Source organism: Heterodontus francisci, chromosome 30, assembly GCF_036365525.1.
Source record: "Heterodontus francisci isolate sHetFra1 chromosome 30, sHetFra1.hap1, whole genome shotgun sequence".
Lineage (NCBI taxonomy): Eukaryota > Metazoa > Chordata > Chondrichthyes > Heterodontiformes > Heterodontidae > Heterodontus > Heterodontus francisci.
In genome coordinates this window covers 58,998,209-59,133,113 of record NC_090400.1, presented here as the reverse complement: position 1 = coordinate 59,133,113, position 134,905 = coordinate 58,998,209, and the positions used below count along the sequence as shown (strand labels likewise).

General features: G+C 50.0%; 1 protein-coding gene across 2 annotated transcripts; it reads right to left on the bottom strand.

The window, feature by feature from the left end:
• Positions 1 to 37,029: 37,029 nt before the first annotated feature.
• On the bottom strand, positions 37,030 to 118,628 carry LOC137346851 (Na(+)/citrate cotransporter-like). Of its 2 annotated transcripts, XM_068010792.1 has the most exons (12): positions 118,473 to 118,628; positions 115,039 to 115,167; positions 113,938 to 114,074; positions 94,581 to 94,795; positions 87,275 to 87,491; positions 76,602 to 76,724; positions 68,297 to 68,512; positions 60,632 to 60,753; positions 52,970 to 53,085; positions 51,621 to 51,782; positions 44,945 to 45,082; positions 37,030 to 40,459 (listed from the first exon to the last, which is right to left on the bottom strand). In XM_068010792.1, the coding sequence occupies exons 1-12, from the start codon at positions 118,572 to 118,574 to the stop codon at positions 40,331 to 40,333; spliced, it is 1,806 nt and encodes a 601-aa protein (XP_067866893.1). In that variant the 5' UTR covers positions 118,575 to 118,628; the 3' UTR covers positions 37,030 to 40,330. The 2 variants fall into 2 exon arrangements, with proteins under 2 accessions (XP_067866893.1, XP_067866892.1); XM_068010791.1 differs by lacking the exon at positions 118,473 to 118,628 and having other exon boundaries at positions 115,039 to 115,164.
• Between the last annotated feature and the right edge of the window lie 16,277 nt (positions 118,629 to 134,905).

Here is a 134,905-nt window from a genome sequence, read left to right as displayed (position 1 = left end):
CAGGAACATGCTGTCCCAGTCTAGATCCTCACTCAGCAGGAACATGCTGTCCCAGTCTAGATCTTCACTCAGCAGGAACATGCTGTCCCAGTCTAGATCCTCACTCAGCAGGGAACATGCTGTCCCAGTCTAGATCCTCACTCAGCAGGAACATGCTGTCCCAGTCTAGATCCTCACTCAGCAGGAACATGCTGTCCCAGTCTAGATCCTCACTCAGCAGGGAACATGCTGTCCCAGTTTAGATCCTCACAGCAGGAACATGCTGTCCCAGTCTAGATCCTCACTCAGCAGGGAACATGCTGTCCCAGTCTAGATCCTCACTCAGCAGGGAAAATGCTGTCCCAGTCTAGATCCTCACTCAGCAGGAACATGCTGTCTCAGTCTAGATCCTCACACAGCAGGAACATGCTGTTCCAGTCTAGATCCTCACTCAGCAGGAACATGCTGTCCCAGTCTAGATCCTCACACAGCAGGAACATGCTGTCCCAGTCTAGATCCTCACTCAGCAGGAACATGCTGTCCCAGTCTAGATCCTCACTCAGCAGGAACATGCTGTCCCAGTCTAGATCCTCACTCAGCAGGGAACATGCTGTCCCAGTCTAGATCCTCACAGCAGGAACATGCTGTCCCAGTCTAGATCCTCACTCAGCAGGAACATGCTGTCCCAGTCTAGATCCTCACTCAGCAGGGAACATGCTGTCCCAGTCTAGATCCTCTCTCAGCAGGAACATGCTGTCCCAGTGTCGATCTTCACTCAGCAGGGAACATGCTGTCCCAGTCTAGATCCTCACTCAGCAGGAACATGCTGTCCCAGTCTAGATCCTCACTCAGCAAGAACATGCTGTCCCAGTCTAGATCCGCACTCAGCAGGGAACATGCTGTCCCAGTCTAGATCCTCACTCAGCAGGAACATGCTGTCCCAGTCTAGATCCTCACTCAGCAGGGAACATGCTGTCCCAGTCTAGATCCTCACTCAGCAGGAACATGCTGTCCCAGTCTAGATCCTCACTGAGCAGGGAACATGCTGTCCCAGTCTAGATCCTCACTCAGCAGGGAACATGCTGTCCCAGTCTAGATCCTCACTCAGCAGGGAACATGCTGTCCCAGTCTAGAAACTCACTCAGCAGGGAACATGCTGTCCCAGTCTAGATCCTCACTCAGCAGGGAACATGCTGTCCCAGTCTAGATCCTCACTCAGCAGGAACATGCTGTCCCAGTCTAGATCCTCACAAAGCAGGAACATGCTGTCCCAGTCTAGATCCTCACTCAGCAGGGAACATGCTGTCCCAGTCTAGATCCTCACTCAGCAGGAACATGCTGTCCCAGTCTAGATCCTCACTCAGCAGGAACATGCTGTCCCAGTCTAGATCCTCACTCAGCAGGGAACATGCTGTCCCAGTCTAGATCCTCACTCAGCAGGAACATGCTGTCCCAGTCTAGATCCTCACTCAGCAGGGAACATGCTGTCCCAGTCTAGATCTTCACTCAGCAGGAACATGCTGTTCCAGTCTAGATCCTCACTCAGCAGGGAACATGCTGTCCCAGTCTAGATCCTCACTCAGCAGGAACATGCTGTCCCAGTCTAGATCCTCACACAGCAGGAACATGCTGTCCCAGTCTAGATCCTCACTCAGCAGGAACATGCTGTCCCAGTCTAGATCCTCACACAGCAGGAACATGCTGTCCCAGTCTAGATCCTCACTCAGCAGGAACATGCTGTCCCAGTCTAGATCCTCACTCAGCAGGAACATGCTGTCCCAGTCTAGATCCTCACTCAGCAGGGAACATGCTGTCCCAGTCTAGATCCTCACTCAGCAGGAACATGCTGTCCCAGTCTAGATCCTCACTCAGCAGGAACATGCTGTCCCAGTCTAGATCCTCACTCAGCAGGGAACATGCTGTCCCAGTCTAGATCCTCACTCAGCAGGAACATGCTGTCCCAGTGTCGATCCTCACTCAGCAGGAACATGCTGTCTCAGTCTAGATCATCACTCAGCAGGAACATGCTGTCCCAGTCTAGATCCTCACTCAGCAGGAACATGCTGTCCCAGTCTAGATCTTCACTCAGCAGGAACATGCTGTCCCAGTCTAGATCCTCACTCAGCAGGGAACATGCTGTCCCAGTCTAGATCCTCACTCAGCAGGAACATGCTGTCCCAGTCTAGATCCTCACTCAGCAGGAGCATGCTGTCCCAGTCTAGATCCTCACTCAGCAGGGAACATGCTGTCCCAGTCTAGATCCTCACAGCAGGAACATGCTGTCCCAGTCTAGATCCTCACTCAGCAGGGAACATGCTGTCCCAGTCTAGATCCTCACTCAGCAGGGAACATGCTGTCCCAGTCTAGATCCTCACTCAGCAGGAACATGCTGTCTCAGTCTAGATCCTCACACAGCAGGATCTTGCTGTTCCAGTCTAGATCCTCACTCAGCAGGAACATGCTGTCCCAGTCCAGATCCTCACACAGCAGGAACATGCTGTCCCAGTCTAGATCCTCACTCAGCAGGAACATGCTGTCCCAGTCTAGATCCTCACTCAGCAGGAACATGCTGTCCCAGTCTAGATCCTCACTCAGCAGGGAACATGCTGTCCCAGTCTAGATCCTCACTCAGCAGAAACATGCTGTCCCAGTCTAGATCCTCACTCAGCAGGAACATGCTGTCCCAGTCTAGATCCTCACTCAGCAGGGAACATGCTGTCCCAGTCTAGATCCTCACTCAGCAGGAACATGCTGTCCCAGTGTCGATCTTCACTCAGCAGGGAACATGCTGTCCCAGTCTAGATCCTCACTCAGCAGGAACATGCTGTCCCAGTCTAGATCCTCACTCAGCAATAACATGCTGTCCCAGTCTAGATCCGCACTCAGCAGGGAACATGCTGTCCCAGTCTAGAACCTCACTCAGCAGGAACATGCTGTCCCAGTGTAGATCCTCACTCAGCAGGGAACATGCTGTCCCAGTCTAGATCCTCACTCAGCAGGAACATGCTGTCCCAGTCTAGATCCTCACTCAGCAGGGAACATGCTGTCCCAGTCTAGATCCTCACTCAGCAGGGAACATGCTGTCCCAGTCTAGATCCTCACTCAGCAGGGAACATGCTGTCCCAGTCTAGATCCTCACTTAGCAGGGAACATGCTGTCCCAGTCTAGATCCTCAATCAGCAGGAACATGCTGTTCCAGTCTAGATCCTCACTCAGTAGGAACATGCTGCCCCAGTCTAGATCCTCACACAGCAGGAACATGCTGTCCCAGTCTAGATCCTCACTCAGCAGGGAACATGCTGTCCCAGTCTAGATCCTCACTCAGCAGGAACATGCTGTCCCAGTCTAGATCCTCACTCAGCAGGAACATGCTGTCCCAGTCTAGATCCTCACTCAGCAGGGAACATGCTGTCCCAGTCTAGATCCTCACTCAGCAGGAACATGCTGTCCCAGTCTAGATCCTCACTCAGCAGGGAACATGCTGTCCCAGTCTAGATCTTCACTCAGCAGGAACATGCTGTTCCAGTCTAGATCCTCACTCAGCAGGAACATGCTGTCCCAGTGTCGATCTTCACTCAGCAGGGAACATGCTGTCCCAGTCTAGATCCTCACTCAGCAGGAACATGCTGTCCCAGTCTAGATCCTCACTCAGCAGGGAACATGCTGTCCCAGTCTAGATCCTCACTCAGCAGGAACATGCTGTCCCAGTCCAGATCCTCACTCAGCAGGAACATGCTGTCTCAGTCTAGATCCTCACTCAGCAGGGAACATGCTGTCCCAGTCTAGATCCTCACTCAGCAGGAACATGCTGTCCCAGTCTAGATCCTCACTCAGCAGGAACATGCTGTCCCAGTCTAGATCTTCACTGAGCAGGAACATGCTGTCCCAGTCTAGATCCTCACAGCAGGGAACATGCTGTCCCAGTCTAGATCCTCACTCAGCAGGAACATGCTGTCCCAGTCTAGATCCTCACTCAGCAGGAACATGCTGTCCCAGTCTAGATCCTCACTCAGCAGGGAACATGCTGTCCCAGTCTAGATCCTCACAGCAGGAACATGCTGTCCCAGTCTAGATCCTCACTCAGCAGGGAACATGCTGTCCCAGTCTAGATCCTCACTCAGCAGGGAACATGCTGTCCCAGTCTAGATCCTCACTCAGCAGGAACATGCTGTCTCAGTCTAGATCCTCACACAGCAGGAACATGCTGTTCCAGTCTAGATACTCACTCAGCAGGAACATGCTGTCCCAGTCTAGATCCTCACACAGCAGGAACATGCTGTCCCAGTCTAGATCCTCACTCAGCAGGAACATGCTGTCCTAGTCTAGATCCTCACTCAGCAGGAACATGCTGTCCCAGTCTAGATCCTCACTCAGCAGGGAACATGCTGTCCCAGTCTAGATCCTCACTCAGCAGGAACATGCTGTCCCAGTCTAGATCCTCACTCAGCAGGAACATGCTGTCCCAGACTAGATCCTCACTCAGCAGGGAACATGCTGTCCCAGTCTAGATCCTCTCTCAGCAGGAACATGCTGTCCCAGTGTCGATCTTCACTCAGCAGGGAACATGCTGTCCCAGTCTAGATCCTCACTCAGCAGGAACATGCTGTCCCAGTCTAGATCCTCACTCAGCAAGAACATGCTGTCCCAGTCTAGATCCGCACTCAGCAGGGAACATGCTGTCCCAGTCTAGATCCTCACTCAGTAGGAACATGCTGCCCCAGTCTAGTTCCTCACACAGCAGGAACATGCTGTCCCAGTCTAGATCCTCACTCAGCAGGGAACATGCTGTCCCAGTCTAGATCCTCACTCAGCAGGAACATGCTGTCCCAGTCTAGATCCTCACTCAGCTGGAACATGCTGTCCCAGTCTAGATCCTCACTCAGCAGGGAACATGCTGTCCCAGTCTAGATCCTCACTCAGCAGGAACATGCTGTCCCAGTCTAGATCCTCACTCAGCAGGGAACATGCTGTCCCAGTCTAGATCTTCACTCAGCAGGAACATGCTGTTCCAGTCTAGATCCTCACTCAGCAGGGAACATGCTGTCCCAGTCTAGATCCTCACTCAGCAGGAATATGCTGTCTCAGTCTAGATCCTCACACAGCAGGAACATGCTGTTCCAGTCTAGATCCTCACTCAGCAGGAACATGCTGTCCCAGTGTCGATCTTCACTCAGCAGGGAACATGCTGTCCCAGTCTAGATCCTCACTCAGCAGGAACATGCTGTCCCAGTCTAGATCCTCACTCAGCAGGGAACATGCTGTCCCAGTCTAGATCCTCACTCAGCAGGAACATGCTGTCCCAGTCCAGATCCTCACTCAGCAGGAACATGCTGTCCCAGTCCAGATCCTCACTCAGCAGGAACATGCTGTCTCAGTCTAGATCCTCACTCAGCAGGAACATGCTGTCCCAGTCTAGATCCTCACTCAGCAGGAACATGCTGTCCCAGTCTAGATCCTCACTCAGCAGGAACATGCTGTCCCAGTCTAGATCTTCACTCAGCAGGAACATGCTGTCCCAGTCTAGATCCTCACTCAGCAGGAACATGCTGTCCCAGTCTAGATCTTCACTCAGCAGGAACATGCTGTCCCAGTCTAGATCCTCACAGCAGGGAACATTCTGTCCCAGTCTAGATCCTCACTCAGCAGGAACATGCTGTCCCAGTCTAGATCCTCACTCAGCAGGAACATGCTGTCCCAGTCTAGATCCTCACTCAGCAGGGAACATGCTGTCCCAGTCTAGATCCTCACAGCAGGAACATGCTGTCCCAGTCTAGATCCTCACTCAGCAGGGAACATGCTGTCCCAGTCTAGATCCTCACTCAGCAGGGAACATGCTGTCCCAGTCTAGATCCTCACTCAGCAGGAACATGCTGTCCCAGTCTAGATCCTCACTCAGCAGGAACATGCTGTCCCAGTGTCGATCTTCACTCAGCAGGGAACATGCTGTCCCAGTCTAGATCCTCACTCAGCAGGAACATGCTGTCCCAGTCTAGATCCTCACTCAGCAAGAACATGCTGTCCCAGTCTAGATCCGCACTCAGCAGGGAACATGCTGTCCCAGTCTAGATCCTCACTCAGCAGGAACATGCTGTCCCAGTCTAGATCCTCACTCAGCAGGGAACATGCTGTCCCAGTCTAGATCCTCACTCAGCAGGGAACATGCTGTCCCGGTCTAGATCTTCACTCAGCAGGAACATGCTGTTCCAGTCTAGATCCTCACTCAGCAGGGAACATGCTGTCCCAGTCTAGATCCTCACTCAGCAGGAACATGCTGTCCCAGTCTAGATCCTCACTCAGCAGGAACATGCTGTCCCAGTCTAGATCCTCACTCAGCAGGAACATGCTGTCCCAGTCTAGATCCTCACTCAGCAGGAACATGCTGTCCCAGTCTAGATCCTCACTCAGCAGGGAACATGCTGTCCCAGTCTAGATCCTCACTCAGCAGGAACATGCTGTCCCAGTCTAGATCCTCACTCAGCAGGGAACATGCTGTCCCAGTCTAGATCCTCACTCAGCAGGAACATGCTGTCCCAGTGTCGATCTTCACTCATCAGGGAACATGTTGTCCCAGTCTAGATCCTCACTCAGCAGGAACATGCTGTCCCAGTCTAGATCCTCACTCAGCAGGGAACATGCTGTCCCAGTCTAGATCCTCACTCAGCAGGAACATGCTGTCCCAGTCTAGATCCTCACTCAGCAGGGAACATGCTGTCCCAGTCTAGATCCTCACTCAGCAGGAACATGCTGTCCCAGTGTCGATCTTCACTCAGCAGGGAACATGCTGTCCCAGTCTAGATCCTCACTCAGCAGGAACATGCTGTCCCAGTCTAGATCCTCACTCAGCAGGGAACATGCTGTCCCAGTCTAGATCCTCACTCAGCAGGGAACATGCTGTCCCAGTCTAGATCCTCACTCATCAGGGAACATGTTGTCCCAGTCTAGATCCTCACTCAGCAGGGAACATGCTGTCCCAGTCTAGATCCTCACTCAGCAGGGAACATGCTGTCCCAGTCTAGATTCTCACTCAGCAGGAACATGCTGTCCCAGTGTCGATCTTCACTCAGCAGGAACATTCTGTCCCAGTCTAGATCCTCACTCAGCAGGAACATGCTGTCCCAGTCTAGATCCTCACTCAGCAGGAACATGCTGTCCCAGTCTAGATCCTCACTCAGCAGGGAACATGCTGTCCCAGTCTAGATCCTCACTCAGCAGGAACATGCTGTCCCAGTCTAGATCCTCACTCAGCAGGAACATGCTGTCCCAGTCTAGATCCTCACTCAGCAGGGAACATGCTGTCCCAGTCTAGATCCTCACTCAGCAGGAACATGCTGTCCCAGTGTCGATCTTCACTCAGCAGGGAACATGCTGTCCCAGTCTAGATCCTCACTCAGCAGGAACATGCTGTCCCAGTCTAGATCCTCACTCAGCAATAACATGCTGTCCCAGTCTAGATCCGCACTCAGCAGGGAACATGCTGTCCCAGTCTAGATCCTCACTCAGCAGGAACATGCTGTCCCAGTCTAGATCCTCACTCAGCAGGGAACATGCTGTCCCAGTCTAGATCCTCACTCAGCAGGAACATGCTGTCCCAGTCTAGATCCTCACTCAGCAGGGAACATGCTGTCCCAGTCTAGATCCTCACTCAGCAGGGAACATGCTGTCCCAGTCTAGATCCTCACTCAGCAGGGAACATGCTGTCCCAGTCTAGATCCTCACTCAGCAGGGAACATGCTGTCCCAGTCTAGATCCTCAATCAGCAGGAACATGCTGTTCCAGTCTAGATCCTCACTCAGTAGGAACATGCTGCCCCAGTCTAGATCCTCACACAGCAGGAACATGCTGTCCCAGTCTAGATCCTCACTCAGCAGGGAACATGCTGTCCCAGTCTAGATCCTCACTCAGCAGGAACATGCTGTCCCAGTCTAGATCCTCACTCAGCAGGAACATGCTGTCCCAGTCTAGATCCTCACTCAGCAGGGAACATGCTGTCCCAGTCTAGATCCTCACTCAGCAGGAACATGCTGTCCCAGTCTAGATCCTCACTCAGCAGGGAACATGCTGTCCCAGTCTAGATCTTCACTCAGCAGGAACATGCTGTTCCAGTCTAGATCCTCACTCAGCAGGAACATGCTGTCCCAGTGTCGATCTTCACTCAGCAGGGAACATGCTGTCCCAGTCTAGATCCTCACTCAGCAGGAACATGCTGTCCCAGTCTAGATCCTCACTCAGCAGGGAACATGCTGTCCCAGTCTAGATCCTCACTCAGCAGGAACATGCTGTCCCAGTCCAGATCCTCACTCAGCAGGAACATGCTGTCTCAGTCTAGATCCTCACTCAGCAGGGAACATGCTGTCCCAGTCTAGATCCTCACTCAGCAGGAACATGCTGTCCCAGTCTAGATCCTCACTCAGCAGGAACATGCTGTCCCAGTCTAGATCTTCACTGAGCAGGAACATGCTGTCCCAGTCTAGATCCTCACAGCAGGGAACATGCTGTCCCAGTCTAGATCCTCACTCAGCAGGAACATGCTGTCCCAGTCTAGATCCTCACTCAGCAGGAACATGCTGTCCCAGTCTAGATCCTCACTCAGCAGGGAACATGCTGTCCCAGTCTAGATCCTCACAGCAGGAAAATGCTGTCCCAGTCTAGATCCTCACTCAGCAGGGAACATGCTGTCCCAGTCTAGATCCTCACTCAGCAGGAACATGCTGTCTCAGTCTAGATCCTCACACAGCAGGAACATGCTGTCCCAGTCTAGATACTCACTCAGCAGGAACATGCTGTCCCAGTCTAGATCCTCACTCAGCAGGGAACATGCTGTCCCAGTCTAGATCCTCACTCAGCAGGAACATGCTGTCCCAGTCTAGATCCTCACTCAGCAGGAACATGCTGTCCCAGACTAGATCCTCACTCAGCAGGGAACATGCTGTCCCAGTCTAGATCCTCTCTCAGCAGGAACATGCTGTCCCAGTGTCGATCTTCACTCAGCAGGGAACATGCTGTCCCAGTCTAGATCCTCACTCAGCAGGAACATGCTGTCCCAGTCTAGATCCTCACTCAGCAAGAACATGCTGTCCCAGTCTAGATCCTCACTCAGCAGGAACATGCTGTCCCAGTCTAGATCCTCACTCAGCAGGGAACATGCTGTCCCAGTCTAGATCCTCACTCAGCAGGAACATGCTGTCCCAGTCTAGATCCTCACTCAGCAGGAACATGCTGTCCCAGACTAGATCCTCACTCAGCAGGGAACATGCTGTCCCAGTCTAGATCCTCTCTCAGCAGGAACATGCTGTCCCAGTGTCGATCTTCACTCAGCAGGGAACATGCTGTCCCAGTCTAGATCCTCACTCAGCAGGAACATGCTGTCCCAGTCTAGATCCTCACTCAGCAAGAACATGCTGTCCCAGTCTAGATCCGCACTCAGCAGGGAACATGCTGTCCCAGTCTAGATCCTCACTCAGTAGGAACATGCTGCCCCAGTCTAGATCCTCACACAGCAGGAACATGCTGTCCCAGTCTAGATCCTCACTCAGCAGGGAACATGCTGTCCCAGTCTAGATCCTCACTCAGCAGGAACATGCTGTCCCAGTCTAGATCCTCACTCAGCAGGAACATGCTGTCCCAGTCTAGATCCTCACTCAGCAGGGAACATGCTGTCCCAGTCTAGATCCTCACTCAGCAGGAACATGCTGTCCCAGTCTAGATCCTCACTCAGCAGGGAACATGCTGTCCCAGTCTAGATCTTCACTCAGCAGGAACATGCTGTTCCAGTCTAGATCCTCACTCAGCAGGGAACATGCTGTCCCAGTCTAGATCCTCACTCAGCAGGAATATGCTGTCTCAGTCTAGATCCTCACACAGCAGGAACATGCTGTTCCAGTCTAGATCCTCACTCAGCAGGAACATGCTGTCCCAGTGTCGATCTTCACTCAGCAGGGAACATGCTGTCCCAGTCTAGATCCTCACTCAGCAGGAACATGCTGTCCCAGTCTAGATCCTCACTCAGCAGGGAACATGCTGTCCCAGTCTAGATCCTCACTCAGCAGGAACATGCTGTCCCAGTCCAGATCCTCACTCAGCAGGAACATGCTGTCTCAGTCTTGATCCTCACTCAGCAGGGAACATGCTGTCCCAGTCTAGATCCTCACTCAGCAGGAACATGCTGTCCCAGTCTAGATCCTCACTCAGCAGGAACATGCTGTCCCAGTCTAGATCTTCACTCAGCAGGAACATGCTGTCCCAGTCTAGATCCTCACTCAGCAGGAACATGCTGTCCCAGTCTAGATCTTCACTCAGCAGGAACATGCTGTCCCAGTCTAGATCCTCACAGCAGGGAACATTCTGTCCCAGTCTAGATCCTCACTCAGCAGGAACATGCTGTCCCAGTCTAGATCCTCACTCAGCAGGAACATGCTGTCCCAGTCTAGATCCTCACTCAGCAGGGAACATGCTGTCCCAGTCTAGATCCTCACAGCAGGAACATGCTGTCCCAGTCTAGATCCTCACTCAGCAGGGAACATGCTGTCCCAGTCTAGATCCTCACTCAGCAGGGAACATGCTGTCCCAGTCTAGATCCTCACTCAGCAGGAACATGCTGTCCCAGTCTAGATCCTCACTCAGCAGGAACATGCTGTCCCAGTCTAGATCCTCACTCAGCAGGGAACATGCTGTCCCAGTCTAGATCCTCACTCAGCAGGAACATGCTGTCCCAGTCTAGATCCTCACTCAGCAGGAACATGCTGTCCCAGTCTAGATCCTCACTCAGCAGGGAACATGCTGTCCCAGTCTAGATCCTCTCTCAGCAGGAACATGCTGTCCCAGTGTCGATCTTCACTCAGCAGGGAACATGCTGTCCCAGTCTAGATCCTCACTCAGCAGGAACATGCTGTCCCAGTCTAGATCCTCACTCAGCAAGAACATGCTGTCCCAGTCTAGATCCGCACTCAGCAGGGAACATGCTGTCCCAGTCTAGATCCTCACTCAGCAGGAACATGCTGTCCCAGTCTAGATCCTCACTCAGCAGGGAACATGCTGTCCCAGTCTAGATCATCACTCAGCAGGGAACATGCTGTCCCGGTCTAGATCTTCACTCAGCAGGAACATGCTGTTCCAGTCTAGATCCTCACTCAGCAGGGAACATGCTGTCCCAGTCTAGATCCTCACTCAGCAGGAACATGCTGTCCCAGTCTAGATCCTCACACAGCAGGAACATGCTGTTCCAGTCTAGATCCTCACTCAGCAGGAACATGCTGTCCCAGTCTAGATCCTCACACAGCAGGAACATGCTGTCCCAGTCTAGATCCTCACTCAGCAGGAACATGCTGTCCCAGTCTAGATCCTCACTCAGCAGGAACATGCTGTCCCAGTCTAGATCCTCACTCAGCAGGGAACATGCTGTCCCAGTCTAGATCCTCACTCAGCAGGAACATGCTGTCCCAGTCTAGATCCTCACTCAGCAGGGAACATGCTGTCCCAGTCTAGATCCTCACTCAGCAGGAACATGCTGTCCCAGTGTCGATCTTCACTCATCAGGGAACATGTTGTCCCAGTCTAGATCCTCACTCAGCAGGAACATGCTGTCCCAGTGTCGATCTTCACTCAGCAGGGAACATGCTGTCCCAGTCTAGATCCTCACTCAGCAGGAACATGCTGTCCCAGTCTAGATCCTCACTCAGCAGGGAACATGCTGTCCCAGTCTAGATCCTCACTCAGCAGGGAACATGCTGTCCCAGTCTAGATCCTCACTCATCAGGGAACATGTTGTCCCAGTCTAGATCCTCACTCAGCAGGGAACATGCTGTCCCAGTCTAGATCCTCACTCAGCAGGGAACATGCTGTCCCAGTCTAGATCCTCACTCAGCAGGAACATGCTGTCCCAGTGTCGATCTTCACTCATCAGGGAACATGCTGTCCCAGTCTAGATCCTTACTCAGCAGGAACATGCTGTCCCAGTCTAGATCCTCACTCAGCAGGAACCTGCTGTCCCAGTCTAGATCCTCACTCAGCAGGAACATGCTGTCCCAGTCTAGATCCGCACTCAGCAGGGAACATGCTGTCCCAGTGTCGATCTTCACTCAGCAGGAACATTCTGTCCCAGTCTAGACCCTCACTCACCAGGAACATGCTGTCCCAGTCTAGATCCTCACTCAGCAGGAACCTGCTGTCCCAGTCTAGATCCTCACTCAGCAGGGAACATGCTGTCCCAGTCTAGATCCTCACTCAGCAGGGAACATGCTGTCCCAGTCTAGATCCTCACTCAGCAGGAACCTGCTGTCCCAGTCTAGATCCTCACTCAGCAGGAACATGCTGTCCCAGTCTAGATCCTCACTCAGCAGGAACATGCTGTCCCAGTCTAGATCCTCACTCAGCAGGAACATGCTGTCCCAGTCTAGATCCTCACTCAGCAGGAACCTGCTGTCCCAGTCTAGATCCGCACTCAGCAGGAACATGCTGTCCCAGTCTAGATCCGCACTCAGCAGGAACATGCTTTCCCAGTCTAGATCCTCACTCAGCAGGAACATGCTGTCCCAGTCTAGATCCTCACTCAGCAGGGAACATGCTGTCCCAGTCTAGATCCTCACTCAGCAGGAACATGCTGTCCCAGTCTAGATCCTCTCTCAGCAGGAACATGCTGTCCCAGTCTAGATCCTCACTCAGCAGGAACATGATGTCCCAGTCTAGATCCTCACTCAGCAGGAACATGCTGTTCCAGTCTAGATCCGCACTCAGCAGGAACATGCTGTCCCAGTCTAGATCCTCACTCAGCAGGAACATGCTGTCCCAGTGTCGATCCGCACTCAGCAGGAACATGCTGTCCCAGTCTAGATCCTCACTCAGCAGGAACATGCTGTCCCAGTCTAGATCCTCACTCAGCAGGGAACATGCTGTCCCAGTCTGGATCCTCACTCAGCAGGAACATGCTGTCCCAGTCTTGATCCTCACTCAGCAGGAACATGCTGTCCCAGTCTAGATCCTCACTCAGCAGGAACATGCTGTCCCAGTCTAGATCCTCACTCAGCAGGAACATGCTGGCCCAGTCTAGATCCGCACTCAGCAGGAACATGCTGTCCCAGTCTAGATCCTCACTCAGCAGGAACATGCTGTCCCAGTCTAGATCCTCACACAGCAGGGAACATGCTGTCCCAGTCTAGATCCTCACTCAGCAGGAACATGCTGTCCCAGTCTAGATCCTCACTCAGCAGGAACATGCTGTCCCAGTCTAGATCCTCACTCAGCAGGAACATGCTGTCCCAGTCTAGATCCTCACTCAGCAGGAACATGCTTTGCCTCGCTAATACAGTGCACCCTACAATATCTGAACACTAAACATCGAGACAGCAATCAAAATCCCCTGTTAAAAATGGTGAGTGGATTTGATAGGACAGATAGAGAGTAACTATTTCCTCTGGTGGGGGGAGTCCAGAACAAGGCGGAAGAACCTTAAAATTCAAGCCAGGCCGTTCAGGGGTGATGTCAGGAAACACTTCTTCACACAAAGGGAAGTGGAAATCTGGATCTCTCTGTACCCAGTGAGGGGGATGTAGACCAGCTGTACGCATTGAGGGGGATGTCGACCAGCTGTACCCATTGAGGGGGATATAGACAAGCTGTATCCGGTAAGGGGGATATAGACCAGCAGTACCCAGTGAGGGGGATATAGACCAGTTGTACCCTGTGAGGGGGATATAGACCAGCTGTACCCAGTGAGGGGGATATAGACCAGCTGTACCCATTGAGGGGGATATAGACCAGCTGTACCCAGTGAGGGGGATATAGACCAGCTGTACCCATTGAGGGGGATATAGACCAGCTGTACCCATTGAGGGGGATATAGACCAGCTGTATCCGGTAAGGGGGATATAGACCAGCTGTACCCAGTGAGGGGGATATAGACCAGTTGTACCCTGTGAGGGGGATATAGACCAGCTGTACCCAGTGAGAGGGATATAGACCAGCTGTACCCAGTGAGGGGGATATAGACCAGTTGTATCCGGTAAGGGGGATATAGACCAGCAGTACCCAGTGAGGGGGATATAGACCAGTTGTACCCTGTGAGGGGGATATAGACCAGCTGTACCCAGTGAGGGGGATATCGACCAGCTGTACCCTGTGAGGGGGATATAGACCAGCTGTACCCTGTGAGGGGGATATAGACCAGCTGTACCCAGTGAGGGGGATATCGACCAGCTGTACCCAGTGAGGGGGATATAGACCAGTTGTACCCTGTGAGGGGGATATAGACCAGCTGTACCCAGTGAGGGGGATATCGACCAGCTGTACCCAGTGAGGGGGATATAGACCAGCTGTACCCAGTGAGGGGGATATAGACCAGTTGTACCCTGTGAGGGGGATATAGACCAGCTGTACCCAGTGAGGGGGATATCGACCAGCTGTACCCAGTGAGGGGGATATAGACCAGCTGTACCCAGTGAGGGGGATATAGACCAGTTGTACCCTGTGAGGGGGATATAGACCAGCTGTACCCAGTGAGGGGGATATCGACCAGCTGTACCCAGTGAGGGGGATATAGACCAGCTTTATCCAGTGAGGGGGATATAGACCAGCTGTAGCCAGTGAGGGGGATATAGACCAGCTGTACCCATTGAGGGGGATATAGACCAGCTGTACCCATTGAGGGGGATATGGACCAGCTGTACCCAGTGAGGGGGATATAGACCAGCTGTACCCAGTGAGGGGGATATAGACCAGCTGTAGCCAGTGAGGGGGATATAGACCAGCTGTAGCCAGTGAGGGGGATATAGACCAGCTGTACCCAGTGAGGGGGATATAGACCAGCTGTAGTCAGTGAGGGGGATATCGACCAGCTGTACCCAGTGAGGGGGATATAGACCAGCTGTACCCAGTGAGGGGGATATAGACCAGCTGTATCCGGTAAGGGGGATATAGACCAGCAGTACCCAGTGAGGGGGATATAGACCAGCTTTACCCAGTGAGGGGGATATAGACAAGCTGTACCCAGTGAGGGGGATATAGACCAGCTGTAGCCAGTGAGGGGGATATAGACCAGCTTTACCCAGTGAGGGGGATATAGACAAGCTGTACCCATTGAGGGGGATATAGACCAGCTGTAGCCAGTGAGGGGGATATAGACCAGCTGTACCCAGTGAGGGGGATATAGACCAGCTGTAGCCAGTGAGGGGGATATAGACCAGCTGTACCCAGTGAGGGGGATATAGACCAGCTGTACCCAGTGAGGGGGATATAGACAAGCTGTACCCATTGAGGGGGATATAGACCAGCTGTACCCAGTGAGGGGGATATAGACCAGCTGTACCCAGTGAGGGGGATATAGACCAGCTGTATCCGGTAAGGGGGATATAGACCAGCAGTACCCAGTGAGGGGGATATAGACCAGCTGTAGCCAGTGAGGGGGATATAGACCAGCTTTACCCAGTGAGGGGGATATAGACAAGCTGTACCCATTGAGGGGGATATAGACCAGCTGTACCCAGTGAGGGGGATATAGACCAGCTGTACCCAGTGAGGGGGATATAGACCAGCTGTACCCAGTGAGGGGGATATAGACAAGCTGTACCCATTGAGGGGGATATAGACCAGCTGTACCCAGTGAGGGGGATATAGACCAGCTGTACCCAGTGAGGGGGATATAGACCAGCTGTATCCGGTAAGGGGGATATAGACCAGCTGTACCCATTGAGGGGGATATAGACCAGCTGTACCCATTGAGGGGGATATAGACCAGCTGTACCCATTGAGGGGGATATAGACCAGCAGTACCCAGTGAGGGGGATATAGACCAGCTGTATCCGGTAAGGGGGATATAGACCAGCTGTACCCATTGAGGGGGATATAGACCAGCTGTACCCATTGAGGGGGATATAGACCAGCTGTACCCATTGAGGGGGATATAGACCAGCTGTACCCATTGAGGGGGATATAGACCAGCTGTACCCATTGAGGGGGATATAGACCAGCTGTACCCATTGAGGGGGATATAGACCAGCTGTATCCGGTAAGGGGGATATAGACCAGCAGTACCCAGTGAGGGGGATATAGACCAGCTTTACCCAGTGAGGGGGATATAGACCAGCTGTATCCGGTAAGGGGGATATAGACCAGCAGTACCCAGTGAGGGGGATATAGACCAGCAGTACCCAGTGAGGGGGATATAGACCAGCTGTATCCGGTAAGGGGGATATAGACCAGCAGTACCCAGTGAGGGGGATATAGACCAGCTGTATCCGGTAAGGGGGATATAGACCAGCAGTACCCAGTGAGGGGGATATAGACCAGCTTTACCCAGTGAGGGGGATATAGACAAGCTGTACCCAGTGAGGGGGATATAGACCAGCTGTACCCATTGAGGGGGATATAGACAAGCTGTACCCAGTGAGGGGGATATAGACCAGCTTTACCCAGTGAGGGGGATATAGACCAGCTGTACCCATTGAGGGGGATATAGACCAGCTGTACCCATTGAGGGGGATATAGACCAGCTGTATCCGGTAAGGGGGATATAGACCAGCAGTACCCAGTGAGGGGGATATAGACCAGCTGTATCCGGTAAGGGGGATATAGACCAGCAGTACCCAGTGAGGGGGATATAGACCAGCTGTATCCGGTAAGGGGGATATAGACCAGCAGTACCCAGTGAGGGGGATATAGACCAGCTGTATCCGGTAAGGGGGATATAGACCAGCAGTACCCAGTGAGGGGGATATAGACAAGCTGTACCCAGTGAGGGGGATATAGACCAGCTTTACCCAGTGAGGGGGATATAGACCAGCTTTACCCAGTGAGGGGGATATAGACAAGCTGTACCCAGTGAGGGGGATATAGACCAGCTTTACCCAGTGAGGGGGATATAGACCAGCTGTACCCATTGAGGGGGATATAGACCAGCTGTACCCAGTGAGGGGGATATAGACAAGCTGTACCCAGTGAGGGGGATATAGACCAGCTTTACCCAGTGAGGGGGATATAGACAAGCTGTACCCATTGAGGGGGATATAGACCAGCTGTACCCAGTGAGGGGGATATAGACCAGCTGTACCCATTGAGGGGGATATAGACCAGCTGTACCCAGTGAGGGGGATATAGACCAGCTGTACCCATTGAGGGGGATATAGACCAGCTTTACCCAGTGAGGGGGATATAGACCAGCTTTACCCATTGAGGGGGATATAGACCAGCTGTACCCAGTGAGGGGGATATAGACCAGCTGTACCCATTGAGGGGGATATAGACCAGCTTTACCCAGTGAGGGGGATATAGACCAGCTGTATCCGGTAAGGGGGATATAGACCAGCAGTACCCAGTGAGGGGGATATAGACCAGCTTTACCCAGTGAGGGGGATATAGACAAGCTGTACCCAGTGAGGGGGATATAGACCAGCTGTACCCAGTGAGGGGGATATAGACCAGCTTTACCCAGTGAGGGGGATATAGACAAGCTGTACCCAGTGAGGGGGATATAGACCAGCTGTACCCAGTGAGGGGGATATAGACAAGCTGTACCCAGTGAGGGGGATATAGACCAGCTGTACCCAGTGAGGGGGATATAGACAAGCTGTACCCATTGAGGGGGATATAGACCAGCTGTACCCATTGAGGGGGATATAGACCAGCTGTACCCAGTGAGGGGGATATAGACCAGCTTTACCCAGTGAGGGGGATATAGACAAGCTGTACCCAGTGAGGGGGATATAGACCAGCTTTACCCAGTGAGGGGGATATAGACAAGCTGTACCCATTGAGGGGGATATAGACCAGCTGTACCCAGTGAGGGGGATAAAGACCAGCTGTACCCAGTGAGGGGGATATAGACCAGCTGTACCCAGTGAGGGGGATATAGACCAGCTGTACCCAGTGAGGGGGATAAAGACCAGCTGTACCCAGTGAGGGGGATATAGACAAGCTGTACCCAGTGAGGGGGATATAGACCAGCTTTACCCAGTGAGGGGGATAAAGACCAGCTTTACCCAGTGAGGGGGATATAGACAAGCTGTACCCAGTGAGGGGGATATAGACCAGCTGTACCCATTGAGGGGGATAAAGACCAGCTGTACCCAGTGAGGGGGATATAGACAAGCTGTACCCAGTGAGGGGGATATAGACAAGCTGTACCCAGTGAGGGGGATAAAGACCAGCTGTACCCAGTGAGGGGGATATAGACAAGCTGTACCCAGTGAGGGGGATATAGACCAGCTTTACCCAGTGAGGGGGATAAAGACCAGCTGTACCCAGTGAGGGGGATATAGACAAGCTGTACCCAGTGAGGGGGATATAGACCAGCTGTACCCATTGAGGGGGATAAAGACCAGCTGTACCCAGTGAGGGGGATATAGACCAGCTGTACCCATTGAGGGGGATAAAGACCAGCTGTACCCATTGAGGGGGATACAGACAAGCTGTACCCAGTGAGGGGGATATAGACCAGCTGTACCCAGTGAGGGGGATATAGACCAGCTGTACCCAGTGAGGGGGATATAGACCAGCTGTACCCATTGAGGGGGATAAAGACCAGCTGTACCCATTGAGGGGGATACAGACAAGCTGTACCCAGTGAGGGGGATATAGACCAGCTGTACCCAGTGAGGGGGATATAGACCAGCTGTACCCAGTGAGGGGGATATAGACCAGCTGTACCCAGTGAGGGGGATATAGACAAGCTGTACCCAGTGAGGGGGATATAGACCAGCTGTACCCAGTGAGGGGGATATAGACCAGCTGTACCCAGTGAGGGGGATATAGACCAGCTGTACCCAGTGAGGGGGATATAGACAAGCTGTACCCAGTGAGGGGGATATAGACCAGCTGTACCCAGTGAGGGGGATATAGACCAGCTGTACCCAGTGAGGGGGATATAGACAAGCTGTACCCAGTGAGGGGGATATAGACCAGCTGTACCCATTGAGGGGGATATAGACCAGCTGTACCCAGTGAGGGGGATAAAGACCAGCTGTACCCATTGAGGGGGATATAGACCAGCTGTACCCAGTGAGGGGGATATAGACCAGCTTTACCCAGTGAGGGGGATATAGACCAGCTGTACCCATTGAGGGGGATAAAGACCAGCTGTACCCATTGAGGGGGATATTGACCAGCTGTACCCAGTGAGGGGGATATAGACAAGCTGTACCCATTGAGGGGGATATAGACCAGCTGTACCCATTGAGGGGGATATAGACCAGCTTTACCCAGTGAGGGGGATATAGACCAGCTGTACCCAGTGACGGGGATATAGACAAGCTGTACCCAGTGAGGGGGATATAGACCAGCTGTACCCAGTGAGGGGGATATAGACCAGCTGTACCCAGTGAGGGGGATATAGACAAGCTGTACCCAGTGAGGGGGATATAGACAAGCTGTACCCAGTGAGGGGGATATAGACCAGCTTTACCCAGTGAGGGGGATATAGACAAGCTGTACCCAGTGAGGGGGATATAGACCAGCTTTACCCAGTGAGGGGGATATAGACAAGCTGTACCCAGTGAGGGGGATATAGACAAGCTGTACCCAGTGAGGGGGATATAGACAAGCTGTACCCAGTGAGGGGGATATAGACCAGCTTTACCCAGTGAGGGGGATATAGACCAGCTGTACCCAGTGAGGGGGATATAGACAAGCTGTACCCAGTGAGGGGGATATAGACAAGCTGTACCCAGTGAGGGGGATATAGACCAGCTTTACCCAGTGAGGGGGATATAGACAAGCTGTACCCAGTGAGGGGGATATAGACCAGCTTTACCCAGTGAGGGGGATATAGACAAGCTGTACCCAGTGAGGGGGATATAGACCAGCTTTACCCAGTGAGGGGGATATAGACAAGCTGTACCCAGTGAGGGGGATATAGACAAGCTGTACCCAGTGAGGGGGATATAGACCAGCTGTACCCATTGAGGGGGATATAGACAAGCTGTACCCAGTGAGGGGGATATAGACAAGCTGTACCCAGTGAGGGGGATATAGACCAGCTTTACCCAGTGAGGGGGATATAGACAAGCTGTACCCAGTGAGGGGGATATAGACCAGCTTTACCCAGTGAGGGGGATATAGACAAGCTGTACCCAGTGAGGGGGATATAGACAAGCTGTACCCAGTGAGGGGGATATAGACCAGCTTTACCCAGTGAGGGGGATATAGACAAGCTGTACCCAGTGAGGGGGATATAGACAAGCTGTACCCAGTGAGGGGGATATAGACCAGCTTTACCCAGTGAGGGGGATATAGACAAGCTGTACCCAGTGAGGGGGATATAGACAAGCTGTACCCAGTGAGGGGGATATAGACCAGCTTTACCCAGTGAGGGGGATATAGACCAGCTTTACCCAGTGAGGGGGATATAGACCAGCTGTATCCGGTAAGGGGGATATAGACCAGCAGTACCCAGTGAGGGGGATATAGACCAGCTTTACCCAGTGAGGGGGATATAGACAAGCTGTACCCAGTGAGGGGGATATAGACCAGCTGTACCCAGTGAGGGGGATATAGACAAGCTGTACCCAGTGAGGGGGATATTGACCAGCTGTAGCCAGTGAGGGGGATGTAGACCTGCTTTACCCAGTGAGGGGGATATAGACCAGCTGTACCCATTGAGGGGAATATAGACCAGCTGTGCCCAGTGAGGGGGATATTGACCAGCTGTAGCCAGTGAGGGGGATGTAGACCTGCTTTACCCAGTGAGGGGGATATAGACCAGCTGTATCCAGTGAGGGGGATATAGACCAGTTGTACCCTGTGAGGGGGATATAGACCAGCTGTACCCAGTGAGGGGGATATAGACCAGCTTTATCCAGTGAGGGGGATATAGACCAGCTGTAGCCAGTGAGGGGGATATAGACCAGCTGTAGTCAGTGAGGGGGATATAGACCAGCTGTACCCAGTGAGGGGGATATAGACCAGCTGTACCCAGTGAGGGGGATATAGACCAGCTGTACCCAGTGAGGGGGATATAGACCAGCTGTACCCAGTGAGGGGTATATAGACCAGCTTTATCCATTGAGGGGGATATAGACCAGCTGTACCCAGTGAGGGGGATATAGACCAGCTGTACCCAGTGAGGGGGATATAGACCAGCTGTACCCAGTGAGGGGGATATAGACCAGCTTTATCCAGTGAGGGGGATATCGACCAGCTGTACCCAGTGAGGGGGATATAGACCAGCTGTACCCATTGAGGGGGATATAGACCAGCTTTATCCAGTGAGGGGGATATCGACCAGCTGTACCCAGTGAGGGGGATATAGACCAGCTGTACCCATTGAGGGGGATACAGACCAGCTTTATCCAGTGAGGGGGATACAGACCAGCTTTATCCAGTGAGGGGGATATCGACCAGCTGTACCCATTGAGGGGGATATAGACCAGCTTTATCCAGTGAGGGGGATATAGACCAGCTTTATCCAGTGAGGGGGATATAGACCAGCTTTATCCAGTGAGGGGGATATAGACCAGCTGTACCCATTGAGGGGGATATAGACCAGCTTTATCCAGTGAGGGGGATATAGACCAGCTTTATCCAGTGAGGGGGATATAGACCAGCTTTATCCAGTGAGGGGGATATAGACCAGCTGTACCCAGTGAGGGGGATATAGACCAGCTTTATCCAGTGAGGGGGATATAGACCAGCTGTAGTCAGTGAGGGGGATATCGACCAGCTGTACCCAGTGAGGGGGATATAGACCAGCTGTACCCAGTGAGGGGGATATAGACCAGCTTTACCCAGTGAGGGGGATATAGACCAGCTGTACCCAGTGAGGGGGATATAGACCAGCTTTATCCAGTGAGGGGGATATAGACCAGCTGTACCCAGTGAGGGGGATATAGACCAGCTTTATCCAGTGAGGGGGATATAGACCAGCTGTAGTCAGTGAGGGGGATATCGACCAGCTGTACCCAGTGAGGGGGATATAGACCAGCTGTACCCATTGAGGGGGATATAGACCAGCTGTACCCAGTGAGGGGGATATAGACCAGCTGTACCCATTGAGGGGGATATAGACCAGCTGTACCCAGTGAGGGGGATATAGACCAGCTGTACCCAGTGAGGGGGATATAGACCAGCTGTACCCAGTGAGGGGGATATAGACCAGCTGTACCCAGTGAGGGGGATATAGACCAGCTGTAGTCAGTGAGGGGGATATCGACCAGCTGTACCCAGTGAGGGGGATATAGACCAGCTGTACCCATTGAGGGGGATATAGACCAGCTGTACCCAGTGAGGGGGATATAGACCAGCTGTAGTCAGTGAGGGGGATATAGACCAGCTGTACCCAGTGAGGGGGATATAGACCAGCTGTACCCAGTGAGGGGGATATAGACCAGCTGTACCCAGTGAGGGGGATATAGACCAGCTGTACCCAGTGAGGGGGATATAGACCAGCTGTACCCAGTGAGGGGGATATAGACCAGCTGTACCCAGTGAGGGGGATATAGACCAGCTGTACCCAGTGAGGGGGATATAGACCAGCTGTACCCAGTGAGGGGGATATAGACCAGCTGTAGTCAGTGAGGGGGATATCGACCAGCTGTACCCAGTGAGGGGGATATAGACCAGCTGTACCCATTGAGGGGGATATAGACCAGCTGTGCCCAGTGAGGGGGATATTGACCAGCTGTACCCATTGAGGGGGATATAGACCAGCTGTAGCCAGTGAGGGGGATATAGACCAGCTGTACCCAGTGAGGGGGATATAGACCAGCTGTACCCAGTGAGGGGGATATAGACCAGCTGTACCCAGTGAGGGGGATATAGACCAGCTGTACCCAGTGAGGGGGATATAGACCAGCTGTACCCAGTGAGGGGGATATAGACCAGCTGTACCCAGTGAGGGGGATATAGACCAGCTGTAGTCAGTGAGGGGGATATCGACCAGCTGTACCCAGTGAGGGGGATATAGACCAGCTGTACCCATTGAGGGGGATATAGACCAGCTGTACCCAGTGAGGGGGATATAGACCAGCTGTACCCAGTGAGGGGGATATAGACCAGCTGTACCCAGTGAGGGGGATATAGACCAGCTGTAGTCAGTGAGGGGGATATCGACCAGCTGTACCCAGTGAGGGGGATATAGACCAGCTGTACCCATTGAGGGGGATATAGACCAGCTGTACCCAGTGAGGGGGATATAGACCAGCTGTACCCATTGAGGGGGATATAGACCAGCTGTGCCCAGTGAGGGGGATATTGACCAGCTGTACCCAGTGAGGGGGATATAGACTAGCTGTGCCCAGTGAGGGGGATATTGACCAGCTGTACCCAGTGAGGGGGATATAGACCAGCTGTGCCCAGTGAGGGGGATATTGACCAGCTGTACCCAGTGAGGGGGATATAGACCAGCTGTACCCAGTGAGGGGGATATAGACCAGCTGTAGTCAGTGAGGGGGATATCGACCAGCTGTACCCAGTGAGGGGGATATAGACCAGCTGTACCCAGTGAGGGGGATATAGACCAGCTGTACCCAGTGAGGGGGATATAGACCAGCTGTAGTCAGTGAGGGGGATATCGACCAGCTGTACCCAGTGAGGGGGATATAGACCAGCTGTACCCAGTGAGGGGGATATAGACCAGCTGTACCCAGTGAGGGGGATATAGACCAGCTGTAGTCAGTGAGGGGGATATAGACCAGCTGTAGTCAGTGAGGGGGATATAGACCAGCTGTAGCCAGTGAGGGGGATGTAGACCTGCTTTACCCAGTGAGGGGGATATAGACCAGCTGTGCCCAGTGAGGGGGATATTGACCAGCTGTAGCCAGTGAGGGGGATGTAGACCTGCTTTACCCAGTGAGGGGGATATAGACCAGCTGTACCCATTGAGGGGAATATAGACCAGCTGTGCCCAGTGAGGGGGATATTGACCAGCTGTAGCCAGTGAGGGGGATATAGACCAGCTGTACCCATTGAGGGGAATATAGACCAGCTGTGCCCAGTGAGGGGGATATTGACCAGCTGTAGCCAGTGAGGGGGATATAGACCAGCTGTACCCATTGAGGGGAATATAGACCAGCTGTGCCCAGTGAGGGGGATATTGACCAGCTGTAGCCAGTGAGGGGGATGTAGACCTGCTTTACCCAGTGAGGGGGATATAGACCAGCTGTATCCAGTGAGGGGGATATAGACCAGTTGTACCCTGTGAGGGGGATATAGACCAGCTGTACCCAGTGAGGGGGATATCGACCAGCTGTACCCAGTGAGGGGGATATAGACCAGCTTTATCCAGTGAGGGGGATATAGACCAGCTGTACCCAGTGAGGGGGATATAGACCAGCTGTAGCCAGTGAGGGGGATATAGACCAGCTGTACCCATTGAGGGGGATATAGACCAGCTGTAGTCAGTGAGGGAGATATTGTCCAGCTGTACCCAGTGAGGGGGATATAGACCAGCTGTATCCAGTGAGGGGGATATAGACCAGTTGTACCCTGTGAGGGGGATATAGACCAGCTGTACCCAGTGAGGGGGATATCGACCAGCTGTACCCAGTGAGGGGGATATAGACCAGCTTTATCCAGTGAGGGGGATATAGACCAGCTGTACCCAGTGAGGGGGATATAGACCAGCTGTACCCAGTGAGGGGGATATAGACCAGCTGTACCCAGTGAGGGGGATATTGTCCAGCTGTACCCAGTGTGGGGGATATAGACCAGCTGTACCCAGTGAGGGGGATATAGACTGGCTGTACCCAGTGAGGGGGATATAGACCAGCTGTAGTCAGTGAGGGAGATATAGACCAGCTGTACCCAGTGAGGGGGATATAGACCAGCTGTACCCAGTGAGGGGGATATAGACCAGCTGTAGTCAGTGAGGGAGATATAGACCAGCTGTACCCAGTGAGGGGGATATAGACCAGCTGTACCCAGTGAGGGGGATATTGTCCAGCTGTACCCAGTGTGGGGGATATAGACCAGCTGTAGCCAGTGAGGGGGATATGGACCAGCTGTACCCAGTGAGGGGGATATGGACCAGCTGTAGTCAGTGAGGGGGATATAGACCAGCTGTACCCAGTGAGGGGGATATAGACCAGCTGTACCCAGTGAGGGGGATATAGACCAGCTGTACCCAGTGAGGGGGATATTGTCCAGCTGTACCCAGTGTGGGGGATATAGACCAGCTGTACCCAGTGAGGGGGATATAGACCAGCTGTAGTCAGTGAGGGGGATATCGACCAGCTGTACCCAGTGAGGGGGATATAGACCAGCTGTAGTCAGTGAGGGAGATATAGACCAGCTGTACCCAGTGAGGGGGATATAGACCAGCTGTACCCAGTGAGGGGGATATTGTCCAGCTGTACCCAGTGTGGGGGATATAGACCAGCTGTAGCCAGTGAGGGGGATATGGACCAGCTGTACCCAGTGAGGGGGATATGGACCAGCTGTACCCAGTGAGGGGGATATAGACCAGCTGTACCCAGTGAGGGGGATATAGACCAGCTGTACCCAGTGAGGGGGATATAGACCAGCTGTACCCAGTGAGGGGGATATTGTCCAGCTGTACCCAGTGTGGGGGATATAGACCAGCTGTAGCCAGTGAGGGGGATATGGACCAGCTGTACCCAGTGAGGGGGATATGGACCAGCTGTACCCAGTGAGGGGGATATAAAACAACAATATGCATTGTGGGAGGATGTAATATAGCTGTACCCATGATGCAATGAACATTACTGGCTACCGAATGCTGCAGCTTTCTGTAGGGGCTGTCCCCAATCTCCTTGTGTAACTTTGGTGGGGGATTTGATGAACTCTGGGATAAATGGCTTATCAAAGGCTGTTGACAGCGTTACTCTGGGTATCCACCTCGCTAATGATGGGGAAATAACCAGTGGAAATTCAGGGCTGCAGGCTTTACTCAAGTAGCTTGATTTTCATACACTAATTTATCCACATAATTCCCAAATCCTTTTCCAAATGCTTGATTCAAAGCCTGGCTTGTATTCATAGCAGCTGCTTGTATCATAACGGCTTGGTGTTCGATGTGCAATCACTGTTAGGTTGGCAAAATTTTTGGTTGTACTGATTTGGTGGCCATGCTGGGCAATCCCTCTTCTGAAGTAAACTACGGGACGCTTTTTCTAGTTCAAAGGTGCAAGTTCTTGTTGGCAAAGACTCCAATCCCAAGGTACTCAACTCCTTTTACTCAGCCTGTCCGGGACCAGACGAGGGGTAACCAACACTCCAGGATTTTCCTGAGGTCTTCCAGATTTAATGATTAATCCCCAGGACACTGGTGGGAGCAACAGAGGGGAATTTAAAGAATGGTATGTTTTTCTTTTCTTTGATTACTTCTGCTTATTAGTGATAAAAATATTGGCATTGGGGTAAAGACAGTTTCAGAGATAGTCAAGAATCAACCAATTGGGTAATGCAGAATCTGCTCCCTTTCTGATTGGCCATCTGCAACATCGGGCACTACAAAGATGGACCTTAATAACAAAACTCCCAAAAAAGGGAGAGTTAACGCTGGCCAGGCGTTCCGTTCTCTCTCTCTCAGGACACAGGAAAAGGGCCTTATTTGGACACGGTGTGATACCGGGGTCTTTGGGCCTGGGCCAATTAAGAGAAGCTGTGAACGAGGTGAGCAAGCTTAAGCCAATCGAAAAGACACAGCTCAGATTTGGAGAGATAAGCAACAGGATAAGATTAGAGCTTTTTGGGCATAGAGCCAGCGAAAACTCCGGAGATCAACCATCATGGAAGCGGAAGACCCTGCATGAGCGACGCGGCGACAACGTAGAAGAGAGAGAGAGAGAGAGAGAACGGAACGCCTGGCCAGCGTTAACTCTCCCTTTTTCGGGTAATATCCTTTGTATTCTGTGACTAGGACAGGGAACGGTCAGAGAAACCTAGTGGGTGTGCTTATTTTATTTTTTTTATTTTTTTACGAGGGTACATTGGTTACTGGAATTCCTGCCCTAATTGCAGTGACACAGCAGGGCTCCGGCAGTTTCAGGGCCTGGGTCTTACCTTCTGTGCCAAACTGCACATGGGGCAGCAAATCTCTGTTACATCCAGTAGATCATGAGTGGCTTGCTAGGCCATTTCAGAGGGCAGTTAAGAGTCAACCACATTACTGTGGATCTGGAGTCACGTGTTGGTCAGACCAGGTAAGCACAGCAGATTTCCTTCCCTAAAGGACATTAGTGAACCAGATGGGTTTTTAACAGCAATCGATGATAGTTTCATGGCACCATTACTGAGACTAGCTTTCAATTCCAGATTTTAAAAATTAATTTAACTTCCACCAGCTGCCGGTGGGATTTGAACCCATATCCCAAGGGGATTACTAGTCCAATGACATTACCACTACACCAACATCTCCCCATAAAAGGTATGGTAAAGCTTTGAACAGCTTTAAAGAATCCTCCATGAATTGTTTCACAGAACCACAGAATTGTTAGTGCAGAAGGAGGCCATTCGGCCCATCGTGTCCACACCAGCTCTCTGATAGAGCAATTCCCTCAGTTCCATTCCCCTGCCTTCTCCCCGTAACCCTGCACATTCTCCTTCTCATAACTGTCTAATTGCCTTTTGAATGCTTCAATTGTACCTGCCTCCACCACGTTCTCAGGCAGCGCATTCCAGACCTTAACCACTCGCTGTGTGAAAAAGTTTTTCCTCGTGTCACTTTTGCTTCTCTTACCAAATACTTTAAATCTGTGTCCTCTCGTTCTCGATCCTTTCACCAGTGGGAACAGTTTCTCTCTATCTACTCTGTCCAGACCCCTCATGATTTTGAATACCTCTATCAAATCACCTCTCAGCCTTCTCTTCTCCAAGGAAAATAGTCCTAACTTCTCCAAAATATCTTCATAACTGAAATTCCTCATCCCTGGAACCATTCTCCTGAATCTTTTCTGTACTCTCTCCAATGCCTTCACGTCTTTCCTAAAGTGCGGTGCCCAGAACTGGACGCAACACTCCAGCTGAGGCTGAACTAGTGTCTGATACAAGTTCAACATAACTTCCTTGCTCTTGCCCTTATTAATAAAGCCCAGGATACTGTATGCTTTATTTTATTTTTTTATTTTGAGATACAGCACTGAAACAGGCCCTTCGGCCCACCAAGTCTGTGCCGACTATCAACCACCCATTTATACTAATCCTACACTAATTCCATATTCCTACCACATCCCCACCTGTCCCTATATTTCTCTACCACCTACCTATACTAAGGGCAATTATAATGGCCAATTTCCATATCAACCTGCAAGTCTTTGGTGGTGGGAGGAAACCGGAGTACCCAGCGAAACCCCACGCAGACACAGGGAGAACTTGCAAACTCCACACAGGCAGTACCCGGAATTGAACCCGGGTCGCTGGAGCTGTGAGGCTACGGTGCTAACCACTGTGCCACCAATTATTAACTGCTCTGTTAACCTCTCCTGCCACCTTCAGTGACTTATGCACATATACGCCCAGGTCCCTCTGCTCCTGCACCCCCTTTAGAATTGTACCCTTTATTTTACATTGTCTCTCCATGTTCTACCTACCAAAATGCAGGGATGCAGGGAGAGGGGGTGCAGTCACCACTTTACTCACATCAAATGGCTGATCTCCCAGTCACTGGGCTCCCTGTGTCTCTAACTATACCTCATCTGTGACAGCTTAATGCTGACAGTGGGTGCAGTAACAGTACAAGAGTACAGTAGTGTAGTGGTTATGTTGCTGGTCTGGGGATCCAGACATAAAAGTTCAAATTGTATCACAGCAGGTGAAAAAGTTGACATTCAATTAATTAAATAAAACTGGTGTACAACACTAGTATCAATACTAACACTAGTGTCAATAATAACACTAGTGTCAATAATAACACTAGTGTCAATAATAACACTAGTGTCAATAATAACACTAGTGTCAATAATAACACTAGTGTCAATACTAACACTAGTATCAATACTAACACTAGTATCAATAATAACACTAGTGTCAATAATAACACTAGTATCAATACTAACACTAGTATCAATAATAACACTAGTGTCAATACTAACACTAGTATCAATACTAACACTAGTGTCAATAATAACACTAGTGTCAATAATAACACTAGTGTCAATAATAACACTAGTGTCAATACTAACACTAGTGTCAATAATAACACTAGTGTCAATACTAACACTAGTGTCAATAATAACACTAGTGTCAATACTAACACTAGTGTCAATAATAACACTAGTGTCAATAATAACACTAGTATCAATAATAACACTAGTGTCAATACTAACACTAGTGTCAATAATAACACTAGTGTCAATAATAACACTAGTATCAATAATAACACTAGTATCAATACTAACACTAGTGTCAATACTAACACTAGTATCAATACTAACACTAGTATCAATAATAACACTAGTATCAATAATAACACTAGTGTCAATAATAACACTAGTGTCAATAATAACACTAGTGTCAATACTAACACTAATGTCAATAATAACACTAGTGTCAATACTAACACTAGTGTCAATAATAACACTAGTGTCAATACTAACACTAGTGTCAATACTAACACTAGTGTCAATACTAACACTAATGTCAATAATAACACTAGTGTCAATACTAACACTAGTGTCAATAATAACACTAGTGTCAATACTAACACTAGTGTCAATAATAACACTAGTGTCAATACTAACACTAGTGTCAATAATAACACTAGTGTCAATACTAACACTAGTGTCAATACTAACACTAATGTCAATAATAACACTAGTGTCAATACTAACACTAGTGTCAATAATAACACTAGTGTCAATACTAACACTAGTGTCAATAATAACACTAGTGTCAATAATAACACTAGTATCAATAATAACACTAGTGTCAATAATAACACTAGTATCAATAATAACACTAGTATCAATAATAACACTAGTGTCAATAATAACACTAGTATCAATAATAACACTAGTGTCAATACTAACACTAGTGTCAATAATAACACTAGTGTCAATACTAACACTAGTGTCAATAATAACACTAGTGTCAATAATAACACTAGTATCAATAATAACACTAATGTCAATAATAACACTAGTGTCAATAATAACACTAGTGTCAATAATGCTCATATCCTGCGAATGAATTTAAAGAAAAGTCATTCCTCCCTCATCACCTTTCAAGACCCCACAAACCAAACTGAGGCTGAATGTGGTTTTTTAGTTAATTGGGACACACTGACCAGGATATTAAAAAAAAAAGTGACTTTTAATCAATTTTACTTCAATATCCAGAAACTCGAGGAAAGGACAGGGCAGGGGAACCCACAGATATCAATTTTTGTTTAGTGCCTTGTATAATGACACATCCAGAACCCGGGGGATGTTTAACAGATTAGTGGATAGAACAAGAAAACAGTTTCATGAAGGAACGAGACAGGTTCTTGGCAACAACTGGAATTCAGGATTATTAGGGATTCAACAATGTAGGGGTTGACAATCCTTTAGGATTGTCCAGGAGTTTCCAGGAATAGAATATTAATCTCCTGGAGATTGTCATGGGAAGAATATCATTGGTTATTTAAAGAAATGTGGTTTTACTTTCATTCTTTTGAACATATTCAATTATTAGTTGTAAAAATTGATCCCTGGGATGAGAGGGTGGTCTATGAGGAGTGAGTGAGTAGAATTGGGTCAAAGTTGCAGGAGTTTAGAAGAATGAGAGGTGATCTCATTGCAATGTATAAAATGCTTAAGGGGCTTGACAGCATCGACACTGAGAGGCTGTTTCTCCTTGGCTGGAGAGTCCAGAACACAGGGACACAGGTTCAGGAGAAGGGGTTGGCCATTTCAGACTGAGATGAGGGGTAATTTCTTCACTCAGAGGCTGGTGAATCTTTGGAATTCTCTCCCCCTGAGTGCTATTGATGCTCAGTTGTTGAGTATGTTCAAGACAGCGATTAATAGATTTTGAGGTACTAAAAGGTATCAATGGATATGGGGAGCAGGCAGGCAGGTGGAGTTGAGGTCAAGGATCAGCCATGATCCTATTAAATGGTGCAACAGGCCAGGCGGGTTGAATGTCCTCCTCCTGCTCCAATTTCCTACGTTCTTGTGTTTTTAAATACTGGAGTTGGGGAAAAAAATGTTAATTGGAGGCGGGAGGTCATGTGATGAAACCTTCAGGAAAATGTCCAGCCACGGTTGGTGACCCTACTCCAAGGGATAGGTGGACTAGATGGGCTGAAGGTCATATCCTGTCTGAACCATGTTACTGTGCAACAATGGAATAATTCAAGGATTATTCAACAGAGAAGAGAAAAAAACTTTCAAAGCACAACTCATTTTTCAAAGCTAGATTTATTGAAAACTATTGAAATCGACTACAGGAGAAACAAAGGAGGGCACATTTCTTAGGGAATGTATTGACCGGACACAAGCAAACAGTAGATAATGTCCATACTCAGAGACCTGTTTTAATTTTGTTGTATTTGACAATCATTTGTTTTTATTTTGTTAAGTTGAGCTGCTTAAACAGTAAGAGACTAATTTTAGACTCGGTGATAATCTGATAACAGAATTGGGATATTGGATGGCAGTTGCTCCAACCAACACTTCGCTAAACTTCAGTCAATACTGGGCAACAGCAACTTGCATTTATATAGCGCCTTTAACATAGTAAAACATTTCAAGACACAGCACAGGAGTGTTATCAAACAAAACTTGACCCCGAGCCACAGAAGGAGATATGAGGCCAGGTGACCAAAAGCTTGGTCGGTTTTAAGGAGCCTCTTAAAGGAGGAGAGAGAGACGGAGAGGTTTAGGGAGGGAATTCCAGAGCTTGGGGCCCAGGCAGCTGAAGGCACGGCCGCCAATGGTGGAGCGATTGAAATTGGGGATGTGCGAGAGGCTGGAATTGGAGAAGTGCAGTGATCTCAGAGGTTTTGTGGGGGTGTAGGAGATTGGAGATAGGGAGGGGTGTGGCCATGGAGGGATTTTAAAGAAGAGGATGATGATTTTAAAATTGAGGCGTTGCACAACTGGGAGGAAATGTATGTCAGTGAGCACAGAGGGTGATGGGTTAACAAGGCTTGGAGTTGGAATGGATGTAGTCTGCAGGCATTTTTCAAATATGGAGGGATGTAGAATCTCAAGGGTTAAACAAGGCCAGGAAACTTACCACCCATGTAGTAAGATATAGAATTATATACAGAGAAAATAACCCTCGACACCATCCCCATCAAACATTCCCAGGGCAGGTAGAGCAGGGGATTAGGCAGTTTGTGGAGCACTTCCTGTGTGTAATCAGGGGGAGCAGCTGCACCTGTGCTGCTGCAACAGTAACTGCAGTGGAGAGGGGAGAGTGTGGAGACTGCGGAGTGGAGTGTGGGGAGAGGGGAGGGGAGAGGAGAGGAGAGTGTGGAGAGAGGAGAGTGAGGAGACTGCAGAGTGGAGTGTGGGGAGAGGGGAGAGGAGAGGAGAGGAGAGTGTGGAGAGAGGAGAGTGAGGAGACTGCAGAGTGGAGTGTGGGGAGAGGGGAGAGGAGGAGAGGAGAGTGTGGAGAGAGGAGAGTGTGGAGACTGCAGAGTGGAGTGTGGAGACTGCAGAGTGGAGTGTGGGGAGAGGGGAGAGGAGAGGAGAGTGTGGAGAGAGGAGAGTGTGGAGACTGTGGAGTGGAGTGTGGGGAGAGGGGAGAGGAGAGGAGAGTGTGGAGAGAGGAGAGTGTGGAGACTGCAGAGTGGAGAAGACAGGACAAGTGAATCCATCGAGAGGAGGCAGTAAGGCAGCAATTTGTTTTGGAGATGTGGGTATTTGAGCACCTGAAAGACTCTTTGTTTGGACTGTTTGGGGGAGGGAGAAGAGGCCGGAAGACCAGGGATGGGGCTGCCAAAACCTTTATGGGGCCCTGTATTTATATTGGTGTTGATTTCCATCCTGCACACAGGGAGCTCCCTCACCACCCCAACTGCCTGCTCGGGAGAGCTGGAGTTGCCCGGGTGAAGACAGTTTGTGAAAAATCAGAAGAGGAGAGTACAGGGCGACTCTAGCTGTCTCGGGCAAACAGCCTCCCCCAATTGGAAGAGAACTGGAAGTTTTGGACTGATTTTATAAAGGTGCTCCAACGAGCAGTAGGAGCAGACTTCCCTCGCAGCCTTTCTCTCCCTTCCTCCACTCACTCGCCTATCCTCCCCATTTCCTTTACCTTCCTAAACCTGTCCTCCTCTACTCCCACACTGTTTTGTTGAAAGTTTATTGTTTGTTTAAACCTTGTCAATTTGCTTTGTTTGTTAGGGGTGGATGTGGCTCTTAGACCCCATGGCAAGCCCTTCTTCGCTGGTGGTGGGGCCTTCTTGCACATATGCTGCTACTGCGGCTGCACCTGTTGCCCCGTCACCGTTTGCATTAATAACATCTAAGCATGGGGTCAAGAGCTACGTCCACCCGAACATGACGATAGAGGCATGCGTGAAAGCAATGGCCGAGGTTGTCGGCCCTTCGGCCATTGTTGCAGCCTCTAAAATGTACGGGAAGGCTGTGTTATTCCTGAAGACCGAGCGGGCGGTGTCCCTGGCTCTGAGCAAGGGGCTCACTGTGGGCAGGATCTTTCTGCCAGTGGACCCCCTGGAGGCCACTGCGCAACAGGTCATTTTGTCAAATGTCCCGCCCTTCATTCCTGGTGAGCTCCTCCTTCCCCACCTGCACCATCTGGGGAAAGTATAGACGGGGCTCACCCCAGTCCCGCTCGGTCTTCGGGAGAACAGCCACCGGCATGTGTACTCTTTCCGCGGCCAGCTGTTCATGCAGCTGGCGCGGGATGTGGTCACAGAGAGCCATTTCAATGTAGAGTTCCAGGGGACGGCCTACCGCGTCTTCTGGACCTCAGACGGGGCGCGGTGCTATGACTGCATGGGGGTGGGGCATGTTAGGAAGAGCTGCCCCAACCTCCCGGCCACCAACTCCACCTTGGTGGCCCAGGGTGGCACCACTGCACCTCCCCCTACTCCCCCCAACACCTGCAACAACCACCGCTCAGGCAGTTCTGGAGGCCATGGTTTTCACGGCCTCAGGTGGAGAGGGGGAGACCCGTCCGGGTGGAAGGAAGGCACGGCGCAAAGCGAAACACCCAAGGTGTGCCCTTTGGATAAAGAAGAAAAGTCCTGAGCCTGAGTCCAGCCCTACGGCTGATGCAGGGGAGCCCACCTGCCCGGTGGCTGAGCTCGGGCCCAAGAAACCTGGGCTTGGGGGTGTGGAGGGAGAAGCAGAGCTCTCTGCTGTGATGGAGGTCTCTGAATCTCCATCCCCCTCCTGCAATAAGAGGAGGAGACGTCCCTCCTCTGAAGAGAGCCATGAGTTGCAGGGCCCATCTCCTGGGCTTTCCACGCCACCAGCTCCATGAAGGCCAAAAGCCCTGGGTGGGAACCCTCTGTCCCTCAGGATAGAGGGGGGAAAGATGCATCTGTAGTCTTGGGAACTCCCAAGGTGGGGGGCCCGCCCATGGTGGGGGAGCCTGTGGACCGCATGAGAGAAACCATTCCTTTGGCCGATGGGTCGTGTGTGTGAGGGTCCACCCTCCCAACAGCCTGACGCCGCCGCCTAGGATGTACCCGACCCAGACCTGAATTTGTGTAATTCCCCGTCTGCTGGGTCTGTGTGCGCTGGCGGAGTGGGGGATGGCCTCCTCTCTCCACCTCCAGTCTCGGCTCCGGCTGGAATTCCGGAGTTGGCAATGACTGTTTCCCCTGGGCTGCTCGCTGGCCTGGGGACGGAGGTGGAGGGGGGTCCTGAACTGCTGGTGCCCATAGGCTACCACCCAATAGATAACCCCAGAGAGGACTCCTCCGCCATCGATCCTGGGGGTGGGATCGTGACAGAGGCAGGACCAGCTGGCACGGCCGGAACGTCCACCCCACAGTGTGTGATGGGTGTGTCGGCCGCTGGCGGTGACGACCCGGAGGAGGATGGGGATTCGGTGCGGGGCACGGAGGCCGACCTTGATTCCATCGTCAGTGAGGTCGTGGAGTCCCTCGTGCCTCCTACCAAGTTTCCTCTCATCCCCACTGCGGAACTCCGGGATTTCCTCGCGGCTTGCAGGGGTTGCTGCAATAAAGTTCAGCTGGCCCTCGACCGTTGGTCGAATCTGGCGCTGATCATCCAGTCCGTCCGTGCCGCCCTTAAGAAAGCGGGCAAGCGCGGGGACGTGAAACTGGTTGAGAGGCGCCGTTTTAATGTGTTCCTCAATGGGTTGCTGGGGGAGTGGAGGGCCAGGTGCACTTCCACTCCATCCTCACAGTGAGCTGTTGGTGACGGGTTTTAAGTACCTTTGACATGAAGATAACCATAGCCAGCCTCAACATCAACGGCAGCAGGGGGTCTCACCGCAGATTTCACAATCTCTCAGTCCTTAGGGAAGGGAGATACACGGTGAGCTTTCTGCAGGAAACCCACACCGTTCCGGGAGACGAAGCCACCTGGCTCCTGGAGTGGCAGGGTGGGGCCTACATGAGTCACCTCACCCCTATTTCTAGTGGAGTGGTTATCTTGTTGGCCCCGACCTTTCAGCTGGAGATCTTGGGGGTCAAGGAGCTAATGCCGGGCCGCTTGCTCCACCTCGCCGTTCGCCTGGGTAGCGTGCCGCTCCACTTTGTGAACGCGTACGCGCCCAGACCCGACGCATTGCAAGCGCGCTTCTTTGAAGAAGTGTCCGCTCTCTTGAGCTCTATCGATAGTGGCGAGTGCATCATCCTCGGTGGGGGAGGGATTTTAACTGCACCCTCGAGGTGGGGGATCGCTCCAGTCCCCAGCGCGGCCAAGTGTCGGTGCAGAAGTTGAGGGGACTGATCAGCTCCCTCAACTTGGTGGATGTCTGGCGGAATCTCCATCCCGACTCCAGCGCCTTCACGTTGAGGTCTGGAGAAGGAGGGTCCCGAATCGACCGCCTCTACATTTCGCAGGCATACGTCTCCCGCGTTTCGGCGGCCTCCATGCGGCTGGTGCTGTGCCCGGACCATCATCTGGTGTGGGTGGAGTTCACTCAGCACCGCACCAGGGCAGGGTCCGCCTACTGGCACTTTAACAACCGGCTGCTGGAGGACAAGCGATTTCGGGTCTCGTTCTGTCGATTCTGGGCTGACTGGAGAAGGAAGCAGGGGGGCTTCCCCTCCTTGACGCTGTGGTGGGATGTGGGCAAGACTCACATCCATGTCTTCTGTCAGGAGTATGCAAAGGGGTTGAGCAAGAGGCGGGAAGCCGAGATCGGGCGCCTAGAGAGGGAGGTGCTCGACTTGGAGACCCGCCTCGGTCATGCCGTCGCGGACCCGGACCTGTGTCAGGCGTACAAAGAGAAGGAGGGCGCGCTGAGGGACCCGCAGCTCATAGGGTCCTAAGGCGCATACGTGAGGTCGCGGATCCAGGTCATGGAAGATTTGGGCTGCACCTCACATTTCTTCTACTCGCTGGAAAAATGGTGGGGGGTCCGTAAGCAGCTCGTCGAGCTGCTGGCAGACGACGGATCCTCCGTCACGAATCCGGAGGGAATGGGCCTCCTGGTCCGGACGTATTACAGTGCGTTGTTCTCTCCAGATCCGTCCAGCGAGGACGCGCGCAGTTTTGTGGGAGGACCTGCCGAAGGTCAGCCCGGAGGGCGTTGAAGGATTGGAGGCTCCGCTCACGTTGGCGGAGCTGACCGGCGCCCTCCACCAGCTCTCGAGGGGCAAATCCCCAGGGCTGGATGGGTTGACTGTGGAGTTCCTCAGGGCGTTCTGGGATGCCCTGGGGGACGATTACGCGCGGGTCCTGGGGGAAAGCCTGGCGACCGGGGAGATGCCCCTCTCGTGGCGCAGGGCGGTCATCGTCCTGCTGCTGAAAAGGGGCGATCTCCGCCTGCTTAAAAACTGGCGTCCGGTCTCCCTCCTCAGCACGGATTATAAGATCGTTGCCGGGGCTATGTTTACCCGCCTGGGCTCCGTGCTGGCCCACATGATCCACCCCGACCAGTCCTACACGGTCCCGGGCCGGTCCATCCAGGACAACATCCACCTGGTCCGGGACCTGATCCATCTTTCCCAGAGGACTGGTCAGTCGGTCGCCTTTCTCTCCCTTGATCAGGAGAAGGCGTTCGAAAGGGTGGATCACGAATACCTTTTCGGGACTCTGTGCGCTTTCGGACTCGGGCCGCATTTCGTGGCCCGGGTCCGACTTTTATACGCCGCCGCAGAGTGTCCAGTCAAAGTTAACGGGTCCTTGACAGCGCCCCTTCGCTTTGGGAGAGGAGTGCATCAGGGATGCCCCATGTCCGGCCAATTGTATACCATCTGCGTGGAGCCGTTCCTCTGCCTGCTTCGCAGGAGGTTGACGGGATTGGCTCTGCGCGAGCCAGCCATGCGGGTCGTCCTCTCGGCTTATGCCAATTATGTGTGCCTGGCAGTCACAGATCCCGTTGACTTGCGGAGGATGCGCGACTGCCAGCAGACCTTTTCTGCCGCGTCCTCCGCGAGGATCAGTTGGGGGAAATGTTCCGGACTCCTGGTGGGTCAGTGGCAGGTGGACACCCTGCCGGAGGAGATGACACCTTTTGCGTGGAGCACCACGCACCTCCTCTATCTAGGAGTCCACCTTAGCCCCGCTGAGGAAGCCTGGCCGGCAAACTGGCAGGAGTTGGAGGCGAAAGTCACCGCTCGGCTGGGGCGCTGGACAGGACTGCTCCGAGTGCTTTCCTACAGGGGCCGAGCGTTGGTCATAAACCAACTGGTGGCCTCCATGCTGTGGTACCGGTTAGTCACTTTGGCCCTGCACCCTGCATTCGCCACTAAGATCCAGAAGAAACTCGTCGATTTCTTCTGGGGCAAGAGGAAACACTGGGTCTCTGCTACGGTCCTGAGTCTCCCGATCAAGGAGGGCAGCCAGTCGCTGGTGTGCGTCCGCACCCAGGCTGCAACTCTCCGCCTTTGGACCCTGCAGAGATACCTGTACGTCGAGCGTCCTCCCATATGGTGTGTGCTGGCGGCGAATTTTTTCCACCAGTGTCACTGCCTTCAAGCCGACACGCAGCTCCTGGTGGAGACCGTTAGCCGCGCCTCTCTGAGGGAGTTGCCTGTCTTTTACCGGGATCTATTCCGATTCTAAAACATGGTCACCTCCAGTCAGGGCAGCCAACTCCAGGGACGGACCGGTGGGCGGAGCAGTCGCTGAAGCCTCAGGGACGCCCCTCACTACGGGTGACGAGGGGGCTCGGGAGCGCGGAGCGGTCCCGGCCGAGCTGACCCCCGCTCAGCTGGAACTGCTCATTGGACCCAGGCCCCGAAACCCTCCTAGGGAGCCGGTCCCGCACAACCCGAGCCGCCTCTCGGAAATGCCCTCCGTGCCATTCCAATTGGCGCGGAGGGGTTTCCTGTATGGGCTGCTCCTGCACGGGCTGCTCCTGCACACTCTCCACTTCCTCGCCCTCGTCAGCCGGCCAGACGCCAACGCGAAACCCCAATGGAGGTCTCTCTACGCGGGAGTCTTCCCCCTTTACATCAAGGACCTGGGGTGGAGGCTGGTGCACAGGGCAGTCCCGTGCAATAGACCTTTAAATCGGTTCACGGACTCCCAGACCGCCTGTACTTTCTGCGGCCTGGACGAGTCCGTGTTCCACATTTATACGGAGTGTGTGAGGTTGCAGCCCCTCTTTGAGTATCTGAAGGGGCTGCTCCTCAAGTTCTGGCTGCACTTCAGTCCCACGCTCCTGATCTTTGGGCACCCAGTGCGGAGGGGCGTGGGCCGGGAGGAGCATCTCCTCGTCGGTCTGCTCCTGGGCCTGGCCAAGGTGACAATTCACAGGTCCAGGCTGCGGGCCGTGGGGGGTTTTGTCCTCCCCGATTGCCTGCCCCTCTTCCGCGGTTACGTTTGCGCCCGGGTGTCCCTGGAGAAGTAGCATGCGGTGTCCGCCGGTACGCTTGAGGCCTTCCGCAACCGGTGGGCACCGCAGGGACTGGAGTGCATTGTCGACGCCGAGAATGGCATTTTAATTTGAGTTTTTTGTTTATATATCTGTCTTTAAGAAAGTTATTTAAAAAATATAAATATGTATATAAAGGGGGCTGAGGAATAAAGACCCCCTCGACATAAAATATATGAAAGGGGCCTGGGGTATAAAGGCCACCTTATATATAAAAAAAGAAAAAAACCAACGGGGTTAGATAGAGAGTAAAGCTCCCTCTACACTGTCCCATCAGTGATTCCTGATACTTAACCCTGTATTCCTTATATTGGAATTGAATTCCATGGAAGCAGCACCAATTATAGAGAATGGTTTATGACAGGCTGTCTAACTACCTGCCCCAGTGCAATGTTCCTGTGTAGCAATAGCATTCTGCAAATTGTGGGAGGAGGAGGCCATTCAGCCCCTTGAACCTGCTCTGTCAGTTATATCATGGCTGATCAGTGCCTCAACTCTGTTTACCTGCCTTTCCTCCCTTATCGAACAGAAAGCTATCCATCTCAGTCTTCAGAATGAGCCCATCCATAGCCTTGTGGGGGAGATTTCCTCGATCCTCTCAGTGAAAAGCCTCTTCTTGATTTCGCTCGAATGGTCTAGCTCAAACAAGCGCCCATGATGGAGACAAAACAATGAGGACAGGTGGCTAATCGTCCATGAGGTTCCCATCCCGAGCTGCAGTCCATACAATGTCCCTTTGCAGTGGGAGTGAGGGACAGCCATCAGGAGCAGGGACCATACCCTTGGTACTGCCTTCCATGGAATAAATACCCTGCTGCCCTGCCAAGGCCCCACATGACCCGTGGGATTACAGTAACACTGGGTAAAGGAGCATCGATGAGCATGTGGAGGGGAGAGGGAGATTCAGAGGAAGGGATATTCGGATACAGAATTGATTCCCACATGAAACACCTGAAGCCCAGTCAACTGCAGCACTTAAGGAGAAATTAGAGAAACACTTAAAGAAGGAAAATATTAAAGGATACGGGAGAAGCAGGGTGATGGCATTAGAATAGAGTGTCAAACAGCAGCACGATGGACTGAATGGTCTCCACTTGTGCCAGAATATCTCTGATTGTGTGAGGATTTCATTGGCAGGGACACAAACTCTAACTTTATCTTTATCTATCTTTAACACAACTCTAGCTTATCAATGGATGTAGATTAACACTTAACTTTGATCTATGGATCTGAAACTAAAGTCCAAGTTCAGGGATAAGTAATCCAAACTAATCGAACCAAATAACCGGGTACAGTTGTCAGGAATAATTTAATCTTTTCGTCGGCACACTCATATTTCTGCATTCCCCACAAGCTATACACAGTCTGATCACATTCGTCTAGAATTCCTTGAGTATGCAGTTTCCACTGATTAAATGACAGCCACCAATCTCCAGCTCTCTCTGTTTCCCACTTCAATAAACTCCAACTCTTGCCTGACACACGTGCTCCCTGTCTGTCACATTCCGAGTGTGACATTAGCCCAGTCAGGGAAAGTGTTGAGTTGGAACATTGGCTTACCCCAGATGTTGATGGCTATCGTAACACTGGTCACTCCGATTACATTGAGCATAGATCCAGCCTTGACCTGTACAATGGTAAACATAGATTAGTCAAATCAGATTCAAATCTGCCCACTCAAAGCTGGATGACTAGCAGTTAAATTCCTGAAGTTATAAAGCAGTGAGGAAGGCGACGGGCACCAGTTCAAGCCCTTGAGCCCATTACATTGCATATACACAGGAAAAGGAGGAGGCCATTCAGCCCCTCAAGTATGTCTCACAGGAACAGGAGGAGGCCATTCAACCCCTCGAGTCTGTTACACAGGAACAGGAGGAGACCATTCAGCCCCTTGAGTCTATTACACAGGAACAGGAGGAGGCCATTCAGCCCCTCGAGCCTGTTACACAGGAACAGGAGGAGACCATTCAGCCCCTCGAGTCTATTACACAGGAACAGGAGGAGACCATTCAGCCCCTTGAGTCTATTACACAGGAACAGGAGGAGGCCATTCAGCCCCTCGAGCCTGTTACACAGGAACAGGAGGAGGTCATTCAGCCCCTCGATCCTGTTACATCGGAACAGGAGGAGGCCATTCAGCCCCTCGAGTCTGTTTCACAGGAACAGGAGGAGGCTATTCGACCCAGCTGTTTGCTAGCTTAGTCCCATTCCTCAGTTCTTTCCCCATAGCCCTGTAAATTTACCCCATCAAGTACTTATATTAAAATATAAAAAAGAAAAAATATTTCCAGTGGTTGAAGGATTGATAATGAGAGGGCACAGATTTAAGGTGATTGGAAAAAGCAGAATTGGATAAATACTTGAAGGAGAAAAAATTGCAGGAGTATGGGGAAAAAGCAGTGGAGTGGGACTAACTGGTTTGGTGTTCAAAAGAGCCAGTGTAGACTCAATGGGATGAATGGTCTCCTTCTGTGCTGTACTATTCTATGATTATATTCTATAATTTATCCAATTGCCTTTTGAAAGTTACTATTGAATCTGCTTCCACCGCCCTTTCAGGCAGCGCGTTCCAGATCACAACAACTCACTGTGTAAAGACAAAATTCTCATCTCCCATTGACTTTTTCCAGTTATCTTAAATCTGTGTCCTCTGGTTACCGACCCTTCTACCACTGAAAACTGTTTCCTTTTATTAACCCTATCAATCTTGTTTATCAATTTGAGCACCTCGATTAAATCTCTTAAGCCTCTTTGTTCTAAAAACAATCCCAGTTTCACCAGTCTCTCCACATAACTGAAATCCCTCATCTCTGGAACAATCCAGTAAATCTCCTCTGCGGCCTCTCTAAGACCTTCACCTCCTTCCTAAAGTGTGGTGCCCTGAACTGGATATAATACTCCAGGTGGGATTTAACCGGTGTTCTATAAAGGTTTAGCATCATTTCCTCGCTTTTGTACTCCATTCTACGATTAATAAAGTCAAGGATCCTGTACCCTTTAACAGCCTTCTCAACTTGTCCTGCACCTTCAATGATTTGTGTACAAACACCTCCAGGTCTCTCTGTTCCTGCATCTTGTTTAAAATTGTACCATTTAGTTTCTGTTGCTTCTCCTCATTCTTCCACCCAAAATGTATCACTTCGCACTTCTCTGAATTGAACTGTATCTGCCATGTATCTGCCCATTTCACCCAGTCTGTCTCTGCCCTCCTGAAGTTTGTTACTATTCTCCTCATTGTTTACTATATTTCCAAGTTTCCATCTATAAATTTTGAAATTATGCTCTGCATTTTTTTATACATTCCTGGGATGTGGGTGTCGCTGGCTAGTCCAGCATTTATTGCCCATCCCTAATTGCCCTTGAGAAGGTGGTGGTGAGCTGCCTTCTTGAACTGCTGCAGTCCATGTGGGGTAGGTATACCCACAGTGCTGCTCGGAAGAGAGTTCCAGGATTTTGACCCAGTGACAGTGAAGGAACGGCGATTATAGTTCCAAATCAGGATGGTGTGTGACTTGGAGGGGAACTTGCATGTGGTGATGTTTACCTAAGTCTAGATCATGAATATATATCAAGAAGAGCAGTGGTCCTAATACTGACCCCTGGGGAACCCCACTGCACATTGCCGTCCAGTCTGAGAAACAACCATTCACCATTACTCTCTGCTTTCTGTTTAGCCAAATTTGTATCCATGCTGTCATTTCCCTTTGATCCCATGGGCTTTAATTTTGAAGTCTATTATGTGCTACTTTGTCAAAGATGTTGTGAAAGTCCATATACACAACATCAACCACGCTATCCTCAACAATCGTCTCTGTTAGTTCAGCAAAGAACCCAATCAACGTATTCAAACATGACTTGCCTTTAACAAATGTGTGCTGACTCTCATTAATTAACCCATACTTTCCAAGTGCCAATGAATGTTGTCCCGGATTATTTGCTAATCTACGCCTCAACTCCATTTACCCGCCTTTTCTCCATATCCCTTAATACCCTTACCCAAAGTTCTATCAGTCTCAGTCTTGAACATTTCAATTGATCTTCAGCATCAACAGCTTTCTGGGGTGAGAGAGTTCCAGATTCCCACTCCCCTTTGTGTGAAGAACTGCTTCCTGACATCACCCCTGAACGGCCTGGCTCCAATTTGAAGATTTTGCCCTAATGTTCTAAACTCCGCCCCCACCCCCCCTACCGATCACAGGTAATGGTTTCTCTGCACCTCCCCTCCCTTTATTATTTTAAGATTCCTGCCCTTGTGCTCTGATTGCGATCTTCTCACACCTTTGGACAAGTTGAGCAAATCCAATCTGGCACTGGGTAACCTTTCAGAAGGAACAGCTCACCAGAAATCTGGGCTACATATTTGAAAAGTCACTTCTGTCCACCTACTCTCAAAGATGCTGACTCCACATTGGGATATGGTTCCATGGACATCACCAACCTTTCCACTGCTTCACCAAAATGGGCATTCTTCGATCAGATGAGTAGGGAAAGTTTGTTTCCTGTGGATCGAGAGTCAGTAATGAGGGCCCATTAATTTAAAATTATCACTGGGGGAGTAAGAAGAGGGATTAGCTTGGATTTCTTAAGTGGGGCGGCACTTTGGCGCACTGGTTAGCACTGCAGCCTCACAGCTCCAGCGACCCGGGTTCAATTCTGGGTACTGCCTGTGTGGATTTTGCAAGTTCTCCCTGTGTCTGCGTGGGTTTCCTCCGGGTGCTCCGGTTTCCTCCCACATGCCAAAGACTTGCAGGTTGATAGGTAAATTGGCCATTAGCAATTGCCCCTAGTATAGGTAGATGGTAGGGAAATATAGGGACAGGTGGGGATGTGGTAGGAATATGGGATTAGTGTAGGATTAGTATAAATGGGTGGTTGATGGTCGGCACAGACTTGGTGGACCGAAGGGCCTGTTTCAGTGCTGTATCTCTAAACTAAACTAAGGAGGGTTGTTGGGACATGAAATGCTTGAGTACTTGAGTCAGAGACATTACTGGCTAAATATTTGAAGCAGAGGAAAATACCTGACTGGGGAGAAAGAAAGACATGGAGATTAGTTTTGAATTGCTTTAGTAAAGAGCCAGCACAGAGATGATGGGCTGAATGGCCTCCTTCCGCACTGTAAATGTTCATGGTTCCACAGTTCAGCACCACTCTGGATAGCCTGATGAGCCAGTATGGCAGACTATGTCACAAAACTGTCTCTGTTCAGGTAAAATTCACAGTTCAGGGAAGAATAAAAATGAAGCATATTATCAAAATGGTGAGAGATTGCGGAGCTCTGAGATGCAGAGGGTTCTGGGTGTCCTAGTGCATGAATCACATGGTGGTGGTGAGCTGCCACCTTCTCAAGGGCAATTAGGGATGGGCAATAAATGCCGGTCTGGCCAGCGTCGCCCACATCCCATGAATGGAAAAAAAAAAAGCATAACCTCCCTACTCTTGTATTCAATTCCCCTCACGATAAACTATAAACATTCTATTAGCTTTCCTAATTCAGTTATACAGGGCATTAGTGAGACCACATCTGAAGTACTGAGTACAGTGCTGGTCTCCTTATTTAAGGAAGGATGTAAATACATCATAAACAGTTTAGAGAAGGTTTACTAAGATCCTGAGGGGTCTTGACAGGGTGGATGTGGAAAGGATGTTTCCCCTTGTGGGAGAATCTCGAACTAGGGGTCACTGTTTAAAAATAAGGGGTCGCCCATTTAAGACAGAGATGAGGAGAAATGTTTTCTCTCAGAGGGTTGTGAGTCTTTGGAATTCTCTTCCTCGAAAGGCAGTGGAAGCAGAGACTTTGAATATTTTTAAGGCGGAGGTAGATAGATTCTTGATGAGCAAGGGAGTGGAAGGTTATTGGGGGAAGACGGGAATATGGAGTCGAGGTTACAATCAGATCAGCTGTGATCTTATTGAATGGGGGAAAAGGTTCAAGGGGCTGAGTGGTTTACTCCTGCTCCTAATTCACATGTTCGTACTTTCATAAACATTCAAGAGTTTGGAGCAATCCGTACAATCTAAGGTATTGCCTTTAAGCTATAAAAGGAGCAAGCGTTCCAATTGGCCATCACGCTGAACGATGAAACTTCCAAGATCTTTCCTACATACTTACCATATCTGAGATCCTGAGGTGTCCATAGGAGAACACGATGGCATTGGGCGGTGTGGCAACAGGCAGCATGAAGGCCAAAGAAGTGCTTAAAGTGGTTGGAATCATCACATACAGAGGATTCATACGGATCAAAACAGCCTGGATTGGAAAAAAGAGTGCAGAGTTAGCAAGATGGAGTGACATCTCAGAGTCTGCATTGGTTGACTGGAATTAGCGGCTGCAGGAATTTTGCTTAATGTGATACAATTTAACTCAAGTTAAACTGGTGTAATTATTGAATCCTGAGTGTTAATGGTTCACTCCTGCAGTGTTCAATGAATTAGGTAAAGCTCAGCCCAAAATATTCAACTCGAAAAACCAAGAGCAAAGTGAGCAACAGTATTTGGGGCTGAGATTCAGTGTGCAAATATTCTTATTACACAGAGCCCTGGTTTAATGGCTGAGACATCAAATTGAGTCTCCATCTGCCCTCTCAGGTGGGTGTAAAAGATCCCACAGTCACTATTTCGAAGAAGAGCAGGGGAGTTCTCCCTGGTCACCTGGGGCAAGCATTTATCCCTCAATCAACGTAATTAAAAATCAGATCAGTCTAACTTCAGTAGTGGGCATATTATTGGAATCAATACTGAGAGACAGGATAAACTGTCACTTAGAAAGGCACAGGTTAATCAAGAATAGCATGGATTTAAGGGAAGATTTTGTTTGATCAACTTGATCAAATCTTTTGAAAAAATAACAAGATTGATGAGGGTAGTGCAGTTGATGTGGTCTACATAGATTTTAGCAAGGCTTTTGACAAGGCCCCACATGGTAGACTGGTTAAAAAAATAAATTCCCATGGGATCCAGGGAAATGCAGCAAGGTGGATACAAAATTGGCTCAGTGGCAGGAAACAAAGGGTAATTGTTGACGGGTGTTTTTGTGACTGGAGGGCTGTTTCCAGTGGCATTCCGCAGGGCTCAGTACTGGGTCCCTGCTTTCTGTGGTTTATATTAACGTCTTGGAAGTAAATGTAGGGGGCATGATCAAGAATTTTGCAGATGACACAAAGATTGGCCATGTGGTAGATGGTAGATCGCGAGGAGGATATTGATGGTTTGGTCAGATGGGCAGAAAAGTGGCAAATGGAATTCAACCCTGGAGAAGTGTGAGGTGTTGTATATAGGGAGGTCAAACAAGGCAAAGAAATACACAATTAATGGGAAAATACTGAGAAGTGTAGAGGAAGTGAGGGACCTTGGAGTGAATGTCCACAGATCCCTGAAGGTCGCAGGACAGGTTGATAAGGTGGTTAAGAAGGCAAATGGAATCCTTTCCTTTATTAGCCGAGGTATAGAATATAAGAGCAGGGAGGTTATGTTGGAACTGTATAACTCATTGGTTAGGCCACAACTTGAATACTGTGTGTAGTTCTGGTCACCTCATTACAGAAAGGATGTAATTGCACTAGAGAGGGTAGAGGAGATTTACAAGGATGTTGCCAGGACTGGAAAAATGCAGCTATGAGGAAAGATTGGATAGTCTGGGGTTGTTCTTCTTGGAGCAGAGAAGACGGAGGGGAGATCTGATTAAAATGTACAAAATTTTGAGGGGCCTGGATAGAGAGGAGGTGAAGGGTCTATTCATCTTAGCAGAGAGGTCAGTGACGAGGGGGCATAGATTTAAAGTGATTGGTAGAAAAATTAAAGGGGAGATGAGGAAAAATGTTTTTACCCAGAGGGTGGTGGGGGTCTGGAACTCACTGCCTGAAAGAGTAGTCGAGGCAGAAACCCTCAACCCATTGAAGAGGTATATTGGATGTGCACCTCAAGTGCTGTAATCTGCAGGGCTACGGACCAAATGCTGGAAGGTGGGATTAGAATAGGTGGATCGTTGCTCAGCCAGTACAGACACGATGGGCCAAGTGGCCATAAATGTTCTATGATTCTAAACTTTCAATGAAAACCGCTATATAAAGGCAACACTTTTAATCTTGTATTTATGCAGCAACATATCAAAGGGTTTCAGTGACAATGAGCTGCTCGGAATTGCAATGACTGTTCTTATGTAGGTAACCACAGCAGCTTTTTTATGCACAAGTTCCCATAATTGACAATGAGACGAATGCTCCAGTTCATTTGATTTCTGTTGCTTTAGGTGTAGGGAGGAATTGCAGTCAGGTCACTAACCAAAACCTTCATCTCCCTTTAGAGAGAGCCATGGTAGTGTTAGGTGGACAGGTAGTCTGGACCTCAGCTTCATCCAAAGCATGGTATTTAAGATTTTGTTCATAGATTTACATTAAGGAGTTCCTTTTAGAAAAATAATTTATTTTCAGGATGTGAGCGTCACTGGCATCCCTAAATGCCCTTCAGAAGATGTTGGTGAGGTGCCTTCTTGAATCGCTGCAGTCCATGTGGTGTAGTTTAGAGAGGGAGTTCCAAGATTTAGACCCGGCGACAGTGAAGGAACGGTGATATAGTTCCAAGTCAGGATGGTGTGTGGTTTGGAGGGGAACTTGCAGGTGGTGATGTTCCCATGCATCTGCTGCCCTTGTCCTTCTAGGTAGTACAGGTCGTGGGTTTGGAAGGTGCTGTCGAAGGAGTCTTGGTGCATTGCTACAGTGCATCTTGTAGATGGTACACACTGCTGCCACTGTGCGTCGGTGGTGGAGGGAGTGAATGTTTGTAGATGGGGTGCCAATCAAGCGGGCTGCTTTGTCCTGGATGGTGTTGAGCTTCTTGAATGTTGTTGGAGCTGCACCCATCCAGGCAAGTGGAGAGTATTCCATCACACTCCTGACTTGTGCCTTGTGGACAGGCTTTGGGGAGTCAGGAGGTGAGTTACTCGCCACACAATTCCCAGCCTCTGACCTGCTCTTGTAGCCATGGTATTTATATGGCTGGTCCAGTTCAGTTTCTAGTCAATGGTAGCCTCCATACGACCATACGAGTTAGGAGCAGAAGTAGGCTATTAGTCCGTCTAGCCTGCTCCACAATTTAATAAGATCATGGCTGATCTGTTTGTGTTTTTAATTCCAGCCTCCCATCTACCCTCGATAATCTTTGATTCCCTTGCCTAACAAGAATCTATCTCCCTCCACCTTAAAATATTCAATGACCCCCACCTCCACCACCTTCTGAGGCAGAGAATTCCAAAGTTGCACAACCCTCAGAGAAAAAAATTCTCATCTCTGTCCCAAAAGAGCGACCCCTAATTTCAAAACAGTTCTGGACTCCCCCACAAGAGGAAACATCCTTTCCACATCTACCTTGTGAAGACGTTCAGGATCTTATAAACTTCAATCAAGTCTCCCCTACTCTTCTAAACTCCAGTGAAAACAAGCCCAGTCTGTCCAACCTTTCCTCATAAGACAACCCACTCATTCCAGGTATCAATCCAGTAAACCTCCTCTGAACCGCCTCCAATGCATTCACATCCTTCCTTAAATAAGGAGACCAAAACTGCAGACAGTATTCGAGATGTGGTCTCACCAATGCCCTGTATAACTGAAGCATAACATCCTTACTTTTATTTTCAATTCGTCTCGTAATACAGGATAGCATTCCATTAGCCTTCTTTATTACCTGCTGTACCTGCATACTAACTTTATGTGACTCCTGCACTAGAACACCTAGATCCCTCTGCACCTCAGAATTCTGCAGTCGTTGCCCATTTATGAAATACTCTGCTTTTTTATTCTTCCTGCCAAAGTGAACATTATTCTCCATCTGCCAGATTTTTGCCCACTCACTCAACCTGTCTATATCGGTCCGCAAGCTCCTTATGTCCTCTTCACAACATACTTTCCTAACTATCTTTGTGTCATCTGCAAATGTAGCTACCAGTCCATTGCTCCCCTCATCTAAGTCATTGATATAAATTGTAAAAGGTTGAGGCCTCAGCACAGACCCCTGCGGGACTCCATTCGTCACATCCTGCCAATCAGAAAAGGACCCATTTATGCATACTCTGTTTTCTGCCAGCCAGCCAATCTTCTATCCATGTTAATATGTTACCACCTCCACCACCACCCCCCCCCCCCCCCGCCACCCCCCACCCCACCACACAAGCTCCTACTTTGCACAATAACCTTTTATGTGGCACCTTGTCAAATGGTGGATATTGATAGTGGGGGATTCAGCAATGGTAATGCCATTGAATGTCAAGGGCAGATGGTTAGATTCTCTCTTGTTGGAGATGGGCATTGCCTGGCACTTGTATGATGCAAATGTTACTTGCCACTTATCAGCCCAAGCCTGAATGTTGTCTTGCTGCATTTCTACACGGACTGCTTCAGTATCTGAGGAGTCGTGAATGGTGCTGCAATTACCAGTGAACATCCCCACTTCTGACCTTATGATGGAGGGAAGGTCATTGATGAAGCAGCTGAAGATGGTTGGGTCTAGGACACTACCCGGAGGAACTCCTGCAGTGATGTCCTGGGACTGAGATGATTGACCTGCAACAACTACAACCATTTTCCATTGTGCTAGGTACAACTCCAACCAGCGGAGAGTTTTCCCATGCTTCTGAGCACCACAGCTTAGAAAGGGTGTATTGGTCCTTGAAGGAGTTCCGCATAGGTTTACCAGAATGATACCCGGATGCCAAGGGTTAATTTATGAGGAGAGAGTACACAAACCTGTACTGTCCCAAAAGATGAGCAAGATTTACAAGGTCATGTTAGGGTCAGCATTCATTCCTTGTCTGTCACTGTATAATATGTAGCAATGGAATTGGACACTTCATTCCCTTTACCCAATCTTTGGTGGCCGTGCCTTCAACGGCTGAGGCCCCAAATTCTGGAGTTTCCTCCCTAAACAACTGTGGCTCTCCACCTTGCTATCCTCCTTTAAGATTATCCTTAAAATCTACCTATTTGACCAAATTTCTAGTCACCACTCCTAATATCTCCTTCCTTGGCTCAATATCAATTTTCTGTTTGATTTACACTCCTGCAAAGCACCTTGGGATATTTTATTGCATTAAAGGCACTATAGAAATGCAAGTTGCTGTTGTTGTTGTTGTTGCATGGTGAAATTTCAACCAATGAGAACGGGGTGCCTTGTTGATCATTGTGCAACATCCACCAATAAGACTGGGAATCTTAGATTGGTGTGCAGCATGAGTCAAGAAGAATGGGAGCAGGTGAGGTTGTTGAGTGTAATTGGTCTGTCCCTGGTAATTGTGTTTGTTGAATGCTCAGTAATGATTTATTGACCATAGCGACAGCTCCTCGAAGAGAAGGCTTTTGGTTGGGATCAAAGGGTCAATGCTTGCTTATGTAGCAGAGATGTGTTTGTTCAATCAGTTCCAGATTCCCAGTTCAATGAAAATTGGTTGATGGTTTACTTTAACCTCCCTTTCATAACATGGATTCTTAAACTCAAACCTAAGCTGATTAACCAATGAGGCACGTCACACAGCTAAGAGGTCACTCGAGGATCTGCTCTAGTGCATTGGGTGATGTTCCTGTTCTTGCATATTTCAATAGTCCCCAGTTTGATTCTATACAGTTACTGTTGTACCAGCTGGTGGGGCACATTCTAGTCCCATCATCTCCCTGAAATAAGCTCCATTTTCAGCTTTCTACTGACTAACTGAGACATCATAGAAATAAAGGACAATGGACATTGGGCTGGAGAATAGAAATAGGGTGAAAATGCCACTCCAGAGAGCCGGTGGGAAGGTGGACATTGAAGCTCTGGTTCTTTCCTTCGGGAACAGCCTGGCAACATGGAATTTGAGGTGGGAAGGCCCTCATGGAGCTGTGCACCATGAACTGAATCATGGGTTGGACGGCTCCTATCCCTTTAAAGTGAAGACCCATTGCAGTTTTGCTGAAGGCAGATACCCTATGGGCAGACAGAGAAAAAGGAAAACAAACATAGCTTTGTCATAGCTACATGGGAACTCAACAGGTCATTGGGTTACATAACCAAAGCCCCCGAGCTCAAATCAGCCAGAGTAACTCAGTGAAATGTTGGATGTCAGACACTTTACTGGGGCCCTTCACAATATTGACTAGTGTTACACACAGTAAACATCCAATGGTTGACATTCAAATTAGTCATCACAGCAAGAATCCAGGGGCCAAAGTGGGCAGCTGGCCTATATAATAAAGGGAAGAGCTGGGCTGACATTTTATGTCAATGGTACATCTTTCATTTTTACGGAGTTTCCTTAATGAGATGGAATAATACCCATGGACTGCAGCGGTTCAAGAAGGCAGCTCACCACCACCTTTTCAGGGGCAATTAGGGATGGGCAATAAATGTTGTCCCTGCCAACAACACTCACATCCCGAAAATGGAGAGAATAATTGAACTTGAAGTTTGAATGGAATAGTGCTTGTGATGGGTAGAGATTAAAAAGGAATCTTCAGCCCATTTGATCTTCACCTTCCAGAATACCAACCCTACTGCTTCCACTTTATTCAGTTTAACACTCACTTGAACAGGCTGAACAGTCCTTGCTTTTGTGTTCTTGTCCAAAGGACAGCACCTCTGACAATGCAGCACTCCCTCAGTACACTAGAGTCTGCGTTATGTGCTCAAAGTCTGGTGTGGGGCACGAACACACAATTTTGTGACTCCAGGAAAAACTCTTGACAGGAAACTCTTTCCCCTCCTCCTCCCCATTTCATCCTCAATATACACTTTTATATACACAAGATGAAGAAAGCAGAGCCTACCATTGAAGCCAAGATAGGGAGGAAGAGTGTGGCTGTAGCTACGTTACTGGTGCACTCTGTGAAGATAGCAATCACCAAACACAAAACAACAACAATGGCCCACTGTGGGATAGTTTGGAGTGGAAGCAATGCATTCCCCAGCCACTTGGAAAGACCCGACACCTGAAAAAAATGCGAAGGTTTTATTGCCAACGTTTCTGTTAATATCCAGTCTAACATCCAGTCTACCCCCGAGCCTCTGGTCACTTGACACTTCAATTCTCCATCCCACTCCCATTATGACCTCTCTGCTTTAGCCCTTCTGCGTTGTTTCAGTGAAGTCAACATAGGCTCGAGGTACAACACCTCAACATTATAATGACCACTTACCATTGCAGGGCAGATACACATCTCCCCCCAACTGAACTGTCAGGAATGGGATATTTATTCTCAATTTGTATTTTCTTGAGTTTAGGAGATTGAGGGATGATCAGATTGAGGTGTTTAAAATGATAAAGAGAATTAATAGATGCAGAGAAACTATTTCCTCTGAAGGGGGGAGTCCAGAACAAGGGGGCAGAACCTTAAAATTGGAGCCAGTCCGTTCAGGGGTGATGTCAGGAAGCACTTCTTCACACAAAGGGGAGTGGGAATCTGGAACTCTCTCACCCCAGAAAGCTTCCTGAGACTGGGATCAATGGGAGATTTCAAGACTGAGCATTTTGTGGGTAAGGATATCAAGGAATATGAAGCCATGGTGGGCGAATGGAGTTCAGGTACAGATCAGCTATAATATCACTGAGTAGCAGCACAGGCTCGAGGGGCTGAATGGCCTCCTCCTGTTCCCAATGATCATATATGCTCTTCTGTCCCCTCAAAATCAAATTTAAAGGAAATGGTGACCTAGTCCCAGCCAGAGGTTATCAGTTCACACAACAGTGGATGGTGACACAACCATTTTACACAGTGAGTTGTTGTGATCTGGAACGTGCTGCTTGAAAGGGCGGTGGAAGCAGATTCAATAGTAACTTTCAAAAGGGGAATTGGAGAAATACTTGAAAAGAAAACATTTGCAGACCTGTACAGAAAGAGCAGGACTAATTGGATAGTTCTTTCAAAGAGCCAGCACAGGCACAATGGGCTGAATGGCCTCTTTCCATGCTGTATGATTCTATGAAATCAGACACGTCAATAACCTGATGTTGTTCTGTTTTTATCTGCAAGGGCAAAGTCCCAAAATGGTCAAGATTGGACCAGATTGAATTGGCCATAAACATGCGTCAGCTTGGCCCACGATTCTGGTCTTTCTCCATTTACCCCAGGGTTCAATGTTCCTGGGCAGATGAAAGGTACAACAGTCAGGTTCTTACCTCACAACCCTTGGCCAGCGCAAAGCCTCCGCCCAGCAATATGATCACACTCCAGGGGACCCTCTCTTGCACTGTATTCCATTGCAGGAGTTTCTTGATCTCTGTCGACTGCTGAACTGGTAGAAGTTGAGGAAGAAACATCCTGATCATCATTCTTTTCCTCCCCAGTCATTTCTACACTGCAATTGGCCGAAATGCATTTGATATTGGATTGTTGAAGTAATGTCAAAGAGCCTTGCAGTCAGGGCTCAGGTTTGTAAGGTCAGAGGGAGATGGATAGAGCAAGGGGCCAAACAATGTCTCTTCACCTCAGCAAAGTGGGTTCTTCAATTGCGGCATGGGCTACTGAAAAACGTCCTTGTCAGTCGACTGTGTAAGTGTGAAGTTATTTTGTGCAGTTTGAATCCAGCCCGTTAAAGGCCTTGGTATAGAACAGGCTGTAACTCTTATCCAGAATGGTGTCATAGGGGCTGGACTTCAGAGACCGGGGTAGAGACAACTGTTGGGACAGTGTAGAGTAAGCTTTACTCTGTATCTCACCTCGTTTTCTTTACCCCGGCCCTTTTATGTATTTCATGTCGAGGGGGCCTTTATTCCCCAGGCCCCCTTTACATACATTTTAAAATATCTTTATTAAACACAGATATATAAACAAAAAACTCAAATTAAAATGCCATTCTCGGCATCGACAATGCACTCCAGTCTCTGCGGTGCCCACCGGTCGCGGAAGGCCTCAAGGGGGCCGTCAGACACCGCATGCTCCTTCTCCAGGGACACCCGAGCAGGAACGTAACCTCAGAAGAGGGGCAGGCAATCGGGGAGGATGGACCCCCCGACGGCTCGCAGCCTGGACCTGTGAATTGCCACATTGGCCAGGCCCAGGAGCAGACCAACGAGGAGATCCTCCTCCCGGCCCAAGCCCCTCCGCACCGGGTGCCCAAAGATCAGGAGCGTGGGACTGAAGTGCAGCCAGAACTTGAGGAGCAGCCCCTTTAAATACTCAGACAGGGACTGCAACCTCGCACACTCCGTATAAACGTGGAACACGGACTCGTCCAGGCCGCAGAAAGTACAGGCGGCCTGGGAATCTATGAATTTGCTTAAAGCCTATTGCACAGGACTGCTCTGTGCAGCACCCTCCACCCCAGGTCCCCGATGTAAAGGGGGAAGACTCCCGCGTAGAGACACCTCCATCGGGGTCTTCCCTTCGCTGCCAGATGGCGCATTGGACCGCCAGGGCGTGTCCGGCCGGCTGACGAGGGCGAGGAAGTGGAGAGTGTGCAGGAACAGCCCGTACAGGAAACCCCTCCGCGCCGATTGGAATGGCACGGAGGGCATTTCCGAGAGGTGGCTCGGGTTGTGTGGGACCGGCTCCCGAGGAGGGTTTCGGGGCCTGGGTCTGATGAGCAGTTCTGGCCGAGCAGGGGTCAGCTCGGCCAGGAGTGCTCTGCACTCCCGAGCCCCCTCACAACTGCAGTGAGGGGCGTCCCGGGGGTTTCGGCTACTCCTCCACCCATTGATCTGTCCCGGGAGCCGGCTGCCCGGACAGCCGAGGCGCGCTCCTCCGCCAGCGGGGAGCGCCTTGACTGGAGGCGACCATGTTCCAGAGTCGGAATAGATCCTGGTAAAAGACAGGCAACTCCCTCAGAGAGGCGCGGCTAACGGACTCCACCGGGAGCTGCGTGTCGTCTTGAAGGCAGTGACACTGACGGAAAAAATACGTCGCCAGCGCACACCATCTGGGAGGACGCTCAACGTACAGGTATCTCTGCAGGGTCCGAAGGCGGAGAGTTGCAGCCTGGGTGCGGACGCACACCAGCGACTGACCGCCCTCCTCAATCGGGAGACTCAGGACCGCGGCAGAGACCCAGTGTTTCCTCTTGCCCCAGAAGAAATCGACGAGTTTCTTCTGGATCTTGGTGGTGAATGCAGGGGGCGGGGCCAAAGTGACCAACCGATACCACAGCATGGAGGCCACCAGTTGGTTTATGACCAACGCTCGGCCCCTGTAGGAAAGCACTCGGAGCAGTCCTGTCCAGCTCCCCAGCCGAGCGGTGACTTTCGCCTCCAACTCCTGCCAGTTTGCGGGCCAGGCTTCCTCAGCGGGGCTAAGGTGAACTCCAAGATAGAGGAGGTGCGTGGTGCTCCACGCAAAAGGTGTCATCTCCTCCGGCAGGGGGTCCACCCGCCACTGACCCACCAGGAGTCCGGAACATTTTGCCCAATTGATCTTCGCGGGGGACGCGGCAGAAATGGTCTGCTGGCAGTCGCGCATCCTCCGCATATCAACGGGATCTGTGAATGCGAGGAGCACGTCGGCGGCGTAAGCCGAGAGGACGACCCGCATGGCCGGCTCGCGCAGAGCCAATCCCGTCAACCTCCTGCGAAGCAGGCACAGGAAGGGCTCCACGCAGATGGTGTACAATTGGCCGGACATGGGGCATCCCTGACGCACTCCTCTCCCAAAGCGAAGGGGCGCCGTCAAAGACCCGTTAACTTTGACTAGACACTCTGCTGCAGCGTAGAAAAGTCGGACCCAGGCCACAAAATGCGGACCGAGTCCAAAAGCGTGCAGAGTCCCGAAAAGGTAATCGTGATCCACCCTGTCGAACGCCTTCTCCTGATCGAGGGAGAGAAAGGCGACCGACTGACCAGTCCTCTGGGAAAGATGGATCAGGTCCCGGACCAGGTGGATGTTGTCCTGGATGGACCGGCCCGGGACCGTGTAGGACTGGTCGGGGTGGATCATGTGGGCCAGCACGGAGCCCAGGCGGGTAGACATAGCCCGGGCAAAGATCTTATAATCCGTGCTGAGGAGGGAGACCGGACGCCAGTTTTTAAGCAGGCGGAGATCGCCCCTCTTCGGCAGCAGGACGATGACCGCCCTGCGCCACGAGAGGGGCATCTCCCCGGTCACCAGGCTTTCCCCCAGGACCCGCGCGTAATTGTCCCCCAGGACGTCCCAGAACGCCCTGAGGAACTCCACGGTCAACCCATCCAGCCCTGGGGATTTGCCCCTCGAGAGCTGGTGGAGGGCGCCAGTCAGCTCCGCCAACGTGAGCGGAGCCTCCAATCCTTTGGCGCCCTCCGGGCTGACCTGCGGCAGGTCCTCCCACAAAACTCTGCGCGCATCCTCGCTGGACGGATCCGGAGAGAACAACGCACTGTAATAAGTCCGGACCAGGAGGCCCATTCCCTCCGGATCCGTGATGGAGGATCCATCGTCGGCCAGCAGCTCGACGAGCTGCTTACGGACCCCCCGCCATTTTTCCAGCGAGTGGAAGAAGGGTGAGGCGCGGTCCAAATCTTCCAGGATCTGGATCCGCGACCTCACGTACGCGCCTCGGGACCCTATGAGCTGCAGGTCCCACAGCGCGCCCTTCTTCTCTTTGTACGCCTGCCACAGGGCCGGGTCCGCGACGGCATGACCGAGGCGGGACTCCAAGTCGAGCACCTCCCTCTCAAGGCGCCCGATCTCGGCTTCCCGCCTCTTGGTCGACCCCTTCGCGTACTCTTGACAGAAGACGCGGATGTGAGTCTTGCCCACATCCCACCATAGCCTCAAGGAGGGGAAGCCCCCCTGCTTCCTTCTCCAGTCGGCCCAGAATCGACAGAACGAGTCCCGAAATTGCACGTCCTCCAGCAGCCAGTTGTTAAAGTGCCAGTACGCGGACACCGCCCGCGTGCGGAGCGGAGTGAATTCCGTCCACACCAGGCGGTGGTCCGAGCACGGCACCAGCCGCATGGAGGCCGCCGAAACGCGGGAGACGTACGCCTGCGAAATGTAGAGGCGGTCGATTCGCGACCCCCCTCCTCCAGACCTCCACGTGAAGGCTCTGGAGTCGGGATGGAGATTCCGCCAGACGTCCACCAAGTTAAGGGAGCTGATCAGTCCCCTCAACTTCTCCACCGACGCTTGGCCGCGCTGGGGACCGGAGCGATCCCCCACCTCAAGGGTGCAGTTTAAATCCCCCCCGAGGATGATGCACTCGCCGCTATCGATGGAGCTCAAGAGAGCAGACACTTCTTCAAATAAGCGCGCTTGCAACGCGCCGGTCCTGGGCACGTACACGTTCACAAAGTGGAGCGGCACGCTACCCAGGCGAACGGCGAGGTGGAGCAAGCGGCCCGGCACTAGCTCCTTGACCCCCAAGATCTCCGGCTGAAAAGTCGGGGCCAACAAGATAGCCACCCCACTAGAAATAGGGGTGAGGTGACTCATGTAGACCCCACCCTGCCACTCCAGGAGCCAGGTGGCTTCGTCTCCCGGAACGGTGTGGGTTTCCTGCAGAAAGCTCACCGCGTATCTCCCTTCCCTAAGGACTGAGAGATTGTGAAATCTGCGGTGAGCCCCTCTGCTGCCGTTGATGTTGAGGCTGGCTATGGTTAGCTTCATGTCAAAGGTAATTAAAACCCATCACAAACACCTCACTGTGAGGAGGGAGTGGAAGTGCACCTGGCCCTCCACTCCCCCAGCAACCCATTGAGGAACACATTAAAACGGCGCCTCTCAACCAGTTTCACGTCCGCGCGCCTGCCCGCTATCTTAAGGGCGGCACGGACAGACTGTATGATCAGCGCCAGATTCGACCAACGGTCGAGGGCCAGCTGAACTTTATTGCGGCAACCCCTACAAGCCCCGAGGAAATCCCGGAGTTCCGCCGTGGGGATGAGAGGCGATTCGGTGGGAGGCACGAGGGACTCCACCACCTCACTGGCGATGGAATCAAGATCATCCTCCGTGCCCCGCACCGAATCCCCATCCTCCTCCGGGTCGTCACCGCCAGCGGCCGACACATCTACCACGCACTGTGGGGCGGACGTCCCGGCCGCGCCAGCTGGTCCCGCCTCCGTCACGATCCCACCCCCAGGATCGATGGCGGAGGAGTCCTCTCTGGGTTCTATTGTGAAACTGGAGCCTGTAGGCACCAGCGGTTCAGGACCCCCCTCCACCTCCGTCCCCAGGCCAATGAGTGGTCCAGGGGAGACAGAAGTTCCGGACTCCGGGAAACCAGCCGGAGCCGAGACTGGAGGCGGAGGGAGGAGGCTATCTTCCGCTCTGCCAGCACCCACAGGCCCAGCAGATGGGGCAGCATTCTCAGTTATAACTGGGTCGGGTGTCTCCTGGTTGGTGGTGGACTCCGGCTGGGATGCCCGACCCTCTGGGGCCTCGCCCTCCCCTTCATTCAGGGCACCCGACCCAGTAGCAGTGGCAGAATGGGCGGCGTCCCCAGGCTCCCCCACCACAAGCAGGGCCCCACTTACTCCTTCAGGAGGGGCCTCAAGTACCGGGGCCTTCCCTTCCCCTCCATCCTGAGGAATAGAGTGCTCCTGCCCGGACTTTGCAGCCTTGGTGGTGGCGGTAGGGGAAACCTGGGGACCCGAAACAGGAGACAGCTCCCCTCCAACAGATGGACCCTGCGCCTCAGGGCCCCTTGTTACCTGTGGAGAGGTGCCTTCTCCTCTTTTTCCTAGTTTTGTGCGGAGGCTCAGAGACCTCCATATCATCAGAGGCCTCCACCTCCACACTCTGCTTTTTTTTTATTCACCCTGGGCCTGAGCCCAGCCCTGGGGCAAGTTGACTTCCCGAGATCGGGCCTTGGGCTGAGCTCAGGCTCGGGTAGTGTCACAGTGTCCAGGGGACGCGCCTCTCGATGTTTATTTCTCCTCCGCGCCTTCCTTCCACTTGGACGGTCACCCCCCTCCCTGCCGGAGGCCGTGAAAACCACAGCCTCCGGTACCGACTGAATGGTATCTGGTGGTGGTGTGGGGGGGGTGGGAGGAGGTGCAGCGTCGCCACCCTGGGCCGCCGAGTTGGAGTTGGCAGCCGGGCGGTTGGGGCAGTTCTTACGAACATGCCCCACCCCCTTACAGACATGGCACCGCACCCCGTCCAAGGTCCAGAAGACGCGGTAGGCCATCCCCTGGAACTCGACATTAATGTGGCCCTCTGTCACCTCCTCCCGTGCCAGCTGCATGAATAACTGGCGGCGGAAGGAGTACACGTGTCGGAGGCTGTTCTCCCGAAGACCGAGCGAGACTGGGGTGAGCCCCGTCTTTACCTCCCCCAGATGGTGCAGGTGGGGAAGGAGGAGCTCACCAGGAATGAAGGGCGGGACATTGGATAGAATGAGCCTTTGCGCAGTGGCCTCCAGGGGGTCCACTGGCAGAAAGGTCCCGCCCACGGTGAGCCCCTTGCTCAGAGCCAGGGACACCGCCCGCTCGGTCTTCAGGTAAAACACTGCCTTCCCATACATTTTAGAGGCCGCAACAATGGCCGAAGGGCCGACAACCTCGGCCGTTGCTTTCACGCATGCCTCGATAGTCATGTTCGGGTGGACGTAGCTCTTGACCCCATGCTTCGATGTTAATAAAGCAAACGGTGACGGGGCAACAGGTGCAGCTGCAGCAGCCGCAGCAGCATATGAACGGGAAGGCCCCGCCACCAGCGAAGAGGGGCTTGCCATGGGGTCGCAGAGCTACGCCCACCCCCGAGAAACAAAGCACACGACAGTTTTCTTAAACACAAACAATATGATGGGGGAGGGGGGGATGGGAATAGAGGAGGATAGGGCTGAAAAGGAGAGGAGAGGATAGGTGGCCGAGTGATGGAAGAGAGAGAACAGCTGCAAGGATGTTACACTTCAATTGGTGGTTGGAGCACCTTCCTGCAGAGTCTACAGTTCAATCTTCCAGTTAGGGGAGGGTTCTTCGCCCGGGTCGGTTAGAGCGGCCCGGTTCTCTCCCTTTTCTGTTGTTGTATAAGGATTTTCTTCAGCCGGGCAGCTCCAGCCGTCCCGAGCCACACAGTTGGGGGTGGGGAGGGAGCCCCTTTTGTGCATGATGGCAGATAAACACAAGACCAAATACAAGGGCTCCCTATAGAATTTGGCAGCCCCACCCCTGGATCTTCCGGTGCCTCCTCCCTCCCCCAACAGTCCAAACAACTAACAGTTCTCTGGTGCTCCAACACCCACCTCTCCAGAATGACTTGCAGGTCTTCTTAATCCTTGAAAAAGTGCAACAGTTCCTCAGTAAATGCAGCTGTCTCCACTCTACAGTCACCTCTTTGCAGTTATTCCACTCTCCTCTCCCCAGTTGCTGCAGTTTCCAGTCTCCACTCTCCACTCTCCACTCTCCACTCTGCAATTGCAGCAACACAGGTGCAGCTGCTCCCCCTGATTGCTGGCAGGAAGTGCTCCAAATTGACCAGCCAATCCCAGTGCTGTCCCTGTCCTGGGAGTGTTTGATGGGGACAGTGTAGAGGGAGCTTTACTCTGTATCTAACCCCGTGCTGTACCTGTCCTGGGAGTGTTTGATGGGGACAGTGTAGAGGGAGCTTTACTCTGTATCTAACCCTGTACTCTACCTGTCCTGGGAGTGTTTGATGGGACAGTGTAGAGGGAGCTTTACTCTGTATCTAACCCCGTACTGTACCTGCCCTGGGAGTGTTTGATGGGGACAGTGTCGAGGGAGCTTTACTCTGTATCTAACCCCGTACTGTACCTGTCCTGGGAGTGTTTGATGGGGGACAGTGTAGAGGGAGCTTTACTCTGTATCTAACCCCGTACTGTACCTGTCCTGGGAGTGTTTGATGGTGACAGTGTAGAGGGAGCTTTACTCTGTATCTAACCACATGCTGTACCTGTCCTGGACACATACCTGGCTTGACCTCCTTTGAGCTCACGCGGATTTGAGTCCAGAATTTAAAGTTTGGCTTCTGCGATGGAATTATGAACATGAGGAAAGCGATGAAGAGAACCACAGTGGCATCAGTGACGTATCTGAAAAGAGCAAGAGTCGGTTAGTGTTGAGTTCGCAGACCTATTAACAGGACAGCACTGGGGAGATGAGATCTTCAACTGTCCTCAGTATTGCTCAGTCTAGAAAGGAGGGGGAAGTGTTCTTGCTCCCAATCACTATCAGTGCCCCACTATTGACATATGGAGGCTGGGGGAAAGGCAGAAACGGGTTCAACTGAGTGTGAGATATTCTGCCAGGTCACAGGGAGAGTTTCCGTTCCCATGCTCCACAGGCCTGGAGTTTCCACCATTCCTTTGAATAGTCAGAGCTTCAAAGCACAGAAACAGAAAGGATTTGTCTCGCTGCCTCCAAACACACACACATGGGCAAGATCCTGGCAAACAGCCAATGCCCTGGCACTGTTTCCCAGAGGAGGGTAAAGGGTAATATAAACAAAACCAGTTCCATTCCAATTCCACTTTCACGTTGGGATATCCGATTAGGATTTAGTCAGTTTGACCCTTTTCAGCCCAGGCCCACTCCTCAGTCTCAGACTCTTGTCAGTTCCATTTGTTTCACTCCATCTTTCATTCCTTCTCTGTTTCTTCTGCAGTTTCTCCTGGCACTTTGCAGCAGGCATTTGGCACTCAGTGCTTTCAACTCAGAGCTTGTGCACCACATGTCAACTAAACTCAAACTAGTGAAAGCAGGGGGGGGAAGCATAGAACTGCGGGCTGGAGCTAATTGTGGAATTAGGACAACTCGGCACCTAGTCAGAATGGTCGAAAAAGTCAATGCAGCTCATTTGAGATTTCTCCTGTTTTTCGTCAATATGAAGATGCTTTGCCCTGCACTCCCCCAATGGCTTCAGGGTAAATATTCGGTCGATCTGGGGCTCAGCCCTAATGAACAGCAAGATCCCAATCAGCTGATCTCAACAGGGGCAACCACTGGTCTCAGCAACCCTGGGATATCTCACAAGGGCAGGGCAGGACTAAGAATATAAGAGCAGGGAGGTTATGCTGGAACTGTATAATTCATTGGTTAGGCCACAACTTGAGTACTGTGTGCAGTTCTGGTCACCTCATTACAGAAAGGATGTAATTGCACTAGAGAGGGTACAGAGGAGATTTACGAGGATGTTGCCAGGACTGGAAAAATGCAGCTATGAGGAAAGATTGGATAGGCTGGGGTTGTTCTCCTTGGAACAGAGAAGGCTGAGGGGAGATCTGATTGAAATGTACAACATTTTGAGGGGTCTGGATAGAGTGGAGGTGAAGAGCCTATTTACCTTAGCAGAGAGGTCAGTGAATAGGGGGCATAGATTTAAAGTGATTGGTAGAAAGATTAGAGGGGCGATGAGGAAAACATTTTTATGCCAGAGGGTGATGGGGGTCTGGAACTCACTGCCTGAAAGGGTAGTAGAGGCTCTCAACTCGTTTAAAAGGTGTGTGGATGTGCACCTCAGGTGCCATAACCTGCAGGGCCAAATGCTGGAAGGTGGGATTAGACTGGGTGACTTGTTTTTTTTCAGCTAGCACAGAAATGATGGGCCAAGTGGCCTCTTTCTTTGCCATAAATTTTCTATGATTTATAGAATCATTAGCTGTGATGCCCCCAAAGTCAAATAGCCTCACTGTCTGGGCTCACACAAGAACAACGGCCACGGTTGTGGTAGCAAGTTCCCGAGGAACTGGATCCCACTCCGAGACTGTGCCTCCAGCAGGAAAAGTTTGAGGGAAACTAAACATGGTCCCATCAATATTGGCCAATTCTAGGCCACACCGCTGGGTGGAGACTCTGTGATAAGCTGCAACCCCGGGTGGAGACTGTGATAAGCTGCACCCCCGGGTGGAGACTATGATAAGCTGCACCCCGGGTGGAGACTGTGATGAGCTGCACCCCCGGGTGGAGACTGTGATAAGCTGCACCCCCGGGTGGAGACGCTGTAATAAGCTGCACCCCCGGGTGGAGATTGTGATAAGCTGCACCCCCAGGTGGAGACGCTGTAATAAGCTGCACCCCTGGGTGGAGACTCTGTGATAAGCTGCACCCCCGGGTGGAGACTGTGATAAGCTGCACCCCTGGGTGGAGACTCTGTGATAAGCTGCACCCCTGGGTGGAGACTGTGATAAGCTGCACCCCCGGGTGGAGACTGTGATAAGCTGCACCCCCGGTGGAGACTGTGATAAGCTGCACCCCCGGGTGGAGACTGTGATAAGCTGCACCCCCGGTTGGAGTCTCTGTGATAAGCTGCACCCTGTACCCCACAGCAAGGGAAGACAAGAGACAGCAGTCAGTGTTGGATTCCCAGCTCCCTGATGTGAGTGGATAATGTGTACACCCATTTACATCAGAGCTGCTGAACACTCCATACCTTTCAGCTTGTGTTTCAGTTCAGTCATTCTTGTCTAAGACTCAGTCTTTTCCCACAACACTCTCACCCTGGATTGTGTAACATTTGGTTGATTTGATTTCAGGAATTCTCATTAGGCTATCCTTGCTGAATGGACTCTCTTGTTCTTTGTTTCTGCTCTTTCCATTTTCTCCCCTCACTCAGTATGAATTGTAGGACAGGGGTGTGGGCCTGGGACAGATATTATCCCCCCTCCCCCCCCCCCTCACTGCAGCCATGTCATACAGCACGAGGTTTACAAAGAACATAGGAATAGGAACAAGTCATTCAGCCCCTCAAGCCTGTACTAGCATGGAGTGAGTTCATGACTGATCTGTGACCTAACTCAATCTCCCCATCTTTACCCCCGTGTCCCATCATATCTTTGGTTCACAAAATCTATCCATGCTCTATTTTGATATGAATAAATGCAGACAAGTAGCAGATGGATTTTAATAGCAAGAAGTGTGAGGTGATGCAGTTTGTCAGAAGGACTAGAGAGAGGCAAGATAGACTTAATGGCACAGTTGTAAAGAGTGTGCTGGAACAGAGGGACCTGAGGGTGCATCTTTGAAGGTGGCAGGACATATTGGGGGAGTGCTTAGTAAAGCATATGGGATCTTGGGCTTCATAAATAGAGGTATTGAGTACAAAAGCGGGGAAGTTATGCTGAACCTTTATCAAGCTCTGGTTAGGCCCCAACTGGAGTATTGTGTCCAGTTCTGGTCACCACACGCTAGGAAGGATGTGAGGGTCCTTGAGAGGGTGCAGAGGAGATTTACCAGAATGGTTCCAGGGATGGGGGATTTTAGTTACAAGGTTAGGTTGGAGAAGCTGGGGTTGTTCTCCTGCGAGCAAAGGAGATGGAGGGGAGGTTTGATAGAGGTGTACAAGATTATGACAGGTTTAGATAAGGTAAACAAAGAAAAGCTGTTCCCATTAACTGATAGTACAAGGAATAGGGGAAACAGATTGAAAGTTTCAGGCAAGAGATGCGGGAAGAATATTTTTACGCAGTAGGTGGTAATGACCTGGAACTCACTACTTATGAGGGTGTTGGAAGCAGAGACGATCAATGACTTCTAAAGGAAATTAGGTGGGCACTTGAAGGAACTAAACTTGCGGGCTACAGGGATCGAGAGCTCTACAGAGAGCTATCCATGGACTCGATGGGCTGAATGGTCCCTTGTGCTGTAAATAACTCTGACTCTATCTTTGTTTTAAAATTAACATGTGATCCAGCATCAGTCGCTGTTTTGTGGGAGAGAGTTCCAAACTTCTACCACCCTTTGGCTGGGACTTAACTGAGTTCCCGACATGGGGCTCCATGGTGAAGGGGAGGGGAGGCCGGAAGATCATTCCGGCAGTGGCCCGCCATGGAGTCTGGCGCCGGGAGTGCCAGGCCCGATTATCCCGGCTGCTGCAAGGCTCCATGGCAGTCCCCTCACCACAGGCTAACCGGACCCAGATTAACATATTTAAATTAAGTGAATGAATAAATGTAAGTAAAACTCACACCGATCTTGCCGGCTGCCTGGGATTTTCTGAGTGACGGCCGGCAATCACACGTCTTCACTTTCCTGTCCAGGGAAAGCTGGTGCCACGAAGGTGTGAAAGGGTTTTCAGTGTAGTCAGGGGGTGGGGGGGGGGGGGGGTCAAATGTAAATTATTAGTGTAGGGGGAAGGGGGGAAAGGGGTTACCTCTGCACTTTGATCAGTTTGAAGGGGGAAGGTCAAGTGTTGAAACTAAGTGTTTTAGTGGGGTGGGGAAACAAGGCCAACTATTAGATTTAATTGTCAGGAGTGATGGAAGGGGCGATAGTATATATTGTGGTGCATTGTGAGGGGGAGGCTGAGCCTTTAAAAATTTAAATGAAACGACAGGGCTGGCTGCCCTTTAAAAATGGCTCCACTGCCGGCATCGCGGAGCCCACCCACTCCAGGTGATTGGGAGGGGGCGGCCCGAGCAGCTCATTATCTTGGGTTGCCGTGAGGTAGATCGCAGTGGGACACGGCCATTTCTTTCGCCCAGCACTGGGAGCAGCAGCAGCAGAAAATGTAATCTTTCGCATGTGGAGTGTTTCCTTATTACACTCCTGAAAGGTCTGGCTCTAATTTTTACATTCCGCTCCCTAGTCGCAGACTCCCCAACCAGCAGAAATAGTTTCTCTCGATCCACCCTGTCTGTTCCTCTTCATAGCCTGAAAAATTTGATCAAGTCACCATTGTAAATTTCAGGGAAAGACCAGTGTCTGGGTGTCACAATTGATTACACTGGTGTCCTCTCTCTCAGGGTTACATTTTCAGCCTGCTGTAAAACTGGTGCTGACTGATATAGAAACCAGACTATCAATGGCAATCATCGATCGTTTTGATAACAGGCAGTCAATAAGTGGTGCCAGTTTTACACCCAGTGCTAAAGTAACAATTCACCCCATTTCCCATCTCACCACACCCTCCACCCCATTTCCCACCTCACCACACCCTCCACCCCATTTCCCACCTCACCACACCCTCCACCCCATTTCCCACCTCACCACACCCTCCACCCCATTTCCCACCTCACCACACCCTCCACCCCATTTCCCACCTCGCCACACCCTCCACCCCATTTCCCACCTCGCCACACCCTCCACCCCATTTCCCACCTCACCACACCCTCCACCCCATTTCCCACCTCACCACACCCTCCACCCCATTTCCCACCTCACCACACCCTCCACCCCATTTCCCACCTCACCACACCCTCCACCTCATTTCCCACCTCACCACACCCTCCACCCCATTTCCCACCTCACCACACCCTCCACACCATTTCCCACCTCACCACACCCTCCACCCCATTTCCCTCTGATGGACGCCTGCGTTGTTTGAGTTGAGGAAGAGGACGTGTCCAACCTAGAGCATTAACCTGTTTCTCTCTCCAGTTTTCCAACATTTTCCGCTTTGATCCAGTTATAGGTGTGCGGGGAGGGGGAGCGGGAGCAGTCGGGTGAAGAGGAGCATCAAGCCCACCTACCCCGCACCCCCCCCACCCCACCTCACACACACACACAGAGTAACTATGTCCCTATGTTCCGATCAACTCTGGCAGTAACCAGAGTAATCAGAATCCCCGCTGGGGATGGGGAGAAATTCCCTGGGAACGGCACGTGTGTGTGTCTCAGCTGTGCTAATGTGTACGTGGAGCTCCCCCAGCACACCATCCAGATAGTTTATCCTGCATTTAATCCATGTTACATCTGACTGCATTGTGCTTGATGTTGGCACTTGATGGGACCTCTCATCTCACTCCAAGAACGAGTGCAGGGAACTGACGGTAACCCTAGGCGATGTATTCATTCCAGCTTTATTCTCAGAAAAGGTTCTTGGCGAGATTCCCAATAAGACAATGGACTGTTTGTGTTACAGCAGCTCCACAGAAGCTGTTACAACTCCAATCTCTATTGGCTCTCCAATATATGTTTCCAGGTTTTCTTTATAATCCTGGTATGGGCAGGAGCAGGGATTGCATTGGGATTACTACCCCTCGGAGGCTCCTTTCGGATGAGTGTGTTCTGTACACTCTGGTCAAATTGGAAAATCATCCCCCAGCCCCCCACTCCCCCCACCCACCTGTGTAGGCCTTATTCACAGGCTGCTGAGGGATGGACCCCAAGATAGGTTGGATCAGGAGCTACCCTCCCACCAGTTCCCCCTCCTCCCCTACACAAGTCGCTAGGCATTCCCATTGCTACAGAGCTCTTTTTCCTGGATCTAATCTGACAATTCTCCATCCTGTTCTCCCAATTTTAATTGCTCTAATATTAGTGGCTGTGCATTCAGCTGGCTGCACCCGAAGCTTTGCAATTTCCTCCCTAAACCTCTCTCTCTCCACCTTTAAGCACTGTCGGAGGGTCAGTACTGAAGGAGTGCTGCACTGTCGGAGGGTCAGTACTGAAGGAGTGCTGCACTGTCGGAGGGGCAGTACTGAGGGAGTGCTGCACTGTCAGAGGATCAGTACTGAGGGAGTGCTGCACTGTCGGAGGGTCAGTACTGAGGGAGTGCTGCACTGTCAGAGGATCAGTACTGAGGGAATGCTGCAATGTCGGAGGGTCAGTACTGAGGCAGTGCTGCACTGTCGGAGGGTCAGTACTGAAGGAGTGCTGCACTGTCGGAGGGTCAGTACTGAGGGAGTGCTGCACTGTCGGAGGGTCAGTACTGAGGGAGTGCTGCACTGTCAGAGGATCAGTACTGAGGGAATGCTGCACTGTCGGAGGGTCAGTACTGAGGCAGTGCTGCACTGTCGGAGGGTCAGTACTGAAGGAGTGCTGCACTGTCGGAGGGTCAGTACTGAGGGAGTGCTGCACTGTCAGAGGATCAGTACTGAGGGAATGCTGCACTGTCGGAGGGTCAGTACTGAGGCAGTGCTGCACTGTCGGAGGGTCAGTACTGAAGGAGTGCTGCACTGTCGGAGGGGCAGTACTGAGGGAGTGCTGCACTGTCGGAGGGGCAGTACTGAGGGAGTGCTGCACTGTCGGAGGGGCAGTACTGAGGGAGTGCCGCACTGTTGGAGGGTCAGTACTGAGGGAGCGCTGCACGGTTGGGGGGTCAGTACTGAGGGAGTGCTGCACTGTCGGAGGGGCAGTACTGAGGGGGTGCTGCACTGTCGGAGGGGCAGTACTGAGGGAGTGCCGCACTGTTGGAGGGTCAATACTGAGGGAGTGCCGCACTGTGTGAGGGTCAGTACTGAGGGAGCGCTGCACGGTTGGGGGGTCAGTACTGAGGGAGTGCTGCACTGTTGGAGGCACCGTCTTTCAGATGAGTCGTTAAACCCAGGCCCTGTCTGCCCTCTCAGGTGGACATAAAGGATCCCACGGTCACTACTGGAAGAAGACTAGGTGGGATTTCCCCCCAGTGTCCTGGGGCCAATATTTATCAATCAACATCATAAAAACAGATTATCTGGTCATCATCTCATTGCCGTTTGTGGGATCTTGCTGTGTCGAAATTGACTGCCGCATTGCAACAGTGACTACACTTAAAAAAGTCTTTCATTGGCTGCGAAACGCTTTGGGACATCCAGTGGTGGTGAAAGGCGCTACAGAAATGCAAGTCCTTTTGTAAAAGCACAGTAGTAGCTGTGTAGCTGTGCTCTCTTCACTTCACAGACCAGCCCCTGGTTCTCTTACCCTGGCTTCAATACTCACTCCTTGCCGTTTTTGTCAAACAGGACTGTTCCCCAGCCTGGTATAAAGCCGGGATCACGCGTGAACCACAGGATGATCAAGAGGATGAAGAGGATGAGGACAGCTATCTCAGCAAAGGACATGCTGCCCAGCTTCTTGTACTCATTCTGGATGACACCATAAGCTCTCTGTTCTCTTCGTGACACCGGCATTCGCCATCCCCACAGCTTCTTAAAACTGTTGACAAAACAAGATCACTTCAGAAGCATTTTACCAGCTTCATTCACTTGGTATTATTGCTTCCCAACTACCTGTGAGTGATCATTGAGGGCTCGTCACCCAGCCTGGCCCTGGGCAGCAGCGGCCTACCACACCTCAGACTCAAATTTATCACTTTCACCACTGAGGGTGTAATCCAGTGGAGCGAACGACCTCCCTCTTATCAATTCCCCGTCCGTTACTGATCCCCGTCCGTTACAGATCTCTGTCCGTTACTGATTCCCCCGTCTGTTACTGCTTCCCATCCATTACTGATCTCCCATGTGTTCTCAATCACCTGGTCCCCATATTTACAGGGAGGTGGAGCATCCTCTGATCGGGAGCTCTGTGTGGAGGTCAGAATTGGAGCTGTCTGAGGCCAAGGGTTTCCTTGAGGAGGCTTGGCCGAGTTTCTCATGGCTCTCAAGGAGACATAAAGAGACTCTTAACTTGTGTATTCACTAGATCCTGCCTTCCATCTGCTGGGTTAGAAACAGAGTAAAGCTCCCTCTACACTGTCCTCATCAAACACTCCCAGGACAGGTACAGTACGGGGTTAGATACAGAGTAAAGCTCCCTCTACACTGTCCCATCAAACACTCCCAGGACAGGTACATCACGGGGGTTAGATACAGAGTAAAGCTCCCTCTACACTGTCCCATCAAACACTCCCAGGACAGGTACAGTACGGGGTTAGATACAGAGTAAAAAAAAAACGGGGATTGGCTCCTCTGTGATTGGGAATGCTGAGTGCCTCAACGAGGTGCAGCTGACAGTGCTGCAGTCAGTTGCTGGAGGTGCTGCTGGAGAGGGAGAGCTGAGGAGGGAACTGCAAAAAGTTTTCAACAACTTTTGCTGCAGAGGAAAGAATTTGGAATAAGGCTGTATTTCGAGGTGGGTGTTGAGCACCAGACTCTTACTTCATTTGAAATAAAAACAAGAAATGCTGGAACCACTCAGCAGGTCTGGCAGCATCGAGAACATAGAACATAGAACATTACAGCGCAGTACAGGCCCTTCGGCCCTCGATGTTGCGCCGACCTGTGAAACCATCTGACCTACACTATTCCATTTTCATCCATATGTCTATCCAATGACCACTTAAATGCCCTTAAAGTTGGCGAGTCTACTACTGTTGCAGGCAGGGCGTTCCACGCCCCTACTACTCTCTGAGTAAAGAAACTACTTCTCACATCTGTCCTATATCTATCACCCCTCAACTTAAAGCTATGTCCCCTCGTGTTTGCCATCACCATCCGAGGAAAAAGACTCTCACTATCCACACTATCTAACCCTCTGATTATCTTATATGTCTCTATTAAGTCACCTCTCCTCCTCCTTCTCTCTAACGAAAACAACCTCAAGTCCCTCAGCCTTTCCTCGTAAGACCTTCCCTCCATACCAGGCAACATCCTAGTAAATCTCCTCTGCACCCTTTCCAAAGCTTCCACATCCTTCCTATAATGCGGTGACCAGAACTGCACGCAATACTCCAGGTGCGGTCTCACCAGAGTTTTGTACAGCTGCAGCATGACCTCGTGGCTCCGAAACTCGATCCCCCTACTAATAAAAGCTAACACACCATATGCCTTCTTAACAGCCCTATTAACCTGGGTGGCAACTTTCAGGGATTTATGCACCTGGACACCAAGATCTCTCTGCTCATCTACACTACCAAGAATCTTCCCATTAGCCCAGTACTCTGCATTCCTGTTACTCCTTCCAAAGTGAATCACCTCACACTTTTCCGCATTAAACTCCATTTGCCATCTCTCAGCCCAGCTCTGCAGCCTATCTATGTCCCTCTGTAACCTACAACATCCTTCGGCACTATCCACAACTCCACCGACCTTAGTGTCATCCGCAAATTTACTAACCCACTCTTCTCCACCCTCATCCAGGTCATTCATAAAAATGACAAACAGCAGTGGCCCCAAAACAGATCCTTGCGGTACACCACTAGTAACTAAACTCCAGGATGAACATTTGCCATCAATCACCACCCTCTGTCTTCTTTCAGCGAGCCAATTTCTGATCCAAAGCTCGAAATCACCTTCAATCCCATACTTCCGTATTTTCTGCAATAGCCTACCGTGGGGAACTTTATCAAACACCTTACTGAAATCCATATACACCACATCCACGGCTTTACCCTCTTCCACCTGTTTGGTCACCTTCTCGAAAAACTCAATAAGGTTTGTGAGGCACGACCTACCCTTCACAAAACCGTGCTGACTATCTCAAATGAACTTATTCTTTTCAAGATGATTATAAATCCTATCTCTTATAACCTTTTCCAACATTTTACCCACAACCGAAGTAAGGCTCACAGGTCTATAATTATCTGTGGAAAGAGAAGCAGAGTTAACGTTTCGGGTCAGTGACCCTTCATCAGAACTGACAAATATTAGAAAAGTCACAGGTTATAAGCAAGTGAGGTGGGGGTGGGGCAAGAGATAACAAAGGAGGTCTAGATTGGACCAGGCCACATAGCTGACCAAAAGGTCACGGAGCAAAGGCAAACAATATGTTAATGGTGTGTTGAAAGACAAAGCATTAGTACAGAAAAGGTATTAATACACTGAATATTGAACAGCAGCAAGTGCAAACCTGAAAAAAACAGTGAATAAGCAAACTGAACAAACTAAGATGAAATGAAATAAATGCAAAAAAAAAAGATTGTAAAAAATGTAAAAAAGAATGTAAAAAGAAAGAAAAAAAAAAATAACTAAAAATGAAAGTAAAATGGGGGGCTGTCACGCTCTGAAATTATTGAACTCAATGTTCAGTTCGGCAGGCTGTAGTGTGCCTAATCGGTAGATGAGATGCTGTTCCTCGAGCTTGCGTTGATGTTCACTGGAACACTGCAGCAATCCCAGGACAGAGATGTGAGCATGAGAGCAGGGGGGAGTGTTGAAATGGCAAGCAACCGGAAGCTCAGGGTCCTGCTTGCGAACTGAGCGGAGATGTTCCGCAAAGCGGTCACCCAGTCTGCGCTTAGTCTCCCCAATGTAGAGGAGACCACACTGTGAGCAGCGAATACAGTATACTACATTGAAAGAAGTACAAGTAAATCGCTGCTCCGAGGGTGCAGGAGCACCCTATGCCTCAGGATGGAGGGGAGGGGAAGGCCCCGGTACTTGAGGCCCCTCCTGAAGGAGTAAGTGGGGCCCTGCTTGTGGTGGGGGAGCCTGGGGACGCCGCCCATTCTGCCACTGCTACTGGGTCGGGTGCCCTGAGTGAAGGGGAGGGCGAGGCCCCAGAGGGTCGGCCCTCCCAGCCGGAGTCCACCACCAAGCAGGAGAGACCCGACCCGGTTATAACTGAGAATGCTGTCCCATCTGCTGGGCCTGTGGATGCTGGCGGAGCAGGAGATGGCCTCCTCTCTCCACCTCCAGCCTCGGCTCCGGCTGGATTTCCGGCGTCGGGAACTTCTGTCTCCCCTGGACCACTCATTGGCCTGGGGACGGAGGTGGAGGGGGTTCCTGAACTGCTGGCGCCCACAGGCTCCAGTTTCACAGTAGATCCCAGAGAGGACTCCTCCGCCATCTATCCTGGGGGTGGGATCGTGACGGATGCAGGACCAGCTGGGGCGGCCGGGACGTCCGCCCCACAGTGTGTAGTGGATGTGTCGGCCGCTGGCGGTGACAACCCGGAGGAGGATGGGGATTCGGTGTGGGGCACGAAGGATGACCTTGATTCCATCGCCAGTGAGGTGGTGGAGTCCCTCGTGCCTCCCACCGAATCTCCTCTCATCCCCATGTTGGAACTCCGGGATTTCCTCGCAGTTTGCAGGGGTTGCCGCAATGAAGTTCAGCTGGCCCTCAGCCGTTGGTCGAATCTGGCGCTGATCATCCAGTCCGTCCGTGCTGCCCTCAAGAAAGCGGGCAAGCGCGCGGGTGTGAAACTGGTTGAGAGGCGCCGTTTTAATGTGTTCCTCAATGGGTTGCTGGGGGAGTGGAGGGCCAGGTGCACTTCCACTCCCTCCTCACAGTGAGGTGTTGGTGACGGGTTTTAAGTACCTTTGACATGAAGATAACCATAGCCAGCCTCAACATCAATGGCAGCAGGGGGTCTCACCGCAGATTTCACAATCTCTCAGTCCTCAGGGAAGGGAGATACGCGGTGAGCTTTCTGCAGGAAACCCACACCGTTCCGGGAGACGAAGCCACCTGGCTCCTGGAGTGGCAGGGTGGGGTCTACATGAGTCACCTCACCCCTATTTCTAGTGGGGTGGCTATCTTGTTGGCCCCAACTTTTCAGCCGGAGATCTTGGGGGTCAGGGAGCTAGTGTCGGGCCGCTTGCTCCACCTCGCCGTTTGCCTGGGTAGCGTGCCACTCCACTTTGTGAACGTGTACGCGCCCAGGCCCGGCGCGTTGCAAGCGCGCTTCTTTGAAGAAGTGTCCGCTCTCTTGAGCTGCATCGATAGCGACGAGTGCATCATCCTCGGGGGGGATTTTAACTGCACCCTCGAGGTGGGGGATCGTTCTGGTCCCCAGCGCGGCCAAGCGTCGGTGGAGAAGTTGAGGGGACTGATCAGCGTCCCTCAACTTGGTGGACGTCTGGCGGAATCTCCATCCCGACTCCAGCGCCTTCACGTGGAGGTCTGGAGGAGGAGGGTCCCGAATTGACCGCCTGTACTTTTCGCAGGCGTACGTCGCCCGCGTCTTGGTGGTCTCCATGTGGCTGGTGCCGTGCTCGGACCACTGCCTGGTGTGGGCGGAGTTCACTCCGCTCCACACGCGGGCAGGATCTGCGTACTGGCACTTTAACAGGCTGCTGGAGGACGAGCGATTTCGGGACTCGTTCTGTCGATCTGGGCCGACTGGAGAAGGAAGCAGGGGGGCTTCCCCTCCTTGGGCAAGACTCACATCCGCGTCTTCTGTCAGGAGTACGCGAAGGGGTCGACCAAGAGGCGGGAGGCCGAGATCGGGCGCCTTGAGAGGGAGGTGCTCGACTTGGAGTCCCGCCTCGGTCATGCCGTCGCGGACCCGGCCCTGTGGCAGGCGTACAAAGAGAAGAAGGGCGCACTGAGGGACCTGCAGCTCATAGGGTCCCGAGGCGTGTACGTGAGGTTGCGGATCCAGATCCTGTAAGATTTGGACCGCGCCTCACCCTCCTTCTACTCGCTGGAAAAATGGCAGGGGGTCCGTAAGCAGCTCGTCGAGTTGCTGGCCGACAACGGATCCTCCATCACGGATCCGGAGGGAATGGGCCTCCTGGTCCGGACGTATTACAGTGCGTTGTTCTCTCCGGATCCGTCCAGCGAGGATGCGCGCAGAGTTTTGTGGGAGGACCTGCCGCAGGTCAGCCCGGAGGGCGCCGAAGGATTGGAGGCTCCGCTCACGTTGGCGGAGCTGACTGGCGCCCTCCACCAGCTCTCAAGGGGCAAATCCCCAGGGCTGGATGGGTTGACCGTGGAGTTCCTCAGGGCGTTCTGGGACGTCCTGGGGGATGATTACGCGCGAATCCTGCGGGAAAGCCTGGCGACCGGGGAGATGCCCCTCTCGTGGCACAGGGCGGTCATCGTCCTGCTGCCGAAGAGGGGCAATCTCCGCCTGCTTAAAAACTGGCATCCGGTCTCCCTCCTCAGCACGGATTACAAGGTTTTGCCCGGGCTATGTCTACCCGCCTGGGCTCCGTGCTGGTCCGACACGGTCCCGGGCCGGTCCATCCAGGACAATATCCACCTGGTCCGGTACCTGATCCATCATTTCCTGAGGACTGGTCAGTCGGTCGCCTTTCTCTCCCTCGATCAGGAGAAGGCGTTGGACAGGGTGGATCACGAATACCTTTTCGGGACTCTGCGCGCTTTCGGATTCAGGCCGCATTTTGTGGCCCGGGTCCGACTTTTATACGCCACCGCAGCGTGTCTAGTCAAAGTTAACGGGTCCTTGACGGCGCCCCTTCGGTTTGGGAGAGGAGTGCGTCAGGGATGCCCCATGTCCGGCCAATTGTATACCATCTGCGTGGAGCCGTTCCTGTGCCTGCTTCGCAGGAGGTTGATGGGATTGGCTCTGCGTGTGCCGGCCATGCAGGTCGTCCTCTCGGCTTACGCCGATGACGTGCTCCTCGCAGTCACAGATCCTGTTGACTTGCGGGGACCTGAGGTGGAGGGTGTTGCACAGGGCAGTCCCGTGCAATAGACTTTTAAGTAGGTTCACGGACTCCCAGGCCGCCTGTACTTTCTGCGGCCTGGACGAGTCCGTGTTCCATTTATATATGGAGTGTGTGAGGTTGCAGCCCCTCTTTGAGTATCTGAAGGGGCTGCTCCTCAAGTTCTGGCTGCACTTCAGTCCCACACTCCTGATCTTTGGGCGCCCGGTGCGGAGGGGCCTGGGCCGGGAGGAGGATCTCCTTGTCGGTCTGCTCCTGGGCCTGGCCAAGGTGGCAATTCACAGGTCCAGGCTGCGGGCCGTCGGGGGGTCCGTCCTCCCCGATTGCGTGCCCCCCTTCCGCGGTTACGTTCGCACCCGGGTGTCCCTGGAGAAGGAGCATGCGGTGTCCGCTGGTACGCTTGCGGCCTTCCACGACCGTTGGGCACCGCAGGGACTGGAGTGCATTGTCGACGCCGAGAATGGCATTTTAATTTGTGTTTTTTGTTTATTTATCTGTCATTAAAAAGTTATTTCAAAAATATGTATATAAAGGGGGCCTGAGGAATAAAGGCCTCCTCGACATAAAATATATAAAAGGGGCCTGGGGTATAAAGGCCACCTTGGGAAAAAAAAAACGGGGTTAGATACAGAGTAAAGCTCCCTCTACACTGTCCCCATCAAACACTCCCAGGACAGGTACAGCACGGGGTTCGATAAACGTTACTCCTGGATTGGTGCTGTGTACTCACGTTAGGATTTGGACTGTGATCTCCTGATCCCATTGTGTGTTGGGACCACTAATTTCAGCAACAGTTCTCATTGCCTCCCACTGGAAGACTTATTGAAAGCACAGAGAAATGATGCAAACTGGTTATTAACTCTGTTCCTCCAGGATTTCTGCCAATGGTCCGGTGGGAGAACATGTCCACAGGATGTTTGGAACAGAGAGCGGAAACCTCCATCACACTGGGCTTGATGGACCTGTTGCTCTGAAAATAGGGTGAATAAATGTGGACCACATCAAAGAAGACAATCTACCCACTGACTCAGCTTCCTTCATGCAATTGTCTTCCTACCTCTGTGTCCTTCTCCAGCCCTAGATCTCTGCACTCCTGCAATTCCGGCCTCTTCAGCATCCCTGATTTTAATCGCTCCACCATTGGTGGCCGTGCTTGCAGCTGCCTGGGCCCCAAGCTCTGGAATTCCCTCCCCAAACCTCTCCGTCTCTCTCTCTCCTCCTTAAGATGCTCCTTAAAAACCTCTTTGATCAAGCCTTTGGTCACCTGCCCTGATATCTCCTTATGTGGCTCAGTGTCAATCTTTGTTCGATAATCGCTCCTGTGACACTTATTGGGATTTTTTTTTTACTATTAAAGATGCCAAATAAACACATGGCTTGGCCATGTGAGCCGCATGGAAGATGGCAGGATCCCCAAAGACACATTGTACAGCGAGCTCGCCACTGGTATCAGACCCACCGGCCGTCCATGTCTCCGCTATAAAGATGTCTGCAAACGCGACATGAAATCCTGTGACACTGATCACAAGTCGTGGGAGTCAGTTGCCAGCGTTCGCCAGAGCTGGCGGGCAGCCATAAAGGCGGGGCTAAAGTGTGGCGAGTCGAAGAGACTTAGTAGTTGGCAGGAAAAAAGACTGAGGCGCAAGGGGAGAGCCAACTGTGTAACAGCCCCGACAAACAAATTTCTCTGCAGCACCTGTGGGAGAGCCTGTCACTCTAGAATTGGCCTTTATAGCCACTCCAGGCGCTGCTTCACAAACCACTGACCACCTCCAGGCACTTATCCATTGTCTCTCGAGATTAGGAGGCCCAAAAGAAAGAAAAATTGTTATAACTGAGGTGGGTTTTCATTGACTGATTCAGCTCCACAACTCTGATTTTAAATGACTGCCCCACAGTGCCAGAGTTCCAGACACACAGCAGGAATGTTCCTTCAAAACTGTTACTTACTTTATTCCCAGGAATAATGCCTGCAGCCAAATCCAGCAGAGAAACAGCATGATCAGCATGTTTGGGAATGAGAAGCCAAACCACGAGGCAAAATTGATCACTTCTCCATTGTCAGGAAATATCCTGAAAGCCACAAACAAATCAAACACAATGTCAAAAGGAAATCTTTAAAATATAAAACATGCCCTCAGTGACTTTATTTTAATCATTCACAGCATGTAAGTGTCGCTGGCTATGCCAGAATTTATTGCCCATCCTTAATTGCCCTTGAGAAGGTGGTGGTGGGCTGCCTTCCCAAATACAGCTGAGTGTCTTGCTAGATCATGTCAGAGGGCAGTTAAGAGTCAACCACATCGCTGTGGGTCTGGAGGTACACATCGTCCAGAGTAAATTCCCTTCCCTGGTGAACCACATGGTTTTCATGACAATCCCGTAGTTTCATGGTCATTATTAATAAGACTAGCTTTTTATTTTAGATTTATTTAATCTTGAATTCCCCAGCTGCTGTGATTTGAACTCATGTCTCGATCATGAGTGCAAGCCTCTAGATTCCTAGCCCAGTAACATAATCACTGTGCTATTACAGCCCAGTCACTGAAAGTGAGAGACGGTGATAGGAAGATTGGAACAGGAGAAGGCCTTTCTGTTTATCCCAGCGGTCAGTTAGATCACGGCTGATCTGTATCTTAACTCCATCTCCCCACCTTGGTTACATAACCCTTAATCCCCTTCCCCAACAAAAATCTATCAGTCTGATTTTTGACATTTTCAATTGACCCCCGGCCTCTACAGCCCTTTTGGGGGAGAGTCTTTAAGATTCCCACTCCCCTTTGTGTGAAGAAGTGTTTTCTGACATCACCCCTGAACGGCCTGGCTCGAATTTTAAGGTTCTGCCCCCTTGTTCTGGACTCTCCCCCCATCACAGGAAATAGTTTCTGTCTATCGACCTGATCGAATCCTTTAATCATCTTAAACCCCTCGATAAGATCACCCCCTTAATCTTCTACACTCGAGGGAATACAAGCCTCGTCTGTGCAACCTGTCCTCAGAATTTAACCCTTTCAGTCCCGGGATCATTCTGGTGAATCTGTGCTGCACCCCCTCCTTCCTGAGATGCGGTGCCCAGAACTGATTAATCTTGCTTAGATGCAAAGTGAGTGGCCTTGCACTTTCCCACATTGATTTCCGTCTGCCAGTCTCCATTTCGCCTTCACTGTTCCAGAGGAAACAGTCTCAACTTGTTTACTCTTTCCTCATCCTCTCATTTCTGGTGATATCCATGTAAATCTCTATTGCTATTTCTCCATTGCTTCAATAATCGTTTTTGCAACATTGAGCCCTGAACAGCACAGTCGGCTGGATTTAAGTTCATTTCACAGCCTCCAGCAGTGGAAGTGGGAGTTGGCGTCCCCCGCCCGCTTGCTGCATGTCACAATCACATGACGGGCAGTCAATTATAATAATGGAGGTGCAGGGCCCGGCCAATTACACAGGACGGGAATCGAGATGTCAAATACAGCGTCAGATGACTTCGCAGCAGGTGCTGGCACCATATGGAAAGCCCGGTCAGTCTTGCTTTCATTGCTGCCTTTGAGTCATTTGTTGTTTGCTGCTGAGACTGGTGCTGCAGTGGCCCTTGGACCCCCCACCCCTCTGTCAAGGAAACCGCAGTACGGCTCAGGCAAGACACCGGGTGGTCCCGTGGTTTAGCAATGCCTCTCTCCAGATTCTCCTCCAGGCTGCAAGGGAAAGGCGGGAGGTCCTATTCCCCAGAGATGGTAAAAAGAAGTCCTCCCACCTGACCAAGCAAGTCTGGATGGAAATTACAGGAGATAAGCAGCCACGAGGTCACCCCCTAAACATGGGTCCAGTGCAGGAAGAGGGTCAACATCCTCTCTCAGTCTGCCAAGGGAAGTGCTACATACCACTCTCCTCTTTGGGGAGTGGTTGTACCTACATGGGAGGGTGCACGACATGGGGAGGAAGGCAGCACAAAGGTAATGACAAAGGGGTTTAGTCATCACCATATCCTGCCAATGCATGGCAGCATCAGGACCAAAGGCCATTGTTTTTCACAGAGCACCCACATTACCTCCCGAGAGCAGACGTGGGGATGAGCCACAGAGTAAAGCCCCACAGGGGATACGGGGCTGCCACGAGCACAGCCGTCCTGTATCTCTTTCTGTGAAGTATGACCATCTCCCTCTTTCCACTTGCAAGACAAGCAGGCCCATAATAAGAGGGAGAGCTCGTGGACTGGCAGAGGAATGGCTGACATACGGTCCCTCTCAGCGGCTGAGAGAAGCACTGGAGTTAGTAATGACCCAGGGCGGGCGCTCAATGGCGAGACTGGAGTCTCCATGCTAGAGAGTGAGGATTGTCTTCCATCGACATCCAGCACACTTCGGGAGATCCACATCACACATGGATATCATGACAAGATCTGCACTGCCTAACCCACACGTGTTTGTGTTCTCTCATGCAGGTCAATGTCCACAGGACATTCAATCTAAAGGTGGACAGCAGTCAACCTCTGAGGACCAGCAGTCAGAGGATGCACCGTCCCATGACTCTCCTGCACCTTCCACTAACGCAGGTACTTTCACCTCGGTGGGTTTGTGCTCGGCTTCAGAATCAGGGCCACCAGCTGGTGAGAGCACCACACACACACACCCAAGCAGCTGATTGATAGTCAGAGGACTGTGGGTGGCCAGGCCCAAGCTGAGCCCCAGGCTGATGATGAGCCTTTGATGTCGACAGCACAGGACACGCTGGAGTTACAGACAGAGGTAAGGCAACATCTGGCAGAGCTGCTGGAGGCCATGAGCAGCCTTGAGTGGACGATGGAGGAGTCCATCCATCTCACCAGTGTTGGCATGTCTCAGGCATGTGTGAGTCCATCCATCTCACCAGTGTTGGCATGTCTCAGGCATGTGTGAGTCCATCCATCTCACCAGTGTTGGCATGTCTCAGGCATGTGTGAGTCCATCCATCTCACCAGTGTTGGCATGTCTCAGGCATGTGTGCGCATTGCTTCCTCTATCGAGAGGTTGGTGACCCTCACGCAGAGCCAGATCCCACAGACCTGCACACCTTCACCTTGGCCATGAGCTCCACATGGCAGTGGCAAGGTGAGAGAAGGACGAGGAGCCTGGAGTCTTCTCCAGATCCTCATCCTCTTCTGGTGAACAGGGACATTCAAGTGAGCCTTGAAAGGAAGAAAGAGAGGCTGACCCCCACAGCTGGGGTTTCCCTCAGGGCCCTCTGAGCGTGGACAGTGGCTCCTCAGCCCCTCTGCCATGAGCCCAACTCCAGTGGCTGCGACGCCTGAGGAGAGTCCTGCACCCGAGCAGGAAACCGTCAGGCAGCCGGGATCCTCCAGGCCTCGGGCAGCCGGGTTCCTCCAGGCCTCGGGCAGACAGGACCCGCCAGGCCTCGGGCAGACCGGACCCGCCAGGCCGCGGGCAGCCGAGACCCGCCAGGCCGCGGGCAGCCGAGACCCTCCAGGCCTAGGGCAGCCGGGACCCTCCAGGCCTCGGGCAGCCGGGATCCTCCAGGCCTCGGGCAGCCGGGACCCTCCAGGCCTCGGGCAGCCGGGACCCGCTAGGCCTCGGGCAGCCGGGACCCTCCAGGCCTCGGGCAGCCGGGACCCACCAGGCCTCTGGCTGCCGGGACCCGCTAGGCCTCGGGCAGCCGGGACTCTCCAGGCCTCAGGCAGCCGGGACCCTCCAGGCCTCTGGCAGCTGGGACTCGCAAGGCCTCGGGCAGCCGGGACCCGCCAAACCTCAGACAGCCGGGACCCTCCAGGCCTCGGGCAGCCGGGACCCGCCAGGCCTCGGGCAGCCGGGGTCTTCCAGGCCTCGGGCAGCAGGGATCCTCCAGGCCTAGGGCAGCCGGGACCCTCCAGGCCTTGGGCAGCCGGGATCCTCCAGGCCTCGGGCAGCCGGGACCCTCCAGGCCTCGGGCAGCCGGGATCCTCCAGGCCTCAGGCGGCCGGGACCCTCCAGGCCTCAGGCAGCCGGCACCCGCCAGGCCTCGGGCAGCCGGGACCCTCCAGGCCTCGGGCAGCCGGGACCCACCAGGCCTCTGGCTGCCGGGACCCGCTAGGCCTCGGGCAGCCGGGACCCTCCAGGCCTCAGGCAGCCGGGACCCTCCAGGCCTCGGGCAGTCAGAGGACGGCTGATGAAATCATCCCAGGCCAAGGGGCAGTGTGATCAGCAGCCTGCCTCCAGTCCAGCCATTAGCACAGGAGTCACACCACATAGAAGCATTCATTATGGAAAATGCTTCATGTCTTAATTGTGAGATGTTGACCTTACCCTTCTCCCATAATGGAAAGCCAGTCTAGGCTCAGCCCTCCTTTGATAAGTGCCTCTGATGTGCCAGAGCAACTGGAGGATCTGGGCGCTAGGCATGGAACCCTAATAGAAAGGAGGCGACAGACTGAATGCTTTTAGGTAAGTTTTTATTGCATTCACTCTGAGAGGCAGGCCTGGTGGCTGGAAGTCAGTAACTATGAGACTGTCTCTTCCATCCTGGCCCTCCCTCTGTCAGAGACATTGCATCATGCCATGGGGGTTCACAAAGACAGGGTGTATTGGACCCACTAGGCCTCCAGGGCGCTGGACTTGCAGAGACAAAGTTGCCCTGACATCTTTGCCTTTGCTCCTCCTCTTGGCTTCGTACTGATGGTACTCAGTGTCCACCCTTGCTGATAGCAATCCTTTCACCCAATAGTATGTCCACCTGACCCTCTCACCCAGCTGTATGTCCATCTGACCCTCTCACCCAATAGTATGGCCATCTGACCCTCTCACCCAATAGTATGGCCATCTGACCCTCTCACCCAGCTGTATGTCCATCTGACCCTCTCACCCAATAGTATGGCCATCTGACCCTCTCACCCAGCAGTATGGCCATCTGACCCTCTCACCCAGCTGTATGTCCATCTGACCCTCTCACCCAATAGTATGGCCATCTGACCCTCTCACCCAGCTGTATGTCCATCTGACCCTCTCACCCAATAGTATGGCCATCTGACCCTCTCACCCAGCTGTATGTCCATCTGACCCTCTCACCCAGCTGTATGTCCATCTGACCCTCTCACCCAATAGTATGTCCATCTGACCCTCTCACCCAATAGTATGGCCATCTGACCCTCTCACCCAGCTGTATGTCCACCTGACCCTCTCACCCAGCAGTATGTCCATCTGACCCTCTCACCCAGCAGTACGGCCACCTGACCCTCTCACCCAGCTATATGTCCACCTGACCCTCTCACCCAGCAGTACGGCCACCTGACCCTCTCACCCAGCAGTATGTCCATCTGACCCTCTCACCCAGCAGTACGGCCACCTGACCCTCTCACCCAGCAGTACGTCCACCTGACCCTCTCACCCAGCAGTATGTCCACCTGACCCCCTCACCCAGCAGTACGGCCACCTGACCCTCTCACCCAGCAGTATGTCCACCTGACCCCCTCACCCAGCAGTACGGCCACCTGACCCTCTCACCCAGCAGTATGGCGGTCGTGCTGCCCACCCATGCATAGCACACAGCACTGCCCGTCAACAATGGCCTCCACTCCCCCCTCCCCTATCCAGTACTGTTCACGGCTGCCTTCCCATCGCGGCAATGAGGCCTCATCTCGGAAAGCGGCCAGCTTTCAACGGCTGGGATCTGAAAGCATGTGAGGTCTGCTCACCATGCACTTGATACCCACCACCCCCCCCCCCACCCACCCCCCACCATTGAATTGTAATCTATTGCTTGCAAATATATTTAAACTAACTGGTCAGCAATTCATTGCAATTCTGTCTCACAGGGTTTCCCACCATTGCATAAATTCGGAACTAACATAATGACTCCAGATTTCCAGACGTACACATCCATTGCTATTCTCCAGCTCCTCGCACTTCAATTCCCATTGCAAACAGCCTCACTAAATTCCACCCAGTTTTCCAACTGTGGTCGAACCAGGTCTCCATAGAAATTTCGAGTTTCCATTCATACCAGCGTCCCAGACAATGTGTTGGAACCGGAACGGAATTTACAGCAGGAGTCACAGCAACACTCTACCTGACAACAAACAAAGTCTACTTACAGTGTATATTTAAAAAGAGTTTCCCGAAAACCAAACTCATGATGAAAACTCTGCAACGTTTCCTGATAAAAGGAGGGTGATTTCCGCAGCAACATGCAGGGAGTGGAGGGTAGTTGCAAATTCTCTGAATTCAATCAATTCCAGTCACTTCTTGCAGTGCTGACTCCGGGTGAGATTGACCAGGAATTAACCAATCAGCTCCATTCTGGCTGGGAACAATGGTCTCACTGTGTGCAGCCATAAATTTAACATTCCCTCCGCAATATTTCCTCCAGAAATGACCCACCTGTTGATTTGTTTGCATTCCTGGGCTTTATTAATAGGGGCATAGAGAACAAGAGCAAGGAACTAAAAGCAAAATACTGCGGATGCTGGAAATCTGAAATAAAAACAAGAAATGCTGGAACCACTCAGCAGGTCTGGCAGCATCTGTGGAAAGAGAAGCAGAGCAAAGAACTTGCAGGTTGGTAAGTAAATTGGCCATTGTAAATTGCCCCTAGTGTAGGTAGGTGGTAGGAGAATTGAGGGAAGGTGGGGATGTGTGGGGAATATGGGATTAATGTAGGATTAGTATAAATGGGTGGTTGATGGTTGGCACAGACTCGGTGGGCCGAAGGGCCTGTTTCAGTGCTGTATCTCTCTATGTCTCACTACGTCTAAGTTATGTTGAACTTGTGTAAGACACTAGTTTGGCCTCAGCTGGAAAATTGCGTCCAGTTCTGGGCGCCGAACTTTAGGAAAGACATGAGGGCATTGGAGAGAGTACAGAAAAGATTCAGGAGAATGGTTCCAGGGATGAGGAATTTCAGGTATGAAGATAAATTGGAGAAGTTAGGACTGTTTTCCTTGGAGAAGAGAAGGCTGAGAGGTGATTTGATAGAGGTATTCAAAATCATGAGGGGTCTGGACAGAGTAGATAGAGAGAAACTGTTCCCATTCGTGAAAGGATCGAGAACGAGAGGACACAGATTTAACGTATTTGGTAAGAGAAGCAAAAGTGACACAAGGAAAAACTTTTTCACACAGCGAGTGGTTAAGGTCTGGAATTCACTGCCTGAGAGTGTGGTAGAGGCAGGTTCAATTGAAGCATTCAAAAAGGGAATTGGACAGTTATATGAAAAGGAAGAATGTGCAGGGTTATGGGGAGAAGGCAGGGGAATGGAACTGAGGGAATTGCTCTTTCAGAGCGCTGGTGTGGACACGATGGGCCGAATGGCCTCCTTCTGCACTGTAATGATTCTGTGATTCACCTGTGACATGCTTTATGACTAGCAACTTGTGTTGCTGCTTTTTAGTCATTGATGTGTCTGTATTCCCTGATCACTTTGCTCCTTTGCACCATTTAGTTTCTTACCTTCAAGGATTGTGTCCTTATTCCTCTGACCAAAATGAACCACGTTACACTTCATTATTTTGCATTTCATTGACCATGTACTCACCCGGTCTGCAAGCCTCTTTATGTCTTCCTATACTTTGGTGCAGTCCTCCATTTCGTTAGCTATAAACCACTCCCTGAACCCCACCCCCAATTTGGTAAAATCTGCAAATTCCGGCACCATGTGTCACATTTCTGAGTCCAAATTATTGCTCTATTGGGTGAGTCCCAGCACAGATCCCCATGGGACACCATTTCCAGCCAGTCTGAGAATCTTCCCTTCATTCCTAGGTCTGCTTTCTGTTTTCTAGTCATCTCTCTATCCACTCCACTGCCTGACTACACATGCCCGAACCTTTGCCACAAGTCTGATACTTTATTCTTAACCTCCTCTCTGAAGCATCCCGAGTGAAATCACTGCCTCGGCTGGAATGCTTGGGCTTGGCTGAGGTTCTGGGCACAGTTGGTGAAGGTGGAACTGTATCTCCGCAAGATCAGCAGCTAAAGGAGACCAGGTGCAAAATTTGGAATTAAAAAAAAGATTCCCTAAACTTGATTCTAAATCCCAAACACATTAACACCCCCTGAATGTTACACAAAGAATGCATTAATACACCTGGAGAGGGACAGAGAGAGAGAAACAGAGAAATTAGATTAGATTAGAGATACAGCACTGAAACAGGCCCTTCGGCCCACCGAGTCTGTGCCGAACATCAACCACCCATTTATACTAATCCTACACTAATCCCATATTCCTACCAAACATCCCCACCTGTCCCTATATTTCCCGACCACCTACCTATACTAGTGACAATTTATAATGGCCAATTTACCTATCAACCTGCAAGGCTTTTGGCTTGTGGGAGGAAACGGGAGCACCCGGAGAAAACCCACGCAGACACAGGGAGAACTTGCAAACTCCACACAGGCAGTACCCAGAATCGAACCCGGGTCCCTGGAGCTGTGAGGCTGCGGTGCTAACCACTGCGCCACTGTGCTGCCCTAAATAGACAGGGAGACACAGAGAGACAGAGAGACAGAGACAGCTGAACTATAAGTTGAATCTATTTATGTGGAGTCAGGATGTGCAGTTTACTGGTGACTAGGCTCTGCCCCAATCTCCTGGAATATGATTTACATCAGGTCAGATATTAGGTGTATTGTTTGCAATTTACGGCATCTTCTCAACCCAAACACGTCTGAAAGAGCTGCCCACACGAGGAATGACAGTAGAATGCAGGAAGTGTGGTTAAGTTGACAAATACACCACAGCTTTTCTGGAAAGTGAGCGCTCAGAAACAGCAATCAGATAAATCCCCTCGAAATGATTTTGCTGGTTACAGGAATAACATTGGCCAAGAAACAGGAGAATTCTCTGCTCTTATTTGAATCCTTAATATTCAACAGAACAGGAGAACAGGGACTCAGATAAAAACCTTATCAAAAACCGAAAATGCAGCACTTCCTCAGTACTGACCCTCCGACAGTGCAGCACTCCCTCAGTACTGACCCTTCAACAGTGCAGCGCTCCCTCAGTACTGACCCTCCGACAGTGCAGTGCTCCCTCAGTACTGACCCTTCAACAGTGCGGCACTCCCTCAGTACTGACCCTCCGACAGTGCAGCACTCCCTCAGTACTGACCCTCCGACAGTGCAGCACTCCCTCAGTACTGACCCTTCAACAGTGCAGCACTCCTTCAGTACTGACCCTTCAACAGTGCAGTGCTCCCTCAGTACTGACCCTCCGACAGTGCAGCACTCCCTCAGTACTGACCCTCCGACAGTGCAGCACTCCCTCAGTACTGACCCTTCAACAGTGCAGCGCTCCCTCAGTACTGACCCTCCGACAGTGCAGCACTCCCTCAGGACTGACCCTCCGACAGTGCAGCACTCCCTCAGTACTGACCCTTCAACAGTGCAGCGCTCCCTCAGTACTGACCCTCCGACAGTGCAGTGCTCCCTCAGTACTGACCCTTCAACAGTGCAGCACTCCCTCAGTACTGACCCTTCAACAGTGCAGCGCTCCCTCAGTACTGACCCTCCGACAGTGCAGCGCTCCCTCAGTACTGACCCTCCGACAGTGCAGCGCTCCCTCAGTACTGACCCTCCGACAGTGCAACACTCCCTCAGTACTGACCTTTCGACTGTGCAGCGCTCCCTCAGTACTGACCCATCAACAGTGCAGCACTTCCTCAGTACTGACCCTTCAACAGTGCAGCGCTCCCTCAGTACTGACCCTCCGACAGTGCAGCACTCCCTCAGTACTGACCCTCCGACAGTGCAGCACTCCCTCAGTACTGACCCTCTGACAGTGCAGCACTCCCTCAGCACTGACCCTCTGACAGTGCAGCGCTCCCTCAGTACTGACCCTCCGACAGTGCAGCACTCCCTCAGTACTGACCTTCCGACACTGCAGCACTCCCTCAGTACTGACCCTCTGACAGTGCAGCACTCCCTCAGTACTGACCCTCTGACAATGCAGCACTCCCTCAGTACTGACCTTCTGACAGTGCAGCACTCCCTCAGCACTGACCCTCTGACAATGCAGCACTCCCTCAGTACTGACCTTCTGACAGTGCAGCACTCCCTCAGTACTGACCCTCTGACAATGCAGCCAGCCCTCAGTACTGACCCCCCGACAGTGTAGCGCTCCCTCAGTGCTGACCCTCTGACAGTGCAGCACTCCCTCAGCACTGACCCTCTGACAATGCAGCACTCCCTCAGTACTGACCTTCTGACAGTGCAGCACTCCCTCAGCACTGACCCTCTGACAATGCAGCACTCCCTCAGTACTGACCCTCTGACAGTGCAGCACTCCCTCAGCACTGACCCTCTGACAATGCAGCACTCCCTCAGTACTGACCTTCTGACAGTGCAGCACTCCCTCAGTACTGACCCTCTGACAGTGTAGCGCTCCCTCAGTACTGCATTGGGAGTGTCTGTCTGGGTTATGTTGCCAAATCTCTGGAGTGGGGCTCAAATCCATTTGGACTTAGGGATGAGTCAGCTCCCAATGAACCAAGTCGACTCTGACATTGTGTCAGTCAAAATGTTAGTTGAGGAAATACTTTTTAACGAGAGCATGTTGAGAGTGGACTGGTACAATCGAGGAGACAGTTTAGTAAATTACAGCAGCATCCACACATTTACAGTGTTGAGAGGAATTGTTTTGACAATGTAAGATGAAGCACTCACTGGTCGACTTGCCCCTTCAACACCAAGTTGGGGCCCGTCCCAGTCAGAGTTGCGGTGCCGCCAATACTGGCTGCATAACAGACACACAGAGTCAGACCTTTATACATGTTGACCTGCTCAGGGCTCAAGGCGGGTTTTCTTGAAACAGCTGGAAATTTCCCATTCTCGCCCGTGTCATCCGGATCATTTTTCTCTTCAAGTGGTGGAGAAATCGGATCTGCAGGATGTGAGGGAAAAAAAGCCAGAGTCATAGAGTCATAGAGAGATAGAGCACTGAAACAGGCCCTTCGGCTCATCGAGTCTGTGCCAACCATCAACCACCCATTTATACTAAAGCTACATTAATCTCATATTCCCTGCCACATCCCCACCTTCCCTCAATTCTCCTACCACCGACCTACATTGGGAGCAATTTACAATGGCCAATTTACCTAGCAACTTGCAGGTCATCAGCTGAACACCCTGTGGTCAGACTCTCGTACCGTGCTCAAACTGGGCAGACGATACAATCGCGCTAACGGGAAGTGGGAGACACTTTCATGGCCGGGGCTCAACTGCGTAATGTTGATGAGCAGTGAGTACTGAACCAGTATCGGTGGTCAGTGTGTCCAGTGGTCACTCTGACCAGTATTAACTGTCAGTGTGTCCAGTGGTCACTCTGACCAGTATTAACTGTCAGTGTGTCCAGTGGTCACTCTGACCAGTATTAACTGTCAGTGAGTCCAGTGGTCACTCTGTCCAGTATCAGCAGTCATTGTGTCCAGTGGTCACTCTGACCAGTATTAACTGTCAGTGTGTCCAGTGGTCACTCTGTCCAGTATCAGCAGTCAGTGTGTCCAGTGGTCACTCTGACCAGTATTAGCTGTCAGTGTGTTCAGTGGTCACTCTGTCCAGTATCAGCAGTCAGTGTGTCCAGTGGTCACTCTGTCCAGTATCAGCAGTCATTGTGTCCAGTGGACACTCTGACCAGTATTAGCTGCCAGTGTGTCCAGTGGTCACTCTGTCCTGTATCAGCTGCCAGTGTGTCCAGTGGTCACTCTGACCAGTATTAACTGTCAGTGTGTCCAGTGGTCACTCTGTCCAGTATCAGCAGTCATTGTGTCCAGTGGTCACTCTGACCAGTATCAGCAGTCATTGTGTCCAGTGGTCACTCTGACCAGTATTAACTGTCAGTGTGTCCAGTGGTCACTCTGTCCAGTATCAGCAGTCAGTGTGTCCAGTGGTCACCCTGTCCAGTATCAGCAGTCATTGTGTCCAGTGGTCACTCTGACCAGTATTAACTGTCAGTGTGTCCAGTGGTCACTCTGTCCAGTATCAGCAGTCATTGTGTCCAGTGGTCACTCTGTCCAGTATCAGCAGTCAGTGTGTCCAGTGGTCACTCTGACCAGTATCAGCAGTCAGTGTGTCCAGTGGTCACTCTGTCCAGTATCAGCAGTCAATGTGTCCAGTGGTCACTCTGACCAGTATTAACTGTCAGTGTGTCCAGTGGTCACTCTGTCCAGTATCAGCTGCCAGTGTGTCCAGTGGTCACTCTGTCCAGTATCAGCAGTCATTGTGTCCAGTGGTCACTCTGACCAGTATTAACTGTCAGTGTGTCCAGTGGTCACTCTGACCAGTATCAGCAGTCAGTGTGTCCAGTGGTCACTCTGTCCAGTATCACCAGTCAGTGTGTCCAGTGGTCACTCTGTCCAGTATCAGCAGTCAGTGTGTCCAGTGGTCACTCTGACCAGTATCGGTGGTCAGTGTGTCCAGTGGTCACTCTGACCAGTATTAACTGTCAGTGTGTCCAGTGGTCACTCTGACCAGTATTAACTGTCAGTGTGTCCAGTGGTCACTCTGACCAGTATCGGCAGTCATTGTGTCCAGTGGTCACTCTGACCAGTATCAGCAGTCATTGTGTCCAGTGGTCACTCTGACCAGTATCAGCAGTCATTGTGTCCAGTGGTCACTCTGTCCAGTATCAGCAGTCAGTGTGTCCAGTGGTCACTCTGACCAGTATCGGCAGTCATTGTGTCCAGTGGTCAATCTGACCAGTATTAACTGTCAGTGTGTCCAGTGGTCACTCTGTCCAGTATCGGCAGTCATTGTGTCCAGTGGTCACTCTGACCAGTATTAACTGTCAGTGTGTCCAGTGGTCACTCTGTCCAGTATCGGCAGTCATTGTGTCCAGTGGTCACTCTGACCAGTATCAGCAGTCATTGTGTCCAGTGGTCACTCTGACCAGTATCAGCAGTCATTGTGTCCAGTGGTCACTCTGTCCAGTATCAGCAGTCAGTGGGTCCAGTGGTCACTCTGACCAGTATCGGTGGTCAGTGTGTCCAGTGGTCACTCTGACCAGTATTAACTGTCAGTGTGTCCAGTGGTCACTCTGTCCAGTATCAGCAGTCAGTGTATCCAGTTGTCGCTCTGACCAGTATCGGCAGTCATTGTGTCCAGTGGTCACTCTGACCAGTATTAACTGTCAGTGTGTCCAGTGGTCACTCTGTCCAGTATCAGCTGTCAGTGTGTCCAGTGGTCACTCTGACCAGTATCGGCAGTTAATGTGTCCAGTGGTCACTCTGACCAGTATTAGCTGTCAGTGTGTCCAGTGGTCACTCTGACCAGTATCGGCAGTCAGTGTGTCCAGTGGTCACTCTGACCAGTATCGGCAGTCATTGTGTCCAGTGGTCACTCTGACCAGTATTAACTGTCAGTGTGTTCAGTGGTCACTCTGTCCAGTATCAGCAGTCAGTGTGTCCAGTGGTCACTCTGTCCAGTATCAGCAGTCATTGTGTCCAGTGGTCACTCTGACCAGTATTGGCAGTTAGTGTGTCCAGTGGTCACTCTGACCAGTATTAGCTGTCAGTGTGTCCAGTGGTCACTCTGTCCAGTATCAGCAGTCATTGTGTCCAGTGGTCACTCTAACCAGTATTAACTGTCAGTGTGTCCAGTGGTCACTCTGTCCAGTATCAGCAGTCATTGTGTCCAGTGGTCACTCTGTCCAGTATCAGCAGTCAGTGTGTCCAGTGGTCACTCTGACCAGTATTAACTGTCAGTGTGTCCAGTGGTCACTCTGACCAGTATCGGTGGTCAGTGTGTCCAGTGGTCACTCTGACCAGTATTAACTGTCAGTGTGTCCAGTGGTCACTCTGACCAGTATTAACTGTCAGTGTGTCCAGTGGTCACTCTGTCCAGTATCAGCAGTCATTGTGTCCAGTGGTCACTCTGACCAGTATCAGCAGTCATTGTGTCCAGTGGTCACTCTGTCCAGTATCGGCAGTCATTGTGTCCAGTGGTCACTCTGACCAGTATCAGCAGTCATTGTGTCCAGTGGTCACTCTGACCAGTATCAGCAGTCATTGTGTCCAGTGGTCACTCTGTCCAGTATCAGCAGTCAGTGTATCCAGTGGTCACTCTGTCCAGTATCGGCAGTCATTGTGTCCAGTGGTCACTCTGACCAGTATCAGCAGTCATTGTGTCCAGTGGTCACTCTGACCAGTATCAGCAGTCATTGTGTCCAGTGGTCACTCTGTCCAGTATCAGCAGTCAGTGTATCCAGTGGTCACTCTGACCAGTATCGGCAGTCATTGAGTCCAGTGGTCACTCTGACCAGTATTAACTGTCAGTGTGTCCAGTGGTCACTCTGTCCAGTATCGGCAGTCATTGTGTCCAGTGGTCACTCTGACCAGTATCGGCAGTCATTGTGTCCAGTGGTCACTCTGACCAGTATCAGCAGTCATTGTGTCCAGTGGTCACTCTGACCAGTATCAGCAGTCATTGTGTCCAGTGGTCACTCTGACCAGTATTAACTGTCAGTGTGTCCAGTGGTCACTCTGTCCAGTATCGGCAGTCATTGTGTCCAGTGGTCACTCTGACCAGTATCAGCAGTCATTGTGTCCAGTGGTCACTCTGACCAGTATCAGCAGTCATTGTGTCCAGTGGTCACTCTGTCCAGTATCAGCAGTCAGTGTGTCCAGTGGTCACTCTGACCAGTATTAACTGTCAGTGTGTCCAGTGGTCACTCTGTCCAGTATCAGCTGTCAGTGTGTCCAGTGGTCACTCTGACCAGTATTAACTGTCAGTGTGTCCAGTGGTCACTCTGTCCAGTATCAGCTGTCAGTGTGTCCAGTGGTCACTCTGACCAGTATCGGCAGTTAATGTGTCCAGTGGTCACTCTGACCAGTATTAGCTGTCAGTGTGTCCAGTGGTCACTCTGACCAGTATCGGCAGTCAGTGTGTCCAGTGGTCACTCTGACCAGTATCGGCAGTCAGTGTGTCCAGTGGTCACTCTGACCAGTATCGGCAGTCATTGTGTCCAGTGGTCACTCTGACCAGTATTAACTGTCAGTGTGTTCAGTGGTCACTCTGTCCAGTATCAGCAGTCAGTGTGTCCAGTGGTCACTCTGTCCAGTATCAGCAGTCATTGTGTCCAGTGGTCACCCTGACCAGTATCGGCTGTCAGTGTGTCCAGTGGTCACTCTGACCAGTATCGGCAGTCAGTGTGTCCAGTGGTCACTCTGACCAGTATTAACTGTCAGTGTGTTCAGTGGTCACTCTGTCCAGTATCAGCAGTCAGTGTGTCTTGTGGTCACTCTGTCCAGTATCAGCAGTCATTGTGTCCAGTGGTCACTCTGACCAGTATCGGCAGTCAGTGTGTCCAGTGGTCACTCTCACCAGTATCGGCAGTCAGTGTGTCCAGTAGTCACTCTGACCAGTATTAACTGTCAGTGTGTTCAGTGGTCACTCTGTCCAGTATCAGCAGTCAGTGTGTCCAGTGGTCACTCTGTCCAGTATCAGCTGTCAGTGTGTCCAGTGGTCACTCTGTCCAGTATCAGCAGTCAGTGTGTCCAGTGGTCACTCTGACCAGTATCGGCAGTCAGTGTGTCCAGTGGTCACTCTGACCAGTATTAACTGTCAGTGTGTTCAGTGGTCACTCTGTCCAGTATCAGCAGTCAGTGTGTCCAGTGGTCACTCTGTCCAGTATCAGCAGTCAGTGTGTCCAGTGGTCACTCTGACCAGTATCGGCAGTCAGTGTGTCCAGTGGTCACTCTGACCAGTATCAACTGTCAGTGTGTTCAGTGGTCACTCTGTCCAGTATCAGCAGTCAGTGTGTCCAGTGGTCACTCTGTCCAGTATCAGCAGTCAGTGTGTCCAGTGGTCACTCTGTCCAGTATCAGCAGTCATTGTGTCCAGTGGTCACTCTGACCAGTATTAACTGTCAGTGTGTCCAGTGGTCACTGTCCAGTATCAGCTGTCAGTGTGTCCAGTGGTCACTCTGACCAGTATCGGCAGTTAGTGTGTCCAGTGGTCACTCTGACCAGTATTAGCTGTCAGTGTGTCCAGTGGTCACTCTGACCAGTATCGGCAGTCAGTGTGTCCAGTGGTCACTCTGACCAGTATCGGCAGTCAGTGTGTCCAGTGGTCACTCTGACCAGTATCAACTGTCAGTGTGTTCAGTGGTCACTCTGTCCAGTATCAGCAGTCAGTGTGTCCAGTGGTCACTCTGTCCAGTATCAGCAGTCAGTGTGTCCAGTGGTCACTCTGTCCAGTATCAGCAGTCATTGTGTCCAGTGGTCACTCTGACCAGTATCGGCAGTTAGTGTGTCCAGTGGTCACTCTGACCAGTATTAGCAGTCATTGTGTCCAGTGGTCACTCTGACCAGTATCGGCAGTCAGTGTGTCCAGTGGTCACTCTGACCAGTATCGGCAGTCAGTGTGTCCAGTGGTCACTCTGACCAGTATTAACTGTCAGTGTGTTCAGTGGTCACTCTGTCCAGTATCAGCAGTCAGTGTGTCCAGTGGTCACTCTGTCCAGTATCAGCAGTCATTGTGTCCAGTGGTCACTCTGACCAGTATCGGCAGTCAGTGTGTCCAGTGGTCACTCTGACCAGTATCGGCAGTCAGTGTGTCCAGTGGTCACTCTGTCCAGTATCAGCAGTCAGTGTGTCCAGTGGTCACTCTGTCCAGTATCAGCAGTCAGTGTGTCCAGTGGTCACTCTGACCAGTATCGGCAGTCAGTGTGTCCAGTGGTCACTCTGACCAGTATCAACTGTCAGTGTGTTCAGTGGTCACTCTGTCCAGTATCAGCAGTCAGTGTGTCCAGTGGTCACTCTGTCCAGTATCAGCAGTCAGTGCGTCCAGTGGTCACTCTGTCCAGTATCAGCAGTCATTGTGTCCAGTGGTCACTCTGACCAGTATTAACTGTCAGTGTGTCCAGTGGTCACTCTGTCCAGTATCAGCTGTCAGTGTGTCCAGTGGTCACTCTGACCAGTATCGGCAGTTAGTGTGTCCAGTGGTCACTCTGACCAGTATTAGCTGTCAGTGTGTCCAGTGGTCACTCTGACCAGTATCGGCAGTCAGTGTGTCCAGTGGTCACTCTGACCAGTATCGGCAGTCAGTGTGTCCAGTGGTCACTCTGACCAGTATTAGCTGTCAGTGTGTCCAGTGGTCACTCTGACCAGTATCGGCAGTCAGTGTGTCCAGTGGTCACTCTGACCAGTATCGGCAGTTAGTGTGTCCAGTGGTCACTCTGACCAGTATTCGCTGTCAGTGTGTCCAGTGGTCACTCTGACCAGTATCGGCAGTCAGTGTGTCCAGTGGTCACTCTGACCAGTATCGGCAGTCAGTGTGTCCAGTGGTCACAAGACCAGTATTAGCTGTCAGTGTGTCCAGTGGTCACTCTGACCAGTATCGGCAGTCAGTGTGTCCAGTGGTCACTCTGACCAGTATCGGCAGTTAGTGTGTCCAGTGGTCACTCTGACCAGTATTCGCTGTCAGTGTGTCCAGTGGTCACTCTGACCAGTATCGGCAGTCAGTGTGTCCAGTGGTCACTCTGACCAGTATCGGCAGTCAGTGTGTCCAGTGGTCACTCTGACCAGTATTGGCTGTCATTGTGTTGAGTAGTCACTCTGTTACAGTTAAATCGGGAAGGCAGTGGACTGTGAACAGCTGATTCAGTACATTAACAGACAGCATTTTTTCCCACTTGGACTTTGTTCTCTGACAGCTGAAGACTGTGTGCAGAAGACTGCGATGAGAAGCATGTTCAGCTGCACAACAGGAAACCTAACCCAGGGGCACACTGTTAACCTGGAACCCCAGCTGCGATCAGCTCTGTCACTACGGAGCCAGGACCTGCTGTACCTCTGTGACTCCCTGGTTAGCAGCCTGCTATCCTTGCACCCCTCACAGGGGCACGAACCCCCTAAAACTGCCTCCACTCCCTCCCTGAATGGCTCCTCCTGTACCATGGCCTGGGGAGTTGGAGAAAATAAGGCGAGCAATCTTATTAAAGACATCTTATTGGGAGATTTAATGTACTAGAGACCTGACACGTCCATTTCGTTACTGGAGCTCTTTGTCTCCAGTTCCATTTCGTTCGTGGCACGGCCATTTTCCAGATCCATTTTTTTTGTCTCTGCTTCAGTGCTGCTGAGCTGCTCTAACACGGCCTGTGCGATGGGGACCATCATGGCGGTGGTGGCTGTGTTACTGATCCACATCGAGAGGAAAGCGGTCACAGACATGAACCCCAACATTAACCTGGAAAGGACACAGAACAGAAGAGCATTCAGAGATGCAATAATCCCTCCCTCTGGACATTAATCCATCGAAACCCCTCCCTCTGGATATTAATCCATCGAAACCCCTCCCTCTGGACATTAACCCATTAAAACCCCTCCCTCTGGACATTAATCCATCGAAACCCCTCGCTCAGGACATTAATCCATCAAAACCCCTCCCTCTGGACATTAACCCATCGAAACCCCTCCCTCTGGACATTAACCCATTAAAACCCCTCCCTCTGGACATTAATCCATCGAAACCCCTCCCTCTGGACATTAATCCATCGAAACCCCTCCCTCTGGACATTAATCCATCGAAACCCCTCCCTCTGGACATTAATCCATCGAAACCCCTCCCTCTGGACATTAATCCATCGAAACCCCTCGCTCTGGACATTAATCCATCGAAACCCCTCCCTCTGGACATTAATCCATCGAAACCCCTCGCTCTGGACATTAATCCATCGAAACCCCTCCCTCTGGATATTAATCCATCGAAACCCCTCCCTCTGGACATTAATCCATCGAAACACCTCCCTCTGGACATTAATCCATCGAAACCCCTCCCTCTGGACATTAATCCATCGAAACACCTCCCTCTGGACATTAATCCATCGAAACCCCTCCCTCTGGACATTAACCCATCGAAACCCCTCCCTCTGGACATTAATCCATCGAAACACCTCCCTCTGGACATTAATCCATCGAAACCCCTCCCTCTGGACATTAACCCATCGAAACCCCTCCCTCTGGACATTAACCCATTGAAACCCCTCCCTCTGGACATTAATCCATCGAAACCCCTCCCTCTGGACATTAATCCATCGAAACCCCTCCCTCTGGACATTAATCCATCGAAACCCCTCCCTCTGGACATTAATCCATCAAAACCCCTCATTCTGGACATTAATCCATCGAAACCCCTCGCTCAGGACATTAACCCATCGAAACCCCTCGCTCAGGACATTAACCCATCGAAACCCCTCGCTCAGGACATTAACCCATCGAAACCCCTCGCTCAGGACATTAACCCATCGAAACCCCTCGCTCAGGACATTAATCCATCGAAACCCCTCCCTCTGGACATTAATCCATCGAAACCCCTCCCTCTGGACATTAATCCATCGAAACACCTCCCTCTGGATATTAATCCATCGAAACCCCTCCCTCTGGACATTAATCCATCGAAACCCCTCCCTCTGGACATTAATCCATCGAAACACCTCCCTCTGGACATTAATCCATCGAAACCCCTCCCTCTGGACATTAATCCATCGAAACCCCTCCCTCTGGACATTAATCCATCGAAACCCCTCCCTCTGGACATTAATCCATCGAAACCCCTCGCTCTGGACATTAATCCATCGAAACCCCTCCCTCTGGATATTAATCCATCGAAACCCCTCCCTCTGGACATTAATCCATCGAAACCCCTCCCTCTGGACATTAATCCATCGAAACCCCTCCCTCTGGACATTAATCCATCGAAACCCCTCCCTCTGGACATTAATCCATCGAAACCCCTCCCTCTGGACATTAATCCATCGAAACCCCTCCCTCTGGACATTAATCCATCGAAACCCCTCGCTCTGGACATTAATCCATCGAAACCCCTCCCTCTGGACATTAATCCATCGAAACCCCTCCCTCTGGACATTAATCCATTGAAACCCCTCCCTCTGGACATTAATCCATCGAAACACCTCCCTCTGGATATTAATCCATCGAAACCCCTCCCTCTGGATATTAATCCATCGAAACCCCTCCCTCTGGACATTAATGCATCGAAACCCCTCGCTCTGGACATTAATCCATCGAAACCCCTCCCTCTGGACATTAATCCATCGAAACCCCTCCCTCTGGACATTAATCCATCGAAACCCCTCCCTCTGGACATTAATCCATTGAAACCCCTCCCTCTGGATATTAATCCATCGAAACCCCTCGCTCTGGACATTAATCCATCGAAACCCCTCCCTCTGGACATTAATCCATCGAAACCCCTCCCTCTGGACATTAATCCATCGAAACCCCTCCCTCTGGACATTAATCCATCGAAACCCCTCCCTCTGGACATTAATCCATCAAAACCCCTCATTCTGGACATTAATCCATCGAAACCCCTCGCTCAGGACATTAACCCATCGAAACCCCTCGCTCAGGACATTAACCCATCGAAACCCCTCGCTCAGGACATTAACCCATCGAAACCCCTCCCTCTGGACATTAATCCATCGAAACCCCTCCCTCTGGATATTAATCCATCGAAACCCCTCCCTCTGGACATTAATCCATCGAAACCCCTCCCTCTGGACATTAATCCATCGAAACCCCTCCCTCTGGATATTAATCCATCGAAACACCTCCCTCTGGACATTAATCCATCGAAACCCCTCCCTCTGGACATTAATCCATCGAAACCTCTCCCTCTGGACATTAATCCATCAAAACCCCTCATTCTGGACATTAATCCATCGAAACCCCTCGCTCAGGACATTAATCCATCGAAACCCCTCCCTCTGGACATTAATCCATCAAAACCCCTCATTCTGGACATTAATCCATCGAAACCCCTCGCTCAGGACATTAACCCATCGAAACCCCTCGCTCAGGACATTAACCCATCGAAACCCCTCGCTCAGGACATTAACCCATCGAAACCCCTCGCTCAGGACATTAATCCATCGAAACCCCTCCCTCTGGACATTAATCCATCGAAACCCCTCCCTCTGGACATTAATCCATCGAAACCACTCCCTCTGGACATTAATCCATCGAAACCCCTCCCTCTGGACATTAATCCATCGAAACCCCTCCCTCTGGACATTAATCCATCGAAACCCCTCCCTCTGGACATTAATCCATCGAAACCCCTCCCTCTGGATATTAATCCATCGAAACCCCTCCCTCTGGACATTAATCCATCGAAACCCCTCCCTCTGGACATTAATCCATCGAAACCCCTCCCTCTGGATATTAATCCATCGAAACCCCTCCCTCTGGACATTAATCCATCGAAACCCCTCCCTCTGGATATTAATCCATCGAAACCCCTCCCTCTGGACATTAATCCATCGAAACCCCTCCCTCTGGACATTAATCCATCGAAACCCCTCCCTCTGGACATTAATCCATCGAAACCCCTCCATCTGGACATTAATCCATCGAAACCCCTCCCTCTGGACATTAATCCATCGAAACCCCTCCCTCTGGATATTAATCCATCGAAACCCCTCCCTCTGGACATTAATCCATCGAAACCCCTCCCTCTGGACATTAATCCATTGAAACCCCTCCCTCTGGACATTAACCCATTGAAACCCCTCCCTCTGGACATTAATCCATCAAAACCCCTCATTCTGGACATTAATCCATCGAAACCCCTCCCTCTGGACATTAATCCATCGAAACCCCTCCCTCTGGACATTAATCCATCGAAACCCCTCCCTCTGGACATTAATCCATCGAAACCCCTCCCTCTGGACATTAATCCATCGAAACCCCTCCCTCTGGACATTAATCCATCGAAACCCCTCCCTCTGGACATTAATCCATCGAAACCCCTCCCTCTGGACATTAATCCATCGAAACCCCTCCCTCTGGACATTAATCCATCGAAACCCCTCCCTCTGGACATTAATCCATCGAAACCCCTCCCTCTGGATATTAATCCATCGAAACCCCTCCCTCTGGACATTAATCCATCGAAACCCCTCCCTCTGGACATTAATCCATTGAAACCCCTCCCTCTGGACATTAATCCATCGAAACCCCTCCCTCTGGACATTAATCCATCGAAACCCCTCCCTCTGGACATTAATCCATCGAAACCCCTCCCTCTGGACATTAATCCATCGAAACCCCTCCCTCTGGACATTAATCCATCGAAACCCCTCCCTCTGGATATCAATCCATCGAAACCCCTCCCTCTGGACATTAATCCATCGAAACCCCTCCCTCTGGATATTAATCCATCGAAACCCCTCCCTCTGGACATTAATCCATCAAAACCCCTCATTCTGGACATTAATCCATCGAAACCCCTCCCTCTGGACATTAATCCATCGAAACCCCTCGCTCTGGACATTAATCCATCGAAACCCCTCCCTCTGGACATTAACCCATCGAAACCCCTCGCTCTGGACATTAATCCATCAAAACCCCTCCCTCTGGACATTAACCCATCGAAACCCCTCCCTCTGGATATTAATCCATCGAAACCCCTCGCTCTGGACATTAATCCATCGAAACCCCTCCCTCTGGACATTAACCCATCGAAACCCCTCGCTCTGGACATTAATCCATCAAAACCCCTCCCTCTGGACAGTAACCCATCGAAACCCCTCGCTCTGGACATTAATCCATCGAAACCCCTCCCTCAGGACATTAATCCATCGAAACTCCTCCCTCTGGACATTAATCCATCGACGCCCCTCCCTCTGGACATTAACCCATCGAAACCCCTCCCTCTGGACATTAATCCATCGAAACCCCTCCCTCTGGACATTAATCCATCGACGCCCCTCCCTCTGGACATTAACACATCGAAATCCCTCCCTCTGGACATTAATCCATCGAAACCCCTCCCTCTGGACATTAATCCATCGAAACCCCTCCCTCAGGACATTAACCCATCGAAACCACTCCCTCTGGACATTAATCCATCGAAACCCCTCCCTCTGGACATTAACCCATCGAAACCCCTCCCTCAGGACATTAATCCATCGAAACCCCTCCCTCAGGACATTAACCCATCGAAACCACTCCCTCTGGACATTAACCCATTAAAACCCCTCCCTCTGGACATTAATCCATCGAAACCCCTCCCTCTGGACATTAATCCATCGAAACCCCTCCCTCTGGACATTAATCCATCGAAACCTCTCCCTCTGGACATTAATCCATCGAAACCCCTCCCTCTGGACATTAATCCATCGAAACCCCTCCCTCTGGACATTAATCCATCGAAACCCCTCCCTCTGGACATTATCCCATCGAAACCCCTCCCTCTGGACATTAATCCATCGAAACCCCTCCCTCTGGACATTAATCCATCGAAACCCCTCCCTCTGGACATTAACCCATCGAAACCACTCCCTCTGGACATTAATCCATCGAAACCACTCCCTCTGGACATTAATCCATCGAAACCCCTCGCTCAGGACATTAACCCATCGAAACCCCTCCCTCTGGACATTAATCCATCGAAGCCCCTCCCACTGGACATTAACCCATCGAAACCCCTCCCACTGGACATTAACCCATCAAAACCCCTCCCACTGGACATTAACCCATCGAAACCCCTCCCTCTGGACATTAACCCATTGAAACCCCTCGCTCTGGACATTAATCCATCGAAACCCCTCCCTCTGGACATTAACACATCGAAATCCCTCCCTCTGGACATTAATCCATTGAAACCCCTCCCTCTGGACATTAACACATCGAAATCCCTCCCTCTGGACATTAATCCATCGAAACCCCTCCCTCTGGACATTAATCCATCGAAACCCCTCCCTCTGGACATTAACCCATCGAAACCCCTCCCTCTGGACATTAATCCATCGAAACCCCTCCCTCTGGACATTAACCCATCGACGCCCCTCCCTCTGGACATTAATCCATCGAAACCCCTCCCTCTGGACATTAATCCATTGAAACCCCTCCCTCTGGACATTAACACATCGAAATCCCTCCCTCTGGACATTAATCCATCGAAACCCCTCCCTCTGGACATTAACCCATCGAAACCCCTCCCTCTGGACATTAATCCATCGAAACCCCTCCCTCTGGACATTAACCCATCGACGCCCCTCCCTCTGGACATTAATCCATCGAAACCCCTCCCTTCTGGACATTAATCCATTGAAACCCCTCCCTCTGGACATTAACACATCGAAATCCCTCCCTCTGGACATTAATCCATCGAAACCCCTCCCTCTGGACATTAATCCATCGAAACCCCTCCCTCTGGACATTAATCCATCGAAACCTCTCCCTCTGGACATTAATCCATCGAAATCCCTCCCTCTGGACATTAATCCATCGAAACCCCTCCCTCTGGACATTAATCCATCGAAACCCCTCCCTCTGGACATTAATCCATCGAAACCCCTCCCTCTGGACATTAATCCATCGAAACCCCTCCCTCTGGACATTAATCCATCGAAACCTCTCCCTCTGGACATTAATCCATCGAAACCTCTCCCTCTGGACATTAATCCATCGAAGCCCCTCCCTCTGGACATTAACCCATCGAAACCTCTCCCTCTGGACATTAATCCATCGAAACCTCTCCCTCTGGACATTAATCCATCGAAACCCCTCCCTCTGGACATTAATCCATCGAAACCTCTCCCTCTGGACATTAATCCATCGAAACCTCTCCCTCTGGACATTAATCCATCGAAACCCCTCCCTCTGGACATTAATCCATCGAAGCCCCTCCCTCTGGACATTAACCCATCGAAACCACTCCCTCTGGACATTAATCCATCGAAACCCCTCCCTCTGGACATTAACCCATCGAAACCCCTCCCTCTGGACATTAATCCATCGAAACCACTCCCTCTGGACATTAATCCATCGAAACCCCTCGCTCAGGACATTAACCCATCGAAACCCCTCCCTCTGGATATTAATCCATCGAAACCACTCCCTCTGGACATTAATCCATCGAAACCCCTCGCTCAGGACATTAACCCATCGAAACCCCTCCCTCTGGATATTAATCCATCGAAACCCCTCCCTCTGGACATTAACCCATCGAAACCCCTCCCTCTGGACATTAATCCATCGAAACCACTCCCTCTGGACATTAATCCATCGAAACCCCTCGCTCAGGACATTAACCCATCGAAACCCCTCCCTCTGGACATTAATCCATCGAAATCCCTCCCTCTGGACATTAATCCATCGAAACCCCTCCCTCTGGACATTAATCCATCGAAACCCCTCCCTCTGGACATTAATCCATCGAAACCCCTCCCTCTGGACATTAATCCATCGAAACCCCTCCCTCTGGACATTAATCCATCGAAACCTCTCCCTCTGGACATTAATCCATCGAAACCTCTCCCTCTGGACATTAATCCATCGAAGCCCCTCCCTCTGGACATTAACCCATCGAAACCTCTCCCTCTGGACATTAATCCATCGAAGCCCCTCCCTCTGGACATTAATCCATCGAAACCCCTCCCTCTGGACATTAATCCATCGAAACCCCTCCCTCTGGACATTAATCCATCGAAACCTCTCCCTCTGGACATTAATCCATCGAAACCTCTCCCTCTGGACATTAATCCATCGAAGCCCCTCCCTCTGGACATTAACCCATCGAAACCCCTCCCTCTGGACATTAATCCATCGAAACCCCTCGCTCTGGACATTAATCCATCGAAACCCCTCCCTCTGGATATTAATCCATCGAAACCCCTCCCTCTGGACATTAATCCATTAAAACCCCTCCCTCTGGACATTAATCCATTGAAACCCCTCCCTCTGGACATTAATCCATCGAAACCCCTCCCTCTGGACATTAATCCATCGAAACCCCTCCCTCTGGACATTAATCCATCGAAACCCCTCCCTCTGGACATTAATCCATCGAAGCCCCTCCCTCTGGACATTAATCTATCGAAACCCCTCCCTCTGGACATTAATCCATCGAAGCCCCTCCCTCTGGACATTAATCCATCGAAGCCCCTCCCTCTGGACATTAATCTATCGAAACCCCTCCCACTGGACATTAACCCATCGAAACCCCTCCCTCTGGACATTAACCCATTGAAACCCCTCCCTCTGGACATTAATCCATCGAAACCCCTCCCTCTGGATATTAATCCATCGAAACCCCTCCCTCTGGATATTAATCCATCGAAACCCCTCCCTCTGGACATTAACCCATCGAAACCCCTCCCTCTGGACATTAACCCATCGAAACCCCTCCCTCTGGACATTAACCCATCGAAACCCCTCCCTCTGGACATTATCCCATCGAAACCCCTCCCTCTGGACATTAATCCATCGAAACCCCTCCCTCTGGACATTAATCCATCGAAACCCCTCCCTCTGGACATTAACCCATCGAAACCCCTCCCTCTGGACATTAATCCATCGAAACCCCTCCCTCTGGACATTAACCCATCGAAACCCCTCCCTCTGGACATTAATCCATCGAAACCCCTCCCTCTGGACATTAACCCATCGAAACCCCTCCCTCTGGACATTAATCCATCGAAACCCCTCCCTCTGGACATTAATCCATCGAAACCCCTCCCTCTGGACATTAATCCATCGAAACCCCTCCCTCTGGACATTAATCCATCAAAACCCCTCCCTCTGGACATTAATCCATCGAAACCCCTCCCTCTGGACATTAATCCATCGAAACCCCTCCCTCTGGACATTAATCCATCGAAACCCCTCCCTCTGGACATTAATCCATCGAAACCCCTCCCTCTGGACATTAATCCATCGAAACCCCTCCCTCTGGACATTAATCCATCGAAACCCCTCCCTCTGGACATTAATCCATTGAAACCCCTCCCTCTGGACATTAATCCATCGAAACCCCTCCCTCTGGACATTAATCCATCGAAACCCCTCCCTCTGGACATTAATCCATTGAAACCCCTCCCTCTGGACATTAATCCATTAAAACCCCTCCCTCTGGACATTAATCCATTGAAACCCCTCCCTCTGGACATTAATCCATCGAAACCCCTCCCTCTGGACATTAATCCATCGAAACCCCTCCCTCTGGACATTAATCCATCGAAACCCCTCCCTCTGGACATTAATCCATCGAAGCCCCTCCCTCTGGACATTAATCTATCGAAACCCCTCCCTCTGGACATTAATCCATCGAAGCCCCTCCCTCTGGACATTAATCCATTGAAACCCCTCCCTCTGGAAATTAACCCATCAAAACCCCTCCCTCTGGACATTAATCCATCGAAACCCCTCCCTCTGGACATTAATCCATCGAAACCCCTCCCTCTGGACATTAATCTATCGAAACCCCTCCCTCTGGACATTAATCCATCGAAACCCCTCCCTCTGGAAATTAACCCATCAAAACCCCTCCCTCTGGACATTAATCCATCGAAACCCCTCCCTCTGGACATTAATCTATCGAAACCCCTCCCTCTGGACATTAATCCATCGAAACCCCTCCCTCTGGAAATTAACCCATCAAAACCCCTCCCTCTGGAAATTAACCCATCAAAACCCCTCCCTCTGGACATTAATCCATCGAAACCTCTCCCTCTGGAAATTAACCCATCGAAACCCCTCCCTCTGGACATTAATCCATTAAAACCCCTCCCTCTGGACATTAATCCATCGAAACCTCTCCCTCTGGACATTAATCCATCGAAACCCCTCCCTCTGGACATTAATCCATCGAAGCCCCTCCCTCTGGACATTAATCCATCGAAGCCCCTCCCTCTGGATATTAATCCATCGAAACCCCTCCCTCTGGACATTAATCCATCGAAGCCCCTCCCTCTGGACATTAATCCATTAAAACCCCTCCCTCTGGACATTAATCCATCGAAGCCCCTCCCTCTGGACATTAATCCATCGAAGCCCCTCCCTCTGGACATTAATCCATCGAAACCCCTCCCTCTGGACATTAATCCATCGAAACCCCTCCCTCTGGAAATTAACCCATCAAAACCCCTCCCTCTGGACATTAATCCATCAAAACCCCTCCCTCTGGACATTAATCTATCGAAACCCCTCCCTCTGGACATTAATCCATCGAAACCCCTCCCTCTGGAAATTAACCCATCAAAACCCCTCCCTCTGGAAATTAACCCATCAAAACCCCTCCCTCTGGACATTAATCCATCGAAACCTCTCCCTCTGGAAATTAACCCATCGAAACCCCTCCCTCTGGACATTAATCCATTAAAACCCCTCCCTCTGGACATTAATCCATCGAAACCTCTCCCTCTGGACATTAATCCATCGAAACCCCTCCCTCTGGACATTAATCCATCGAAGCCCCTCCCTCTGGACATTAATCCATCGAAGCCCCTCCCTCTGGATATTAATCCATCGAAACCCCTCCCTCTGGACATTAATCCATCGAAGCCCCTCCCTCTGGACATTAATCCATTAAAACCCCTCCCTCTGGACATTAATCCATCGAAGCCCCTCCCTCTGGACATTAATCCATCGAAGCCCCTCCCTCTGGATATTAATCCATCGAAACCCCTCCCTCTGGACATTAATCCATCGAAACCCCTCCCTCTGGACATTAATCCATTAAAACCCCTCCCTCTGGACATTAATCCATCGAAACCCCTCCCTCTGGACATTAATCCATTAAAACCCCTCCCTCTGGACATTAATCCATCGAAGCCCCTCCCTCTGGACATTAATCTATCGAAACCCCTCCCTCTGGATATTAATCTATCGAAACCCCTCCCTCTGGACATTAATCCATTAAAACCCCTCCCTCTGGACATTAATCCATTAAAACCCCTCCCTCTGGACATTAATCCATCGAAGCCCCTCCCTCTGGACATTAATCCATCGAAACCCCTCCCTCTGGACATTAATCCATTAAAACCCCTCCCTCTGGACATTAATCCATCGAAACCCCTCCCTCTGGACATTAATCCATCGAAACCTCTCCCTCTGGACATTAATCCATCGAAACCCCTCCCTCTGGACATTAATCCATTGAAACCCCTCCCTCTGGACATTAATCCATCGAAACCCCTCCCTCTGGACATTAATCCATCGAAACCCCTCCCTCTGGACATTAATCCATCGAAACCTCTCCCTCTGGACATTAATCCATCGAAACCCCTCCCTCTGGACATTAATCCATCGAAACCTCTCCCTCTGGACATTAATCCATCGAAACCTCTCCCTCTGGACATTAATCCATCGAAACCCCTTCCCTCTGGACATTAATCCATCGAAACCCCTCCCTCTGGACATTAATCCATCGAAACCTCTCCCTCTGGACATTAATCCATCGAAACCCCTCCCTCTGGACATTAATCCATTGAAACCCCTCCCTCTGGACATTAATCCATCGAAACCCCTCCCTCTGGACATTAATCCATCGAAACCCCTCCCTCTGGACATTAATCCATCGAAACCTCTCCCTCTGGACATTAATCCATCGAAACCTCTCCCTCTGGACATTAATCCATCGAAACCTCTCCCTCTGGACATTAATCCATCGAAACCTCTCCCTCTGGACATTAATCCATCGAAACCTCTCCCTCTGGACATTAATCCATCGAAACCCCTCCCTCTGGACATTAATCCATCGAAACCTCTCCCTCTGGACATTAATCCATCGAAACCCCTCCCTCTGGACATTAATCCATTAAAACCCCTCCCTCTGGACATTAATCCATCGAAGCCCCTCCCTCTGGACATTAATCCATCGAAGCCCCTCCCTCTGGATATTAATCCATCGAAACCCCTCCCTCTGGACATTAATCCATCGAAGCCCCTCCCTCTGGACATTAATCTATCGAAACCCCTCCCTCTGGATATTAATCTATCGAAACCCCTCCCTCTGGACATTAATCCATTAAAACCCCTCCCTCTGGACATTAATCCATTAAAACCCCTCCCTCTGGACATTAATCCATCGAAGCCCCTCCCTCTGGACATTAATCCATCGAAACCCCTCCCTCTGGACATTAATCCATCGAAACCCCTCCCTCTGGACATTAATCCATCGAAACCCCTCCCTCTGGACATTAATCCATTAAAACCCCTCCCTCTGGACATTAATCCATCGAAGCCCCTCCCTCTGGACATTAATCCATCGAAGCCCCTCCCTCTGGATATTAATCCATCGAAACCCCTCCCTCTGGACATTAATCCATCGAAACCTCTCCCTCTGGACATTAATCCATCGAAACCCCTCCCTCTGGACATTAATCCATTAAAACCCCTCCCTCTGGACATTAATCCATCGAAGCCCCTCCCTCTGGACATTAATCTATCGAAACCCCTCCCTCTGGATATTAATCCATCGAAACCCCTCCCTCTGGACATTAATCCATCGAAACCCCTCCCTCTGGACATTAATCCATTAAAATCCCTCCCTCTGGACATTAATCTATCGAAACCCCTCCCTCTGGACATTAATCCATCGAAGCCCCTCCCTCTGGACATTAATCTATCGAAACCCCTCCCTCTGGACATTAATCCATCGAAACCCCTCCCTCTGGACATTAATCTATCGAAACCCCTCCCTCTGGACATTAATCCATCGAAACCCCTCCCTCTGGACATTAATCCATCGAAACCCCTCCCTCTGGACATTAATCCATCGAAACCCCTCCCTCTGGACATTAATCCATCGAAGCCCCTCCCTCTGGACATTAATCTATCGAAACCCCTCCCTCTGGACATTAATCCATTGAAACCCCTCCCTCTGGACATTAATCTATCGAAGCCCCTCCCTCTGGACATTAATCCATCGAAACCCCTCCCTCTGGACATTAATCCATCGAAACCCCTCCCTCTGGACATTAATCCATCGAAGCCCCTCCCTCTGGACATTAATCTATCGAAACCCCTCCCTCTGGACATTAATCCATTGAAACCCCTCCCTCTGGACATTAATCTATCGAAGCCCCTCCCTCTGGACATTAATCCATCGAAACCCCTCCCTCTGGACATTAATCCATCGAAACCCCTCCCTCTGGACATTAATCCATTAAAATCCCTCCCTCTGGACATTAATCCATTGAAACCCCTCCCTCTGGACATTAATCCATTAAAACCCCTCCCTCTGGACATTAATCCATCGAAGCCCCTCCCTCTGGATATTAATCCATTAAAATCCCTCCCTCTGGACATTAATCCATCGAAACCCCTCCCTCTGGACATTAATCCATTGAAACCCCTCCCTCTGGACATTAATCTATCGAAACCCCTCCCTCTGGACATTAATCTATCGAAACCCCTCCCTCTGGACATTAATCCATCGAAACCCCTCCCTCTGGACATTAATCCATCGAAACCCCTCCCTCTGGACATTAATCCATCGAAACCCCTCCCTCTGGACATTAATCCATCGAAACCCCTCCCTCTGGACATTAATCCATCGAAACCCCTCCCTCTGGACATTAATCCATCGAAACCCCTCCCTCTGGACATTAATCTATCGAAACCCCTCCCTCTGGACATTAATCCATCGAAACCCCTCCCTCTGGACATTAATCCATCGAAACCCCTCCCTCTGGACATTAATCCATCGAAGCCCCTCCCTCTGGACATTAATCTATCGAAACCCCTCCCTCTGGACATTAATCCATTGAAACCCCTCCCTCTGGACATTAATCCATCGAAACCCCTCCCTCTGGACATTAATCCATCGAAAACCCCTCCCTCTGGACATTAATCCATCGAAACCCCTCCCTCTGGACATTAATCTATCGAAACCCCTCCCTCTGGACATTAATCCATCGAAACCCCTCCCTCTGGACATTAATCCATCGAAACCCCTCCCTCTGGACATTAATCTATCGAAACCCCTCCCTCTGGACATTAATCCATCGAAACCCCTCCCTCTGGACATTAATCCATCGAAACCCCTCCCTCTGGACATTAATCCATCGAAACCCCTCCCTCTGGACATTAATCCATCGAAACCCCTCCCTCTGGACATTAATCCATCGAAACCCCTCCCTCTGGACATTAATCTATCGAAACCCCTCCCTCTGGACATTAATCCATCGAAACCCCTCCCTCTGGACATTAATCCATCGAAACCCCTCCCTCTGGACATTAATCTATCGAAACCCCTCCCTCTGGACATTAATCCATCGAAACCCCTCCCTCTGGACATTAATCCATCGAAACCCCTCCCTCTGGACATTAATCTATCGAAACCCCTCCCTCTGGACATTAATCCATCGAAACCCCTCCCTCTGGACATTAATCCATCGAAACCCCTCCCTCTGGACATTAATCCATTGAAACCCCTCCCTCTGGACATTAATCCATTAAAACCCCTCGCTCTGGACATTAATCCATCGAAACCCCTCCCTCTGGACATTAATCCATCGAAACCCCTCCCTCTGGACATTAATCCATTAAAACCCCTCCCTCTGGACATTAATCCATCGAAACCCCTCCCTCTGGACATTAATCCATTGAAACCCCTCCCTCTGGACATTAATCCATTAAAACCCCTCCCTCTGGACATTAATCCATCGAAGCCCCTCCCTCTGGATATTAATCCATTAAAATCCCTCCCTCTGGACATTAATCCATCGAAACCCCTCCCTCTGGACATTAATCCATTGAAACCCCTCCCTCTGGACATTAATCCATTGAAACCCCTCCCTCTGGACATTAATCCATCGAAACCCCTCCCTCTGGACATTAATCCATCGAAACCCCTCCCTCTGGACATTAATCCATTGAAACCCCTCCCTCTGGACATTAATCCATTGAAACCCCTCCCTCTGGACATTAATCCATCGAAACCCCTCCCTCTGGACATTAATCCATCGAAACCCCTCCCTCTGGACATTAATCCATCGAAACCCCTCCCTCTGGACATTAATCCATTGAAACCCCTCCCTCTGGACATTAATCCATTGAAACCCCTCCCTCTGGACATTAATCCATTGAAACCCCTCCCTCTGGACATTAATCCATTGAAACCCCTCCCTCTGGACATTAATCCATTGAAACCCCTCCCTCTGGACATTAATCCATCGAAACCCCTCCCTCTGGACATTAATCCATTGAAACCCCTCCCTCTGGACATTAATCCATTGAAACCCCTCCCTCTGGACATTAATCCATTAAAACCCCTCGCTCTGGACATTAATCCATCGAAACCCCTCCCTCTGGACATTAATCCATTAAAACCCCTCGCTCTGGACATTAATCCATCGAAACCCCTCCCTCTGGACATTAATCTATCGAAACCCCTCCCTCTGGACATTAATCCATCGAAACCCCTCCCTCTGGACATTAATCCATCGAAACCCCTCCCTCTGGACATTAATCCATTAAAACCCCTCCCTCTGGACATTAATCCATCGAAGCCCCTCCCTCTGGATATTAATCCATTAAAATCCCTCCCTCTGGACATTAATCCATCGAAACCCCTCCCTCTGGACATTAATCCATTGAAACCCCTCCCTCTGGACATTAATCCATTAAAACCCCTCCCTCTGGACATTAATCCATTGAAACCCCTCCCTCTGGACATTAATCCATTGAAACCCCTCCCTCTGGACATTAATCCATTGAAACCCCTCCCTCTGGACATTAATCCATCGAAACCCCTCCCTCTGGACATTAATCCATCGAAACCCCTCCCTCTGGACATTAATCCATTGAAACCCCCTCCCTCTGGACATTAATCCATTGAAACCCCTCCCTCTGGACATTAATCCATCGAAACCCCTCCCTCTGGACATTAATCCATCGAAACCCCTCCCTCTGGACATTAATCCATTGAAACCCCTCCCTCTGGACATTAATCCATTAAAACCCCTCGCTCTGGACATTAATCCATTGAAACCCCTCCCTCTGGACATTAATCCATTAAAACCCCTCGCTCTGGACATTAATCCATCGAAACCCCTCCCTCTGGACATTAATCCATCGAAACCCCTCCCTCTGGACATTAATCCATCGAAACCCCTCCCTCTGGACATTAATCCATCGAAACCCCTCCCTCTGGACATTAATCCATCGAAACCCCTCCCTCTGGACATTAATCCATTAAAACCCCTCGCTCTGGACATTAATCCATTGAAACCCCTCGCTCTGGACATTAATCCATCGAAACCCCTCCCTCTGGACATTAATCCATCGAAACCCCTCCCTCTGGACATTAATCCATTAAAACCCCTCGCTCTGGACATTAATCCATTGAAACCCCTCGCTCTGGACATTAATCCATCGAAACCCCTCCCTCTGGACATTAATCCATTGAAACCCCTCCCTCAGGACATTAATCCATTGAAACCCCTCCCTCTGGACATTAATCCATTAAAACCCCTCCCTCTGGACATTAATCCATTAAAACCCCTCCCTCTGGACATTAATCCATTAAAACCCCTCCCTCTGGACATTAATCCATTAAAACCCCTCCCTCTGGACATTAATCCATCGAAACCCCTCCCTCTGGACATTAATCCATCGAAACCCCTCCCTCTGGACATTAACCCATCGAAACCCCTCCCTCTGGACATTAATCCATCGAAGCCCCTCCCTCTGGACATTAATCCATCAAAACCCCTCCCTCTGGACATTAATCCATTGAAACCCCTCCCTCTGGACATTAATCCATCGAAACCCCTCCCTCTGGACATTAATCCATCGAAACCCCTCCCTCTGGACATTAATCCATCGAAACCCCTCCCTCTGGACATTAATCCATTAAAACCCCTCCCTCTGGACATTAATCCATCGAAGCCCCTCCCTCTGGACATTAATCCATCGAAACCCCTCCCTCTGGACATTAATCCATCGAAACCCCTCCCTCTGGACATTAATCCATCGAAACCCCTCCCTCTGGATATTAATCCATCGAAACCCCTCCCTCAGGACATTAATCCATCGAAACCCCTCCCTCTGGACATTAATCCATCGAAACCCCTCCCTCTGTACATTAACCCATCGTAGCCCCTCCCTCTGGACATTAATCCATTGAAACCCCTCCCTCTGGACATTAATCCATCGAAACCCCTCCCTCAGGACATTAATCCATCGAAACCCCTCCCTCTGGACATTAATCCATTGAAACCCCTCCCTCTGGACATTAATCCATTGAAACCCCTCCCTCTGGACATTAATCCATTGAAACCCCTCCCTCTGGACATTAATCCATCGAAACCCCTCCCTCAGGACATTAATCCATTGAAACCCCTCCCTCAGGACATTAATCCATCGAAACCCCTCCCTCTGTACATTAACCCATCGTAGCCCCTCCCTCTGGACATTAATCCATTGAAACCCCTCCCTCTGGACATTAATCCATTAAAACCCCTCCCTCTGGACATTAATCCATTAAAACCCCTCCCTCTGGACATTAATCCATTGAAACCCCTCCCTCTGGACATTAATCCATTGAAACCCCTCCCTCTGGACATTAATCCATCGAAACCCCTCCCTCTGGACATTAATCCATCGAAACCCCTCCCTCTGGATATTAATCCATCGAAACCCCTCCCTCTGGACATTAATCCATCGAAACCCCTCCCTCTGGATATTAATCCATCGAAACCCCTCCCTCTGGACATTAATCCATCGAAACCCCTCCCTCTGGATATTAATCCATCGAAACCCCTCCCTCTGGATATTAATCCATCGAAACCCCTCCCTCAGGACATTAATCCATCGAAACCCCTCCCTCTGGACATTAATCCATCGAAACCCCTCCCTCTGGACATTAATCCATTGAAACCCCTCCCTCTGGACATTAATCCATCGACGCCCCTCCCTCTGGACATTAATCCATCGAAGCCCCTCGCTCTGGACATTAATCCATCGAAACCCCTCCCTCAGGACATTAATCCATCGAAACCCCTCCCTCTGGACATTAATCCATCGAAACCCCTCCCTCTGGACATTAATCCATTGAAACCCCTCCCTCTGGACATTAATCCATCGACGCCCCTCCCTCTGGACATTAATCCATCGAAGCCCCTCGCTCTGGACATTAATCCATCGAAACCCCTCCCTCTGGACATTAATCCATCGAAACCCCTCCCTCTGGATATTAATCCATTGAAACCCCTCCCTCTGGACATTAATCCATCGAAACCCCTCCCTCTGGACATTAACCCATCGAAGCCCCTCCCTCTGGACATTAACCCATTAAAACCCCTCCCTCTGGACATTAATCCATCGAAACCCCTCCCTCTGGACATTAATCCATTAAAACCCCTCCCTCTGGACATTAATTCATTGAAACCCCTCCCTCTGGACATTAACCCATTAAAACTCCTCCCTCTGGACATTAATCCATCGAAACCCCTCCCTCTGGACATTAATCCATCGAAACCCCTCCCTCTGGTCATTAACCCATTAAAACCCCTCCCTCTGGACATTAATCCATCGAAACCCCTCCCTCTGGACATTAATCCATCGAAACCCCTCCCTCTGGACATTAATCCATCGAAACCCCTCCCTCTGGACATTAATCCATCGAAACCCCTCCCTCTGGACATTAATCCATCGAAACCCCTCCCTCTGGTCATTAACCCATTAAAACCCCTCCCTCTGGACATTAATCCATCGAATCCCCTCCCTCTGGACATTAATCCATCGAAACCCCTCCCTCTGGACATTAATCCATCGAAACCCCTCCCTCTGGTCATTAACCCATTAAAACCCCTCCCTCTGGACATTAATCCATCGAATCCCCTCCCTCTGGACATTAATCCATCGAAACCCCTCCCTCTGGACATTAATCCATCGAAACCCCTCCCTCTGGACATTAATCCATCGAAACCCCTCCCTCTGGACATTAACCCATTGAAACCCCTCCCTCTGGACATTAACCCATCGAAACCCCTCCCTCTGGACATTAATCCATCGAATCCCCTCCCTCTGGACATTAATCCATCGAAACCCCTCCCTCTGGACATTAATCCATTGAAACCCCTCCCTCTGGACGTTAATCCATCGAAACCCCTCCCTCTGGACATTAACCCATTGAAACCCCTCCCTCTGGACATTAATCGATCGAAGCCCCTCCCTCTGCACATTAATCCATCGAAATCCCTCCCTCTGGACATTAACTCTCCAATGAAGTTCATCTCTGATGCAGAAGGGGAAAAACAGCCTTGTCCACATGTGTGTGCTAAAACATCTTGTGTTGTGTGCTCTAAGCCTGGACCTCAAACAGATTGGACATGTCTAAAATTCACCAACATTGCTTCAGGCTTTTCGAAGCTGAAGCTTATCGCTCCTTCTCTCAGCCACCCCCACCAACACACCTTGAATATTTAACATCTACAGGATATGACATTGTCCTTGATTATCTTGGCTAGAGAATTGCTTCCTGTCCTGTTCTCCAGCTTTCTAATGCTATGCAGTGCTCTGTGCTTGATGTCAACTGTAACACAACTGAACAAAGGATGGAAGAAGCCTTACAGAGCCGGCTTGACGCCCACAATGAGGAGGGCTTTCAGTGCGATGCGTTTGTGAAGGTTCCAGTATTCGATAGCTACGGCCACCATTAGTCCACCAAGGAACAGGACATTGGTGTCCTTCAGGTACTGCATACACACCTGTAACAGAAAGAACACAGCAGTAAAACATCACAGTGAGCCATATGGGTGTATGTCCTCCCTCCTGAGGTGAGCACCTCTCTGCATTGCCAAGACCTAGAGTGAGGCGAGTTACAGCCAGCAATGTCCATTCACACTGTGACTGCTAGCTCTGTGCCTCTGGCCAGTGTAGGGTGCAGGAAGGTTGGCAGTGAACAGCTCTGTAGAGAAACCCTTCTGATTGGCTGTAAACCAATTTTTCAGAGAGTTTGGGAAAGGTAGGGCATCATTGAGGTGACATGGTCAATCCTTTGTTAAGAGTTTTAGATGATATTGGGCTCTAAACTAACCAATCAGCTGCCAGATTATCACTGCTCAGGAGAAAGGTGAAGATTATATTGTGTCTGATTGCTACAGTCATTGTGTCGGCTTGTTACAGTCATTGTGTCTGATTGCTACAGTCATTGTGTCGGATTGTTACAGTCATTGTGTCTGACTGTTACAGTCATTGTGTCTGATTGCTACAGTCATTGTGTCGGTTTGTTACAGTCATTGTGTCGGATTGTTACAGTCATTGTGGCTGATTGCTACAGTCATTGTGTCGGATTGTTACAGTCATTGTGTCTGATTGTTACAGTCATTGTGTCTGATCGTTAGTAATTGTGTCTGATTTTTACAGCCATTGTGTCTGATTTTTACAGCCATTGTGTCTGATTGTTACAGTCATTGTGTCTGATTGCTACAGTCATTGTGTCTGATTGTTACACTCATTGTTTCTGATTGTTACACTCATTGTTTCTGATTGTTACACTCATTGTGTCTGATTGTTACACTCATTGTGTCTGATTGTTACACTCATTGTGTCTGATTGTTCCAGTCATTGTTTCTGATTGTTACAGTCTTGTTTCTCTAGAACCTTTAAAGCTTTTATTCTCAATGTTGCTGAAGTGATTTTGGAGACAACAGTGTTGATGCTGAAGCTTACTTGCTTAGATGGCATGATTCCAAACGTTGGGAAGAGTAAAATGGGAATGATGGCGGTGACAGCCAGAGGGATAACCTCAGTGCACCAATACACAGCCATCAGAAGCACAATAAATCCACAATAGGCTTCCTGTAGGAGAGAGAAACAAAAATCAGATCAGCAGGCATCCCCTAGTCATGAGAACAACAACAACCTATATCTATATAGTGCCTATAACGTAATAAAATGTCCCAAGGTATTTCACTGGAGCATTATACAACAAAATTTGACACCGAGCCACATAAGGTGATATTAGAGAAGATGGTTGAAAGCTTTGGTCAGTGATAGGTTTGAAGGAGTGTCTTAAAGGAGGAGAGCGATAGAGCATGGCTACCTGACCCCAATCCAACGGGACCTGACGACATGTGTCAGGTTCGGGTCGGGTCGGGTCGCTCTTCCGGGTCTGGCATTCGGGCTCGGGTTAGGTCGGGTCAGACACACTCTATCACCACCTCCGGTACATGGCTCCAATCTTAATGTACTTTTTAAACAACTTTTCAAGTCCAGTTCTACTTTTTGTTGCTTATCTGCACAAGCTTAAAAAGTGAAAAACGGAAGCTAGGTTAACTGAACATTCCGGTGGTCGGGTTGGGCGCGGGTAAAAATGAAAGGACTCAGGCCGGGTCAGGAATGTGGTTTTGTCGGGCTCAGGTCAGGTTTCATTTGCAGACCCGAGCTGAGAGAGAGAGCCGGAGAGGTTTCAGGAGAGAATTCCAGAACTTAGTAGTTGGAGGCACAGCCACCAATGGTAGAATGATTAAAATCAGGGATGCACAAGAGGCTAGAATTAGAGGACACAGAGATTTTGGAGGGATGTGGATCTGGAGGAGATTAAAGAGAGAGGAAGGGCCAAGGTCATGGAGGAATTTGAAAACACGGATGAGAATTTTAAAATCAAGATGTTCCTTGACCGGGAGCCTCTGTAGGTAAGTGAGCAAGGTGGGGAAGGGGTACGGGATTTGGTGTGAGTTAGGACACAGGCAGCAGAATTTTGGATGACCTCAGGTTTACGGGGAATGGAATGTGGGAGACCATCCAGAAAAAAGCTGGAATAGTTGATGGAAACAGAATTCAAGCTGGAATCAGTGCTCAACCTTCATCTGAACATGAGCTCCCCCTCCCACTGAACAAGAAAATGGTTGGTTCCTCCCACCCCTCCTCTCCGGGAAATGCAACATGCTGGAGTACATGTCAACAGGTTGCAGACAGCCAAGTGGGTAACTGGAAGGTCATGGCGGCCTGGTAGTCATGGCACTGGACGAGCAACCCAGACATTGTCAATTTAAGTCCCACTGTGACACATTGTGAATTCAATGGGGAGGGGGGTGTTTTAATCCCTAAGGATGGAAATATGATCATAGAAACTGATAAATTGTTCTAAAAACCCACCAAGGTCACTAATGTCCTTTACTGGAGGGTAACAGCCACCCCTGCCTGGTCTAGCCTATATGTGACTCCAATCCCACACTGTCTTGACTCTTTCTACCCTCAGGGACATTCTAGTAATGGGTAATAGATTCTGCCTTGATAGGACCACCCACATCCCGAGAACACAGAAGAAGAATGACCACTCTTTATGGATAAGCGGAGTCAGCAGCTATAGCAGTTATTTGAAGAGAATCTGTGCAGGTAAACTAGAACTTAGAAATTGCTGGAGAACAAAAAAAATCCATGGTCCATCTGGTCTGCCTTCTAGTCGGATGTTACAACAATAACTGAGTTATTGACCAATCGCAGTGATCAATCTCTATCAATGAGTCGACAACAGATCTGACATGAGATGAGGAAAATCCCCAGTGATGGAGAGTTTTGTGAACTATCGGTCCAAAATCGCCTGTTCCTCCCGAGCTCCACTCAGCACACGCCATTTCTCCAATTACTGGAATACTGGATCCTAAAATGTTATTTTCGGAAAGAAATCTATCTGATTTTCATGTCTGTAAACCTCTTTCTTGCTTGGGAGTCTGTTCCTTTGATCAACCACTCACTGAAATATTGGCTCTACTACAGTGGGATTTCTGAACAGGTAGGAGGCATTGAAAAGGGAATCAGACAGTTAGCTGAAAAGGAAGAATGTGCAGGGTTACGGGGAGAAGGCAGGGGAATGGCACTAGGTGATTGCTCATTTGGAGAGCTAGTTCAGGCACGATGGGCTGAATGGCCTCCTTCTGCGCTGTAATAATTCTGTGATTCTGTGATAAGGGAACTGGGGCAGAGATCAGAGGGAGAGATGGGGGCAAGAGAGTGATCCCAGGGGGTGTCAGGGATTACAGTAGGGAAGGAATTGCAAAGGAGAAAGATCACAGGGGAGAGATCACAGGGACAGATATCGAAGGAACAGAGATTGCAGGGAGTGAGATCGTGGGGAGTGGGATCACAGGAAGACAGATCATGAGGAGAGAAATCATGGAGAGAGACATCACGGGGAGGGACAATAATGGGGAAAGACCAAATGTGGGGAAATGGAGATTATGGGGCAAAGAGAGATGGCAGGAAAGAGAAATCGCAGGGGAGACGGACCCTGGAACAAGAGAGATCAAAGCAGGGGAGATACACCACAATCAGCCCACAAGCAGTGCTGGAAAAACATTGAACCTGCTGCAGCCAGCAGATTCGCAAACCCTGAGAAACCCCCTCTCACAGCTGCTAATCCATCTGAGGCGTGCAGCCTCATTTAAATATTACAATTACTGACTGACCTTTCAAGAGCAGGATAATTGTCAGATCCCAAACCTGCCCTAGAAGTGGTGCAGTCACAGGAGATTCCCGTTTTTTGAATTTTAACCCCCTGCCCAACCCTCTCCCAGTTGTTGCAGGAAGGTTGAAATGACCCCATGATGATGTTACACAGTGTGATTCTGTCCCACTCTCTCCAGCACAGTCCTAAACTGTCGAATCCCTTCAAACCCTGTTACCAGCACGGGAGAAAATCTTCAGAAGCCAAGTGACCTCACCACCAGATATTCCACTGCATTAATAAGCATCGCTGTGGAAACATGGTCAAAGTGACAACAACAACCCTTGAAGCAACAGGGAAGGGAGTGGGATTGGGAGGGAAGAGTTGAGGGAGATTAGCAAAGAACATTGTCTTGGGACATCTGCCAAAAGTTCAATGGAGCCAGCCCGACCACACAAGGACCCTGCTTGGATCAAATAAATAACCAGTGCAATTCCGCAGCTCCTTTTTGAAGCACTTTGCAATTCACAAACATTCAGAGAAAAACCTCCTTTCACCATTTCCAAAACTGCTCCCGAAACTTGTTCATTTCACACACACACATTTTCATTCTGTTTTTCCATCTAATTTGCTAGTTTTTTTTAAAAACAGTTTAAAGTTGTTTCTAGCTATAGTTTGATAGTCTGGTTAGAGGCTTGGAGGTGGAAATGAGACTTACTGTGGTTTTTCCAACGATGGGTAAAGGCATGAAGAGCAGCACCGGGAGGATGAGCAGGAGGGGGTTCCGGTAATACCGAAGTGGTTTTAGACAAGGTAACATTGTGATGGTGACAGTTCTCAGACTCTCAGTCTCTGCACTCTCACCGACTGACTGTTCATTCCAGTGTTCACCAGCTGAAAAAAAATTACTGTTCACTCTCCGCCAGCCGCTGATCCCAGGAGTTGAGTAAACTCGGTTTAACACCAACCTGCGGCGTCTCTGGAAGAGCTGGTGACGCTGGGAGGGTGAATATTACTCCCATTAATTACCGCTCATCACAGCGAGCGCTTCAACTCTCTGTCCACATAACTATCAGACCTGTCAGCAGCCTTCATATTCACTGCCCCCGATCTCAGACAGGCAAAATACCCCTAAATCAGGCAAAATACCCCCATATCAGGCAAAATACCCCCATATCAAGCAACATACCCCTATATCAGGCAAAATACCCCTATATCAGGCAAAATACCCCCATATCAGGCAAAATTCCCCCATATCAAGCAACATACCCCCATATCAGGCAAAATACCCCCATATCAGGCAAAATACCCCCATATCAAGCAACATACCCCCATATCAGGCAAAATACCCCTATATCAGGCAAAATACCCCCATATCAGGCAATATTCCCCCATATCAAGCAACATACCCCATATCAGGCAAAATACCCCCATATCAGGCAAAATACCCCCATTTCAAGCAACATACCCCCATATCAGGCAAAATGCCCCCATATCAGGCAAAATACCCCCATATCAAGCAACATACCCCCATATCAGGCAAAATACCCCTATATCAGGCAAAATACCCCCATATCAGGCAAAATTCCCCCATATCAAGCAACATACCCCCATATCAGGCAAAATACCCCCATATCAGGCAAAATACCCCCATATCAAGCAACATACCCCCATATCAGGCAAAATACCCCTATATCAGGCAAAATACCCCCATATCAGGCAAAATTCCCCCATATCAAGCAACATACCCCCATATCAGGCAAAATACCCCCATATCAGGCAAAATACCCCCATATCAAGCAAAATACCCCCATATCAGGCAAATACCCCCATATCAGGCAAAATACCCCCATATCAGGCAAAATTCCCCCATATCAAGCAACATACCCCCATATCAGGCAAAATACCCCCATATCAGGCAAAATACCCCCATATCAAGCAAAATACCCCCATATCAGGCAAAATACCCCCATATCAAGCAAAATACCCCCATATCAGGCAAAATACCCCCATATCAAGCAAAATTCCCCCATATCAAGCAACATACCCCCATATCAGGCAAAATACCCCCATATCAAGCAAAATACCCCCATATCAAGCAAAATACCCCCATATCAGGCAAAATACCCCCATATCAAGCAAAATTCCCCCATATCAAGCAACATACCCCCATATCAGGCAAAATACCCCATATCAGGCAAAATACCCCCATGTCAAGCAAAATTCCCCCATATCAAGCAACATACCCCCATATCAGGCAAAATACCCCCATATCAAGCAAAATACCCCCATATCAGGCAAAATACCCCCATATCAGGCAAAATACCCCCATATCAAGCAAAATTCCCCCACATCAGGCAAAATACCCCCATATCAAACAAAATACCCCCATATCAGGCAAAATACCCCCATATCAGGTAAAATACCCCCACATCAGGCAAAATACCCCCACATCAGGCAAAATACCCCCATATCAGGCAAAATACCCCCATATTAAGCAGAATTCCCCCATATCAGGCAAAATACTCCCATATCAAGCAAAATACCCCCATATCAGGCAACATACCCCCATATCAGGGAAAATACTCCCATATCAAGCAAAATACCCCCATATCAGGCAAAATACCCCCATATCTGGCAAAATACCCCCATATCAAGCAAATTTCCCCACATCAGGCAAAATACCCCCATATCAAACAAAATACCCCCATATCAGGCAAAATACCCCCATATCAGGTAAAATACCCCCATATCAGGCAAAATACCCCCACATCAAGCAAAATACCCCCATATCAGGCAAAATACCCCCATATCAAGCAGAATTCCCCCATATCAAGCAAAATACCCCCATATCAGGCAAAATACCCCCTTTACAGGCAAAATACCCCCATATCAGGCAAAATACCCCCATATCAAGCAGAATTCCCCCATATCAGGCAAAATACTCCCATATCAAGCAAAATTCCCCCATATCAGGCAAAGTACCCCCATATCAGGCAAAATACCCCCATATCAGGCAAAATTCCCCCATATCAAGCAAAATTCCCCCATATCAGGCAAAATACCCCCATATCAGGCAGAATACCCCCATATCAGGCAACATTCCCCCATATCAGGCAAAATATCCCCATATCAGGCAAAATATCCCCATATCAGGCAAAATACTCCCATATCACGCAAAATTCCCCCATATCAGGCAAAATACCCCCAATCAGGTAAAATACCCCCATATCAGGCAAAATACTCCCATATCAGGCAAAATACCCCCTTTACAGGCAAAATACCCCCATATCAAGCAAAATACCCCCATATCAGGCAAAATACCCCCATATCAAGCAAAATTCCCCCATATCAAGCAACATACCCCCATATCAGGCAAAATACCCCATATCAGGCAAAATACCCCCATGTCAAGCAAAATTCCCCCATATCAAGCAACATACCCCCATATCAGGCAAAATACCCCCATATCAAGCAAAATACCCCCATATCAGGCAAAATACCCCCATATCAGGCAAAATACCCCCATATCAAGCAAAATTCCCCCACATCAGGCAAAATACCCCCATATCAAACAAAATACCCCCATATCAGGCAAAATACCCCCATATCAGGTAAAATACCCCCACATCAGGCAAAATACCCCCACATCAGGCAAAATACCCCCATATCAGGCAAAATACCCCCATATTAAGCAGAATTCCCCCATATCAGGCAAAATACTCCCATATCAAGCAAAATACCCCCATATCAGGCAACATACCCCCATATCAGGGAAAATACTCCCATATCAAGCAAAATACCCCCATATCAGGCAAAATACCCCCATATCTGGCAAAATACCCCCATATCAAGCAAATTTCCCCACATCAGGCAAAATACCCCCATATCAAACAAAATACCCCCATATCAGGCAAAATACCCCCATATCAGGTAAAATACCCCCATATCAGGCAAAATACCCCCACATCAAGCAAAATACCCCCATATCAGGCAAAATACCCCCATATCAAGCAGAATTCCCCCATATCAAGCAAAATACCCCCATATCAGGCAAAATACCCCCTTTACAGGCAAAATACCCCCATATCAGGCAAAATACCCCCATATCAAGCAGAATTCCCCCATATCAGGCAAAATACTCCCATATCAAGCAAAATTCCCCCATATCAGGCAAAGTACCCCCATATCAGGCAAAATACCCCCATATCAGGCAAAATTCCCCCATATCAAGCAAAATTCCCCCATATCAGGCAAAATACCCCCATATCAGGCAGAATACCCCCATATCAGGCAACATTCCCCCATATCAGGCAAAATATCCCCATATCAGGCAAAATATCCCCATATCAGGCAAAATACTCCCATATCACGCAAAATTCCCCCATATCAGGCAAAATACCCCCATATCAAGCAAAATACCCCCATATCAGGCAAAATACCCCCATATCAGGCAAAATACCCCCATATCAAGCAAAATTCCCCCACATCAGGCAAAATACCCCCATATCAAACAAAATACCCCCATATCAGGCAAAATACCCCCATATCAGGTAAAATACCCCCACATCAGGCAAAATACCCCCACATCAGGCAAAATACCCCCATATCAGGCAAAATACCCCCATATTAAGCAGAATTCCCCCATATCAGGCAAAATACTCCCATATCAAGCAAAATACCCCCATATCAGGCAACATACCCCCATATCAGGGAAAATACTCCCATATCAAGCAAAATACCCCCATATCAGGCAAAATACCCCCATATCTGGCAAAATACCCCCATATCAAGCAAATTTCCCCACATCAGGCAAAATACCCCCATATCAAACAAAATACCCCCATATCAGGCAAAATACCCCCATATCAGGTAAAATACCCCCATATCAGGCAAAATACCCCCACATCAAGCAAAATACCCCCATATCAGGCAAAATACCCCCATATCAAGCAGAATTCCCCCATATCAAGCAAAATACCCCCATATCAGGCAAAATACCCCCTTTACAGGCAAAATACCCCCATATCAGGCAAAATACCCCCATATCAAGCAGAATTCCCCCATATCAGGCAAAATACTCCCATATCAAGCAAAATTCCCCCATATCAGGCAAAGTACCCCCATATCAGGCAAAATACCCCCATATCAGGCAAAATTCCCCCATATCAAGCAAAATTCCCCCATATCAGGCAAAATACCCCCATATCAGGCAGAATACCCCCATATCAGGCAACATTCCCCCATATCAGGCAAAATATCCCCATATCAGGCAAAATATCCCCATATCAGGCAAAATACTCCCATATCACGCAAAATTCCCCCATATCAGGCAAAATACCCCCAATCAGGTAAAATACCCCCATATCAGGCAAAATACTCCCATATCAGGCAAAATACCCCCTTTACAGGCAAAATACCCCCATATCAGGCAAAATACTCCCATATCAGGCAAAATACCCCCTTTACAGGCAAAATACTCCCATTTCAGGCAAAATACCCCTTTATCAGGCAAAATACCCCCATATCAGGCAAAATACCCCCTTTACAGGCAAAATACTCCCATTTCAGGCAAAATACCCCTTTATCAGGCAAAATACCCCCAATCAGGTAAAATACCCCCATATCAGGCAAAATACTCCCATATCAGGCAAAATACCCCCTTTACAGGCAAAATACCCCCATATCAGGCAAAATACTCCCATATCAGGCAAAATACCCCCTTTACAGGCAAAATACTCCCATTTCAGGCAAAATACCCCTTTATCAGGCAAAATACCCCCATATCAGGCAAAATACCCCCTTTACAGGCAGAATACCCCCATATCAGGCAAAATACTCCCATATCAAGCAAAATACCCCCATATCAGGCAAAATACCCCCATATCAGGCAAAATACCCCCATATCAGGCAAAATACCCCCACATCAAGCAAAATACCCCCATATCAGGCAAAATACCCCCATATCAAGCAGAATTCCCCCATATCAAGCAAAATACCCCCATATCAGGCAAAATACCCCCTTTACAGGCAAAATACCCCCATATCAGGCAAAATACCCCCATATCAAGCAGAATTCCCCCATATCAGGCAAAATACTCCCATATCAAGCAAAATTCCCCCATATCAGGCAAAGTACCCCCATATCAGGCAAAATACCCCCATATCAGGCAAAATTCCCCCATATCAAGCAAAATTCCCCCATATCAGGCAAAATACCCCCATATCAGGCAGAATACCCCCATATCAGGCAACATTCCCCCATATCAGGCAAAATATCCCCATATCAGGCAAAATATCCCCATATCAGGCAAAATACTCCCATATCACGCAAAATTCCCCCATATCAGGCAAAATACCCCCAATCAGGTAAAATACCCCCATATCAGGCAAAATACTCCCATATCAGGCAAAATACCCCCTTTACAGGCAAAATACCCCCATATCAGGCAAAATACTCCCATATCAGGCAAAATACCCCCTTTACAGGCAAAATACTCCCATTTCAGGCAAAATACCCCTTTATCAGGCAAAATACCCCCATATCAGGCAAAATACCCCCTTTACAGGCAGAATACCCCCATATCAGGCAAAATACTCCCATATCAAGCAAAATACCCCCATATCAGGCAAAATACCCCCATATCAGGCAAAATACCCCCATATCAGGCAAAATGCCCCCATATCAAGCAAAGTTCCCCCATATCAGGCAAAATACCCCCATATCAGGCAAAATACCCCCATATCAAGCAAAATTCCCCCATATCAGGCAAAATACCCCCATAACAGGCAAAATTCCCCCATATCAGTCAAAATACCACCATATCAGGCAAAATACTCCCATATCAAGCAAAATTCCCCCATATCAGGCAAAATACCCCCAATCAGGTAAAATACCCCCATATCAGGCAAAATACTCCCATATCGGGCAAAATACCCCCTTTACAGGCAAAATACTCCCATATCAGGCAAAATACCCCCATATCAAGCAAAATTCCCCCATATCAGGCATTCTTTTGGGCCTCCTTATCTCGAGAGACAATGGATACGCGCCTGGAGGTGGTCAGTGGTTTGTGAAGCAGCGCCTGGAGTGGCTATAAAGGCCAATTCTGGAGTGACAGGCTCTTCCACAGGTGCTGCAGAGAAATTTGTTTGTTGGGGCTGTTGCACAGTTGGCTCTCCCCTTGCGCCTCTGTCTTTTTTCCTGCCAACTACTAAGTCTCTTCGACTCGCCACAATTTAGCCCTGTCTTTATGGCTGCCCGCCAGCTCTGGCGAATGCTGGCAACTGACTCCCACGACTTGTGATCAATGTCACACGATTTCATGTCGCGTTTGCAGACGTCTTTATAACGGAGACATGGACGGCCGGTGGGTCTGATACCAGTGGCGAGCTCGCTGTACAATGTGTCTTTGGGGATCCTGCCATCTTCCATGCGGCTCACATGGCCAAGCCATCTCAAGCGCCGCTGACTCAGTAGTGTGTATAAGCTGGGGATGTTGGCCGCTTCAAGGACTTCTGTGTTGGAGATATAGTCCTGCCACCTGATGCCAAGTATTCTCCGAAGGCAGCGAAGATGGAATGAATTGAGACGTCGCTCTTGGCTGGCATACGTTGTCCAGGCCTCGCTGCACTTTTGAACTACAAGAAAGCCCCCAGCGATTTAACATCCGCAGCACTTAAAGCAGCCAGAAGTACTGCACAAAGAACAGCTAGGCGTTGCGCAAACGACTACTGGCAACACCTATGCAGTCATATTCAGCTGGCCTCAGACACCGGAAACATCAGAGGAATGTATGATGGCATGAAGAGAGCTCTTGGGCCAACCATCAAGAAGATCACCCCCCTCAAATCTAAATCGGGGGACATAATCACTGACCAACGCAAACAGATGGACCGCTGGGTTGAGCACTACCTAGAACTGTACTCCAGGGAGAATGTTGTCACTGAGACTGCCCTCAATGCAGCCCAGCCTCTACCAGTCATGGATGAGCTGGACATACAGCCAACCAAATCGGAACTCAGTGATGCCATTGATTCCCTAGCCAGCGGAAAAGCCCCTGGGAAGGACAGCATTACCCCTGAAATAATCAAGAGTGCCAAGCCTGCTATACTCTCAGCACTACATGAACTGCTATGCCTGTGCTGGGACGAGGGAGCAGTACCCCAGGACATGCGCGATGCCAACATCATCGCCCTCTATAAAAACAAAGGTGACCGCGGTGACTGCAACAACTACCGTGGAATCTCCCTGCTCAGCATAGTGGGGAAAGTCTTTGCTCGAGTCGCTCTGAACAGGCTCCAGAAGCTGGCCGAGCGCGTCTACCCTGAGGCACAGTGTGGCTTTCGTGCAGAGAGATCGACTATTGACATGCTGTTCTCCCTTCGTCAGATACAGGAGAAATGCCGTGAACAACAGATGCCCCTCTACATTGCTTTCATTGATCTCACCAAAGCCTTTGACCTCGTCAGCAGACGTGGTCTCTTCAGACTACTAGAAAAGATCGGATGTCCACCAAAGCTACTAAGTATCATCACCTCATTCCATGACAATATCAGGCATAATACTCCCATATCAGGCAAAATACCCCCTTTACAGGCAAAATACTCCCATATCAGGTAAAATACCCCTATATCAGGCAGAATACTCCCATATCAGGCAAAATACCCCCTTTACAGGCAAAATACTCCCATATCAGGCAAAATACCCCTATATCAGGCAAAATACTCCCATATCAGGTAAAATACCCCCATATCAGGCAAAATACTCCCATATCAGGCAAAATACCCCCTTTACAGGCAAAATACTCCCATATCAGGCAAAATACTCCCATATCAGGCAAAATACCCCCTTTACAGGCAAAATACCCCCATATCAGGCAAAATACCCCCATATCAGGCAAAATACTCCCATATCAGGCAAAATACCCCCTTTACAGGCAAAATACTCCCATATCAGGCAAAATACCCCCATATCAGGCAGAATACTCCCAGATCAAGCAAAATACTCCCATATCAAGCAAAATACCCCCTTTACAGGCAAAATACCCCCATATCAGGCAAAATACCTCCATATCAGGCAAAATACTCCCTTTACAGGCATAATACCTCCATATCAGGCAAAATACCCCCTTTACAGGCAAAATACCCCCATATCAGGCAAAATACCCATATCAGGCAAAATACCCCCTTTAAATGCAAAATACCCCCATATCAGGCAAAATGCCCCCATATCAGGCAAAATACCCCCTTTAAATGCAAAATACCCCCATATCAGGCAAAATACCTCCATATCAGGCAAAATACCTCCCCCCACCCCAGAACACAAGAAATCGGAGTAGGAGTAGACCATTCAGCCCATCGAGCCTGCTCCGCTATTCAATACGATCATGGCTGATCTTGGGCTTCAATTTCACTTTCCTACCCACTCCCCATATCCCTCGATTCCCTGTGAGACCAAAAATCTATCTATCCCAGCCTTAAATGTATTCAATGATGGAGCATCCACAACCATGATAGAGAATTCCAAAGATTCACAACCCTCCAAGTGAAGTAATTTCTCCTCATCTCAGTCCTGAATAATTGGCCCCTTATCCTGAGACTGTGTCCCTGTGTTCTAGATTCCCTGACCAGTGGGAACAATCTCTCAGCTTCTACCCTATCAAGCCCTTTCAGAATCTTGTTTGTCTCAATTAGATCACCTCTCTTTCTTCTAAACTCCAGGGAATATAGGCCCAATTTACTCAGCCTCTCATCATAGAGACCAATCCAGTGAACCTTCTCTGCGCTGCCTCCAGTGCAAGTATATCCTTTCTTAAATGTGGACACCAAAACTGCACACAGTATTCCAGGTGCGATCTCACCAAAGCCCTGTACAATTTTAGTAAATCTTTATTCCTGTACTCCAATCCCTTTGCAATAAAGACTAACATGCCATTTTCCTTCCTAATAGTCTGCTGCACCTGCATGTTAACTTTGTGTGTTCCTTGTACGAGTACCCCCAAAGTCTCTCTCAACATCAACACTTACCAGTTTCACACCTTTTAAAAAATATTCTGCTTTTCTATTTTTTCGACCAAAATGAACAACTTCACACTTCCCTACATTATATTCCATTTACCATCTTGTTGCCCACTCACTTAACCTGTCTATATCTCTTTGTAGACTCTCTACATCCTCCCTGCAGCTTACCTTTCCACCGAGCTTTGTATCATCAGCAAACTTTATTACATTACTCTCTGTCTCTTCATCCAAGTCATTAATATAGAGTGTAAATAGCTGAGGCCCCAGCACTGATCCTTGTGGCACCCCACTATTCACTGCCTGCCAACTTGAAAATCTCCCATTTATGCTCACTCTCTGCTTCCTGACTGTTAACCAATCCTCTATCCATGCTAATATATTACCCCCAACACCATGATCCCTTATCTTGCCTATTAATCTTTTATGTGGCACTTTATCAAATGCCTTTTGAAAATCCAGGTATATTACATCTACTGGTTCCCCTTTATCTACTCTACTAGTTACATCCTCAAAACACTAATAAATTTGTCAAACAGGATCTCCCTTTAGTAAAACCATGTTGACTTGTTCTAACCATACTTTGCTTTTCTAAGTGCAATGTTAAGACTTCTTTAATAATAGTTTCCAGCATCTTCCCAATGACTGATGTTAGGCTAACTGGCCTGTAGTTCCCTGTTTTCTCTTTACCTTCTTTCTTGAAAAGCGGTGTAACATTTTTCAACTTCCAATCTGATGGGACCATTCCTGAATCTAAGGAATTCTGGAAAATCATAGTCAGCGCATCCACTATCTCTGCAGCTATCTCTTTTAGAATCCTAGGATGTAGGCCATCTGGTCCTGGGGACTTGTCAGATTTTAGTCCTTCAAGTTTCTCCAATAATTTTTCTGGACTGATATCAATATATTTAATTTCCTCACTCTTTTTAGCCCTTAGGTTACTGTCTATTTCTGGTATGGAACTTGTGTTTTCTACTGTGAAGACAGACATAAAATATTTGTTCAGTGCCTCTGCCATTTCCTCATTCCCCATGATGATTGCTCCTGTCTCTGCCTCTAAGAGACCACCGTCTACTTTAGCTACTCTCTTCCTTTTTATGTACTTGTAAAAGCTCTTACAATCTGTTTTTATATTGCTGGCTAGTTTACTCTCATATTCTATTTTTTCCCTTTTTATCAACTTTTTGGTGGCCCTTTGCTGGTTTCTAAAACACTCCCAATCCTCAGACTTTCTACTATTTTTTGCAACATTGTAAGCCTCTTCTTTTAGTCTAATATGCTCCTTAACTTCCTGAGTGAGCCACGGATGGGTCTTCCTTGACGAGTTTTTGTTTTTGAACGGAACGTACTTTTGTTGAACCCTTTGAATTGTTTCTTTAAGTGTTTCCCAGTGTTCATTTACCGCCACACCTTCCAGTCTATTTACTCGATTAACCTTAGCCAGTTCTCCCCTCATATTTCTGTAATTGGCTTTAAGTTTAAGATTCTTGTTTGTGATTGAAATGTGTCATTTTCAAACTTAACATGAAATTTAGTGGTATGATCACTATTTCCAAGTAGATCTTTTACTACGACATTGCTTATTAACCCTGCTTCATTACACAATACGAGATCTAAGATAGCTTTATCCCTAGTCAGTTCCATAACATATTGCTCCAAGAAACTGTCACGAAAACAATCTACAAATTCTTCTTCTAGACCACTGTTGCCAATCTGATTGTCCCAGTCTATATGCAGATTAAATTGCCCCACAATTAATATTACCTTTTTTACACACTCCAATAATTTCCTGTTTAATGTTCTGTCCAATATTATAACTACTGTTAGGGGGCCTGTAAATTACTCCCACCAGTGTTTTCTGCTCCTGCTATTCCTAATTTCCACCCAAACTGATTCTACTTCATGATCTTCTGAGGCCAGATCCCTTCTTATTAATGTCCTAATGCCATCCTTTACTATCAGGGCTAGCCCCTCCTCCTTTGCCATTCTATCTGTCTGAAATATTGTGTACCCTGGAGTATTTATTTCCCAACCTTGATCTCCTTGTAACCATGTTTCTGTAATGGCAATTAGATCTAAATCATTTACTTCTTTGTGCCACTAGTTCATCTATCTTATTACAGATGCTTCGTGCATTCAGATAAAGGAACTTTAATTTCATTTTTTTTTACCTCTATTGCCTGCAATGACCTTATTTGCCAATGTACAATTTTTGTTAAACTCTGTCCCTTCCTGTCCCATTCTGTTGGGAGTTACCCACATCACGATCCTGCTCCAATGCCCTGACCCCTCTCTTTAAATTTCTAAATTTCCTTTTACCCAAACCCTCCCCTCTCCTCTGTTAGTTTAAAGCCCTGCCCACAGCCCTAGTTATACGATTGGCCAAGACACTGGTTCCAGCCCGGTTCAAGTGAAGCCCATCCCAACAGAATAGCTCCCTCTTCCCTGAGTACTGATGCCAGTGCCCCAAGAATCAAAACCCCTTCTTTCCACACCACTCTTTGATCCACGAATTTAGATTTCTAATTTGCTTGACCCTGTGCCAATTTGCAGGTGGCTCAGGTAACAATCCGGAGATGATTACCTTTGTTCTATGTTTTAGTTTGAAACCCAACTCCTCAAATTCTCCAAGCAGAACATTATTTCTGGTTCTACCAATGTCATTAGTTCCCACATGGACCACGACAACTGGATCCTCCCACTCCAGCTGCGAGGAGATGTCCTTAACCCTGGCACCGGGCAGGCAACACAGCCGTCGGAGCTCACGGTCGTGACGACAGAGAACCGTATCTATCCCCCTGACTGTACTGTCTCCTATCACTACCACATTCCTCTTCACTCCCCCACTGGATAGGTATCTTTCACCATGGTGCCATAGTCAGTCTGTTCATCCACCTTGCAGTCCTTCTCTTCATCCACACTGGTAGCAAGGACCTCCTACCTGTTGGACAAGGTCAGGGGCTGAGGCTTCTCCATCACTACATGCTGATTTCCCCTCTACCTGTCTCACTTACAGTCATACCCTCCTTCGGGTCACTGACCCGAAACGTTAACTCTGCTTCTCTTTCCACAGATGCTGCCAGACTTGCTGAGTGGTTCCAGCATTTCTTGTTTTTATTTCAGATTTCCAGCATCCGCAGTATTTTACTTTTATAATAGGAAGTTGTACTCACTTACCTTGGAGTCAGGGGAAGACAACTCACCAACTGCTGGAGGCTGAAAAAGATAGGAAAAGGAGCCCCTCTTCCCCCTTTGCACCGAATTCCCACATGCACCAAATTTCCAAATTCACTCTGCAAATATCTCTCACTCAGGCAACTGTGTCTTCTCAACTGTGTCCGCTCACTGCAGGATTTCCTTCGGGAAGTGTCCTCCCCTTTACAGGCACAATAACCCCCCTCACCACCACCCAAAGGCAAAATACTTCCACCCTGCAAGCAAAATACCCCCTCCCATCACCCGACAGGCAAAATACACCCCCTCTTACAGGCAAAATACCCCCCACCCTACAAGTAAAACATCCCCCACCCCACACTCTACAGGCAAAATACCTCCCATCCCACCATCCTACAGACAAAATACCCCCACCCTACAAACAAAATACCTCCCACCCCACCACCTTGCAAGCAAAATACTCCACTATCATCCTACAGACCAAAAGCCTATTTAAGGTGGTGGAGGGAGTGAATGTTTGAGGATGGGGTGCCAATCTAGCGGGCTGCTTTGTCCTGGATGGTGTTGAGCTTCTTGAGTGTTGTTGGAGCTGCACCCATCCAGGCAAGTGGAGAGTATTCCATCACACTCCTGACTTGTGCCTTGTAGATGGTGAACAGGCTTTGGGGAGTCAGGAGGTGAGTTACTTGCTGCAGAATTCCCTGCATCTGACCTGCTCTTGTAGCCACAGTATTTATATGGCTACTCCAGTTCAGTTTCTGGTCAATGGTAACCCCTAGGATGTTGATAGTGGGGATTCAGTGATGGTAACATAAAGGGGAGAGGGTTAGGTTCTCTCTTATTTGAGATAGTCATTGCCTGCCACTTGTGTGGTGTGAATGTTACTTGCCACTTATCAGCCCAAGTCTGGATGTCGTCCAGGTCTTGCTGCATGTGGTCACAGACTGCTTCAGTATCTGAGGAGTTGTGAATGGTGCTGAACACTGTGCAATCATCAGGGAACATCCCCACTTCTGACCTTATGATTGAAGGAAGGTCATTGATGAAGCAGCTGTAGATGGCTGGGCCTAGGACACTACCCTGAGGAACTCCTGCAGTGATGTCCTGGAGCTCAGATGATTGACCTTGACCTCCAACAACCACAACCATCTTCCTTTGCGCTAGGTATGACTCCAACCATTGGAGAGTTTTCCCCCTGATTCCCATTGACCTCAATTTTGCTAGGGCTCCTTGATGCTACATTCGGTCAAATGCTGCCTTGATGTTGTCATGCAAGGAAGGAGCCGTGATGAAATAAACAATGAAATGGAAGAATTTTGAATTTAAAAAGTCAACTGTTAAACAAAACCACAAGAACAAGAACACTTCTACCACAGTTAAAATAGAGCAGCAGTCACATGACCCCTCCTGTACTGGAAATCAACAAACCTGTCTGAAAAGATGGAACTTGTTAACCCTGTCTGAAATAACACTGGAGAGAACCCCTTTGAAATGGAAAGGAGCACAGTTCCATATTAATGACCTTTAACAACATGAATGAACCAACAAAGGATTCTGGAGACAAATTGACTCACAACCCAAACCAAGATGAATGGGTGTGAAGTCGCACCAAGTTCCTAGAATGAGTTCCATTCAGATGTCAATTGGTAGCCAGGGTTATCATAGACTGGCCCATTGTGTGGTCACAACAGAGGAGAGGGCCATGTGACTCCTAACTGAAACCTTAATGTGATGAGTTTTAACCTTTAACCTGGAGAAAGGGGAGATCAAGCCAACACCTTCAGAAAGCAGCCCAGCCAGAGGCTGTGAAAAGAGATCCTGCCAAACCAGGAAGAAGCCCTGCTGCTGATTCGGCACTTCAATTTGCTGCAGCAGAGAACTTAAAGTGACCACCACCTCCAGTCTGAAGTCTTAACTGCCAGAAATCTACAACACGTCAACAAGTTCAAGACTACAAACACCCAGACCTGCACCTTTAAAAGAGACTGTCCTCCTGAGAAGTTTCGGTAGGTTTACTGTAAAGCACGGGGACCTACATCACTTTCACAGAATCACAGAATTGTACGGCACAAAAGGAGGCCATTCGGCCCATTGTGTCTTCACCGGCTCTCCAAATGAGCAATTCACCTAGTTCCATTCCCCTGCCTTCTCCCCATAACCCTGCACATTCTTCCTTTTCAGATAACTGTCTAATTCCCTTTTGAATGCCTCAATTGAACCTGCCTCCACCACACTCTCAGGCAGTACATTCCAGACCTTAACCACTCACTGCGTGAAGGAGTTTTTCCTCATGTCACTTTTGCTTCTTTTGCAAAATACTTTAAATCTGTGTCCTCTCGTTCTCGATCCTTTCACCAATGGGAACAGTTTCTCTCTATCTGCTTAGTCCAGATTCCCCATGATTTTTAATACCTCGATCAAATCACCTCTCAGCCTTCTCTTCTCCAAGGAAAACAGTCCTAACTTCTCCAATTTATCTTCATAACTGAAATTCCTCATCCCTGGAACCATTCTCATGAATCTTTTCTGTACTCTCTCCAATGCCCTCATGTCTTTCCTAAAGTTCGGCGCCCAGAACTGGATGCAATACTCCAACTGAGGCTGAACTAGTGTCTTATACAAGTTCAACATAACTTCCTTGCTCTTGTACTCTATGCCCCTATTAATAAAACCCAGGATACTGTATGCTTTATTAACCACTCTCTCAACCTGTCCTGCCACCTTCAATAACTTATGCACATGTACATCTAGGTCCCTCTGCTCCTGCCCCCCTTTAGAATTGTACCATTTATTTTATATTGTCTCTCTATGTTCTTCCTACCAAAATGAATTACTTCATATTTCTCTGCATTGAACTTCATCTGCCACTTGTCTGCCCATTCCACCAACTTCTCTATGTCCTTTTGAAGTCCTACACTATCCTCCTCACAGTTCACAATGCTTCCAAGTTTCATATCATCCACAAATTTTGAAATTGTGCCCTGTACACCAAGGTCTAGGTTATTAATAGATATCAGGAAAAGCAAGGGTCCCAACACTGATCCCTGGGGAACTCCACTACAAACCTTCCTCCAGCCCGAAAAACATCCATTAACCATTACTCTCTGTTTCCTGTCACTCAGCCAATTTTGTATCCATGTTGCTACTGTCCCTTTTATTCCATGAGCTATAACTTTGCTCACAAGTCTGTTGTGTGGCACTGTATCAAACGCCTTTTGAAAGTCCATGTACACCACATCAACAGCATTGCCCTCATCAACCCTCTCTGTCACCTCTTCAAAAAACTCCAGCAAGTTAGTTAAACATGATTTTCCCTCGAGAAATCCATGCTGGCTTTTCTTAATTAACATGCATTTGTCCATGTGACTATTGATTTTGTCCTGAATTATTCTTTCTAGAAGTTTTCCCACTGCTAAAGTTAAACTGACTGGCCTGTAGTTGTTGGGCTTATCTTTACACCCTTTATTGAACAAGGGTGTAACATTTGCAATTCTCCAGTCCTCTGGCACAACCCCTGAGTCTAAGGAAAACTGGAAAATTATGGCCAGTGCCTCTGCGATTTCCACCCTCACTTCCCTCAGTATCCTTGGATGCATCGCATCTGGTCCTGGTGCCTTATCCACTTTAAGTATAGACAGCCTATCTAATACTTCCTCTTTATCAATTTTAAACCCTTATAGTGTCTGACTTACCTCCTCTTTCACCATTGCCTGGTTGCATCTTCTTCCTTGGTAAAGACAGATGCAAAGTATTCATTGAATACCTCAGCTATGCCCTCTGCCTACATGTGTAAATCCCTTTTCTGGTCCCTAATCGGCCCCACTCCTCCTTTTACCACCCTTTTACTATTTATATGCCTATAGAAAACTTTGGGATTCCCTTAAATGCTAGCTGCCAGTCTCTCATGTTCTCTCTTTGCTTCTCTTATTTGCTTTTTCACTTCCCCTCTGGACCTTC

Bases quoted from the DNA above. Each gene is read 5' to 3' on its own strand.
- LOC137346851 (XM_068010792.1), bottom strand. From the start codon at position 118,574: ATGTTACCTTGTCTAAAACCACTTCGGTATTACCGGAACCCCCTCCTG. The intron at 60,754-68,296 runs GTGAGTATTGAA...TGCTCTTTTCAG, and splicing joins TTTGACAAAAACGGCAAGGA to ATACGTCACTGATGCCACTG. The intron at 45,083-51,620 runs GTAGGCTCTGCT...TTTCCAATCCAG, and splicing joins TCCCTATCTTGGCTTCAATG to GCTGTTTTGATCCGTATGAA.